Source organism: Schistocerca cancellata, chromosome 5 (genome assembly GCF_023864275.1).
Source record: "Schistocerca cancellata isolate TAMUIC-IGC-003103 chromosome 5, iqSchCanc2.1, whole genome shotgun sequence".
NCBI lineage: Eukaryota > Metazoa > Arthropoda > Insecta > Orthoptera > Acrididae > Schistocerca > Schistocerca cancellata.
In genome coordinates this window covers 631,159,344-631,303,522 of record NC_064630.1, presented here as the reverse complement: position 1 = coordinate 631,303,522, position 144,179 = coordinate 631,159,344, and positions in this window count along the sequence as shown.

Sequence of the window (144,179 nt, the reverse complement as noted above, 5' to 3'; positions counted from 1 at the left end):
CAACGCAATCGTATCATACACCTTTGCGTAAGTTTCTCGTAGCAATTTGCATCAGTCATTTTGGGTTTGTACACATAAAAGATCTAGTGTGCATTTGCTATCTAGAAATAGGGTTGTGGCTCCAGGATATCTGAAGGCATCTCTTTATTTTCCATTTCACCTAAAAACAATCAAACCTGGTACGTATCTCTATTGGTCTGGGCCACGGGGCGTGGCATTTCGTGACCTACTTCGTTTGACAGCGGAGGAGCTCATCCGCAGTAATTAACGGTTATCTCCACCCCCCCCCCCCCCCATTCCTGGAAATCAGTATCATTTTCCTCGTTCTTTCCTACATGTACTTTCCCAGGGCATTGCATTTCACCAGGTATGGATGGATGGTGAAACATTCGTGCCATCTGTCAGCACATGGATCCATGCACGCTCGGTGTTGATTCGCGCTGTCACCACGAGTCCCAGCTCAGCTGGGAGTTTCTCCTGAACCTTGAGAAGGTTCGTCTCAGAGGCAGCAGTTTACGGCCTCCTGCAACCACGTCCCGTACGCTGCCATGTTAAGGCCTCCCTAAGATCTTTACAGGGTTCAGATGCTAGTCCACTAAGCCTCTTGTTAACTCGGCCGTTAACGCCTGCAAAATACGAGTGTTTCTCAGAGCACCCTGATCTGGATTTACCAGTCGTGTAGTGCACCATTCAGTTACAACTACATTATTCTCCGCCAATTCTTTACTTACTCGCATCGATATCTGCGGTCCTGAATATCGTCTTTGGCAGCGTCCTTCCTGCATCCAGCCATCATCTCTTACATCGTTGCACTGGACAATCTATCCCTTGCCGTAATTACTCAAACTACAGCCCAGAGGAAATCCGTAACCCCTGGTATTCCCCTTACACTTCTTTCAACACTCCCTTTTCCTGCGCCTCAAATGGTACTTTTGAAAACTCCTCTTCTGGCCTCCATACCTCATCCCTTATTTCTCACTCATTGTACGTCAACCTTGGCATCCATCAATGATTGGTGGGAATGACAGCCTTCCATCTGGAGGATAGTACCTCTTCTTCCAGTTGTTATCTCTGCAGCGCGCCTGCTGCTTGTATTCTGAATCGTTGCGGTACTGCCACGATTACGGCATCACTCCCACTATCTTTGGTGTTGACCTGCGGAGAGGAAGTAGCAGTCACTCCTCCTGCCCCTACTGAAAGACCCAACACCCGTAACCTGCTCTTAAATAATATCTCTGCCATACGTTGCGATACCCTTGTCACACTCCATAAATCACTTCAGAACAAGCCGTAAATGGATACTTTTAAAAACTCCCTATATTAAAACAATAAGTTAAGCATAAGTGACACGAAGAGGCGTAGTCACTATCAGTTCTCCTTATACATATCAGCAGAAAATAGCAAAAATTCCTTGACACAGAGTACATTACACATTAAACCCTGTAGCCTCCCTCGTTACTTCTGCGACTGTAATACTTACTTTTACTTGTAAAAGCTTCTCCACTCTTCAGTAGTTGGCCCGTATTCCCATTCACCAGCTTTTATAATTATGACAGTTCTCCTCCTTCAGATCTCTCTTCTTCGCCATTGTAATTACTCCCATGTTAATCTCGGACGTGCACGCTTCCTCCCACCTGGCGACAACCAGACAACCATTCCAGGATTGATTTTGGCCATCGTCCGTGTTCCATTCGTCGTACATGGCCATATCATTGAAGAGCTATATTCTCAATTCTTTGCACGACTATTTGCTCCATATCCATTACCTCCCTAATTTCCTCATTTTTTCTCCGCTCTGTCCTGGATATCCTGGCTGTACTCTATATTCCGTCTATTGCCTGCACTTTGCTTCTCTGCCGTTCCGGCAGGGTCTATCCTTCTACACCGCATGTTAGTGTACTTTCGACTACTGTCTGCAGAATCCTCTTCTTTGTTTCTTTTGATAGTGCCCAGATCCACAAAACTCCTCTTTCCTGCTGGATCCTGCGTTCGACATCTGCTTCAAAGCTTCTCAAGTAATGTATAATCGATTCTAAGTATTGAAACTGCTTACCGCTTCAATAGTTCCTTGCGGCAGTATTATATCCTGTCCATCTTCTCTCACAACTAGATATTTTTTTGCTCGTATTTATTCTAATTTCATCTCGTTCAAAAGCTTTCATTAACTTCATAATAAAATTGACATCCTCTATACTTTATGCTAAGTATACTTGATCATTGGAAAATAATAGTGAGTAGATAGTACCATGGCGGATAGAAAATCCCATACCTCCGCATGACTGATTGTGACGTTCCAATATGTATAGTGCATATCTATTTCAAACAGACTCGGCGATATACCGCAGCCCTATGTAAGTCCTTCCAGTGTCTGGAATTTTGAGTGCTGCGCACTACTGGTAGTTTATTGTCCGAGTTAGGGATATTTCTTATGCTTCTACATTCATACAATCAATGGCTCCCGATAGTTTCGATCAAAAGCGAGGTAGATTATTACTACACGTCAGCCAGGGGCCTGAAGATGGCGTAGTAAAACGCTGAAACTGGTTGCCTAATAAAGTAAGGTTGAAAATTGTTGGCTGAAAGAGTTTGAGATCCTCTATTTAACAGCCGAGTCCCACAACCATTGCTGAAAATATGGACGCGCAGTGACTACTGGCGTAAGGTCGCCTGGGAGTGGAAGGATCCGCCCAAATACGGACTGAACATCATTCGTATCAAGATTTATATTAACGTCCTCAGAGAGAAACACCTTTACAAAAACTTAAGAACAATTACTGGTAAACGATATACAAGGTATCAAATACTTCAGTGAGATGAAATAAGAAGACGTTATACTATTAATTCAAAAACTCGCTCTCACCTCTCCATAAGAAATTTATGGGAACATGAAGTACTAAAGATTAAAATTTGCTACAAATGTTATTCTTTTTCAAAAATGTACAGTTTTTTGTGCCACTGGTTACTGTTTTTAAAATATTTGTAGGAAATTTCAGTACGAGAAGTAAGATAATATATCAAGAATACTGAAATTAGACAACAAACTCTTCGAGGTTTTAAGGAAACAGTTATCAAAACAGACAGGCCACCAGAATCTTTAGAATGTGTTTAACTAAGATACAACAAATAATTCAAGTTTACATAAAAATGAATTCATTAAAAGGAACAAAAACAGTTAAAGCTGCTTCATATGAAACCACCAGACGCCGGCAATGTCATCCGGATGAACGGACCCGAAATTACTTCCCCCGTCCCCGATACGCTGCTCACCACACTCCTCCCTTTATAAGCAACCAGTGGGATCACACTTCAGGGCACAAACATACAATGATATCCTCGTGAATAGAGAAGTAATTTAAAAGTAAAATGAGTAAAACCTTGGGTCATCAGATTACACGCTTGCATTGCGGATAAAACAACTGTGAAAAGTTGCTAAAAGATATTAAGGTGATTGGCCAAGGAAACCATCCCTACTTACATCTGATAGTGAAGAAGTTCAGAAGCCAACCGTCATTCAGCTTCAAATCACTCCACGAGGTGGAGAGGCTAAATAGTTAACCATCACACAGGACGGGAAACGTGGAAGGAAGACGCGAACGTTTGGATGATGAACCTCTCCTATGTAAACACAAGCTTTGCTTTGAAATATAGCCCATCAAAATACATGCAACAAGATTTGCCCCGGTAAAGTGCGTAAGCTTATGGGCTCCAAATAATTAAAGACGGCGATTTGGTGGGCAAAATACAAGCGAAAAAGTACTTTGAATGTCCTAAATAACGATTCATTAAACATTAAAGCAACTTACAAAACCCCAATAATGTAAAACACACCAACAAATATCAACTCTATGACGATTTACAAATGGAACATACTATGTTTTGATACGACCGACACGCTCCTCACGTCGCCTAGCCTTACACAGGAATAGAGAACTGCAACAACAGAAAGCTGAACCGAATCCGACATAGAAGCACTAGGGCACAAACACGCGCAGGAAGCGAACCTGCCACAAATATCACGGTCACAGCGGAGAGCAAGATGAATCTTTACCGATGACGCGTTGTCTCGATACCATAGCAACGAACTACAAGTAGCTCACCGGGCATACAAAGCCGCTATGCGATAACAAACAGTGGAAAAACTTGGAGCCGCCAGAAGATTGGTGGATGACGATGAGGCACCGCTCACCACCAGACCTGGTTGGCAAAAGGAATAATGTGTTCACTCCTGTTTGAAGTGAAGTAGGGCCCCTCGTGCCCGGAAGATGCACATACAGACCAACTTGGAAGTCACAGGGGCTGTAGAACAAACAGTCACCCCGTTGTCACGCAGACCTGCACTTTGCATGCTACTCCACACATTACCTCACCCCGGAAAAACACCTCCTTCACGCCAAATATTTTTCTCCAGGTTACGTGGCTGGTTGTCGATAGCGCAAGGGTTCCAGTATCATACACTTTTTCTAAATCCACAGGTTTTAGATGCACTTCCTTAGAATACGCCTTCTCACTTATTTGTCTAAGGCTAAAAATGACCCATACAAGATCGTCCAATTGTAAAACGTTCTTGTTCCTCTCGCTTCTTAGTCTTATTTTGAAATCCGCTTCTCAGTACAGCGCTATAAGGTCTGTTGATAGATGCCATATCACTGATTCCCCTATAATTATTTGAGTGCCTCTTACTTCCTTTTTTCATAGGTAGCAAATATGTATGATACACACCAATCTCCTCTGGAACTGCGCTACTGATACAGTCGCAGGTTCGAATCCTGCCTTGGGCATGGATGTGTGTGATGTCCTTAGGTTAGTTAGGTTTAAGTAGTTCTAAGATAAAGAGCAAGATCCTGAGGAGAAAAAGGTGGATGGCAGGAGAACGATAAGGATCCAAAATATAGAAGAAAGGGTGAAAAGTTATTATCAGAAAAGATTAAATCTAAAATTGGTTGCAGTGGAGGACTAGATTGCTAATGCGCCACACGGTTTAGTGAAGCAGTCAATTAAGTAAGCAGCGAAGGAGGCCTTAGGAAGGGAAACGGAGAGAAGAGTAAGAGCTGAACAGATGACGACGGAGTATTTGGAGGTGACTGAATAAAAAAAAAAAAAACTATATCACATACGGCTAAGCTCTGGAGGTGAAGAGGATTGGAATAGGTACAAGGTACATAAAAAGAGAGTTAAGAAAATAACAGGAAAGTGAGAAGAAAAAGAATGGAGAAGAGTACGTGGGGAAACAAAGCATTCGCTTGGGTGTCAGAGATCATGGAGGATGACAAGGAAGATGAAAACGGCTAACAATCCAGCACAAACAATACCACCTATTCTATTGGGCAGTGGAAAAAGCACCTGAAGAACTTTTCGTAGAAGAAGAAAGAGACCATGTGATAAATGTCTACAACAGATGCAGTACAGTAGATAACGAATGAAGAAGTAAAAGAGATGCTGAAAAGAGTATGAAACGGAAAAGCAGTGGAGAGGGAGGATTTGTGATGGAATTGGGGAAATATGGACCCCCTCACAGATTGTGAAACGAGAGGAAATTTGAGGAAATTGGTGTTCAAAATGGTTCTGAGCACTATGGGACTTAACATCTGATATCATCAGTCCCCTAGAACTTAGAACAAACCTATCCTAAGGACATCACACACATCCATGCCCGAGGCAGGATTCGAACCTGCAAGCGTAGCGGTCGCGCGGTTCCAGACTGAAGCGCCTAGAACCGCTCGGTCATAACGTCCGGCAACAGCACGACATATTACCAATAGTTTGACGTACCGGTATGCGTTCCGTCGTCCCAGTATCTTGTGGACGCAATGGGCTAGTCCTTAATTTACGAACCGGTAAAGAATGATAACTAACCGCAATCCAAGTGGTAGCTTCACTAACTTGAAATCAAAAAGTTCTGAGATACTGCTTAAAGGCTGAATAAAAAGCGACAGTGATGGTGGTCTAAGATTTCCGGCATAAGAAGTCATTCTCTCTCTGTCAGCGGCCTTCGAAGGGGGAGGTAACTGTGAGAAAAAGATGGACTAACCAACGAAGGGATAACTTTCTACGAGTCGGAGCATTTAATATTACCAATTCTGTCGTAGTAGGAAAGCTAGGAATGAAAGGTAGCAATCCAGATAAAGTGGGGGTCAGTGAAGTGAAATAGAAAGACGATAAAGGTTTCTGGTCGCACGAAAATTGTATAACAGGAGTATGATTCATTATAAATAGAAAAGCAGTGCAGAGAGTGAGCTACTGTGAACCAATTCCGACAACTACAGTCTTAACAGTTACCGGGGACTGAACCATGTCGTAGGGAAAGCAAAAGAAGAAAACCTTAAGGAAGAATATGACATTGGCAGTACTAGTGAGACAGGAGAAAGACTAATTGAGTTCTGCAATTAATTTTAGAAAATAATAGCTAATATTCTGTTCAAGAATCACCAGAAGTAACTGTACAATCGGCAAAGACCCGAAGACATGGGAAGATTTCAGCTCGATTACATCAAGGTCAGACAGAGATTCCGAAATTGGAGATTGGATTGTAAGGCGTACCCAGGAACAGATATAGACGCAGATCACATTTTAACAAAGACGAAGAGTAGTTTGAAGTCAGGAAGAAACAATGCGCAAAACTGTGGGATACTGCACTACAGGGGAATGACGAATGCGTTTGAATATCGCCAAGGATATGGATACTGCAATTAGAAATACCAGAATAGGTGGTTCATTTGAAGGGGAGCGGAAGTCACTAAAAACGGGAATCACAGATGATGGACAGTCAAGCACAGGTACAAGAAAACACTTCAGAAAAATGTTGGTTAACTGGAGAAATAATGTAATTGATCGACATAATAATGAAGCACAAAAAAGTTCAGGGAAAGACAGGAATACTGCAATGCAAATCTTTCAGGAGTGAAATAAACAGGAAGTGCAGGTCATTCTAGACGAAATCGCTGCAGGAAAAAGCTCGGCAAAGCAAGAAGAAAATAACCAACGGAAGGACTGACTCACCATAAAGAAAAGCAAAAGATTTTTCGGAGAATTTAAAAATAAAGCTGTTAAGATTAAAAGTGCAATGGGAATTCTACTGCTAAACGCAGAGCAAAGAGGGCATAGGTGAAAAGAGAACAATGAAGGACTCTGTGACGGGCAGGACTTGTCTGCTGACTTCACTGAAGAAGAAATTTGAGTCGATTAGTAAGACAGAGGGGATCCAGTATTACAGACAGAAAAGTGCTCTGGAAGACATGAGAACAAATAAAGCACAATAATTTTTAAAATAATTGTGGAAAATGACAACCAAACAAGTACTCAACTTTTTTGTTAAATATGTGGAACTTGTGACGTACCATCAGATGTTCGACACAAGTATTGAGGTTTTGTGTTGAATAGTGATAAGATAAGGACTGAGGATGTTCACAAATGGCGAAGATACGAACATACGGTAACACTGACAACAAGAAGGGATGGAATGATAGGACATATGTGAAGGTATCAAGAAATAACCGCTGTTGTACTACAGCGAAATGTTGAGGGTGAAAACTGTAGCGGAGGACACGGATTGGAATAAATCCAACAATTCATTTAGGATGTAAGATACAAGTGCTACTCTGCGATGAAAACGTTGGTGCTGGAGAGAAATTCGTGGTCTGCATTATCGAACCAGTCAGAAGACAGATGACTAATAAAAAAAATTATACAATTGCTTCATTCGATGTGTCACAAAGCTGGTCTGTTTTAACCATCTCAGAGACACCAACCCTTTGTTTTTACCAGTGTCTGTGCTATCGTAGTTGCTCGTTGGTATGGAGTGGCAACCATTGCAATATACCATGAAAAGTGATCAACAAACTTCAGTATGTAACAGTTTCCTGCCGGAGTGTGGCTAAAGGTCATCCATTCCAATTACCCAAGACGTGTTGAAACTCCACACCGGTTTTTGATAATGACTTAATTCTGTACTCTGTGTACATGGCACACAGTTTTTATGTATTAGTCCACATTATGTTTCCTCATTCTCCACAGTAACGTCTGGTCACTCTCTGATCTGTTGTCCTACACTCACTCAGTCCAGATAACACATGTTCATATGCTCCCTGTAGTACCTCTTCCTGCAGCTTAGATTTTACTAGTATGCATGGTCCCAGCCTACTTGGCGTAAATAAAGTCCCACTGTGAACAATGAACCGTTACGAATAGATTGCAGTCCACGTCAGCAGGATGCAACTTCTGCCATACTGCAAGGCTGTGATCAAGTGCTTAATCCCCCACTCCCTCCTTCCAACTTCCTACTAAGATTGTTCGCATTTCTGTTTTCCTTGCCCCATTTATGAAACACTCCAAATTCGCTCAGATTCAATGTCCACCGCCTGATTGTATTTGAAGATTGTTTCAATCCCAACAACATATTCATGCTGTACGTCTGTTGACACCATGAACTTTTTGTGGTACACATAAAACCTGAAACATGTGACACTATTTACAAAGCTTGATTTTACTTTTTCCATTAGACAGTAATCCTTTTCCTCCTTGTTTAGTTGCCATGGAGTGTAAGCAAGTGAATGCTTAACAATCGTCTTGATTTCAAACAAATCCTATCACCTTGTTTGAAGCATTACATGGCAGTTTCATGTCTTCAGCAAAGGCATAAGTGGTCATGCTATATCTGCAAATCGCTTCGCGAATTTTCTGTAGTAATTAGTGAGGCCCCCAAAAGACTTCAACTCTTCAGTCATCTGTGGTGTCAGAAAACTCCATACTGCGTGTACCGCTGCGGGATATGCCTTCACACTCTCTTGGCTAACCATGTGTTCCAATTAATTATGGCAGAGTGACACTTTTCAAAACTAAAGGTAAAGTTTCCAGACTGAGATTTTCACTCTGCAGCGGAGTGTGCGCTGATATGAAACTTCCTGGCAGATTAAAACTGTGTGCCCGATCGAGACTCGAACTCGGGACCTTTGCCTTTCGCGGGCAAGCGCTCCACCATCTGAGCTACCGAAGCACGACTCACGCCCGGTACTCACAGCAGTACTTCTGCCAGTACCTCGTCTCCTACCTTCCAAACTTTACAGAATCTCTCCTGCGAACCGTGCAGAACTAGCACTCCTGAAAGAAAGGATATCCTTGCTGAATTCTGTATCTCCCGCAGAATAACTTGGTTTGCTTCCTCATTCTCCGCCAAGTCATACTTTTTCGCTCTAATTTTCCTATTTGTGTATTTTTTTTCGACTGACTGGTTCTGGCCCTGAAATACGCCACTTATCTGTCCCCAAAAGAATCTTGAGCTATTTTGTTTCTTGTAACAGCCGGCCGTTGTGGCCGAGCGGTTCTAGGTGCTACAGTCTGGAACCGAGCGACCGCTACGGTCGCAGGTTCGAATCCTGCCTCGGGCATGGATGTGTGTGATGTCCTTAGGTTAGTTAGGTTTAAGTAGGTCTAAGTTCTAGGGGACTGATGATTTTAGAAGTTAAGTCCCATAGTGCTCAGAGCCATTTGAACCATTTTTTCTTGTAACACTGTACGAGACCCTCCATTAGTTGCTCGAATGTATGCTCGTACATTAGACCTTTGTGGTACCTGACAAACGCCTTTGGTTCCCCTGTCAAGGACAGTTTCGTTATATATGATAATCTCCCAATCTCTTGTCCGTCCAGAGATCACGAGGTGATCTAAAACCGACGGCACATTAACCGTTGACTTGCCTGCGAAAGGGGTAAAAAAAAGGAGTGGTAGCTAAATCTGTTATAATAAAGGACTCTACATTGTGGTATCATTATTCCTAAAACCAACAAAAAGTAGAAAAGAAAAACTGTGTGCACCTCACTAGCTGGTAATAGTGCTCACCTCTATTCCACGGGATTGCGATAATTTGGTCAGTTCCTTCGACTTCATAAACTCCACCTTGAAGTCCCACAGTCAGTACTGCTTTGGATTCATCTCCATTGCACACTAACCATAAAGCCTTGCAATTGTGGAGGGAGACTGGAAACACAAACTGAAGCAGTGGACAAAGCAGAAATAGTGGTCTTTCCTTAACGTGAGCAGAGGGAGATAACTAGAAGAAGAAGTCAAAAGTGTAATCAAGAAGTGGCTGTATGTAGCGCTCGAGGTTTTTACGTCCATACAAAACCGTAGCCGCTGTACTGCTAATTACTCGCTGGCTCCGCCAAGTTCGTACGTTCCCCCAACTCCGTCGGCCGGCTGCGGTGACCATTGGCTTTGGGTGGGGACTTCGTTCTTGTCCTGAATTTGCATCATTTTCATCTAATATATCTTATAATTGGAGTATTTCTAATAAATGTCCAAATTGCTTTGTTCTTCTATTTCGAATGGTTTCTTTCTCCTCAACTTGTTCTTATTGGCTGTATCGAAAAACACATTTTCATCCCTCGTAAGTGCGTTTAGTCTACCATCAGTCTCAATGATTTCTTGACTCATTCATTAGATCGAAGAAATACTGGTTTATTTGTAACGGATAATCTACCAGACTGAAACATACCAAGGCACACCAATTACAGGCAAAGTAAGACTTGAGCGGAAACACAACTAACGAACAGACTTTACACCCTCGTTTTCATAGCAAAATAACATTTTCAACATGCTAACGCCACGCATTCAAAATATAAGTAGCGGAGAAACGATACCAGTTGTATATACTCCCATGGCAGCTGAGGACGAGCACATGCAAAATAGGAAAGGCACTCGGAATCCTAAAGCAGCCTAGCTATGTCAACAGCGGAGATAACCCACCTGGTCCCGGCTTTCTGGCTGCCAGCAATCGCAGTACGACGGGCTGGCAGAGACAGCAGGACAGCAGCCTCGCAGGACACTGCGGCGACTAGTAAACTGACAGTGTCGTTCCGCTGAGTCTAACAGCAGGAAAACACAGCTTCCACAAGCTTGTCGCTGATCCGTAGCCGCTTACCCGTTGGCAGCAAGCCGTGCAATCCACGGCCCGCCACACATCCTCTCTCTCCCTCTCTCTCTCTCTCTGTCTCTCTCTCCCTCCAGACACCTGTCAATGTTATTTTACGGTCGCTGTAACAGTCTTGTCGGTGGTTTACTGACACCGCTGTAACGATGTAGTGAAGTACCCACTCCCCTGTTGCCCTGATGAATGTTGCCGTTGTAACACGGCAGAAACTTCAGTTTGTTTTAACGTTACAGTGTTTCTATTATTTTGTAAGGCGGCTCGGCGGTACACCCAGATGGGTTTTAAAGAGATTGACACCAGGCGCGGAAGCCTACGAATTTACACCACTCCATTATGTTGCGAGGCTACAATGAGGACGTGTACCACAAAGGTCATCATTGACTATCACAGCTCCATTGCTCTGGTACCAGACTTCAACTAAAGACACATTGTCACTATATTAAGTATTATAAACGGTAACGTAAGTAAGTTCGGGTAAACTGTGAGAAACTTCTTTTCCGTTCGTTTGAATGCATTACATGAAAGGCAGACACATCGCAAAGGTAATGCTGCATTGACATTAGGACAGGTTGTGAAACGTATCGACGCGCACGTGCAAACGTCTTAAAGAATGCGCCCTTGCTCAAAATAAACGCTACCGAGCATATATGGTTGTTTTTTGTGGTTGTTTAGGCACCACCCAGGTTGTGTGTTCTTGATCAGACGGTGCAAATTAAATTATTTGTCTCAAGAATAAAATGAGTTTATTTGGAAGGAAGCCTCCATCTTCATTTAAGAAATTTTGGATAAGTCACTAATAGCTGTCAAGTCCTGTGGACGCCTATTGAAAATGTTTATTACAGCGTGCTGTAGCTTTTTGCAAAGGGCAGTTGGGATAGTGATAGTTGCTTACAAGTGCATCCTTTTTTCGTTCACTGAATACACATCAATGTTGATATTTAAATGAGGCCATATCCTAACTGAGTAAGCGTGCCGGCAGTTAAGTGGCAGAGTCACTAGCTAAATACGTTTATCCGCGTTTCATAAACTAATACCGCGAACAGCCCAGATTTCGCTCTCTTAGGCTGAAAATATTATGCTTATGTGAATTCAAATTCCTTACAATATTAACAAATGCGAAGTCAGGAAATGAAAGTTCCAGAATTATACAAATTGCAACGAACCATTGATGATGGATGTGGACAATATTCTATTCTTAACACTACTTGTATTCATTTTCAGAACAAAGAGTTACATTTTTGCATTCCACTGTAAGTTATCAACAACACTATGACCCAGAAATCTGGTGTATTTTACTTCCCTAAATGTACCAGTAATGTAAGAAAGTAGATTATATGAACGTAATGGTCTGTAGGGAAAAACACTGACTATGTTTAATGAGCAAACATATAATTTACGTAATTATTCAGATTATTGCATGAAAAGTGTATAAATTAATTTGTATCATGTGAAAAAACTATATATATATATATATATATATATATATATATGTATATATATATATATATATATATATATATATATATATGTGTGTGTGTGTGTGTGTGTGTGTGTGTGTGTGTGTGTGTGTGTCTGTGTGTGTGTGGGTGGGTGGGTTAATGAGTGGGGGTAGAGAAGTGGATATATAAGGATGTTTGAGAAACGTCATGATTCGGCACCAAGAGCTCTCCATAAATTTTTTTTATTGCATTATCAGTTTCAGTTCATAGAGATATCAAAATATTTGCATAAGTTTGAAGAGCAGTATAAAATCAACGATGTCAAAAAATATAAAATCCAAGGTAATTACTCCTTGACAATAACGAACTATGGATGTTACATTTTTTGACGCTATTGTTTTTTGTATCACATTGTAAGCCACTGTATTTTATGATGCCTGTTGATAGTCTGTGAACTGAAGCTGATTTTCCAATAAACATTTTTTATCAGCACCTCTTTGTAATAAATCATAACGTCTTTCATCTTGCTAAAATATATTAGAAGTTGTGTTAGGAGTCCATCCTCTACCCAACCGTTCCCTGCAGTTTCTCTATGGAATCCCAGACGCTTCTGAGTACGAAAGTTCATGTAAAACCATTGCATTTGTAAGGTTGACAATGTTCACAAGTGAACACACAAAAACACAATGCTAATTTCAAAACAGGTAAAACAACAGTAAAATCTCTCTGAAGACAACTAGAGCGAAGTTTTAGGGAAGTGAACTACAAAGAAAGCAAATATAGCAAAGGGAAAAGTGAGTTGCAAAAAATAAAAAACTGGCGGTGTTGAAAGGGTAACAAGTTTTCTTCGACTACAACCTCTGCCAACAATGAGAGAAAGCCTGATGTTTTTATACCATGTAAAATGGAGTGTTAAAAGCAACTTCTAGAAATGTGTTCCAAAACTCCTGTAGAATTCAGTATTCTTAATCTGGAGAAAGTTAATTAATAATAATTTGTACTTAAGGTTCGAATTAGATAGTATGGTCAAGAATGTTCCTGCAGCAACTTTTATTAGGAATAATGAAAGAAAACTAACGCTACAACATACTTGTATTTTGTTATACTAGCTATTTTTATACATAGTTGCCATCCACATTAAAAAGTTTATTGTAGCCCTCCGCAAACTTTCCTGTGCCTTCTAAATACTCAGAGTCGGTCAAGTTGATGAACCATCACTAACGTCCTCTTTCAGTGTTTTTCATTTCCATAGTGATTTCCAGCCAGAAAAAATGTGGTGCCAAGTCCTGGCTATTAGATGGACATTCAAACACATCCCATTCAAGCTAAAATAACTTCTCAGCACAGTAGAATGCAAGAGTACATTATCATGTGTGGCAAAATGCCGTTGGAGAACAATTTCCGCTGTTTGTTTTGAATGGCACAGTGCAGTCAGTGATGGTTGTGACACTAAGTTTCTGCATTTATGGTCTTTCCTCCAGGCATAAAGTTGATGTGCAGGATGAGCGTCCCATTGCAAAACACCGTCACAGTAACTTTTCTGAGGCTCAGGATTAGTTTTCTCTTGCTGCAGATCATGAATGATGCTATTCCTTTAAGTAGCACTTGGTCTCTGGACTTCTTTGCGGTATCCATTGAGGCGTAGCGCCATTACATCACCACTATAGTCCAGTAACATTAAACTGACCACTTGTCAAAATTTTGGACAATCAACTTTTACAGTGCAGACCTCTGTGAGACATGCAGGAAGAATTTCAGCAGGTTCTGGAATGTAAAGATGTTGATGTGGAACCATACCAGCTCCAGCGATGGCCAGCTGCACTACGTTTCCATGACGTGAACAGCCAAATTGCGATGGTCCCACAGGTTCGCGATTGGGTTTAAATCCGGAGAGTTTGATAAACTCATCCGGGCGCGCTGATAACCATGTAGGTACACTACAAATTCTATGACACGTTGCTTTTTTCTGCTGGTAGACGTCGTCATGCTAAGGCAATACAAACACGGTAGCCAAGGACAGATACGTACTTACGTTGATCCATTGTGCCTTCCAAAATGGCGAAATCAGCCAGAGAATGCCGTGAAAACATTCCCAAACGATAATGCTCCCTCGTTGTTTGCTTTCAGACGTTTCAAGCCGTTCTCGCTAGCGATAGTCTGTCCGTTGGGGCGTAAAATATGAGTCATGTGAAAAGGCCACCTGTCACTATTCGCCGGCCGCAGTGGTCTAGCGGTTCTGGCGCTGCAGTCCGGAACCGCGGGACTCCTACGGTCGCAGGTTCGAATCCTGCCTCGGGCATGGGTGTGTGTGATGTCCTTAGGTTAGTTAGGTTTAAGTAGTTCTAAGTTCTAGGGGACTTATGACCTAAGATGTTGAGTCCCATAGTGCTCAGAGCCATTTTGTCACTATTCAGTGGACGTACAGTTGCGGTAGTGACGTTCAAATTCAGTCAGCGTGGTTGGATGAAACAGGTGCCTGCTGCGGTGGTCCAAACGCACCAACGTTCGCTGAACGGCCTGTGAGGAGACACTGTTGTTAGCCCCTTGGTTCATCTGGACGGGCAGTTGCTCACAATTGCAAGTCTGTTCGCACATACACATCTCTGCAGCCATAGTTCACCCCTGTCATGGTCCATGGTGCATCACAGTTGCCCCTGCGCCGGGTTTTGACAGCATCATTGTGCGTGCTCAGTACTCGCCAGGTTAGCCGAGAGCACTAATGCGCTGCTTCCTGGACTCTGGTAGGTGCACCGGCCCCGGATCGAATCCGCCCGGCGGATTAACCACGAAGTTAATGTGTTGCCTGAATGTGGTCTTTAGGCGGTTTTCCATATCCCACTAAGTGAATACCGGGCTGGTCTCGACGTTCCGCCTCCGTTAGATGCCCCGCAGACATTTGGAAACGCTTGCACTATTTCTTAGCTTACAATAGACGTAGACAGCCAGGATACACTAATTCCGTCCCAGGGGGTGCGGGGTGGCGATAGGAAGGGCATGTTGCCACCCTCTGACACTAACATCACCAGATCCATAGTAACAAGACCGACCTCGCGTTGCAGTGAGACAAAGGCCCTAAGAAAATGATGATTTTGCATGCACAGTGTACCGTAACCAAGGTGGCATGCAAGCAGTTTACAAACTTTGCTGTTTCGGAAATGCTCCCACCCTTGGGACGAATGCCAATGATCATACCCTTCTAGACGTCAGATAAAATGTCTCGTTTCCGCATTGCGAGAACGACTACGCTGTTCGTCCGTGCCCACCCACCTCCCCTCCCCCCCCCCCTCCATTCCGTGGCCGCTCGATACCTTTTTATATACCATCCACTGCTAGTGCTTCCAGCTACCGTCTATAAGAGCTTGTTGCACATTGACGTCGAACATAGTCGGTAGTCACGTAAATGTGACTGCGCCGTGTATTACAGTAGCGAGGAGCTTCGTGCAAAAATAATATACTATGATTCCAGCGTGACAGGTGTGTACCGAGCCACTTTGTGATATTGGGGAAACAAGAAACATAGCATTATAATTCATTACGTAAAGAGAGGGGGATCTTGGTATTCATGGGTTTACTAAATTTCTTCATTTAATAAATCCATCTGAAATGATATGTTATGATTGGTTCGTAGTAGGTTAGTGCAGTTTAACTCTGATGGAAGATTGTCTATGAGGCTTCCCCGCAAATCAGAACACAATTCGCGCATATTTTGCGTTTTATGTAACTGCGTTGTTGAGTTTTTAGGGGCCGCAGTAACGATAGGGGGCGAGTATTAGAGCTCTGAATAGAAGTAATAATTTTGCGGTGTTGTAACTTATACTCGAGCGTGGAGTGCCGAAAAGTAATAGGGACCGAGTGATAAAGACTAACGCGCAAAATTCTGGATTTTCTGGGCAAACTGTCAGTTCTGCAGCAATTGAAAACCGCGTGGTATGTTCTACAAACTGTGACTGAGAACTGAACTTTCGAAGACAGTGATTTGTACAATACAGAGCGAGCTTTCTGTCACAGACAAACGGTTTGTAATCTTTTCGTAGGCCGGTGTGGCCGTGCGGTTCTAGGCGCTTCAGTCTGGAACCGCGTGACCGCTACGGTCGCAGGTTCGAATCCTGCTTCGAGCAAGCATGTGTGTGATGTCCTTAGGTTAGTTAGGTTTAAGTAGTTCTCAGTTCTAGGGGACTGATGACTACAGATGTTAAGTCCCATAGTGCTCAGAGCCATTTGAACCATTTTTGTAAACTTTTCGGTAACAGCATCGGTAAAATAGAATAACCTACGATTGCATGCGAATGATAAAACCGTTACTTGTGATGATACGGTGCTTTGTTGGCTGTACCGTCGATAATCGTTCGACACACATGGCATGGATAGTAATTGGCTACAAGTTTCATAACGCTATTAAAAATGGAAAGATTTAGTATATTTCGGGGTTTATATGATGATATAAATGTACGTTGTCTCTCATCTTTCACGTTAGAGCCTAGAGTGCAGCAGTGGCGCAAGGTACAGTCTTTCTGTCAAGACGCAGCCATCGTCACTGGGCTACAATACCGTGGAATTGACGTCCGTTTTCCAAAGAAGACATCCTTAAGCAACTCGCCTGACCCTGCGTTAATAATGTCAAGAAAGAAAATCTGTACATAGAACTGTAAAAAATTACACGATGTATTCATTTCATGTTCACTTTTGGCCACAATTAGCTGACTCTTTTAGATGCATTTCATATATGTTTGGGACATGGCTGTATCGCGAGGACGAGTAATGGTTATATAATGAGGATTTAAAAAATGAATGAAACTATTCGGAAGCTTTTAAATTTTATCTGAGAACGATTTCATAAATTATTGATCAAGAAGTAAGCTCTTTTAGATCGAGTGAGGATTTTTGTAAGTTGAAATATTATTTAACGTACGTATCTCAAGAACTGATACTGAACATTAATATTATTCGAATTACGCTACTAAATTCGGAGTGACTGTAGTTTAAGATATTTTGAGCGTGGGGTTGATCTGTTATTCTGTGCAACGGATTTATCTGAGCTGTACCCTTTACCCTGTGGCTCCTAAGAGAGAAATGCCTGAAAAACTTTCAGCAATAAATGTCTTCTGGAGTCGTCTGCTGTAAGGAAATGACACAAAAATTCACAAAATTTCTTACTTGGGTACTGGAGTAGTGCTAGTTAGTGTAAGAAAAACATGAAACTAACGAAAATTATTATTTATTTTGCAAAACTTCCGAGAAATCACAATGGCACTTTTAGTTAATATTGAACAAGTTATATCCTGGTTCTTTTCGGACTGTGAAGTTACCTCTCAAGGATAGGATTCGCTATGAAATTTCTATACAAAGTTTAAGATTGTTATTTACTGGGCAGAATGGCTGAGAGGCACGCCTACTCAACTTGAATAATTATCCTTTAGAATGTTGCTAGGTGCGGTCGAGACTGTCGCATGTGAAATGCAGTGAACTGTACTGTTGTGAAGGTAATATGCGGCTCGCAATAGCTGTAGCGCACAATACCGTAAGCTGCGATAACTGCTGTCTGCGCCGCTCGCTGCTGACAAATAAGATAACTCTCGTTCTATCTGGATTGACCTTCGCCAATCAAACTCTCCCTACGCCTTGATGAAATTAAGGATTCCTATTCGCCCCTAGTCTAACTATTGGCGTGGTACAACGGTCAGATAACCAGTCCAACACGATGCCACTCAAAAATTCGGTCGCAGGCGTTTAACTATAACTCTGTCCATTCACACCTCACAATAAGTGTGTCGGCCAACACAGTGAACAACACTTAATCACAAGAACTCAATATGGAGTCGCACTTCGATTCGCTCTCGACAGAGGTGCTCTCCCAGTGAAGTACTGATGAGAGACTTGTTCCTCGCTCCAAGAGCGACAACGAAATGGCGCCTCTCCACGCCAGACGTGAAGGGGTATATCTTTCAGTCTCTTCCATTACTCCAGGTCAAGGGGTGAGAAGTACTGTCTGCCAATCAGCATTGCTCTTCTAAAACTAGAGAATGACGTTTCGTTTAAGGCGACAGATCCTGAAATCTGTAGTATCGGCGTTTGTCGTTTACTGTCTCCCTGTGAAAATCTCTGAAACTGCATGCTACGTGTAAAGAATGTGTAGGTTGGACGCTCCCACACAACGTAGCAGAATTTGCTTTTAAGCCAGACACGGGGTTGTTCCACCTTTCACTTGGGCACACGATGTCTGTTCCACGGGCAGCCGAGGCTGACTTGTCCTCTGAAGGGACCGGCCTCCTGGTGTGTGGTCTGCCTCTCTCGAACTAAAAGCTCCTGTGCTGTCGTGTCTGGAATGTATGTGTGTACGCCAGCCTCGAGTGTTTCAACCCCGGTGCACACTTGTTATTTGCATATTGCTTACATGAATTCATACAACATTGACTTTATCTTATCGAGTTTGGGTTCAAATGAAGCGTCTTGATGTGCAGAACATGATTGTGAGGGCGGAATATGTAAGCACTGAAGTTCAGGAGACCACGAAGTCTTACATACCTCCTTCCTTCTGACAAAATTTTTGTCTGGGGTTCGTCAATGCCGAGGAAAACATTGGCAAAGTCAGGCAAAAATTTTTCTTTTAAATTTTCCAATAAACTTTTCTCAGCCATTCTTAACAATTTTTTTTATGATTTCTTTATAGCTATTGTTTCTATATTTAATTCTGCAAGTTATGGTTTGTTGTTAGGCAGATACAGACTTTACAAAGGTTGTTATTCTTTTTAGTTGCCTCTAGGTGTCTCTGTTTTTTTTTTCATTTCTAAAAATTGTTTCTACAATATCAATTTTTCTGAACTCGTTAGTGTACAGTGTATCATGTTTTGGTGTGGTTATATCTTTTCATTAGTTAAGCTTCGTGTAAATGTATGCAAAAGCTCTGTTGTGCCACTTTGGTTTATTTATTTAGCCATTATCTTTTTCTTTATGTGTCACTTTTTTTTTTTTTTGTAAGAATGAAGGAGTGTTTTTTCTTAATTCTATCCTCGGTATTAATATTATTACCCCAAAAAGGTGTTTTTGAATGTTACTTAAAGAAGAAAATTCCTGCATAAATCCTTTTCTAATTTTACATTTATAAGAAATAAATAGATTTTCCATGAGTTTGACAGATTATCTAACTATACTAAGTTTCTTTACAAAAGGTTTAAGGTATCTGTAAATTGTGGACTTAACATACATAATAAAAATAATTAATTTTTACAAGAAAGGAAAAAGGTACTTTTATAAATATATCATTTTCATAACTCTACATTTGTGTTTTATGAGTTTTTTCCTGTTTTGCTGCGTCAGTTTCTGTGCTCGATGATCCCCACTGAAATACTGGAAGGCGTCGACTCATTTGTATGGGTGTCACAAATCATGAGAGAAGCACTCCAGCATGCGATGCTGGGTCTTACTTGTTGACATTGTCATCAGGAAGTGATACTTTTAACCGATGATGATGACTGTGGTTTACTGCATAAACAGTGACGTCTTGGTACTCCTATGCTGTCACACCTGGGATGGTATGGCAGTTCGATGATTGTAATTAACTACCAACGATCGTCACCCATTACTGTGCTGTGACATCTTGGTGCTTCAAACCTGGTTCGGTATGGCAATTTGATGATGTGGTAGGGAGAATACTGTTAATTTTGCTGAATCTATTTCTAGATAATGTTGGTTGGTACTACTTAATATTCTGTTTGCCGTTCGCTTGTATTTGTTTGAAGATTCAGGATTTATTTTTGGAGAGGTGGTTGTAATAGTTGCTATGCCTCAAAGTTCATGGAAAGACGTTTGTAGCAATTTGCTTTGTAGGATAGGAAACAAAGGTATCTTGCTGTCTTCTGCCCTTCTTCATGTTGCATCTTCTGTTCTTCTCTTCTTTCTTGCATTCTTCTGTTCTTCTTGGGCTAGGAATATGTGGATTTTAGTGTAGGAGTGATATAGGATTTGTAGGAACTGACTGCCTTTTCAACTATTATTTGATGAGTTTGTAGATCTTAGTAATTTTTTGTACCTTCATTGTCGTCTCGTTATATTATGATTCTCCCCACACTCTTCTGTTGTGTAGCAGTGTCGCGACGTATGAAATGTCCGTGCTGCACGTTGTCCTTCTGAAGTCCAACCTGGCTGCAACCTGCACTTCCGGTGTGGCGTTGATCTTCATGTTGTTGTTATTGCCATAAGTGCTTTCTCAACATGTCTGTACCCTCTCCGTCGCTATCTCGAAGCATCTGGTGTTAAGAGAGCTGGTGACTGGTGTTGGTGGCGATGTCCCTTTGTCGTGTAGAAATATTTACAACTTTTATTTTAGATATATATGTCATTTACAAAAAAAACACTGATTTTATATAATGCAAAAATTTTCTAATAGTGGCAAAAATTATTGTATATATATATGAGTTCTTTTCTTTATTCTAATTATGTCCTACCACGTCTTCATTCTTTTAAATGTTGTGTACTATTTATTGTTCGTGTGCATGTTATAGTGTTCTTGACACTACAAGAGTTTGTTAGTGGATATTGTGTCTCTTTTTCTTTTAATTAATGTGTTTTTTAGGTGATTCTTAATCTAACTTTTATTTAGTGGTCAGTATAAGATAGGGTGGGCATTAGTTTGCCTAACCTCTTCCGCATTTTTCAATTAAATTTTTTCGTTTTGCAGTATTCGGTGGCCTAACTTCTACATCTGGTTTCCTTTGCTGTGTTGTTCTTGTCTCTGTGGACCATAATTTCCTCGGTAATTATTCGCGCCCTGGTCTCGCCAGTTGCTGTTTCTAACATCGTGACCTCTTTCAAAGTACCCTTGACCGTTGGCATTTTGATTCCTAAATCCATATCCGCCACTGTATGAATGTCCATTACCGTTCCTATTTCGGTACCAATTATTCTGGTTATCGTTTCTATGCCAATTGTCTCCACTGTGACACTGTCCTTATCTGTTAAATTGCCTGAAATTATTGGTGTTAGGATTACGATTATTACTATTGGAATATTCGTTCCTAGTGCTCTCCTTTTGCTGTTCCCTTTCCTTTCTTTTCTCTTTCACCTCGTCTTCTTTAAACATAAATTCAAGTTCCCTTAAAACCTCTTTGAATTCTTCGGCATTTTCATTTTTTCCTACTGTCGCCTGTTGATACTTTACCGGTAATTTCATTCTACACAGACGTATCAGCTCTCCGTTACTGTATGGTTTGTCTACGCATTGATTATTTTTGTCCGTTTTATTAAAGGATTTTACCACGCTTTTCTCTCCTGAGTTTTCATATGGTGTCACTCGTATTTAATTTTGTTTTGCGCCTCCTTGGACCAATATCTTTCGAGAAATGCTGAACTGTAGGTAAGACGTACAGGTAGCCGCGATCTTTTGCATCACCTCTGCGACTGTCCCTGACGTGTGCAAAAATGAAGTTCGTGAGCTACGCTCCAATGGTTTGGTAAGCCTACTTGAAACTGGTCGATGAATGTGCGTCCATGCAACCTACTGCCTTCTTCCTTGAAATGTTGAAATTTTATAACTGTAAGGAAGTGGTCTGTATCATATATACTCATAAATCCGGTTTGTGGCTGATTCATGGACTCAAATAATCTGCCACTGCTTGTGTCGTCGTGTTTATTCTCTGGTAATCTACTGCCTGTCTGCCTATTCTCAATTTCCTGACTCATATCCGCGTCATATCGTATCATTGGTGAACAAAAGTGTTGTTCGTGTGTTTCTACTCTCGTCGTTCGCGGTATAGTACCTGTGATGCTATTATGTTGTGTCGTTGGATTCACTGGTTCAGTTGCCTGTCTTTCGATTGGTATCGGCTGAATTTATGTGTTCCGTTTTTCTAGGTACTGTGCCTGGTCCTGTGGCATGTCCTGTATTACTTTAATCGGGGTTTTCTGTTTCGATTTTTGCGCGAGTGTTACGTCTAGCCTTGGTTCTACTTGAAGTTTCTTAGACGGCGCATGTCCGTGTACTGAGTTAATGCTTATCGCGTCAGTTGTTTCGCTACAGGTGTAATCGGTCTCGATCTTTTCTTCGATAGATTGTATCAACTCTGTTCGAAGCTTTTCAAACTGGTGTTTGTTTTTAAGTTCTATTTTATTGATCCGCTGATCATATTGTTTTCAGTGCAACCTTTGCGACCTTGCTTTAAATTGCTTGTTCTTCCGAAATTTTTATTGCTGTTCGAGTGGCTTTTTTTGTAAAACGTTCCACCTTTTTGTCAACGTTTACGATGTCCAATTGGACCTTGTGTTAGTACCTGAATTCTTTTTCTAGATTCTTTCGCGTCTTTGTTTATCTGAGTGATCTGACTATCAATTCTAGCAATCCCTTTTTCCATCTGAATTTTGACCTATTGAATCTGTGTCTTTATCTCTTGTCTCAAGTTCTGATTATCCTGTTTCAATTCCTGATACTGTTTTGTCATCTGTGTATTAATTTCCTGATTCTGTTTCGTCATATTATCGTTCATTTTTTTTAACATCTCCATGATAGCGTCCTGTCCTGTAACACTACCTTCTGCTGAACTATGTGTTCTCGATCTATTGTTTTCCACTTGGCCAGTTACGTCGTTTACTGGGCTATACTGTGGCGTTTCTAAGTTTGATAGCTGCAATAACCCGTGCTGGCTGTGTTGAGAACTAGTGGCATTTGTCATTGAAGCATTACGTGGCGCAAACAACTCCACATTCTGCCCTCGCTGTTGTGTATGTCTTGTGTTTGCAGGTACAGTTGCGTCTGTTACGGAACCTTTTCGTGGCGCTCGTAACTCCGCAAATTTCTGTGTCTGCTGTTGGGACATATTTGGAATGTGTACGATAGGTTCGACGTATTCAAAAACTTACCCCTCTTCCTCACTGTCTACTTCTCTTTGAACGTTAGCTGCCGGTTCATTGACTGTATTGACGCTTATTCTGTCTCTGAATATGCGGCAAACAAACGTGTTTCCTGTGCTTGTTTCACTTCTAATCTTTTCCATTTCCTACGTGGGCTGTCGATTTCTGGCTCAGAATGTGCCCTACCTGGAATTCCTTATTCTGGGAATACGATGTTCTCATCCCTTCGATTCCCATCTGTCTGATCTGTCTCAATTTTATCCCAGTCTAACTGAGCCTGCTGATTCTGCAGCTCCTCGACTGTCCTATTCTCTGATTAACCGTCTGTCCTATTCTCAATAAGCTCGTTTACTTGCTGCCTATCTGGTTGATTCTCCCACATAATGTCTACTTGCTGTCTCTCACGTAAACTTTTGGCTTGTGCTCTCGTTAACATGGAAATTCTTTCAACACACCACAACCCTATCTACAAAACTGTACGACCACTTACCAGTTGACTGAACCAAACACCTACAACAATGTCGTGACTTCTCGGCTAATGTTCTGTCTGCTCTGCTACAGTCTCCAATCTCTACCTGTGCGCTTGCAAAGGGAGAAAAATGTTATTTCTTAATTCTAACTTATATGATGCTGCGTCACACTGCGTCTCTGCGTCACTCTGCGTTTGTGCTTATCACCTGAAAATCCTATGCCCTAACAGGTAAATAAAAATAGTAAAAAATACAAAGTTTTCCAACACAATAACACACGCCGTTTTCCCTACAATTCTGCTTTCTTCACTACCTGTATACATTCTGATCCCAATCTTTGCAAATAGCTATTTAATACATGAAAGAAAGTTCTTAAAAGTGCTACTGCTGCGACTTGCGATACCTAACTATCCTGACACTTTCCTATCCTGGTAGCTTACCTACTTTACCTATCCTGTCTGGTTACCTGTTTTACCTATCCTGGCAGGTCGCCATTTTCTGTGAGTGTGGGGTTGATCTGTTATTCTGTTACTCTGCACAACGGATTTATCTGAGATGTACCCTTTACCCTGTGGCTCTTGCAAGATGTAATTTCCACCCCCACACTACTACAGAAGTCAGACAGACGCTTTTAACGGTTTAAAGAGAAATGCCTGAAAAACTTTCAGCAATAAATATCTTCTGGAGTCGTCTACTGTAGGGAAATGACACAAATATTCACAAAACTTCTTACGTAACTAGTGGGATACTTGGGTACTAGAGTAGTGCTAGTTAGTGTAAGAAAAACATGAAACTAACGAAAATTATTATTTATTTTGCATAACTTCCGAGAAGTCACAATGGCACTTTTAGTTATGAATTGAACAAGTTATATCCTGGTTCTTTTCGGAATGTGAAGTTACCTCTCAAGGATAGGATTCGCTAATGAAATTTCTATACAAAGTTTAAGATTGTTATTGACTTGGCAGAATGGCTGAGAGGCGCGCCTACTCTACTTGAATAATTATCCTTTAGTATGTTGCTATGTACAGTCGAGGCTGTCGCATGTGAAATGCAGTGAACTCTACTGTTGTGGAGGAAATATGGGGCTCGCAATAGCTGTAGCGCACAATACCATAAGCTGTGATGACTGCTGTCTGCGACGCTCGCTGCTGACAAATAAGATAACTCTCGTTCTATCTGGATTGACCTTCGCCAATCAAACTCTCCCTACGCCTTGATGAAGTCAAGGATTCCTATTCACCCCTAGTCTAACTATTGGCGTGGTACACTGGTCAGATAACCAGTCCACCACGATGCCACTCAAAAATTCGCTCGCAGTCGTTTAACTATAACTCTGTCCATGCACACCTCACAATAAGTGTGTCGGCCAACATAGTGAACAAAGCTTAATCACAAGGACTCAAAATAGAGTCGCACTTCGATTCGCTCTCGACAAAGGTACTCTCCCAGTGAAGTACTGATAAGAGACTTGTTCCTCACTCCAAGAACGACGACAGAATGGCGCCTCTCCATCCCAGACGTGAAGGGGTATATCCTTCAGTCTCTTCCATTACTCCTTGAGCTCAAGGGGTGAGAAGTACTGTCTGCCAATCAGCATTGCTCTTCTAAAACGAGAGAATGACGTTTCGTTTAAGGCGACCGATCCGGAAATCTGTAGTATTGGCGTTTAGCGTTTGCTGTGTCCCTGTGAAAATCTCTGAAACTGCGTGCTATGTGTAAAGATTGCGTAGGTTGGACGCTTCCACTCAATGTAGCGGAATTTAAGCCGAACACAGGGTCATTCCCCCTTTCACTCAGGCACACGATGTCTGCTCCACGGGCAGCCGAGGTTGACTTGTTAAAAAATGGTTCAAATGGCTCTGAGCACTATGGGACTTAACTTTCTAAGGTCATCAGTCCCCCAGAACTTAGAACTACTTAAACCTAACTAACCTAAGGACATCACACATATCCATGCCCGAGGCAGGATTCGAACCTGCGACCGTATCGGTCACGCGGTTCCAGACTGTAGTACCTTTAACCCCTTGGCCACCCCGGCCGGCGAGGTTGACTTGTCCTCTGAAGGAATCGGCCTCCCGGTGTGTGGTCTGCCTCTCTCGAACTAAAAGCTCCTGTGACCGTCGTGTCTGGAATGTATGTGATGATGATGATGTTTGGTTTGTGGGGCGCTCAACTGCGTGGTTATCAGCGCCCGTACAATTACCCAATCTTCGCTCAGTCCAATTTCGCCACTTTCCTGGATGATGATGAAATGATGAGGACAACACAAACACCCAGTCATCTCGAGGCAGGTGAAAATCCCTGACCCCGCCGGGAATCGAACCCGGGACCCCGTGCTCGGGAAGCGAGAACGCTACCGCGAGACCACGAGCGGCGGACGGAATGTATGTGTGTACGCCAGCCTCGAGTATTGAACCAAGGTGCGCACTTGTTATTTGCATGTCATTTACATGAATTCATACAGCATTGAGTTTATCTTATCGAGTTCGAAGCGTCTTGATGTGCGGAATATGATTGTGAGGGCGGAATATGTAAGCAATGAAGATCAGGATACCACGACGTCTAACAATATTTGATTGAAAGTGTTATTAAGGATGAATTTACAAGACTGGACCACCTACACTTCAAGTCTGGGATGACGGCATAACAGTTTCACTATGAAAAAGTATCGAAGGAACATTTCGGAAATAATTATTATTTTCGTATCAACGACAGTACAGTACAGTTATTCACAAATGCGAAACAATATACACATAAGACTTTTCTGCGTGTCAATTTGATTTTGAGGCTCAAAATTCGGCAGTGTGGTTACTAGAACATTTTCTGTAACCAGATCCTCCAGCTTGCAGGCTTAAAGCAACTTCGGGCAGAGAAGTATTCAGTATGCTAAAGTTCTCCACATTCGCTGCGTTCATTTCCAGTAATGTAGCCCCACCGCTTTAATTTCCTTTTGCTCCACGTCACTCCAGTTCGCAGTTGTTCAATGTCTTCCACGACTGATAGGGTAGTTGGAATCCAGCAACCGGTTCTTTCAGTTATGGTTATTACTGACATTTACATTGTCTCGGCATAGATCTATTCGACGACCGGAAGGTGATAATGTAATAGCTTCAGTTTTTCGGAGAAAGTTCTTTGTCGACTTGCGCCTAGGACTTGATTCTTCGCTTTCAAACGTGGGATGCCCGGAATCATCTTCCTGTTTCTTCTTTTCAACTTCTACTGCTGTTCTTCGTCTAATATCCATTGTTGCTATGCTTTTAATGTGGTAGATTTCACTAACCGGAGTAGGTCGTAGGCAACCAGTTATAACGAGACCTGTCTCGTTAGGAGCGGTGTCAATGTGCCTATTGTATGGGGAGATCAGTCAGATAGGTGCAGCATATTCTGCCGCAGATAGCCGGCTGTTGTGACCCAGAGGTTCTAGACACTTCAGTCCGAAGCCACGCTGCTGCTACAGTCGCAGGTTCGAATCCCGCCTCGGGCATGGATGTGTGTGATCTCTTTAGGTTAGTAAGGTTTAAGTAGTTCTAAGATGACTTCATCTGCTAAGTCTCATAGTGCTTAGAACCATTTGAACTATTTTCTGCCGCATATAAACAGAGCTAGAGCGGACATACGTAGAGTATTTGGTTGAGCTCAGCATGTGACGTTGTGAGCTGACGCAAAACATTAATAATTGTAATTATAATAATTCGGAAACAATAAAGAGATTATCTTTGCGACTAAAGCGAAGCTTACGCAAGAAACAATGCTAATACAGCTGGACATTATACATTCCTGGAAATGGAAAAAAGAACACATTGACACCGGTGTGTCAGACCCACCATACTTGCTCCGGACACTGCGAGAGGGCTGTACAAGCAATGATCACACGCACGGCACAGCGGACACACCAGGAACCGCGGTGTTGGCCGTCGAATGGCGCTAGCTGCTCAGCATTTGTGCACCGCCGCCGACAGTGTCAGCCAGTTTGCCGTGGCATACGGAGCTCCATCGCAGTCTTTAACACTGGTAGCATGCCACGACAGCGTGGACGTGAACCGTATGTGCAGTTGACGGACTTTGAGCGAGGGCGTATAGTGGGCATGCGGGAGGCCGGGTGGACGTACCGCCGAATTGCTCAACACGTGGGGCGTGAGGTCTCCACAGTACATCGATGTTGTCGCCAGTGGTCGGCGGAAGGTGCACGTGCCCGTCGACCAGGGACCGGACCGCAGCGACGCACGGATGCACGCCAAGACCGTAGGATCCTACGCAGTGCCGTAGGGGACCGCACCGCCACTTCCCAGCAAATTAGGGACACTGTTGCTCCTGGGGTATCGGCGAGGACCATTCGCAACCGTCTCCATGAAGCTGGGCTACGGTCCCGCACACCGTTAGGCCGTCTTCCGCTCACGCCCCAACATCGTGCAGCCCGCCTCCAGTGGTGTCGCGACAGGCGTGAATGGAGGGACGAATGGAGACGTGTCGTCTTCAGCGATGAGAGTCGCTTCTGCCTTGGTGCCAATGATGGTCGTATGCGTGTTTGGCGCCGTGCAGGTGAGCGCCACAATCAGGACTGCATACGACCGAGGCACACAGGGCCAACACCCGGCATCATGGTGTGGGGAGCGATCTCCTACACTGGCCGTACACCACTGGTGATCGTCGAGGGGACACTGAATAGTGCACGGTACATCCAAACCGTCATCGAACCCATCGTTCTACCATTCCTAGACCGGCAAGGGAACTTGCTGTTCCAACAGGACAATGCACGTCCGCATGTATCCCGTGCCACCCAACGTGCTCTAGAAGGTGTAAGTCAACTACCCTGGCCAGCAAGATCTCCGGATCTGTCCCCCATTGAGCATGTTTGGGACTGGATGAAGCGTCGTCTCACGCGATCCGCACGTCCAGCACGAACGCTGGTCCAACTGAGGCGCCAGGTGGAAATGGCATGGCAAGCCGTTCCACTGGACTACATCCAGCATCTCTACGATCGTCTCCATGGGAGAATAGCAGCCTGCATTGCTGCGAAAGGTGGATATACACTGTACTAGTGCCGACATTGTGCATGCTCTGTTGCCTGTGTCTATGTGCCTGTGGTTCTGTCAGTGTGAGCATGTGATGTATCTGACCCCAGGAATGTGTCAATAAAGTTTCCCCTTCCTGGGACAATGAATTCACGGTGTTCTTATTTCAATTTCCAGGAGTGTAGATTATCAGACATAGAGTATTAATGTAGAGTGTTGTCATACCTGGGAAAGAGCTGTAATAAAACAACATTTACAAGCGAACAACATTTATTATGATCGATTGTGCAGCTTAATTGGATTCATATTCGTGTGCTGGTTCCAGGAAATTTCAAAACTGAATATCGACAGGTGTCGAGCTTGCATGACATGTATATCCGTCAGTTAATATTGCAGAGAATAATCATGACTGTAACAAAGTCATTTTCAATTCTCGAACACTACAGTTGCTATTAATGAGCAAAAGCTTGAAACCTCCCCCCCCCCCCCCCCCCCCGACCGATGAACCGTCAGATTACAAGCTAGGACCGAATTAATTTTATCTCTGGGACTACACAGTGATGTGCACCCATGGTGTGACTCAACATTTACAGCAGTCCCAGCTCGTAAGCGACAGGATAGCACATCCTCATACGGTGTACGAAATGCTATAGGTCACTGTAAACGTCACATTAGCACTATTGGTGGCGTTTTGTATCGAAGAAGTGATAATACATTGAAGTTTTCACTCACAAACTATCAATTAGTAGCTTAGTAAACATCGAGCTAGAAAAACATTAGTTTCACTTGTTAGATGTGTGTAATGGACTGGTTCTCCTACAGTTCACCCAGTTGTGAAATTTTTTTCCGTTTTCTAGCAGGACAGGAGAGGCTGAAGAAGAAGACGATCACTGAAAGGTAAGTGGAAATTTCTGTACCGTAGGCGAAATGAACCGCGCAGCCGTACCAGTAAAAAATGTGATACAAAAATTCTACACCAGCCCTGTCGCAGGGATTTTTTTTTTTTACCCATCTGTCAAAAGTCGAGGAACCTTCATGTCACTGGCTTTCCTATAGCACAGATCATCACCAACAATTTGATAAAGAACTGATCGTTAATCATTCGAAGAAGCACAAGCTCTCTCCACCAGAAGTAAAACGTCAATGCTGTTGAATTTTTTTCTGAATACTTGATATGTGTTCGGCGGTCATTACAGAACGCCATCTTGCTCGTTGTCCATTGAGAATATTCGTTTAACCGCCACTAAACGTGATATTCCGTTTTAGAACTGAAACTTGGTTCATCACTTTTCAACGAAACCTGTGAATCTGTCTGTAAATCTGGATGTGACGGACGTTTTAACAACGAAAAACTGTGTTACAGTGCCAAGCTCACATTGGTGGAGTCGTTAATTCTGTCACTTTTTTTAAACTTGTAGAAACGCCCTGCGAGTTAATTCTCTAGGGGTGGGAGAGCGAGGAAGTTTATCGCACAAAGCCAAAAATGCTTAATGTATTAGAGGATCAGCAGAAGAAATGAGACTCGAAACTTGTCGTGCAGTTATGAAGGCTCACCCACAGAAGAGTAACATATCCGTGGCAGAGAGGGCCGCCTTACGTAAGCTTCGCCAGGATACCGAGACGGTGGTTCTTCCAGCTGATAAAGGTAATGCCACTGCTTTAATGGTTCGTGATAACTATCATGATAAAATGACCTGTTTACTGAGTGACACTACGTACTGGAACATCAGTAAAGACCCCAGCAATCAGGTGGTAAGGAAGACTGCTTCGCTTCTAAATGCCTCCCCCTTTCCACCAGGACTTGTGCGAAGGTTGAAACCACGAGGTGCGGGTTCTTAGAGTCTCTATGGACTTCCAAAGATGCATAAGAATGGTGTTCCTCTGTGTCCGATAGTGAGTAACACTGGCTCTCCAACTTATGACTGTGACAAACACTTTACGTCATTACTAAGGCATCTGGTGGAAAAATGCGCTCATCACGTACGTAACTCTGTGGACTTCATTGGCAAACAAAAATCACTCAAACTGAGCAATTCTGATATGCTAGTCAGTTTCGATGCAGTGTCCTTGTTCAAAAAGGTTCCTCTTTCAGAATCATTATTTATCGTTGGCAAAACCTTTAATTAAGAGATTTCAGCTTTGATTGAACATGTTTTGACTTCGATGTATTTGTTATTCAATAAAGAATTTTATGAACAGACTGTCGGTGTCGCCATGGGTGGTCCTCTGTCGCTCTTGGTGGCCAACTTTTTTATGGGGGATTTCGAGGAGGAGACGCTGAAATCTGCTAGCTTGAAATCCACAGTATTTTGGAGGTACGTTGATGACACGTTTGCAGTGTGGCCCCATGGTGCAGATACATTAAAAGCATTTTTAAATCATCTGAATTACATCCACAGACAAATTCAGTTCACGATGGAAATCGAAAAAGATTGGTGCCTTCCGTTTTTGGATGTTTTGGTAAGACGCAAAGATGATGGCACTTTGAGACATGCAATATATCGGAAACCGACCCATACTGATTTATGTTTACGTGGAAATAGCTTCCTCGATCCTTTGCAGACGATGAGTGTTCTCAGAACGCTGGTACACAGAGCACACATCGCTGCTGACGAGAGCAGTCTGGAGGACTAGCTTTTACACTTGAGCAGAGTTTTGAAGCCAATGGGTACTCTCCATAAAAAATACGTAAGGCACTACAAATGAAACCAACAGTGGGCATAAGGAATGCAGAAGCAGACATGGAAAGTTTTAAATTCATGGCTTTTCTGCCATACATTGGAAGCCTATAGCTGGGTTCTGTTAAGGATGATTTGGTGCTTCGGAAGCCCGGGGTTTACAAGATCCCCTGTGAGTGTGGCCGTTCGTACATCGGACAGACGACACGTGCAGCTCATGAGAGGTGCACAGAGCACCACAGGTACACATGGCTCTCACAACGTAATAAATCAGAGGTGGCACAGCACTGTACTGACACCGGGTGTACGATAGCGTCGAAGTTTTAGCCTCGACTTAACCTTTCTGGGAATCAGTAGTGAAAGAAGCAACTGAAATCCGGTTGGCGACGAATCTAATTAATAGAAATAGCGGCTTCAGCTTGGACAAATCAATGGATCCGGCCTTTCTATTATAAACTCACAAAGACGTCGCGACTGTGCAGCTCGCAGTGATACATCGATATCACCATGTGGGTCGACCGTGCAGCCACAGATCTAATTTCATGCATATGCTATACCTCTTTGCCGCCGATCAGCGTCTCTGGTGGCTTGTGTATCCGTGGCCGCATGCGCAGTAGCACCGTCCGCGGGTTTAAATGGACGTAGCAAGTGCTGGAGCATCAGTCACCCCGGCTCACTCCGAAGATGGCTAGACGATATGCAGTCGAAATACTAGAAGAAGATGTCAAAATTATGTGGCTGAAATTTTATGGAACAATGAATAACAATGTATAACAACCCACGCTGTACAGGCTACCTCACATTCTATTCTGCTTAATGGTTCAATACACAGTGAAGAGCCAAAGAAGCTGGTACATCTGCTTAATATCGTGTAGGGCCCCCACGAGCACACCAAAGTGCCACAGTACGACGTGGCATGGACTCGACTAATGTCTGAACTAGTGCTGGAGGGAACTGACACAATGAAGTACGCAGGGTTGTCCATAAATACGTAAAAGTACGAGTGAATGGAGATCTCTTCTGAAAAGTACGTTGCAAGGCATACCAGATATGCTCAGTAATGTTCACGTCTGAGGACTTTGGTGGCCAGCGAAATTGTTTAAACTCAGAAGAAGTGGGCTGTCGCATTGTCCTACTCGAATTGCCCAAGTCCGTCGGAATATACAATTGACATGAATGGATGCAGGTGATCAGACAGGATGCGTACGTATGTCTCACCTGTCAGAGTCGTATGTAGATGTGTCGGTTTTGACGGGCCGAGGCGACGCGTAAACTTTGTGTCGTGCATTCTTCAAGGATACACGAGTGGACCTTTGATCCGAAAGCCCGTATGGATGACGTTTCATTGAAAGGTTCGCAATATGGTACTTGTTGACGGCCCAGCATTCAGCAATTTGCGGAAGGGTTCCAGTTCTGTCACGTCAAAGGATTCCCATCAGTCGTTGTTGGTCCCGTTCTTGCAGGATCTTTTTCCGGCCACAGCAAAGTCGGGGATTTGATGTTTTAGCGGATTCGTTATATTCAAGGTACACACATCTACATTTACATCTGCATGGATACTCTGAAAATGACATTTAAGTGCCTGGCTGAAATTTTATGGAACAATGTATAGAAACTCTACCATTGTAAGCAACAAATTTTTTTGTTTCAAGAAAATTTGTTAAGCATTACAAAGCTATAAATAAATTTTAATAGGGTGTTCATTCTCGCCCACACTGTATATCACGTGAATTAATAGAAAAAAAAGAGCTGGAGAAACAACGACAACTGGTTTCATTTTCCTGGAACACAAATAAGTTTTCGTCGCACGCCCGGAGCTGCAGGGCAGACGCTATCTCTGCTCTCTGGGACGCCGGAGTGGAGAGCAGAGAGGAGGCTGCAGGCAGCGCCTGAGTCCGTCAATAGCTGCGGGGGAGCGCCAGCCACTCTGCTGCGCGGCGGCCATTCTCGCTTCCGGCGCAGACGCCACTGACGGATCCGCGGCTGATGGATCAGCGCCCGGCGGGACGAGAAAAATGGCTCCGCCGGGAAATATTTCCGTTGTGCGAGTGTGATCTGCGCCCGCCGCGCCGCGCCGCGCCGACGCGATTTTGTTAAGGCGGCTGCAAGTGGCGTGATCGAACGGCGCGTGTACCCTGCCTTCCCCACCTCGCACCCTTCCACACTCTCACTTTCTCCGTCACACTTTCTCGCAAGCGTGGACGCACTTGTTACAGATTTAAGGGGCTCCGGAACGCCCTATACTTGCAACGTTAAAATAACGCTTATAAATTACATCATTCCTCACAAAGTATTTGAGGTAGGAAGTTGAACTTTTTACAGATTATTTATTGGAATATGGGCTACAACTTAACACAGGGATTTTACAAAATTTTAGTTCAGTTATTAAAGATGATTTTTTTCAATTGTAATGAAAATTCACAACATTTTTTTGCAATTTTTTATTTATATATTCAAAAATATACAGTTTTTTGGAAAAAGGCTATGTTAAATTATGCAGAAGGTACTGAGTAACATTTACTGAAAGTTTGAAACAAATATGTTTGGAAGATCCTTAGAAAACATGTAATTAGCATGAGAAAATAAAAGTTTTGGGAATCGAGCAACAAAGATTGGATTAATTTTTAGTGCATTCCAGGTCCATAGGATGGATTATCTTCATCCTCTGCAAACTCCTCCTCCAGCTTCCTCTTGTTCCTCCTCCTGTTTACTCTTGCTTGTATTTCTAGACTCTTTACAGCCCTGTCTGCAGCCCGAAGGCGTTCCTTGTCTAAAGCAAGCATCGATCGTACCATGTTAGAATGTTATTATTTACAGTAATAACACATACTTTCCAACATTTCTCCTTTTCTTAAAAGCCTTCAGAGGATTTCTAATAACTTTACTTTTACTCATTATTATACTTCAACAAAACAGAGACTCAAGAAACAGAATTAATTACGAATATTTTCGAGATAACGACAGAGTAAATAAACATGAAACAATCGACAATCACACAAGCGATATTTATTGAACCATCACAGGTTAGCCACAACACATACTTTATCCCACATCACTAAAATGTACCTGATGAACACGGACGTTAATAATAACACCATTTGACAGCAGTTTAACAGCGCCACAGTGGGTCACGCCCATGTAGAACACATTTCAAAAAAAATTTAAAAATAGTTGTAGTCTTCGGAATTGAATAAATTATATATCTATTAAAAGGTAATAGTCTGCAGATTCATAAAACGCAAAAAAGTAAAAATTGAACTTTTCATGATTTTGAGCCTTTCCGGAGCCCCTAATCGTTGTCACTGTGTAGCAGTTGTCGAACCCGTAAGTAGATGTATTTCCGTGGAGAGGAGCCTAACACACAAAGACGACATTAGCTAAACACTCAGGACCTGCTCTTCCAAGGTATTTGTTAATGTTTTTTCCAATTATTATTTCGTAAACATACGATTAAAAAACTTCTAAAAATCAATAATTAAGCTCAAGACCCTTTGACAAATTTTCGCACATACAAATGTGATGCCTTCCTCTATAAGTGTAAAGATATTCATATTTACTCATAATGTTTCTTAACACTTTGTCTGCTCAAATTTTCAAGAACTACAAATCTTTTATAATTACAAAAAAAATTATCTTATAGATTGTAATTTGAAGAAAATTAGTGAAATAAGGTAATTACAGTTACTGCTTGACAATTGTTCCACAATGAATAAATCTACAAATACACAGGAACAAACAAATGCTTAAAGTCACCCATTCCTTTGGCAGACCAGTTCTCATGCCACCTCTGTCTGCCTCAAAGTAAACAAGATACCTCTAACAATACAGAGCAAGATACTATTCAGCTCCACTCCCTGAAGTGCCACTGAACATATTAGTCCCACGAAAACCCAAACTCTTTTTTCAAGTGTTCTCATGTCAACGGCTTTCTCTGTATCCCGTCACATTTTTCACAGAACACGTTCGTAACAATGTTCTACATCTCTTTTCAACATCACCGCTTTCTTCAACGAGACAAACCCAGAAGCCCCTGTTCGAATACTCACATGCCTCAAAAGTTCCTTGGTCGACTTACTGTACATCCGTTCACTGCAGTTGACAAACCGTGTTCTTCATCCACGGGGGCGAAGTCCCTGTGGCTTTTATTACACACCATGCAGCCGCTGTCGGCAGCCGCAACTATGAGGTCCACTCCACTCCCCTCTCTTGTTGCGCGCGAAGCCGTGCTCACCGTCATTGAGTAGAGGCCAATCGCCAAGTAATACTGAATGACATATCTCCTCGATGGTCTTAATCCAGCGATTATATCCCGCACTACACAGTGCATGCATTTCGGAGAATCATTGTTGCAGAAGCCTCAGGCACAATGAAAAAATATCGACCGTATAACATCGTTCGACTTTCAGCTAGATTTAGGTATACGTAATTACCACAACATAACGGAGGGTACTTAGTGCTGCTGTACATCTGAGACTTTCTCTCGATGTTTCGTGGCCGTTTCGATTAGCACTAATAAAGAAAGAGTACTGAACCAGTTAGATCAAAATACGGATTCCACAGGACAAGAAATTACACAGCTGATAACCGCAGTCACAGGTCGGCAGCGTGCATAATTAATTAGTTGGGATTGAAGATATGCAAACTTCCACATAAATTCGATTCTTCTCAGAATTCTTGACCCGCCGAAGTATTGCTGAGGTACAGGAATGTCAGATATTGAGGTGAAAATAATTTTAATATTTTTAAACAAATCCAAAATGGCGTGAATTTGTGAAGAAAGGAGCCGTTTAGTTCTAATTTGCTTCGCACCAATGCTGCCGTGGAAGAAGGCCTTTTTTCTCGCGAAGATTGTCCAAGCAGTGCCACTTCAGAACTTCCAGCCTCAGAGAAAAGGTGTTGTCCCCGCTCTACCCTAAAAAACCACAGAAGAAGTCAGGACAAGCTCCCCAGTTAAGCGGTCTGCAACAACTGCTTCTTTATCAGTAGAGACGTTCCAGCAGTGCAATAAGACTAATAGAGATACACTCTCCAGCCCCATTCTGATGCACGTTATTCTTAATACTGATTACTTTTTGCTCTCGCTCAAGAAGCTGTGCTGAAGCTGCTGCGATATTTATTTAGCACGTGCTGGCTTCCATTACCTTGATGCCAGCTGTTTTTTGAGTCATGTCGGTAAGTATCTGCTCACGCCATGAGAGGATGCAAGCGGCCAAAAATACAACTGTCGAAATTAGGTACACACACAGAATGCTTTGTGAGCCTACAGCTCAGTAGATACCGACTACCGACGCCACTTGGGTAAGATCTGCCCTAGATGTCGGCCTTTGTTTACAAATCTGGTTTCTCTCTTGGTCAAGAAAATCTTACGTCTTTTTCTCAAGGTGTTTTCCCAGATTTTACTTCCCAGGACTTCCTAGGAGTTCGACGAAAATTTTATTCTCATTTGCTGAATTTTTCTTATAAATTCTTCATCCCCAGAGGACTGGTGATACGACGGAAAATCGAGAATTGCTGGTTGATGGCGTCCCACGCATTAAGGGCTACCTCACATTCTGTTGTGCTTAATGGTTCAATACACAGTGAAGAGCCAAAGAAACTGGTACACCTGCTTAATATCGTGTAGGGCCCCCACGAGCACACCAAAGTGTCACAGTACGACGTGGCATGGACTCGACTAATGTCTGAACTAGTGCTGGAGGGAACTGACACAATGAAGTACGCAGGGTTGTCCATAAATTCGTAAAAGTACGAGTTAGTGGAGATCTCTTCTGAACAGTACGTTGCAAGGCGTGCCAGATATGCTCAACAGTGTTTATGTCTGAGTAGTTTGGTGGCCAGCGAAAGTGTAAACTCTGAAGAAGTGGGGTGTCGCATTGTACTACTGGAATTGTCCAAGTCTGTGGGAATGCACTAATGACATGAGTGGATGCATGTGATCAGACAGGATGCTTACATATGTCTCACCCGTCAGAGTTGTATGTACATATAACAGGGTCCCATATCACTCCAACTGCATACGTCCACCCCACCATTACAGAGCCTCCACCAGCTTGAATAGTCCCCTACTGATATGCAGGGCCCATGGATTCATGAATTTGTCTCCCTACTCGTACACGTCCATCCGCTCGATACAAAGTGAAACGAGACTCATCCGACTAGGCAACATTTCAGTTATCAACAGTACAATGTCGGTGTTGACGGGTCCAGGCGAGGCGTAAAGCTTTGTGTCATGCATTCCTCAAGGATACACGAGCGGACCTTTGGATCCGAAATACCGTATGGATGATGTTTCATTGAAGGGTTCGCAATCTGGTACTTGTTGGTGGCGCGGCATTGAAATCTGGACCAATCTGTGGAAGGGTTGCACTTCTGTCACGTGAAGCGATTCGCATCAGTCGTTATTGGTCCCGTTCTTGCTGGATCATTTTCCGGCCGCAGCAGTGACAGAGATTTGATGATTTACCGGACTCCTGATATTCAAGGTACACTCATCTACATTTACATCTACATCTACATGGATATTCTGCAAATCACATTTAAGTGGCTGGCAGAGGGTTCGTCGAACCACCTTCACAATTCTCTATTATTCCAATCTCGTATAGCGCGCGGAAAGAATGAACACCTATATCTTTCCGTACGAGCTCTGATTTCCCTTATTTTATAGTGGTGACCGTTCCTCCCTATGTAGGTCGGTGTCAACAAAAATTTTTTTCATTCGGAGGAGAAAGGAGGTGATTGGAATGTCGTGAGAAGATTCCGTCTCAACGAAAAACGCCTTTCTTTTAATGATTTCCAGTCCAATTCCTCCTTCATTTCTGTGACACTCTCTCCTACATTTCGCGATAATACAAAACGTGCTGCCTTTCTTTCAACTTTTTCGATGTACTCCGTCAGTTCTGCCCGGTAAGGATCCCACACCGCGCAGCGGTATTCTAAAAGAGGACGGACAAGCATAGTGCAGGCAGTTTCCTTAGTAGGTCTGTTGCATTTACTATGTGTCCTGCCAATAAAACGCAGTCTTTCCCACAACGTTTTCTATGCGTTCCTTCCAATTTAAGTTGTTCGTAATTGTAATACCTAGGCATTTAGTCCCCTCCAATGAACCATGGACCTTGCCGTTGGTGGGGAGGCTTGCGTGCCTCATCGATACAGATAGCCGTACCGTAGTTGCAACCACAACGGAGGGGTATCTGTTGAGAGGCCAGACAAACGTGTGGTTCCCGAAGAGGGGCAGCAGCCTTTTCAGTAGTTGCAGGGGCAACAGTTTGGATGATTGACTGACCTGGCCTAGTAACACTAACCAAAATGGCCTTGCTGTTCTGGTACTGCGAACGGCTGAAAGCAAGGGGAAACTACAGCCGTAATTTTTCCCAAGGGCATGCAGCTTTACTGTATGATTAAATGATGATGGCGTCCTCTTGGGTAAAATATTCCGGAGGTAAAATACTCCCCCATTCGGATCTCCTGGTGGGGACTACTCAAGAGAACATCGTTATCAGGAGAAAGAAAACTGGCGTTCTACGGATCGGAGCCAGGAATGTCAGATACCTTAATCGGGCAGGTAGATTAGAAAATTTAAAAAGGGAAATGAATAGGTGAAAGTTAGATATAGTGGGAATTAGTGAAGTTCGGTGGCAGGAGGAACAAGACTTCTGGTCAGGTGAATACAGGGTTATAAATACAAAATGAAATAGGGGTAATGCAGGAGTAGGTTTAATAATGAATAAAAAAATAGGTTTACGGGTAAGCTACTACAGACAGCATAGTGAACGCATTATTGTGGCCAAGACAGACACGAAGCCAACGCCTACTAAAGTAGTACAAGTTTATATGCGAACTAGCTCTGCAGATGACGAAGAAATTGAAGAATTGTATGATGAGATAAAAGAAATTATTCAGGTAGTGAAGGGAGACGAAAACTTGATAGTCATGGGTGCCTGGAATTCGTCAGTAGGAAAAGGGAGAGAAGGAAACATAGTAGGTGAATATGGATTGGGGCTAAGAAATGAAACAGGAAGCCGCCTGGTAGAATTTTACGCAGAGCATAACTTAATCATAGCTAATACTTGGTTTAAGAATCATGAAAGAAGGTTGTATACATGGAAGAGCCCTGGAGATACTAAAAGGTATCAGATAGATTATATAATGGTAAAACAGAGATTTAGGAACCAGGTTTTAAATTCTATGTCTTTTCCAGGGGCAAATGAGGGCTCTGACCACAATCTATTGGTTATGAACTGTAGATTAAAACTGAATAAACTGCAAAAAGGTGGGAATTTAAGGAGACTGAAAGAATCAGAGAGTGTACAGAGTTTCAGGGAGAGCATAAGGGAATAATTGACAGGAATGGGGAAAGAAATACAGTAGAAGACGAATGGGTAGCTTTGAGGGATGAAACAGTGAAGGCAGCAGAGGATCAAATAGGTAATAAAGACGAGGGCTAGTAGAAACCCTTGGGGAATAGAAGAAATATTGAATTTAATTGATGAAAGGAGAAAATATAAAAACGCAGTAAATGAAGCCGGCAAAAGGGAATACAAACGTCTCAAAAATGATATCGACAGGAAGTGCAAAATGGCTAAGCAGGGATGGCTAGAGGACAAATGTAAGGACGTAGAGGCTTATCTCACTAGGGATAAGATGGATACTGCCTACAGGAAAATTAAAGAGACCTTTGGAGAAAGGAGAACCACTTGCATGAATATCAAGAGCTTTGATGGAAACCCAGTTCTAAGCAAAGAAGGGAAAGCAGAAAGGTGGAAGGAGTATATAGAGGGTCTATACAAGGGCGATGTACTTGAGAACAATATTATGGAAATGGAAGACGATGTAGATGAAGATGAAATGGGAGATATGATATTGCGTGAAGAGTTTGACATAGCACTGAAAGACCTGAGACGAAACAAGGCCCCCGGAGTAGACAACATTCCATTAGAACTAATGACAACCTTGGGAGAGCCAGTCCTGGTGAGCAATGTATGTGACAGGCGAAATACCCTCAGACTTCAAGAAGAATATAATAATCCCAATCCCAAACAAAGCAGGTGTTGACAGATGTGAAAAATACCGAACTATCAGTTTAATAAGTCACAGCTGCAAAATACTAACGCGAATTCTTTACAGACGAATGGAGAAACTGATAGAAGCCGACCTCGGGGATGATCAGTTTGGATTCCGTAGAAATGTTGGAACACGTGAGGCAATACTGACTCGACGACTTAACTTAGAATAAAGATTAAGGAAAGGCAAACCTACGTTTCTAGCATTTGTAGACTTAGAGAAAGCTTTTGACAATGTTGATTGGAATACTCTCTTTCAAATCCTGAAGGTGGCAGGGGTAAAATACAGGGAGCGAAAGGCTATTTACAATTTGACAGAAAGAAGATGGCAGTTATAACAGTCGAGGGGTATGAAAGGGAAGCAGTGGTTGGGAAGGGAGTGAGACAGGGTTATAACCTATCCCCGGTGTTATTCAATCTGTATATTGAGCAAGCAATAAAGGAAACAAAAGTTCGGAGTAGATATTAAAATCCACGGAGAAGAAATAAAAACTTTGAGGTTCGCCGATGACATTGTAATTCTGTCAGAGACAGCAAAGGACTTGGAAGAGCAGTTGAACGGAATGGACAGTGTCTTGAAAGGAGGGTATAAGATGAACATCAACAAAAGAAAAACGAGGATTATGGAATGTAGTCGAATTAAGTCGGGTGATGCCGAGGGAATTAGATTAGGAAATGAGACAATTAAAATGGTAAAGGAGTTTTGCTGTTTGGGGAGCAAAATAACTGATGATGGCAGTGGCAAGGAAAGCGTTTCTGAAGAAGAAAAATTTGTTAACGTCGAGTATAGATTTAAATGTCAGGAAGTCGTTTCTGAAAGTATTTGTATGGAGTGTATTTAAGTGAAACATGGACAGTAAATAGTTTGGACAAGAAGAGATTAGAAGCTTTCGAAATGTGGTGGTACAGAAGAATGCTGAAGATTAGATGGGTTGATCACATAACTAATGAGGAGGTATTGAATAGAATTGGGAGAAGAGGAGCTTGTGGCACAACTTGACTAGAAGAAGGGATCGGTTGGTAGGACATGTTCTGAGACATCTAGGGATCACCAATTTAGTACTGAAGGGCAGCGTGGAGGGTAAAAATCGTAGAGGGAGACCAAGAGATGAATACACTAAGCAGATTCAGAAAGATGTAGGCTGCAGTAGGTACTGGGAGATGAAGAACCTTGCAGAGGATAGTGTAGTGTGGAGAGCTGCATCAAACCAGTCTCAGGACTGAAGACCACAACAACAACAACAACAGGCATTTAGTTGAATTTACGGCTTTTAGATTAGACTGATTTATCGTATAACCGAAGTTTAACGAGTTCCTTTTAGCACTCATGTGGATGACCTCACACTTTTAGTTATTTAGGGTCAACTGCCAGTTTTCGCACCATTCAGATATCTTTTCTAAATCTTTTTGCAGTTTGTTTTTATCTTCTTATGACTTTATTAGTCGATAAAAGACAGCGTCATCTGCAAACAACCTAAAACGGCTGCTCAGATTGTATCCAAAATCTCTTATATAGATAAGGAACAGCAAAGGGCCTATAACACTACCTCGGGAAACGCCTGAAATCACTTTCGTTGTGGCCGTGTGGTTCTAGGCGCTTCAGTCTGGAACCGCGTGACCACTACGGTCGCAGGTTCGAATCCTGCCTTGGGCATGGATGTGTGTGATGTCCTTGGGTTAGTTAGGTTTAAGTAGTTCTTAGTTCTAGTGGACTGATGACCACAGATGTTAACTCCCATAGTGCTCAGACCCATTTGATTTGAAGCACTTCTATTTTCCTCGATGACTTTCCGTCAATTACTAGGAACTGTGACCTCTCTGACAGGAAATCACAAATCTAGTCACATAACTGAGAAGATATTCCATAAGAACCCAATTTCACTAAGAGCCGCGTTGTGTGGTACAGCGTCAAAAGCCTTCCGGAAATCCATAAATACGGAATCATTCTGAAATCCCTTGTCAACAGCATTCTACACTTCATATGAATAAATAGCTAGTTGTGTTTCACAGGAACGATGTTTCCTAACCCATGTTGACTGTGTGTCAACAGACCTTTTCTTCGAGGTAATTCATAATCTTCTAACGCAATATATGTTCCAGAATCCTGCTGCATATCGACGTTAACGATATAGGCCCGTAATTTAGTGGATTACTCCTACTACCTGTCTTGAATATTGGTGTGATCGGTGTAACTTTCCAGTCTTTGGGTACGGATCTTTCGTCGAGCGAACAGTTGTATATGATTGTTAAGTACGGAGATAATTCATCAGCATACTCAGAAAAGAGCCTAACTGGTATACATTCTGGACCAGAAGACTTGCTTTTATTAAGTGATTTAAGCTGCTTCACTACTTCGAGGATATTTACTTTTATGTTACTCATATTGGCAGCTGCTCTCAATTCAAAATCTGGAATATTTACTTCGTCTTCTTTTGTGAAGGTGTTTAGTAAATCTGCTTTGGCAGCTCTATCTTCGACAGTATCTCCATTGCTATCGCGCACAGAAGGCGTTGAGTTTTTCTTGGCGCTAACATACTTCATATACGACCAGAATCTCTATGGATTTTCTGCCAGGTTTCGCGACAAAGTTTCATCGTAGAAACTGTTGTAAGCATGTCGCATTGAAGTCCGCGCTAAATTTTGAGCTTCTGTAAAAGATCGCCAATCTTGGGGATTCTGCGTCTGTTTAAATTTGGCATGTTTGTTTCGTTGTTTCTGCCACAGTGTTCTAACCCGTTTTGTGTACCTAGGAGTATCAGCTCCGTCGTTTGTTAATTTATTTGGTATAAATCACTCAATTGCTGCCGATACTATTTCTTTGAATTTACGCTACATCTGGTCTACACTTATATTATTAATTTGGAATGAGTGAAGATTGTCTCTCAGGAAGGCGTCAAATGAATTTTTATCTGTTCTTTTGGACAGGTATACTTTACGCTTATTTTTCGACGATATGGGATTACAATATTCAATCTCCCTATGATAACCCTGTGTTCACTAATCCCTGAATCGATTTTGATGCTCGTTATTAACTCAGTATTATTTGTTGCTAAGAGGTCAAGTTTGTTTCAAAACTGTTTACTATTCGCGTGGGCTCATGAACTAACTGCTCGAAATAATTTTCAGACAATGCGTTTAGCACAATTTCGGATGATATTTTATGCGTACCTCCGGAATTAAACATCTGTTTTCGCCAACATATCGAGGGTAAACTAAAGTCACCACCAATTATTATTATAATATGAGTCGGGTACGTGTTTGAAACAAAACACAAGTTTTCTTTGAACCTATCATCCGAATTGAGAGGTCGGTAAAAGGATCCAATTATTATTTTATTCTGGTTGCCAACAGTGACCTCTGCTCATACTAACTCACAGGAAGTATCTACTTCAATTTCACGACAAGTTAAAGTACTGACACCAACAAACACGCCACCGCCAACCGTGTTAACCTATCCTTTCGGAACGCCGTTAGGCTCTTCGCAAAAATTTCGACTGAGCTTATATCCGTCTTTAGCCAGCTTTCAGTGCCTATAACGATTTGAGCATCAGTGCTTTCTATTACCGCTTGGACCTCTGGTACTTTCCCAACACAGATACGAGAATTTACAACTGTTATACTCTGGTTCCTGTATCTATGTTATTCCTGTGTTCAGCCTGCACCATTTGTGACTGAAGCCCTTATTGTGTTTTCCCGAGACACTCTAACCTAAAAAACCACCCAGTCCTCGCCACACAGCCCGTGCTACCTGTTTATCCGCCACCTGCGTATAGTGGACACCTGACCTATTCAGCGGAACCCGAAACCCAACCACCCTTTGGCCCAAGTCGAGGAATCTGCAGCCTACACGGTCGCAGAACCGTCTGAGCCTCTGATTCAGACCCTCCAATCGGAATCTCTTCTGATCCAAAGTGACACACGTCATTGGTGCCGACGTGAGGAACGACCTGCAGTTGGCTGCACCCTATGCTCTTCATGGCATCCAGGAGGACCTTTTCCACATCTGGAATGACTTCACCCGGTATGCACACGGAGTGCACATTGGTTTTCTTACCCACCTTGTCAGCCAACTCCGTAAGGGGCCCCATAACGCGCCTAAAGTTAGAGCTTCCAAATACCAATAATCGCAACCTCTGCGATTGCCCGTATCTTGCAGGCTGAGTGGTTTCCTCTGAAACGGGACAGGCGACAACATCTGGCTTAGCGACAGTGTCATCCACAGACTGCACCTGGAAACTGTTTGTCAGACAAACCGGAGAGGTCTTACGTGCGGCCGCCTGGGATGTCTTTCGCCGCCTGCTTCGCTCCGGAGCGACATCCCACTCGACCACAGGTGAGGGGTTAGCCTCAGTGCGAGCAGATACTGGGTTGGCCACCGGTGAGGACCGATCGGAGGACTCTGACGCGCTGGACGTCCGTTGGATCCCCATGGCCGGCCCACAACAGTGGTGCCCATCCTCTGCTGCCTCAAGCTGTGTAGCTGAAGCCATCACAGCCTGACACTGAGAGAGAAGTGTCACCAACTCGGCTCGCATCCGCACACAACAATCGCAGTCCCTGTCCATACTAAAGACCGTAGAAAACTAAACTGTGCAGATAAACGGACTATCGGCACGCGCTGCTCAACTCTACTGTAGACCCTGACGAAAAACCACGAACTGTGTGTAGTAATACGCAGATATTCAACAACCTAAACTACCGAAACACTCAGGTGAAACTAAATAACTTGCCCCTGATTAGAAACTTGTAATATGTCACAAAATCGGTTTACTTTCCGACGTAAACGGAAACGCGTGAACTGTGGCTATTAGATATTAAATTTACGCGCTGAAATTCAAGAAACTATACTATTAAAGCACACAGATGATATAATAATATTTGCTTCTGGTTGGGTACTCGTAAATGTCATAAAATGAAATATCGCTCGTGCAATGGTCGTACGGGAAAATCCCCACTTCACCGCTACCTCGGAGATATTGTTGAAACGTCCCCTTAGAAAATTGTACAAGACTGTGCTTAACCTGACAGACTGTGCTTAACCTGACACACAATATTTTTAGCGCAACGCAATCTGACTTCCAATAATCCCTACAAAAGAATGGCCCTGACTAACATTAACCTATACCTTTCATAAATCACTTACCTCACAAAAATCTTCGTTACTGGAACTACTGCAATACAGCGAGCGCCACTACTGCCAGCTAAATAAAAGATTCAAACTACGGAAGGCACTAACTACTGATAGGCATAGTTAGCAAATGAAAGATTTCAATAGAGAACAAACAATGTCTTTACCTTAATATCATCAAAAGTCATAATATATGATATCCAGTATTACAAACTTCGAAACTCCGCCATATCTCTCCCCACATCCACCACTGCTGGCGGCTCACCTCCAACTGCGCAACGCTATGCGCTGTTAACATCCAGCTGCCGCTGCCCAACACAACAATGGCAGACAACAATGCAAACTAGCACACAGAGCGCTACGTAACGTTGCCAATAAGAAAACATAAACAGCCTACTTAAATTGTGTCTCGTCGGTCGCGCTCCGACTATAGCACCACGTTCCAACTCACCTAAATCTTGATATCCTTCCATTGTGGCAGCAGTAACCGATCTAACAACTGCGCCAGTCACTAGCTGTTTTACTCAGCCATTGCCAAACGCAGCTCCGACTATAGCACCACGTTCAAACTCATCTAAATCTTGATATCCTTCCATTGTAGCAGCAGTAACCGATCTAACAACTGCACAAGACACTAGTTGTTTTAATTCAGCCGTTGCCGAAGGCAGCTCCGTATTCTGGCTGTTACGTATCTTTGTATTCAAATGCTCATGGCTTACGAGATTCTTTGGCGCTTCGGTGTATGTATTCTAAGATAAAAACAATAGAGATGCAAACTGGTCACAAATTGATACTCATGAAAATATCGACGGAAAACGCAAAACTGCAAACTTTGGCGCCAATGGATGAAAGTGCGATGCTGCAACGCAATTTTACCGCGCAGCTGGCAAGGATGATAAATAAGGGACATATCGATACCAGGGCCTAAAAGCTTTCCGAATTTCATTCCCTGTACTCAGTTGGGCGGTAATTTGCCTAGCAGACAGGAGTATTCGCTGTGTCAGCATTTGGAAGGGACGTGTAGTTGGGCACAAAGAAGTCGGTACGAGCAATCGGCAAATCGCTCGACAATTGATTAGGAGCTATACCATTGTTCGACGATGTTGACAGGAATGGATGAATCGCGGACAAGCACAGCGTTAAGAAGGAATAGGTCGACCTGGAGAGATGACAGGAAGAGTGGACCGAGCAATCAGTGAGGCGCTCAGAGTCCTGGATTCATCTTTGTTATCGAGTCGACGTGCAGATCACGAGATCACAAGGGCTGTTGATGGGCGACACACAGTAAGGAGTCTGAGGTCACTGTGCCCCTTGCGCCGACTGCCATTAACCAACAATGCCATTTTCAGTGGTGACCGGCACATTCTGCCTGGAATCGCATTGACTTGAGAGTAAGTGAATTCAGTGTGATTCCCACTTCAAACTCAGCCCTGATAACCAACGAAGATACGTCTGCAGGCACCCCGAACAGCTGTGGGATACCAACCTAAATGTCGCCCGCAATCAGTCTTCTCACTGCCTTGTGCGGCCCGCTATGCATCCCTCGACTGCGACAACCTCTTCATCACCGAGTAGCACTTGCAACCCTACGTCCTAAATTATTTGCTGGATGTTTCCCAAAATCTATTTTCCTCTTCAGTTTCTACGATTTCCCTGATATTTAAACAGATGTCCTATCATCCTGTCCCTTCTTCTTTCCAATGTTTTCCATATATTCCTTTCCTCTCCGATTCTGCCCAAAATCTCATTTCCTGCCTTATGACTCTACTTGATTTTCAACATTCGACTGTAGCACCACATCCCAAATACTTCTCTCTTCTGTTGAGGTTTTCTCGCAGTCCATATCTCAGTATCGCACAAATCGGTGCTACAAACGTATACGACCGACCATCTATACTGCCCGACAACAAGGAGTGCCATTTCTTTTCATAGCAGCATCACTTTGTCATCCTCAGCACCCTTACAGCGACATTCTAAGCCTCAATTTATTCCCCTTCCTGGGGTTACATTTCAGCAAGTTAATGTGCACTGGCACGCGGCCAGAATTTCTACTACTTGTATTAGTCTTTGCCAAAATCTAACTTGGGCATAAACGTTGCCGTATCTCCTCCCAATGGAGACCTTTTGGAGCATCGTGGGAAGGTCTCTCCAACCAGCTCGGGATCTGGGAGATCTACCACTCCAGTTGGACAGAATTTGCAACGATATCCTTCACGAGGACACCCAATAACTATATCAATCAATTGCAAGCCGTATAACAGCTTGCATGAAGGCCAGAGTTGGACCAAGGTTTTATCGACTCGTTCAATTTGCTATACTCTTTGTCTTGAATAAATCAGCCATTGTTTCTAATATCGTATCATTTGTCAGTCCTTACCTGTACATCACATCTAATGATTGAAATTCTCTAAGGCTGTAGACACTGCGCTAATGGTTACCGCAGTAAGCATATTTTGTGTGGAAGAGGAATGGACATGAAAAATGAGAATCGCATACCTTGGACAGAAAGATACAGGGGAAAGGAAGGGAACTGCGAATAAACTTTGGTTAACCGAAGAAACTTTTCAACTGGTCGATGAAAGGTTATACTACTAAAATGACCAGGAAAAGAGAGGATTACAGCTATTAAAGACAAGGAGGGTTGAAGTAAATATTGAAAGAAGTTAAGCCGAATTTGCTGCAGAAGAAAATATGAAGAAATAGATAGAAGGACAAATGGTCCTTAGAAAGGCTGGTTCATATACAGAAAAGTCAGAACAACCTTCGGTCAAATTAAAGTAAAGATGGCAACATTAAGACTGCAAGACAAACTTCATTGCTAATTGTGGAGGAAAGAGGGATACGTGAAAAAATTACATTACAGGCGTGTGTACAGGCACACACACTCCCACACAAAATAACAAACATTTTCAAGATACAAGGCATAAAAGTAGTATTATAACCAGACAATTCAGCCAAAAAAGTGCATTCTAAAATTAACAAAAGACACAGACGTCCACCAGAGGTCAGAAAAATACCAGCTACTGCGCAGCCCTTGAAATGGGTGGCATTTAGGACAAACCAGCAGAATACTTGGCACCTAAAACAAAGAACTTATCACAACATGGATACATGAGGCAAGCCACTCAACTCCTGCATAATATTTAGGATAAATGAACCACAAGTCTACTACAAGAGCGAAAGATACAAAAATACGGTAAAAAATGCAAGACATGTGATACCTTACAAGAATGATCAAGACTGACGATTCACTAATTACACTATCTGAGTAAGTAATAGACAAACATCACAAAACATGATCAAAAACCTCACTACTCTCACAAGTAAAGACGGTGGTCAGAAACAGTCTGATACGCTTGTAACGGAGTTGCAGAACACATTGTGGTTTTAAATAATTGTCGAGAAAAAATTCGATGCATTGGACAGTTTCAGATTTAATTAACATTGAAATTAGCCAATCAGATCGTAGCTTGCACGAATTCAAGCAGCCTACCAGAGACGATGTTACCAAATGTCTTGTCCGCAGCTCGTGGTCGTGCGGTAGCGTTCTCGGTTCCCACGCCCGAGTTCCCGGGTTCGATTTCCGGCGGGGTCAGGGATTTTCTCTGCCTCGTGATGAGTGGGTGTTGTGTGATGTTCTTAGGTTAGTTAGGTTTAAGTAATTCTAAGTTCTAGGGGACTGATGACCATAGATGTTAAGTCCCATAGTGCTCAGAGCCATTTTTGAACCAAATGTGTTCTTCGCTTGCTTGCCTCAAACTGAGCAAAAGATTCTTGCTATTGTGCAATGTCCAACTTTTGTATCCCTGTCTTGTTTCGTTTGAGGGAACCAAAGGAAGAACACCACTGGTAACACCGTCTCTGGTAGGATGCTACTACCTGATGTTAATTGAATAGGAAACTGTCTAACGCATCGAATTTTTCCTCAAGACTTATTTCTCGGCACAACCTGACCTGCAACATTCTTACGAGCATTTTAGATTGTTTCTGACCATCCTGTATAATAAAACAATCAAACAAAAAAAAATTAAGCAGTGACAGGAAAATTTCGGAACAGAAAAGCAAATGACACTCTAGACAAAGAAAATGACAGTTAAATTGTTATGATAGGAAAACACAGTGAACTCACGAAAAATTGAAGGTTTTAATTCAGCTCCTCACGTGGGGCAAAGCTACATGGTTTCAAATAATGAATTAGACCTGACATGTAAGTACCTACCTATTTCATTACAAAAAAATTCCAAGAGCTCTTTTAAACATACGGGGTGTAACAGGTATAAGTGCGTGTATTTTTGTATGTGGTACCTTAATATGTAGACACATAAGTGAGTTGGTTGCTTTTTCTCTCTGTCAAACAATCTTCCCACAAAGACATCACAAACTTCACAATCTGATGTTTGTCTGCACGGTCGAACCTGCACCACAAAGTGCACCTCGCCTGTCAGTACAGACTATCCTTTTGCCTCCACAGATCCACACTTCAGTATCTGAAATGCTGTCCAGACGAAAACAGACACTGACGGTTTGCTTGTGCCAAATATAAATCATGGCGTTATTATTTAATCTAAAGGCATATGACTTGTAATAAATATAATTATTAGACTGAAAATTACGTAAATACTGATGTAACATAGTTCACTGCGCCATCCTCAGTCACAAGTATAAATATTAGCACTTATACTCATTCACCGTTTGTGTTCAGTACTAGACAATGAAAAAAAAAAAAAAAAACATAACGTTGCAGGAGGCACACTGGAGATAATTTATTAATAAGGTAAAACGTGCGTTTCTGTAAAAATAAAATAAAAAAATGGGTGTTCAACATGGGAAAGGCAGTTTTCTTGTAAATTAATGAAATTTGATACTAACTAATTTGATAGATCTGTTGTGGAGGAAATGATGTTAGGCTTTGTACTAGGTAACGTCGTGCATCTGTAACATGCTAAGCTCGTATACAAGCGCACGGTGGTTCAATACGCACCGTAGTCATTAAAATATGTGTTTCTTGATTTCTTTCAATCAGTGATGGCGCTCTCGTTCCCCAATCCGGGTCTGTGCTCCAACTTTCTTCCTTCCTCTTCATTGCGTTCTTCGGTGTTGGCGTAACCTTTTTTATTTCAACTCCTGTTGCTTTCTTTGAAACATACACTCCTGGAAATTGAAATAAGAACACCGTGAATTCATTGTCCCAGGAAGGGGAAACTTTATTGACAGATTCCTGGGGTCAGATACATCACATGATCACACTGACAGAACCACAGGCACATAGACACAGGCAACAGAACATGCACAATGTCGGTACTAGTACAGTGTATATCCACCTTTCGCAGCAATGCAGGCTGCTATTCTCCCATGGAGACGATCGTAGAGATGCTGGATGTAGTCCTGTGGAACGGCTTGCCATGCCATTTCCACCTGGCGCCTCAGTTGGACCAGCGTTCGTGCTGGACGTGCAGACCGCGTGAGACGACGCTTCATCCAGTCCCAAACATGCTCAATGGGGGACAGATCCGGAGATCTTGCTGGCCAGGGTAGTTGACTTACACCTTCTAGAGAGGTAGATGCCATTTTCCTTGACTTCCGGAAGGCGTTCGATACAGTTCCGCACTGTCGTCTGATAAACAAAGTAAGAGCCTACGGAATATCAGACCAGCTGTGTGGCTGGATTGAAGAGTTTTTAGCAAACAGAACACAGCATGTTGTTCTCAATGGAGAGACATCTACAGACGTTAAAGTAACCTCTGGCGTGCCACAGGGGAGTGTTATGGGACCATTGCTTTTCACAATATATATAAATGACCTAGTAGATAGTGTCGGAAGTTCCATGCGGCTTTTCGCGGATGATGCTGTAGTATACAGAGAAGTTGCAGCATTAGAAAATTGTAGCGAAATGCAGGAAGATCTGCAGCGGATAGGCACTTGGTGCAGGGAGTGGCAACTGACCCTTAACATAGACAAATGTAATGTATTGCGAATACATAGAAAGAAGGATCCTTTATTGTATGATTATATGATAGCGGAACAAACACTGGTAGCAGTTACTTCTGTAAAATATCTGGGAGTATGCGTGCGGAACGATTTGAAGTGGAATGATCATATAAAATTAATTGTTGGTAAGGCGGGTACCAGGTTGAGATTCATTGGGAGAGTCCTTAGAAAATGTAGTCCATCAACAAAGGAGGTGGCTTACAAAACACTCGTTCGACCTATACTTGAGTATTGCTCATCAGTGTGGGATCCGTACCAGATCGGGTTGACGGAGGAGATAGAGAAGATCCAAAGAAGAGCGGCGCGTTTCGTCACAGGGTTATTTGGTAACCGTGATAGCGTTACGGAGATGTTTAACAAACTCAAGTGGCAGACTCTGCAAGAGAGGCGCTCTGCATCGCGGTGTAGCTTGCTCGCCAGGTTTCGAGAGGGTGCGTTTCTGGATGAGGTATCGAATATATTGCTTCCCCCTACTTATACCTCCCGAGGAGATCACGAATGTAAAATTAGAGAGATTAGAGCGCGCACAGAGGCTTTCAGACAGTCGTTCTTCCCGCGAACCATACGCGACTGGAACAGGAAAGGGAGATAATGACAGTGGCACGTAAAGTGCCCTCCGCCACACACCGTTGGGTGGCTTGCGGAGTATAAATGTAGATGTAGATGTAGAACGTTGGGTGGCACGGGATACATGCGGACGTGCATTGTCCTGTTGGAACAGCAAGTTCCCTTGCCGGTCTAGGAATGGTAGAACGATGGGTTCGATGACGGTTTGGATGTACCGTGCACTATTCAGTGTGCCCTCGACGATCACCAGTGGTGTACGGCCAGTGTAGGAGATCGCTCCCCACACCATGATGCCGGGTGTTGACCCTGTGTGCCTCGGTCGTATGCAGTCCTGATTGTGGCGCTCACCTGCACGGCGCCAAACACGCATACAACCATCATTGGCACCAAGGCAGAAGCGACTCTCATCGCTGAAGACGACACGTCTCCATTCGTCCCTCCATTCACGCCTGTCGCGACACCACTGGAGGCGGGCTGCACGATGTTGGGGCGTGAGCGGAAGACGGCCTAACGGTGTGCGGGACCGTAGCCCAGCTTCATGGAGACGGTTGCGAATGGTCCTCGCCGATACCCCAGGAGCAACAGTGTCCCTAATTTGCTGGGAAGTTGCGGTGCGGTCCCCTACGGCACTGCGTAGGATCCTACGGTCTTGGCGTGCATCCGTGCGTCGCTGCGGTCCGGTCCCAGGTCGACGGGCACGTGCACCTTCCGCCGACCACTGGCGACAACATCGATGTACTGTGGAGACCTCACGCCCCACGTGTTGAGCAATTCGGCGGTACGTCCACGCGGCCTCCCGCATGCCCACTATACGCCCTCGCTCAAAGTCCGTCAACTGCACATACGGTTCACGTCCACGCTGTCGCGGCATGCTACCAGTGTTAAAGACTGCGATGGAGCTCCGTATGCCACGGCAAACTGGCTGACACTGACGGCGGCGGTGCACAAATGCTGCGCAGCTAGCGCCATTCGACGGCCAACACCGCGGTTCCTGGTGTGTCCGCTGTGCCGTGCGTGTGATCATTGCTTGTACAGCCCTCTCGCAGTGTCCGGAGCGAGTATGGTGGGTCTGACACACCGGTGTCAATGTGTTCTTTTTTCCATTTCCAGGAGTGTATTTCTAAACTTCTGTAGAATTCAGCTATATTATAAGGCAAATATGAGTCAGACTTCAAACTAAGGTGAGTGTCTGTTATATCCACTGAGATGAAAAAGTCGTGGAATACCTCCTAATATCGTGTTTGATCCCCATTTGCCCAGCGTAGTGTATCAGCTCGACGTGGCATGGACTCAACAAGTCGTTAGAAGTCCCCTGCAGAACTATTAATTCACGCTGCTTCCACAGCCTTCCATAATTGCGGAAGTGTTGCAGGATTTTGTGCACGACTTGGCCTCTCGATTATGTCCCATAAATGTCTGATGGGATCATGTCGGCCGATCTGGGTTGCCAAATGATTCGCTGGAGTAGTCCAGAATTCTCTTCAAACCAGTCTCGAACGACTGCTGCCAGCTGACACGGCGCATTGTCAACCAAACAAATTCTATCACTTAGGAAATGAAGTTCATGAATGGCTGCAAATGGTCTCGAAGTGGCCAAACAAAACCATTTCCAGACTGTGGTCGGTTCAGCTAGTCAAGAAGACCCAGTCCATTCCGCATACACGGCGCACTCCATTAAGTGGCAACCACCAGCTTGCACAGTTGTAAGTAGGCTGTTTATGTTTTCTTTATGTAAGTAGGCTGTTTATGTTTTCTTAATGGCAACGTTACGTAGCGCTCTGTATGAAAATCACTGGCTGTGCTGTGTGCAGTCTGTGGCTAGTTTGCATTGTTGTCTGCCATTGTAGTGTTGGGCAGCGGCAGCTGGATGTGAACAGCGCGTAGCGTTGCGTAGTTGGAGGTGAGCCGCCAGCAGTGGTGGATGTGGGGAGAGAGATGGCGGAGTTTTGAAATTTGTCATGAACTGCTATATATATTATGACTATTAAGGTAAATTCATTGGTTGTTCTCTACCAAAATCTTTCATTTGCTAACTATGCCTATCAGTAGTTAGTGCCTTCTGTAGTTTGAATCTTTTATTTAGCTGGCAGTAGTGGCGCTCGCTGTATTGCAGTAGTTCGAGTAACGAAGATTTTTGTGAGGTAAGTGATTTGTAAAAGGTATAGGTTAATGTTAGTCAGGGCCATTCTTTTGAAGGGATTTTTGAAAGTCAGATTGCGTTGCGCTAAAAAAATATTGTGTGTCAGTTTAAGGACAGTCTTGTATAAATTGTTCAAAGGGGACGTTTCAACATGGCGCATGGTCAACCAAACAAATTCTATCACTTAGGAAATGAAGTTCATGAATGACTGCAAATGGTCTCGAAGTGGCCAAAAAAAACCATTTCCAGACTGTGGTCGGTTCAGCTAGTCAAGAAGACCCAGTCCATTCCGCATACACGGCGCACTCCGTTAAGTGGCAACCACCAGCTTGCACAGTGCCTTGTTCACAACTTAGGTCCATGTCTTCTCCATAGAGTCTGCGCCACACGCGAACGCTACCATCAGCTGTTACTAGCTGAAACCGGGACTCGTCGGACCAGGCCATGGTTTTCCAGTCATCTTGTGAGAGATAACCAATCGATATGGTCACGAGTCCAGGAGAGGAGCTGTAGGACGGTGTCGTGCCCTTAACAAAGACACTCGCGTCACCATCCTGCTGCCATAGCCCATTAACGTCAATTTCGCCGCACTGTCCTAACCATTGCGCTCGTCGTAGGTCCCCCACTGATTTCTGCTTTTATTTTACGCAGTGGTGCTTGTCTTTTAGCACTGACAACTCTACTGCTCTTGGTAGTTAAGTGACGGCCGTTGGAAGAGGTAGTGCCTTAAATCCGGCACTCTCGGTGCACGCGTGACACTCTGACCATCGGAACATTCAATTTCGTAACGATTTCCGAAATGGAATATCCCCTGCTCTAGCTCCAGCTATTATTCCACGTTGAAAGTCTGCTAATTCTCGCCATGCGGCCGTAATAACGTCAGAAACCTTTTCACACGGCATACCTTACATTCGACATCTTCGCCAATGCACTGCCCTTTTATTGTGTAAGCGATACCAGCGCCACCTGTATATGTGCATATCTCTATCCCATGGCTGCTGTTACCTCAATATAAATACCGGGTGATCAAAAAGTCAGTATAAATTTGAAAACTGAATTAATCACGGAATAATGTAGAAGGAGAGGTATAAATTGACACACATGCTTGGAATGACATGGTGTTTTATTAGAGCCAAAAAATACAAAAGTTCACAAAATTTCCGACAGATGGCGCTGGACACCAAAACGTCAGTGACTGCTATCGTGACGGGTGAGAGGTACGCCGATATGTTACAGAATCGCATCATCGCCAGCCTGGATCATAAAACACCTGCTGGAACGTTCGATGTTTATGCAGGATGGCGCTCCACCCCATATTGCTAGACACGTGAAAGATCTCTTGCGCGCGTCCTTTGGTGATGATCGTGTGCTCAGCCGCCACTTTCGTCATGCTTGGCCTCCCAGGTCCCCAGACTTCAGTCCGTGCGATTATTGGCCTTGGGCACTACGTGAAGTTGCAAGTGTACCGTGATCGACCGACATCTCTAGGGATGCTGAAAGACTACATCCAACGCCAATGCCTCACCATAACTCCGGACATGCTTTACAGTGCTGTTCACAACATTATTCCTCGACTACAGCTATTGTTGAGGAATGATGGTGGACATATTGAGCATTTCCTGTAAAAAACATCATCTTTGCTTTGTCTTACTTTGTTTGCTAATTATTGCTATTCTGATCAGATGAAGCGCCATCTGTCGGACATTTTTTGAACTTTTGTATTTTTTTTGTTCTAATAAAACCCCATGTCATTCCAAGCTTGTGTGTCAATTTTTACCTCTCTATCTACATTATTCCGAGGTTTATTAAGTTTCCAAATTTATACCGACTTTTTGATCACCCGGTATTATCTAGATAGCCGAAGGACAGAAATATTCGTCACTTGCTACACGTTGACTGTAGAGTACCACGAGTATATCCCACATGCGAGAAGAAAGGAACAAACGAAACATCATCTGGGAGTAGGAACGGAATATGCTCGGGTAGCGCTGGAGGAAATTCAAGTAAGGCGGGAGTCGTGACTGGGACGTGCAGCGGGGCAGCCCCGGAGCCGAGAGAGTAACCGTTTCATCCGGGCCGCCTGGGATGAGAATCCCCTTATTTCTAATAATGTCACAAACTACTTTACAGTTGGCGGCGGCGCGATCCCCAGGGAGCTTCAGCGGCGCTGCGCCGCGCGGGGTGGCTCATACATAATTCAGGCAGATATAGCTGGCAACAACGTGCGGGCGGCGACTCCCCAGAGTCCCATCTGCCGGCCTGACCGTCGGTGGTATGGCGGCAGGGGCGGGGGTGGGGGGGTGGTGGGGGGGAGGAGGATGGCGGCGTAGTCTCCTTCCGGTGTCAGCGCCGGAAGCGCCACGCACGTGCGCCAAGGGGTAAAGCGGCCGACCACGACTCGCTCAAACGCCACCGTCTTCCGCGCGGATATCGGCTCAGTGTGATCGGTTTGGCACGGTCGGGCGTGAGCTTGGCGTTGTGAGAAGGTGAAACTTGATGAGGTGATGCCACGTGTCTCCAGGACAATCACTTGAGAACGGCTCGATCTATTTGGTTTTTTTTTTTGTATCCATAATTGTCGAGACAAGCATTGTTTGAAAGAAATTTTTTTTTAAAAATCCGCCACAAAAGGCGGGAATTTGGATGGTACTTTTGTATGAAAATCCAAATAAAAAAATATGACGATTGATTTGACAGTTCCACTGTCGCATGTTTTCATAACAACAAATTCCGCATTGAAATTAATAATATGCAGAAAAGAAATTTAAAGCGATGTTTCAGCGTGTTGTCGGCCATTTTGCCACACGACATTTATTTATTTATCGGTGGTGACGGTATCCTTGGTGTGTTGTAAACGCTGAACTGATCGTAGCCCATGGTAATCTAGTGTGTTGCAAACACTCGGTTCATTTCAGTTCGTTGTTGATTTCTTTAAAAAGAGCCCTAATTTTATAATCCTACCTCTTCGTAGATTAATACTATGCCAAATGCTTTGTTAGAGCTACTGCACTATCCTCACAGATCCAGCAACTGGGAAGGACTCCTTCCTACCCCGTGTACTAATGATCTAAACCGATTTACCCAGTCCTTTTGACTTCTACTCCCAATTTTATTTTTTTATTTTTATGTACACGTCAAGTTCCGTAGGACCAAATTTGAGGAGCAAATCTCCAAGGTCAGTACATGAACTTACAACATAAAAGTTATAAACAGATAAAAATAAACGTTCATGAACCTGAAAAAAAGTCAGTCTATAAGTTTAAGTAAACGCTATCAGCAATACAATAAGAATAGCTTAATTTTTCAAGGAACTCTTCGGCAGAATAGGAGGAGTGACCCATGAGGAAACTCTTCGGCTTCAATTTGAAAGCGCATGGATTACTGCTAAGATTTTTGAATTCGAGTGGCAGCTTATTGAAAGTGGATGCAGCAGTATACCGCACAACTTTTTTCACAGGAATTAAGGAAGTCCGATCCAAATGGAGGTTTGATTTCTGCCGAGTATTAACCGAGGGAAAGCTGCTTATTCTTGGGAATAAACTAATATTGGTAACAAGAAACGACAATAGGGAATATACATTTTGAGAGGCCAATGTCAAAATACCCAGACTCGTGAACAGATGGCGACAAGAGGTTCGTGAACCCACTCCACTTATTGCCCGAACCGCCTGTTTCTGAACCAAAATTATCCTTCTAGAATGGGAAGAGTTACCCCAAAACATAATACAATACGACATAAGTGAATGAAAATAAGCAAAGTAGACTAATTTACGTGTCGAAGTATCACTCACTTTTGATACCGTTCGAATAGTAAAAATGGCAGTATTAAGTCTTTGAACAAGATCCTGAACGTGGGCTTTCCACGACTGCTTACAATCTATCTGAGCACCTAGAAATTTGAACTCTTCAGTTTCACTGATCATATACCCATTCTGTGAGATTAAAACGTCAGGTTTTGTTGAATTGCGTGTTAGAAACTGTAAAAACTGAGTCTTACTGTGATTTAACGTTAGTTTATTTTCTACAAGCCACTAACTGAGATCATGTACTGCAGTATTTGAAACCGAGTCAATGTCGCACACATCATCCTTTACTACCAAGCTAGTGCCATCAGCAAACAGAAATATTTTAGAGTTACCCATAATACTAGAGGGCAATTCATTAATATAAATAAGGAACAGGAGCGGCCCCCAACACTGATCCCTGGGGCACCCCCCACTTGACAATACCCCACTCAGACCCCACATCACAGCCGTTATCAACACTGTGAATAATGACATTTTGCTGCCTGTTGGTAAAGTAAGAGGTGAACCAATTGTGAGCTACTCCCCTTATTCCATAATGATCCAACTTCTGGAGCAATATTTTATGATCAACACAGTCAAATGGCTTAGTTAAATCAAAAAATACGCCAAGCGTTCGAAACTTTTTGTTTAGCGCATCCAGTACCTCACAGAGAAAAGAGAATACAGCATTTTTAGTTGTTAAACGACTTCTAAAGCCGAACTGTACATTTGATAGCAAATTGTGTGATATAAAATGATCAATTAGCCTTACATACACTTTTGCAAACACTGATGGCATAGAAATAGGTCTAAAATTATCTACATTATCCCTTTCTCCCTTTTTATAAAGCGGCTTTACTACTGAGTACTTTAATCGCTCAGGAAACTGATCATTCCTAAAGGAAAAATTACATATATGGCTAAATACAGGGCTAACATGTGCAGCACAGTACTTTAACATTGTGCTAGATACTCCATAATAACCTTGGGAGTCCTTAGTCTTCAGTGATTTAATTATTGACTCAATCTCCCTCTTGTCTGTATCACAGAGAAGTATTTCAGACATCAATCTCGGAAAGGCATTTGCTAAGAAATTTATATGATTTCCTGTAGAAACTAAATTTTTATTCAATTCACCAGCAATGGTCAGAAAATGATTGTTAAATACTGTACATATATCTGATTTATCAGAAACAGAAATATTATTACTGTGAACTGACTTTATATCATCGACCTTGTGCCGCTGACCAGACACTTCCTTCACAACTGACCTTCTTCTTCTTCTGTAGTGGTCAATCCAAGGATTGGTTTGCAACAGCTACAATGGCAGCTTGTCTCCATTCTGTGCGTCTTTCAGCTTTTCTCTTCATTTCTTTATAGGTGTCACATCCCACATCTTTCACGATTTGATCCATGTACCTCAGTCGTGGTCTTCCTCTTGGTCTTTTTCCCTCGACATATCCCTCTATGATTGTGTTCAGGAGTCCTTTATGTCGTAATAGATGGCCTGTAAATTGCACTCTTCTATTAACAATGAAACTCCAGAAGCTTCTCTTCTCACCTGCTCTTTCCAGAACCACTTCGTTGGTGACCTTGTCAATCCATTTTATTTTGAGCATGCGTCTATAGCACCACATTTCAAAAGAATTTAGCTTCTGCTGTTCCTCTGTCCCGAGAGTCCATGTTTCACACCCATAGCATGCCACACTCCACACATATGATTTCAAAAATCTTTTCCTGGTTTCAAGGCTGATGCTCTTAGACGTTAATATGTTTTTCTTCTTGTTAAAAGCAGCCTTTGCTTGAGCTATTCTACTTCTCACTTCTGCCTTGCTCCTTCCATCCCTGGTAATATTACTGCCCAGATAAGTAAATTTATCAACTTGTTCAACTGACCATATGGCTTTAATTTTATCCTGTGAATTAGCTATTCTATTTGCATACCACATACTCTTTGCCTTGCTAATAACATTTTTAAGCACCTTACAATACTGTTTGTAATGGGCTACTGTAGATTGATTGTGACTACTTCCTTTTGAAATAACAATAAATAAGGTTATAAAGGCGGGAGGAGGAGATGGACAGAGAAGGTGGGAGGAAACAGGTATAAAGAAGGAGGAGTAGGACATGGATAGGGAGAGTGTGAGGTAAGCGATGTAACAAGAGTATGAAGAAAATGATGAACAGAGATAGTATGGTGGAGGAGGAAATGGACAAAGAGAAGGGGAAGGAGAAGCAGGATAGAGTGGGGATGAGAAGGAGATTAAGACGTATATCCAGTGCCCATATATTTTTAGCAGTTGCAGAGGATAGCTCGGTTTGCTAGCGTACAATAGTTTAAAAATCCACAAACTCCACATCTACTTATACACTTACAGTGTACACGCGACGTAAGAGTGCGTGATGTAGGGGATGCCTCCTTTCATTTGTGCAGTCTATGCTACTTAAAATATGTAAACATATTTTTAAAATGCTAGCGATGCGTATTTTCTATTTTCTATGTACTGTGTGTGCCCAGGAAAGGTAATACACATGTGATATCAAAGGAACAGGAAACGGAATCATTCGAAGGACATTGAGCAGCGGAGACAAACGCCATTTGTGGGACTGTCTGATGGCAGGATTTGCAAGAGGAACAGAAGTAATGATGCAAGACGTTAATCAATAATTATCAGTGTAGCAAGTGGTGTGCACTGAGTGGAGACCGTCAGAGTTCTAGCTGAAGTATTTAAAAATAACTGCTCCATCACGTATTTATAGTGTGCTATAGTTTATAAGAATGGCTCAACGAGAGAGGGAGCATGATAGGTATATACCTGTGTCAGTGGTCAGTAACAATGGAGGGCAGGGCTTCAAGTATTTCAAGAGCTGGGTGCAGCGATTCGACATTCTTAAGTACAGCGTAGCCCATAGCGGCATAGTGGTTTCGGGATATTGAGTCTCCTTTGACTGCGTAAAGGTGAGTGGCTTTGATGGGATGCCTTTTTTCTTATTTTTCACATTTTGCAAGACTGGAAAGCAGCAATATTGGACGTGGACGTGTTGGGAAGTGTAGAGGCCGCAGTGCTAATCCCAACGTAGTTATTTGCAAAACAGTAAGGTACTGTTCAGGGAACAATCTCCTTTAATTCTCGCAGCTGATAGTAGCTGCGCACTAAGTTGTGTTGTCTAAAACCAGAACTTCAAAAATTTGATGACCCGTATGACCAATAACAATTCCTTGACACCAGCGTATGACACTATGTTTAAGCTGAGGCTGAAGAACCTGGTACCATAGAGAGGGTGGCTGTGACCACTGGACTCAATAGGTCGAGCATAGGAGATGATAGAAGCATGGGTAGTATCATGGATGAACTCTGGCAGTGTATGCAAATGGACTGATATGTACTGAGAAAAATTGGCAGCGAATTCTGAGAGGCAAACATCATTATCAACTTTTTCATTTAGGCCTTGAAGCTTACGCCGAGATGTATGATGCAACATTGGGGTGCTCAGATGAATTATGGCCAGTGGCGGCCTATAGAATTAGACTATTATTCTGCAACTGCAGTGCTCCCTATTAGCATTTGTCTTATCGAAAACATTTAATAAAGTTAGTCTTTTTTACTTTAATTATTTCTTTACACTTGTACAATATATAATCCTTACGCTCAATTCCAGTAGCCATCCCCTAACATACGAAAAAATACAAAAATCTCTCTTCGGAACTCGGCGCTTTAGAGTTCCACGGGGTGGGGTTTGGGTGTTGTGCGCATGCGCACGAAGGAGGCTACACGGAAGGCTGCAAGTGAGTGTGAATACTGTCGCTTCCGCCTTGCTGATCCTAAGGGCTAGCCGAAGGTAATTTGGATTTTTTACTCTGCGTGTGTTGTGCTTAACCACGTACCTTTCCCTTGAATGATATAGAGTGTGGAATTAGATTATTATACTGCTTTCAGCTGTTCCATTTGATTTTTTTTTTCGATTCTTTCAGTTTATAGGAGATTTCAACTGCGTCCTTTCATCTCCAAGAAATTATTTCTGTGACTGTAAGTGAACTTCAACAGCTTACGTTTCCACAGCTGTCTCTCCATGCAAAAGCTACAGTTAAAAAAGGAAGTCGGTCAACACCTAATATTCTAACATATCAGCCAGGCATGGGCCCAACAAAAACTAAATTCGTAGCCTTAATTCCGTAAGGTTCGAACGGGAAAGCTGACTTTGCGGCTCTGAATTAAAAAATTGATTGTTCTGCTTCCCGTGTTTGTTGTTTGGAAGCGCTGTAATGTGGAGAAAATGTGTTTTCAGAAACATAAACGAAAGGAAAGGAAAACTGAAAAGCATGAGAATTCAAAGAAGCTCGTCAATTAGTTTCACTGTAACTTTTTGGGACTGTCACTGTTAAAGAGAAAATTAGTGAAGGATACAAATAGTCAGTCAATGAGCGTAATATACGCCGTGAAAATTTGTCCAAAATAATAGACTGCATACCCATTTGTGGAAATTTTCAAGCTCCCTTACTTGGATGTGATGAAAAAGACGATTCAGTAAACCCAAGAGTATTAAAAGTAATAGTAACTTTTAGCAACTAAATTAGATTCAGATATGAAGAATCAGAGACGAGAGCAAAGGCATTTCTAAGACGATTCAGAATGAGTGTCTTGAATACTTGTTGCAAAGGAGATGTGTACAGAAATCAGAAAACTTTCCTTTGTAGCTCTCTGGCTAATGAGACAACAGTTGCTTCGTAAATCACTTAAATCGTTCTTGTTTTGCGATACATATTGAGAAATATGTTGTCGTTTTTAGGGATTATTTATTCTAGAAAATCAAACAGCAGATGACTTGTCAATACATAATTCAAAATAATAGGACACAATCATTCAACGAAATGAACAGAAACTGATATTTTAGACATGTTGTGGTGGAAATGTCACGAGAGGCAATAAAGCAGAAGTTCAAGTAAAAATCGAAGCAGCATATAGTAATACACATTTAATTGAATGTTATGCACATCAGCTTAACTTAATTATGGGAAATGCAGCAAGTATTACCCGAAACACATGAAAATTTTTTGTTAACATTCTGGCAACTCTAAGATTCTTCTCATGATCACCGTAACGTGCGTCCGTTCTCAAGGAACTGACGGAAATAATTCCACGTTCATTTTCTGCAAGGTGGGACTTCAGTGTACGGACCACAAACGGAGTTCATAAAAATCAGCAACTGGCCACTGCAGTATATCCCAAGATTGACAGTGAAGAACTTAAAACTGAAATAAAGGAATATTGTATCTCTGATATTTACGAATCTTGCAAATTAACTGATCTGCTGAAATTATCTTGGAAAAAATATAGTCGATGTTCTTAGTGAAATTATGAAACTAATAGAAGTCCTCTTGGGAGTTACAAGAACTACGTCAGAGGCAGGCTGCTTCCTTTCAATACTGAGAAGAATAAATAACTTTTCTAAAAAACACTATGAATTGGGAAGGAATAAACGTGTTTGTGTTGCTTTCTATGGATAAAACTGTTATCCAGATGTCAAACAGAGAATTATTAATCTTCTCACGCAAATTTCAACAAGAAGAGTGGATTGATTTTCAGATGAACAGATCAACCTTGAGCTGTAACGATTTAGGTTAAATGAAGTAACAATTCGCCGACACGGATGGCCTGGCTGTAGAGAAACACTGTCACACACGCTTGTTCAGAGAAGCTGTAGAAATACAAAAACAAGGGAATAGCTTCAACAAGAAAGAACAAAGCCTTAAGGTAAACGGATCCTGGCTTCCTGTACTGCAGTGAACCATCGCAGCAGGTAGCAAGAGAAGATCCGCACCGGAAATGACCGCGGGGAAGCCCTCGGACGTCGGCGCGCCAGGTACATATAGTCTGCGGCAGCGAGCCTGGCTCCAGTCTACCACAAGCAATGGAGGGCAAACTTTGACAATGCCAGACACTCGAGCTGGCGAAATGTCAGTAAAATCATCAGACGAACGTCGGCCGAAGAACCCGAGACAGAAGCCAATAGGCAGTTTGTCAACAATATTTGACTCCTTTCATCTACAATTTTATCAGTTTTCTGAATAATTTTTCTTCTTGTATGTGTTTCATTTTCCACAGCACCGTCGTTTATCTTTGCTATTGATTATGGAACACATTTTGCGAAAGGAAACTCGACAGATGCCTAAATTGTAGCTGCTGGTATTATTGACCACATCTGGGCGACTTATGCAAGGTTGGTTGCAGAATCTAGTCACTTCCTAGGCCACTGAAAGAAATGTTTCTACCGAGTCGCTCATAATTTCATCACGCTCAGGACTGACTGGCAGACGCGATGGGGTGTCCATATTACGATGTTGAGCAGTGGGCTGATAGTATTCATAATGGTAACTGATCAAAAACAGCACCTACTACAGTATGTGCCGTCTTACCTGCTAGGTTCACCCAGAAACAAAAAAGCGAAGTTTGCTGTTTGTGGTCCGCAACCAGGCAGACACTTAGATGAATGCGTGGTGTCCGACGTGTCCAAAAGAATAGACACCACGCACTCATATAACTGATTCACCTCGACGGGCAATAGATCCACCTTTTTCAGTGCGGATGCACTGAAAGCGTCCGACGTCCTGTGTGAGTAGCGAGCATGGAGGAAATGGGCAAGGCCTGTCCATCGGTGGCGCTCGGTGGGAATGTGGGTAGGCCGTGAAGAGTGGCGAGATAATCTGCGCAGTTGCGGTAACACTGTATCCCAGACGGCGCAGTTATTAACGCTCTTGCTTGGTATGCAGGAGATCCCGGGTTCGAATCCCAGTCCAGTACCCATTTCAACTCGTCGGCGATGATTCCGCGTAATGTCCCAATCCAGCTGATTTCAGTAATTCCTTCCCTTTCGGTTCCTTTCTCCCCCCAACCCTACCCCCACCCCCCCTCCCGCCCCCTCCCACAGTTTACAGCTAGACACTTGTTATGTATAAGAAAACATGAGCTTGGTGACTACCTAACATTAGGTAGTGCTTCATTTACTATTTGGTGAAGTTCACTTGCTGGCATTTTACATGCATAAGCAGTCGGTTGACCGGTGATAGGCCGGCCGGGGTGGCCGAGCGGTTCTAGGCGTTACAGTCTGGAACCGCGCGAGCGCTACGGTCGCAGGTTCGAATCCTGCCTCGGGCATGGATGTATGTGATGTCCTTAGGTTAGTTAGGTTTAATTAGTTCTAAGTTCTAGACCTCGTAAGTTAAGTCCCATAGTGCTTAGAGCCATTTGAACCATTTTTTGACCGGTACTATAGCGACAAACCAGCGCCAATTCTGTGTTCTAAAGTGGCTGTTGTCTCGATTCAGCACCATTTTTCCCTTGAAAATTGCTGCCTGACATTATCTGTATTATGGATGCAGTGTGCGATTTGCAGGCGGGGTTGGGGGGGATTCCCCCCCCCCCCCCCCCCCCCTCTGCATCAGACCATCCCCTCCACTGGTTTTAGTTTATGCATCCCAACCTGGGATGTTTATTTCCCACGCACTGGAGTAAAACTTTACATATAATTTAAATTTGTGGAGCCGAACACTGAAAGTTTTTAATAAGTCTTACTATTAATACTATTAATATGTTTCAGTTTTCTATCATCAGAATGAGTACAGCTTTTCACAAACGTGCCTCTACTTTTTGAATTCCCCTCGCATACTTGTATGTAGATGATTTTGTAAATAAGCTTTACCTATAATGTACTTTTAAAGATATTGAGAGGCACCAACATGCCTTGCTCATACTGTGGCATCAAGCAGTCAGGCCTGCAAGATGAGTGGTCTGCCAAGCGAGTGGATTCATTCTTATTTATCGAGTAACATGAACTCTCGTACTCACAATTAAGTTACCAATTATCCTCCTGTATGAATAATACGTAACGGAAACGCACATCTGACTATCAGTGATTTACAGAACTCAGACTGTTCACCACGCACTGGCAATACCACATTTTCTTTCCTTTTTTATTTAACGGCTTTTGTCTACACGTGGCCACCGCACTGAATATGAATGGCGCACACATTATAAATTCGGGACATCATGACAACATACAATTCGGAGGAAAAGTCCACCAATCTTTTTCTTTTCACTATCTTATTTATTCCGATAAATTCTATAACCTAAACACACAAATTCTATAACCTACAACAATAACACATGAGAAATTCCGCCCAGTGGGCATGGCTTTACATTGGTGAATCTCTATATTATGGTCTCGTACTTATTTAACGCTACAGTGCACTTTCTGAATAGGATGGTGGATCTTTTATTATTTCTCACACTTCGACTTCATCACGAAACTTTCCTCCAGGCCGAGCGGTACAGAAGGAACAAGCATAACCCACTAATCTTTTGAAACTACCGTGCTACTCTCCCATGCAAACCACACATACCCAAATTACATGACATACACCACACTACAATATGAAATACTACACAGGTAATAGTCACAACATTATCACTTTCAGCTTTCCCACTTCAATGAATATTTATCCCAGTTTCACACGACACTGCCCCACTTCGTAACTTTTCTTTCCTACTATGAACTCTGGAGATATATGCACGTCTTCCTGTGCAATGCAAACCAAGTGGCGTTGCTGGATAGACTGCTGACTCACCTTGCTTCTCTCTCAGAGTTTGAATCTAGCGTCACACGGAATCATATCACGCAAAGTAATATTAAGAACATATTCATCACACACGCGAGTCCTCAACTGATACCATGGACGAGTACTTCTCTTTATCCTTTGTCTCATACACAGTTTGAGACTCACACAGTACTCACCAGGTGGAAGTACTCGTCTCTAATATCAAGTCCTGCACACGCCATTTCTTAAATATTTCAACTTATGGTACACACGCTATTTCTTAAATATTTCAACTTATTGTACACACGCTAGTAATTCAGCTTAACTTAAGCACACGGAAGTATTTCAACTTATTGCTACACGTGGTTTCATTGTGACCGTTGGTCACTTCCGAAGATTACTACAATCCCATTAATATTACCTGCCTGACATTTAATTCTCCCCACAAAAGTTCCTGAAATAGAGAAATTATTATTTCAAACTACTCTTAAATATTCCACATGCATACCATGTCTCCACTCTTTCGTCATTACGGAGCACAACTAAAACAGGTCATAACAGCACAAGATCCAGCGGCAGAGTGCTGAAACATGGCCGTTCTCGAGGTCCTCTCGCACCTCTGCTGAAGTGGGGGAGCACCTTGCTACCGTATTGGTCAGCCACATTTCAGGCGCTCAAAGCTCAGGTAAGTTTCATCTCTTCGGTCCCACCAAAGGTGGCCAAAGGATCGACTCAAAGATGATCATATATTCACATTCACTATCTGCGGTTAGCAGACGACCATACATTCATTCATTTCAAAAGATCTCACCAAACTGGACGTAGGGATTTATTTTGTGGGAGTGCACATGTGATCAATTAAATAAATAAATTGTCATTCTTTCCCACACTGGTATCTGGCTTCGCTGTATTAATTGAAATTGAGTTATTTTACCAAAAAAATGTGTTGTTCTGACAAAAATAATGAAGTGTGTTGTACCTATTTTCAATGTCGGGCGGTACTGTACCCTTTCAATATAACAAGGGATGGCTTTTCTGATCGTGCATGCGCGTGAATAGTGAGTTTCGGCTTTAACATCTATTTATAAATAGTAGTTTAACCGTGCGTAATGCCACGGTCCAAGCTAGTAACATATCTAATTCTACAAACCCCCTAAGACATCCCCCCCCCTCCCCCACTGGTAAAAGCACAAATCGTACCCTGTATGGATGAGAAATTTGGCATCAACTATTGGCACATGTGAACGCACTTTTATAGAGATACAGTGTGTATTCTCCTTTTATTTTTATGAAACAAACTGAATTGTAAAACGAAAGTGACATGTTAGTTGTCCCAAAACTAAACACTGTATTTGTTCAGCCACGTTCCTCAAAGACACATTATCAGTTTTCTACAAAAAGAGATGTGTGCCTCTTCAAGTTTTCTTTCCGCGTATTAGCTCCGTTTTTTGATGTACTCTTGAATTGTGCACACGTAAGTGACAGTTACTGTTACTGAGATGAAATAGATCATAATTCAGTATTAATGTTTATTGCACTTATTTCAATCAACCTTTCACGAATATTGTCTTGTAAATACTAATATACAGGGTATATGTGTGTTGTTATTGTTCCATTGGCAGCACGAAAAATATTGAGGGCAGATTGTTCCGCTATACAAAGACCGGACGCGTTCCTTGTTCTTCGTTATTGAGAAGCAGAAGCGCCCTGAAATTTATTTACCGATCATTTCCATTTCCTTGCGTACGTTTTCACGTGATAGTTTGAAAATAGTGTGTACAATTTCTACTTAAACTCGTGTTTGCAAATGTCAGGTTGGTATCTGAGAAACGTGTAATACTTATTTTGATATCGAAATGCGTAAATTTCGATACTGCACAACAGAACTGAGTGAAAATTAAATCTTTTGAAACTGTCGCTATACGATGCGAAATCCAGACTAACCGGTATGAAAACATTTTGCCTGCGAGAAAGAAATCAGTTTTCAATGAATATACGAGTACTTATGCAACTGCCTGCAAAAAAAGCAACTCAAATTAAAATGTTGGCTCCGAATGGTACTAATCTTTATCTTGGTCTTGAAAACGACGACTGTACCAGAAATGTCAGTTTAATCACACAGCAAATGAACATAAAATTTAACATATGTGACTTTCCGATAAAACTACTGTACATGAAAACCCACAAGTAGCACTTTACTGAGATCTTCTTCTGGTATTAAGCCTCTGGTCTAGTATATTACTTTCACAAATAACACTCTGACAATCATTATGCCTTACAATGGATATGAATTTTGATGATAATTAAATCTGTTGGTCTACATGTGCGCACGGAACGCTCATCTGCTCTACAGTCTGGTACTGTTACGAATGTGATGAAGCTGTCAAAAAACAAATTTTATTTCTACTACTTGCAATGTACAATGCAACACGGTATCTTATCGCTTTTCACAAAAATGTACTGCTGCACACAACTCTCGATGTGCAATGCGAGTATACAAAAACATTCGTACTGGTAAAGAACGGTAAGTGAGGAACTAAACATTTTTTTTGGGGTCATCAGTCTTCTGAATGGTTTGATGCTGCGCGCCACGAATTCCTTTCCTGTGCCAACCTCTTCATCTCAGAGTTGCACTTCCAACTTAACATCTTCAATTATTTGCTGGGTGTATTCCAATCTCCTGTCTTCCTCTACAGATTTTGCCCTCTGGTATCATGGATGTCATTCCCTGATGTCCTAACAAATGCCCGTTCTCCTTGTCAGTGTTTTTCACATATTTCATTCTTCTACAATTCTGCGCAGAATCTCCTCAATCCTTACCTTACCAGTCCTCTTAATTTTCATCTGTAGCACCACATCTTAAATGCTTCGATTCTCGTCTGTTCCGGTTTTCCCACAGTCCATGTTTCGCTAAACTTAACGAATGATAAATGAGGACAAAGAGTCCAAGTATAATTATGCTTCATGATCCCAGAACAACATTACACAATTTCATGAAATCCTCACAATTAGGCAAGTTAGTCAAATACTTCTTAATAATTTTCCTGTGTATAATTTCTTTCCCTGACACTTGTTTCAATTATAAGACAAATCCATGTGCTTCCCTATAAAATTTCTGCAGTAAACTTCAACCACACAAATCCCAACACAACATCCTTTTTAAATAATGCTGCCTCCATTACATGGCTGGCCAGCTACCATCCTTTTCAGAGAAAGTACATCGCCAGACTGTCTACCACACACTGCTTATTACTCTCTTCAAAGACGTAACCTCCCTGACCAACCTCTGTGGTCACATCGATAGTACGGAGGATGAAAACATTTATGAAAGTCACATCTTCCTTTACATTTATGGTCAAAACCTCTTGAAAATCGCCACTGCAAATAGGCCAGTTAGCTTTCAAGTTTTGTTAAACTGATCGATCATCTATCGCTGAGCAGTGACGTCATCAGCCGCTTCATTGGCCTTATGTGTCCCCACCATTTAAATACAACGGCGAACTATCATGATGGTTTGTAATTATTCTGAAATTTCAACATAGTACTCAAAAAGATAAATGTTTATCTTCGTTGTCATTAGAGGTTTCTGTCATTATTAAGGTATTCAAATTATGGAGAAATTTTTTGCACTAATAGCCTCTTTATGTCGGTATCTACTGAGAAAACAAATTTCTCAGTAATACAAAAGGAGAAACTCTTCAAGGTGAGAAATTAAAATTTGATTTCCTCTTTTACCAGACTGATTGAGATGATACTATGTCTGCATAGCATTTGATGTAAACTCGTCATAGTAATTTGTGTAGCAGAGAGATTGGAGCACATTGAAATCCTTGGGGCAGGTTCTTTATCTGTCATTTCGACTTGGGTTAACGTTTGCCTGGGGCCATCCTTGTTCGGTTTGTGTCGGAAATCATGAAGCTGGATTCAAAAAACTACACTTACAAAATTCATAATTTAACCCAACTATTTTACACTATTGAAGTACTGCTTCAAATGGTAACTGCAAATAAATGTCAGCTAATCCTACATTAGCATGGAACAGCAAGCCTGATAACTAAGTTAGTAGTCATAAAGGTCCAGAATCGGTTGATTATTTACATTAAGCTAAACACTGATAGATGCTTTAAAATTGCCACACGTTTAGTTGTGCCGTTAGGCTTTTTAATTACTGCTTTGGGCCCCCCCACTGACTATGCACTGGTGTCACTGCATCTTATACACTAGCAAGTTCCGCCTTTACTACTTGCTTCGTAACTGAAGACATGAACCAGTCCTGGAAAAAAAAAACGAGGAGTAGAATTTGGTGTTTGTTTAATATGTACCTCACACTTTTGTGGACAACCCGTATTACATTCAAACAGTTCAGAGCATTTCTTAGCTAAAAAGTCCAATTCACTTACAGAATTCTTTATATTAGCGTGTCAACTCAGTACCATATTTGAAAAACAGAGCCAGAAATCTGTCAGATGGAGAAACTACTAAAAATAGTATCGATCTACGTACCTGTTTATACCCAACAGTCTCTGTTACTGATTATTGTACATTACCAAGCGACCTTAGGTACCGTCAAAGATGGTGGACCAACACTTCGGTATGTTTCCATTTCAATTAAAGGCGCGGAAGCATCCACATCCAATTGCATATCCACTAATGTCATCAGTTTTAATGGAGTTTTGGTACTGGCTGATGAAACGTTTGTGATCGTCTGCAATGTATTACTGTGACGTGGAAAAAGCCGTGGCAGAATTTGACAGTCAGGAATGATATGTTCACGTGTGTTACAACAGTACTTTACCGCACTCAGCAATTGCGCTAGCTATGACTGCGAAGTTCTCTCTTTAGAAGTTCGATTTCCTCTGTGCACTTCGCGAACTACCCGCGATGGTAAGTACTACTGCTACTACTACTAGTACTTCTACTACTACTACTACTACAACTAATGGAATTTCTCTCTAAATGACGTATATTTATTTGAGGAATTTATAACTAAATTGATAATATCTTTGTTTCCACACTTGGTTGATGGTACCATGGAACCTCCACTTGAGGATGTCTTGTCATCAGCTCACTGTAAGGAACTGTAAGGGGTGACAATGTCTAGGATGCACTTTTGCTATGCCTACGTCAACTCTGAGTGCACATTATGTAATTGAAGAGTCAAAAATGAGTGAATACTCTGTTACTGATGTAATGTCTAATGACTGCACAAAATGGAGTACCTTGCTTGAACTAGTATCTGGCATTGTAAGAGGCCTAGTGACCACTTGCTGATCCCAAGCTAGACGTGGAAACCTTTCACTATCGAGTAAGACCTTGTAGGGTGGTCAACCAGTATACACTGAAGTGACAGAATTCACGGGATAGCGATATGCACATATGCACACGGTGGTATTATTATGTATACGAGGTATAAAAGGACAGTACTTTGGTGGAGCTGTCGTTTGTACTTAGGTGATTCACGTGAAAAGGTTTGCGACGTTATTATGGCCGCACGATGGGAATTAACAGACGTTGACCGCGACATAGTAGTTGCAGCTAGACGCATCGGATATTCCATTTCAGAAATCATTGTTGTTGTTCTTGTGTTCTTCAGCCAGAAGGCCGGTTTGTTGCAGATCTCCATTCTGTGGAAGCCTCCTCATTTCCGAGCAACTACTGCAACCTACATCCTCCTGAATCTGCTTGCTGTATTCATCTCTTGGAATCCCTCTACAATTGTTATCCCATACACTTACCTCTAGTGATTCCTTCATGTCTCAGAATGTGTCCTACCATGCGATGCCTTATTCTAGTCAGTTTGTACCACCAATTTCTTTTCACCACAGTTTTATTTAATACCTCTTCATTAGTTACGTGGCCTACCCATCTAATCTTCAGCATTCGTCTATAGCACCCCCCCCCCCCTCCCCAACTGCCAATTCAGTAGTTGCAGGGGCAATAGTCTGGATCATTTATTCATCTGGCCCCATAACATCAACCACAATGGCCTTGCTGTGTTGGCACTGCGAACAGCTGAAAGCAAGAGGAGAGAGTTTTTCAAGAGGGCATGGACCTCTACTGTATATTAAATGATGATGGCATCCTATTGGATGACGTATTCATAACGCAAAATAGCCCTCCATTTGGATCTCATGAGGATGTAGTTATCTGGAGAAGCAAAACTGACGTGGAATGACAGATCCTTTAATTGCGCAGGTTGGATACAAAATTTAAAAAGGAATATCGATAGATTAAAGTTAGATATAACGTGAGTTAGTGAAGTTCATTGGCAGGAGGAATAGGACTTATGGTCAGGTGAATACAGGTTCATAAATACAAGATAAAATAAGGGTAATTCAGGAGTAGGTTTAAGAATGAAGAAGGAAATAGAAATGCGGAAATCGTTAGGTACTTCAATATTTCGAGACCCAAAGTGCCAAGAGCGTGCCGGGAATAACAAATTTCAGACACTACCTCTCACTACGGACAATCCAATGTCCGATGGCCTTCATTTCACGACCGAGCACAGTAGGGTTTGCTTAGAGTTGTCAGTTTTTACAGAAACACAACACAGCACCTCTCCTGGGCTCGTGACCATATTGGTTGGACCATAGACGACTGGAAAGCCGTGACCTGACCAGATAACTCTCGATTTCAGTTGTTAAGAGCTGATGGGAGGATTCGGGTGTAGCGCAGACCCCACGAAGCCATGTACCCAAGTTATCAAGTCACTGTCCAAGCAGGTGGTACCTCCATAACGGTGTGTGCTGTGTTTACATAGAATGGACTGGGTCCTCTGGCAATTAGTAGTTAGTGCCTTCAGTAGTTTGAATCTTTTATTTACCTGGCAATAGTGGCGCTCGCTGTATTGCAGTAGTTCGAGTAACGAAGATTTTTGTGATGTAAGCGATTTGTGAAAGGTATAGGTTAATGTTAGTCAGGGCCATTCTTTTGTAGGGATTTCTGAATGTCGGATTGCGTTGCGCTAAAAGTATTGTGTGTCAGTTTAAGCACAGTCATGTATAATTTTTCTAAGGGGACGTTTCAACATGAACTCCATAAGTGGTTGCAAATGCGTCTCCAAGTAGCTGAATATAAACGTTCCCAGTCGCAGGTTCGAATCCTGCCTCGGGCGTGGATGTGTGTGATGTCTTTAGGTTAGTTAGGTTTAAGTAGTCTAAGTTCTAGGGGACTGATGACCTAAGAAGTTAAGTCCATAGTGCTCGGAGCCATTTGAACTTACATGTGATTACATTTTCACGCAATTTGGGTGCATAGATCCTGAGAAATCAGCACCCAGAACAGCCACCTCTGGCCGTAATAACGGCCTTGATACGCCTGGGCATTGAGTCAAACAGAGCTTGGATGACGTGTACAAGTACAGCTGCCCATGCAGCTTCAATACGATACCACAGTTCATCAAGAATAGTGACTGGCGTATTGTGACGAGCCAGTTACTCGGCCACCATTGACCAGACGTTTTCAATTGGTAAGAGATCTGGCGAATGTGCTGGCCAGGGCAGCAGTCGAACATTTTCTGTATACAGAAAGGTCCGTACAGGACCAGCAACATGCGGTCGTGCATCATCGTGCTGAAATGTAGGATTTCGCAAGGATCGAATGAAGGGTAGAGCCACGGGTCGTAACACATTTGAAATGTAACGTCCACTGTTCAAAGTGCCCTCATGGCACCCCATACCATCACGCCGGATGATACGCCAGTATGGCGATGACGAATACACGCTTCCAGTGTGCGTTCACCGCGATGTCGCCAAACACGGATGCGACCATCATTACGCTGTAAACAGAACTTGGATTCGTCCGAAAAAATGACGTTTTGCCATTCGTGCACCCAGGTTCGTCGTTGAGTACTCCATCGTAGGCGCTCCCGTCTGTGATGCAGCGTCAAGGGTAACGGCAGCCATGGTCTCGAAGCTAATAGTCCATGCTGCTGCCAACGTCGTCGAACTGTTCGAGCAGATGGTTGCTGTCTTGCAAACGTCCCCATCTGTTGACTCAGGGATCGAGACGTGGCTGCACGATCCGTTACAGCCATGCGGATGAGATGCCTGTCAACTCGACTGCTAGTGATACGAGGCCGTTGGGATCCAGCACGGCGTTCCGTATTACCCTCCTGAACCCACCGATTCCATATTCTGCTAACAGCCATTGGATCTCGACCAACGCGAGCAGCAATGTTGCGATACGATAAACCGCAATCGCAATAGGCTACAATCCGACCCTTATCAAAGTCGGAAACGCGATGGTAGGCAAAGGGGTCGTAGACCAGCTTGGTCGTTGGTGCTCTCACAGCATATGCTTCTGAAAAGTGCATCCTTTTGTTGGATTCCCCTACAGTGTTTATTAAGTCCTTGGCTAAAGCCATAATATCCCTCATAGACTTAAGATGGCGGAGACTGTCTACAAGTGCCAAGTTCAAACTACGAGCAGTGCATTGCACATACGTGCTTTTGGTTGTATATCCAAAACTAACTTTTTTAGTCCTCCGAACTTACCTCTCATATCCGAGGTACCATCATTGCGCTGTCCCCTTAAGTTATCCATTGACAAATTGAGACAGGCAGAACGTCTTTTAAAGTAATAAACAGAGTTTGTGATTCAGTGTTGGGGGTCAAGTATAAGCCAATAAAGTCTTCGTTTATGGTCAAGCAATCATTGACAGTACGAATAAAAATGACACTTGTTCATGAATGGAAGAACCACTTGTTTTGTCAACCATAATAGAAAAATGTTCAGTCTTCTTGATTGAAGCCAATACCTTTCACAACACAGGCTTTCCTAGTAGATCAATGCTCTCGTTTTGAATATCGTGGGACGTCCACTTATACCCCAAATGCTCTAACCTATCTTTAAACTCAGGTATGTCATTCTTTCGGAGTTCCAACAATAGAAAAAAAATTTGAGTTTACATCTTCGAGCCGTCTAATTGCTAGTCCATGTCGGCATAGAAATTTCACGTTAGTAAAAATTGTCTCAAGAGCTACACGGCCTTTCTTCACATCACTATCCATCTGTTCATTCAATTGGAAGGCCACACTTCGGTTAGTGACAGAACTTAGTTTCAGAATACCTTCTTTATGTGTAAGCGTAATTTATTGAAGACGGAATTTTTCCAAAGCCTTTTTTCCAGTTAGAAAACCATACAGAAGTAAATGCATTATCTTTTTTTGAAGGAAATTGTAATAGATTTTTAGCATCTGCCTGTCTGTAGGTTTTGCAAAAACTTTATTGGATGATGCTTCATATTATAGCCATGTATATTTGATGAACCAAGACTTCTGAAATGATCTTCCCTATCCGGATCGTCCAGGATTCGGCTGTGAATGGTTCTCATCTGAAGACGATGAAAGAATTGATGGCACAGTAATTGTTGGAGGTTGACTTTCAGCTTTCAGCGTTATCAACTCCCAAGCGCGCCGTTTTGGTAACAAATTTATCCATTGCAAACTTAATTCACAATGTAGTAAGAGACTAAAGTAAACGAATAAAATATAGTCATATATATATATATATATATATATATAGTGTCCACTAGACACTAAAAGTCGGAACGCTAAACACGTCTGCAGCATACACTGAACGAAACTGTCCACATTGAATAACTGCAACAGCAGGGTGGGCTTTATATAGCCGCGGCGTTGTAATGTCTCGAAGCGTCAAGGTGACACGGGGCGGATGGTTCCAGGAGCTTCTGCTCCAGTCCTTTTGATGTCGCCGCAGCCGCAACAGTGGCCCGCCGGCGCCAGACTTTACCCGAAGGTTCGCGCACCGGGAAAAATTCTAAGTGTGCCCGCAGCACCGTAACACTATCACAGTTCACAACACTCGTTTTCAGTTGAGCTGCTTGCTACCGTAGTAATTATTTGTTTTAACTCATTACTGAATATTTTAAGAGGTAACTACCGTCAAACAAGGAAAATAAAAAATTCCAATATAATTTTGGAATTTTACAAAGCATAATATAACTAATAATTTTCTTAAATTATTGTGGGGGGTCCGCGCCCCAAAAGAATTTTTGAGCGGGCTTGGACACCCTCAGGCCCCTTGGAGTCGGCTCCTATGGTAGCCACACTTGGTGGTGTAGCTGTGTGTGTGGTAACCTCGTCAAAGACACACCTGATCCCAATCGTGCTGCAAGCAGATCTTTCCCGCTGGTCCCTGATGACACAGTAGGTGCAGTATATGCACGGAATTAGACGCTGGATGATGTTCGATCGCCCATCGCAGCTCGCAGAATGCGTCGATCTTGATGTGCATCTGTACTATGCGGACGTCCAGAACCTAGTCTACGGGTGAGAGGATGTTCACAGACCGCTACTGAAAGCAGCGAACCACCTCCAGCACACTGTGATCAACACGTGCATCAGTCCGTCGATACACCCATCCGGTTTCTCGAAGATTCACAACGCAAAATGGTTCAGATGGCTCTGAGGACTATGGGACTTAACTTCTGAGGCCATCAGTCCCCTAGAACTTAGAACTACTTAAACCTAACTAACCTAAGGACATCACAAACATCCATGCCCGAGGTAGGATTCGAACCTGCGACCGTAGCGGTCGCGTGGTTCCAGACTGTAGCGCCTAGAACCGCTCGGTCACTCCGGCCGGCTTCATAATGCAGCCACAATGAAATGACTGAGGCTGTCCAACAGGAGTCTGTGGGGTATGGTCGTAACCTAGAATGAATATTCCAAACTCTGTTCCCCTGTAAACTCAGCACAGCTGCTGCCTGCCAAATCAGAAGAGAACGTGCACAGGCAGGTGTCCTGAGCGCTATCTCATCTCAGATGGCAGTGACAAATGGATCACTAATACTAGAACCCTTCAGTGCATCCATGTTATACCACGGTGTGCGTGAACGTAGCCCTTAAGCGTAATGCTTGTTTTTCCGGCATTATATTTCACGTGAGAGTCAACAGGCATCCCAATGTGACGTATTTCCTGAGACTTCTGTAGTCGCAGAAGGCACAAGATTATGGAGGTGGGTCGTTCACCGATGGTTAGTCCAAACTAAACGCCCGTTTCCTATTCCCTTCAGATCACTCTCGTTACCACATCGGTCTCCTTCAGTCGGTCTCGTTCGACTAGTCTCATTGTTTTTAGGATGTCCACCCGTCCCTCATTCCATCTGCACCGTTTTTCGTTCAGTTGTAGTTTCTGTCGTCCATTCTTTCACCCGTTTTGTTCGGTTTCATGCCTTTCTCGATAACCCGATTTCTAGTTCGTTCCGTAGACTGTGTGTCCACAATCAGTAATCTTTCACCCTATGTTAACTATGTGTTAACTTTAACACAGGAACTCCCGAGTCACTGGAACTTGTTTCATTTTAAATTTGTTAGTATATGTTTTTGGAAACAAAAGTGTCCGTAATACGCACTATAGCTTGCACAAAAAAAAATCCAGAGTAAATATTTAACGAGTTGTTAAAAAATAACATTTTTAAAATGAAATGAAATTAATGTATTAAACAGTCTCTTGCAATATTTTCCCTTGCCAGCTTCCGAGGTACGGCTAGTAATCATTAGAGGGGATTAAAGAGCATTCGGACTTCGTGGAGTACTACTATGTTTCGTTCTCAGATATCGCTAATTCTTTTAGATCGAATTTCGAAAATGAATTATACAAGTTGAGTTTGACATACAGGTATATGAGGAGCGATGATGTACAAACTTCCAGAGATGATGTTGAAGGGTAAATGTATCAATCCGGAGTAACAGACACTAGTCCAGAAATGACCGAGTGGAAAGTTATAAGCAAACCTCTGTCCGATATCTCTGACAATAGGCCTCTTCCGCTTGAAGCTCTTTGCTTTCCATGTGAAATTTCCTGGCAAATTAAAACTGTGTGCCCGACCGAGATTCGAACTCGGGACCTTCGCCGAGTTCGAGTCTCGGTCCGGCACACAGTCTTAATCTGCCCGGAAGTTTCATATCAGCGCACACTGCGCTGCAGAGTGAAAATTTCATTCTGGAAACATCCCCCGGGCCATGGCTAGGCCATGTCTCCGCAATATCCTATCTTCCAGGAGTGCTACCTCTGATACTGTAGGTCTTCAGGAGAGGGAGTCGAGATACTGGCGGAATTAAGGCTGTGAGGGCAGTTCGCGAATGGAGCTTAGGGAGCTCAGATGGTAGAGCAAAGGCAAAGGTGCCGAGATCGAGTCTCGGTCCGGCACACAGCTTTAATCCGCCAGGAAGTTTCATATCAGCGCACACTCCGCTGTAGAGTGAAAATTTCATTCTGGAACCACATATATTGTGTGCTGTGTAATTTTGGCTACCATGCGTAATTTTTAATTTTTCAGAGTCTTTTAGGTTAGGATGGGGTACGCATTTCAGATAGTTAGAGTAAACTGAACTCACTTTCTCGATCACAGGACATATGCATGTCTACAGTAAAGTACATTTCGATGTGCACTTGGAAGAGAAGCTTCTCACATATTTTAATTTTTTAAGGGAAACCGGGCTTGATTCATGGCTGATCAGAAAGAGTTATGCTGATGGCGGGGCCGGTTCCAAATGACTCACATTATAGCTTCAACGTGACGATGTGCACAATCACAGTATGATCTGCTGACTATATGTAAGCAATCACATGGGACACCAGCTGTGTACGATCCATAATAGAAAGGGGAGAACTATTTCATTCTCACCTTCGTGATGGCCAGATTTTTTAACAAGACCCAGTGACCCGGCGAGTGAAAGTAGTAAGGCATATTAATTGCCTCTCTTTATCTTCTTAAGTAATGTTTAGAACTATAGTGTTGCATCTTCTTACAAACCATTGTAGTCTGTATGCTGTAGATTTTACCTCGTTTGAACCAGTTTCTGGTCTCATTCAGTTGGGGAAATCGTTAATGAAGGAAAGAGAGTACGTCGGGACGCTGGTATTATTGGTCAGAAGGACATGAGAGTGAAATCAGTAATACTAATTATTTTAGTGGGAGGTAAATCCTTTAGGGTAGAGGTGAAAGTTGACGAAGCTTGGAAAATTTCTGGCACATTGTATCGAGACTGAGAACACAGTTAGCTGTGGGAAGGCGCCTGAATAAATCTTCAAGAAGGCGACTGCTTCGGCATTATTGCATTTAATTATCAGTATCTTGAAAAGACGATTTTATAATGAGAGTCGACATGGAAGACGATAGTGCAACTAGTGAAGCTTTGAAGAAGAGAAGAGAAACGAGTACCACGAACTAATAGAGAGAAAATTTGTTTCAAAATCATCGCGGTAGACGTTGTAAGTCGGCTGTTTAGGTTTTTATGTTAGTAACGCCACGTAGCGCTCTGTATGAGAATCACTGGCTGTGCTGTGTGCAGTCTGTGACTGATTGGCATTGTTGGAATATTCGCTATTGCATTGTTGGGCAGTTGGATATGAACAGCGCGAAGCGTTGCGCAGTTGGAGATGAGCCGCCAGCAGTGGTGGATGTGGGGAGAGAGATGGCAGAAATTTGAGAGCGGACGATCTGGACGTGTGGCCATCAGAAAGAGTAAATTTGTAATACTGTATATCATGAACAGATATATATATATATATATATATATATATATATATATATATATATATATATATATATATGATGACTTTTGAATATTATTAAGGTAAATACATGTGGTTTGTTTCTCTATCAACATCTTTCATTTGCTAACTATGCCTATCAGTAGTTAGTGCCTTCAGTAGTTAGAATATTTTATTTAGCTGGCAGTATTGGCGCTCACTGTATTGCAGTAGTTCGAATAACGAAGACTTACGTAAGGTAAGTGATTCATGAAGGGTATAGATTATTGTTAGTCAGGGCTATTCTTTTGTAGGGATTATTGAAAGTCAGATTGCGTTGCGCTAAAAATATTGTGTGTCAGATTAGTGTTGATCAGAATAAGTAAAGAGAGAAATGTCTGAGGACGTTCAGTTCTACTCAGCTGTTTGAAAATCAAATAACGTAAGAGGTTTACCGGCACAGTAATTTATAATTTTCCAAAGGGGACGTTTCAGCGTTGCAGAGGAGAAGCAGACTATATTTAGAACAACCTAACATCCCCAGCAGTTTCATCAAGATGACGCAAATACACTGTGATCTCTTTTAGCAGCACATAAAATTATTTTTCTGGCTAATTTAGATAGTGAAGACACTGGAAATTTTGCTCATTCTGGGCACTGTAAGATAAGTTGAAATTGACTGTCTCTGCCTCAGGTGTCGAACTGCGAACTAAATCAGTAGTGAGCATTAACATTGTAAGTGAGTTGAAACTGAGAAAACAAACTACTTGTCATTTAAAGTGGCAAAAGAAAAATGTAAATTAATGCATATTAGTAGGAAAAAGTAATTCGTAATGTTGGAATATCGCCTTAACTGTGTGTCGCCTGACAGTCACGTCGATTAAAGCGTCTAGGTATAACGCAGCAAACTGAGATGAAGTGGGACGAGAATGTAATAATTCTAGTAGGGAAGGCGAACAGTCGTCTTCGCTTTCTTGGAAGAATTTAAGGGAAGTGTGGTTCATCTGTAAATGAGACCGCAATTGGACTGATCGAGTGTTTGGGATCCTCACAAGATCGGTTTAAAGGGAGACATCGAAGCAACTAACAGGCGGGATGCTTGATTTGTTACCGGTAGGTTCACACAACACGCAACTATTATGGAGACGCTTCGGGAATTCAAATGAGGATCCGTGGAGAGAAGTGGACGTTCTTGTTGAGAAAATGTAGAGAATCGGCATTTGACGATGAGTGGAGAACGATGTTACTGGCGTTAACCTAAATTTCACGTAAGGATCACGTAGAGAAGAGAAATTGAGGTTCGTACAAAGGCATATATACTGTTGCTTTTCCCTCGTTCTGTTTGTGAGTGAAACAGGAAAGGAAGTGACTAGCGGTAACTGAGGCCACCTTGCTCCACGCACCGTACGGTAGGTTATGGACTGTGTTTGTAGATGCAGATGGGTCCGCTATGTGTACAAACCCTACACATTCCATGTTATGTCCGTGTTACAGGCCGGAGCAACAGCAGTGATTTTATTTTAATTTTGGTACTTGTTTTCTAGTTGTTAAGATAGGAACCGGCATTTTGCTTTCGTTCAGTGTGCTTCAAACGACAGTAGCATCACAGTGGCAGCAAACAGTTTCCTTCAGTGCGGTATGACAGGGTGAGCCACACGTCTACGCCAGAGTTTATCGCACAAAATCCATCTTTCTTTTACATCAGTCGAAAACAGAATTTTCAAGTATACTGGACTAAATCAGAAGTACATTTATGTCGTCAATTAAGAGAAATAATGAAGAGTATTTCAGAGATAATCTATTACATTGTTGTTGTTGTTGTGGTCTTCAGTCCTGAGACTGGTTTGATGCAGCTCTCCATGCTACTCTAACCTGTGCAAGCTTCTTCATCTCCCAGTACTTACTGCAGCCTACATCCTTCTGAACCTGCTTAGTGTATTCATCTCTTGGTCTCCCTCTACGATTTTTATCCTCCACGCTGCCCTCCAATACTAAATTGGTGATCCCTCGATGTCTCAGAACATGCCCTACCAACCGATCCCTTCTTCTAGTCAAGTTGTGCCACAAGCTCCAAATTGTAAATAGCCTTTCGCTCCCTGTATTTTACCCCTGCCACCTTCAGAATTTCAAAGAGAGTATTCCAATCAACATTGTCAAAAGGTTTCTCCAAGTCTACAAATGCTAGAAACGTAGGTTTGCCTTTCCTTAATCTTTCTTCTAAGATAAGTCGTAGGGTCAGTATTGTCTCACGTGTTCCAGCATTTCTACGGAATCCAAACTGATCTTCCCCGAGGTCGGCTTCTACCAGTTTTTCCATTCGTCCCTTAAGAATTCGCGTTAGTATTTTGCAGCAGTTACTTATTAAACTGATAGTTGGGTAATTTTCACATCTGTCAACACCTGCTTTCTTTGGGATTGGAATTATTATATTCTTCTTGTAGTCTGAAGGTATTTCGCCTGTCTCATACATCTTGCTCACCAGATGGTAGTGTTTTGTCAAGACTGGCTCTCCCAAGGCTGTCAGTAGTTCTAATGGAATGTTGTCTACACCGGGGGCCTTGTTTCGGCTCAGGTCTTTCAGTGCATTGTCAAACTCTTCACGCAGTTTCATCTTCATCTACATCGTCTTCCATTTCCATAATATTGTCCTCAAGTACATCGCCCTAGTATAGACCCTCTATATACTCCGTCCACCTTTCTGCTTTCTCTTCTTGTATAGACCCTCTATATACTCCTTCCACCTTTCTGCTTTCCCTTCTTCCATTTCCATAATATTGTCCTCAAGTACATCGCCCTTGTATAGACCCTCTATATATTCCTTCCACCTTTCTGCTTTCCCTTCTTTGCTTAAAACTGGGTTTCCATCAAAGCTCTTGATAGTCATGCAAGTGGTTCTCCTTTCTCCAAAAGTCTCTTTAATTTTCCTGTAGGCACTATCTATCTTACCCCTAGTGAGATAAGCCTCTACATCCTTACATTTGTCCGCTAACCATGCCTGCTTAGCCATTCTGCACTTCCTGTCGATCTCATTTTTGAGACGTTTGTATTCCTTTTTGCCTGCTTCATTTACTGCATTTTTATATTTTCTCCTTTCATCAAATAAATTCAATATTTCTTCTGTTACCCAAGGGTTTCTACTAGCCCTCGTCTTTTTACCTATTTGATCCTCTGCTGCCTTCACTATTGCATCCCTCGATGCTACCCATTCTTCTTCTACTCTATTTCTTTCCCCCATTGCTGCCATTTGTTCCCTTACGCTCTCCCTGAAACTCTGTACACCTCTGGTTTAGTCAGTTTATCCAGGTCCCATCTCCTTAAATTCCCACCTTTTTGCAGTTTGTTCAGTTTTAATCTACAGTTCATAACCAATAGATTGTTGTCAGAGTCCACATCCGCCCCTGGAAATGTCTTACAATTTAAAATCTGGTTCCTAAATCTCTGTCTTACCATTATATGATCTATCAGAAATCCGTCAGTATCTCCAGGCTTCTTCCATGTATACAATATTCTTTTATGATTCTTGAACCAAGTGTTAGCTTTGATTAAGTTGTGCTCTGTGCAAAATTCTACCAGGCGGCTTCCTCTTTCATTTCTTAACCCCAATCCACATTGATCTACTATGTTTCCTTCTCTCCCTTTTCCTACTGACGAATTCCAGTCACCCATGACTATTAAATTTTCGTCTCCCTTCACTACCTGAATAATTTCTTTTACCTCATCATACATTTCATCAATTTCTTCGTCATCTGCGGAGCTAGTTAGCATATAAACTTGTACTACCGTAGTAGGCGTGGGCTTCGTGTCTATCTTGGCCACAATAATGCGTTCACTATGCTGTTTGTAGTAGCTTACCCGTACTCCTATTTTTTTATTCATTATTAAACCTATTCCTGCATTACCCTTATTTCATTTTGTATTTATAACCCTGTATTCACCTGACCAAAGGTCTTGTTCCTCCTGCCACCGAACTTCACTAATTCTCACTATATCTAACTTTAACCTATCCATTTCCCTTTTTAAATTATCTAACCTACCTGTCCGATTAAGGGATCTGACATTCCACGCTCCGATCCGTAGAGCGCCAGTTTTCTTTTTCTTGATAACAACGTCCTCTTGAGTAGTCCCCGCCCGGAGATCCGAATGGGGGACTATTTTACCTCCGGAATATTTTACCCAAGAGGACGCCATAATCATTTAATCATACAGTAAAGCTGCATGCCCTCGGGAAAAATTACGGCTGTAGTTTCCCATTGCTTTCAGCCGTTCGCAGTACCGGAACAGCAAGGCTATTTTGGTTAGTGTTACAAGGCTAGATCAGTCAATCATGCAAACTGTTGCCCCTGCAACTACTGAAAAGGCTGCTGCCCCTCTTCAGGAACCACACGTTTGTCTGGCCTCTCAACAGATACCCCTCCGTTGTGGTTGTACCTACGGTACGGCTATCTGTATCGTTGAGGCACGCAAGCTTCCCCACCAACGGCAAGGTCCATGGTTCATAGGGGGGGGGGGGGGGGGGGGGGGGCGTATATTACATTAACAGTGTAGAACTCTCTCGCACAGTTAGAAATTTGCAACTGCACAATATAATTGCAACAGTGTAAGCACAATACTTGAACGAAATCTACCACACATGTGACTTGCAGGAGAGAAAACACAACAAACCAAATACATCAATAGTTGAAAACAATCCTTATCTTTGATCGCTCCTCCTAGAACACTACATCACACGCAACAGATAAATTACCACATAACCGCCATTCATTAAACAATAGTTAACTTAATTTAAATGTTAAAGACCCTCAATACTGAAATCATATTTACTAAACGTGGGACCTGAAAAGGAAAAACCACAACACTCAAAATATAACAATAATTGAAAGGAATCTTTATCTTTGATTGCTCCTCCCAGAACGCTACCGTACATCAAACGTAACAGATACTTTACCGCACAGCCGTTTTTCATTAAACAACAGTTAACTTTACAGTAGTGATTATTGCAATAGACCTTTCGTATGTGTGTATTTGTATCTATGTATTTATATTCATGCATTCAATTTTTGTAGCAATTTATGAGAATGATTGACTTTGTGGCCTTGATGAGACCAGTCAGTTTTAAAACGGAAGCCGGCCACAAGAAGATTTCATAGATATGTTCATTCCTGTCTGACTATCCTGTGTTAGAATAGATCCAAAACTGGAAGCAGTACTATGAACTAATTTTGTCGACACAGATTTTACTTTGAATACATTGTGCATTCAAGTGCTAAAGAAGTTTTTCCTGTGGACAGAATATGCATTGAAATGCTAAATAATGATGACTGCATCAGTACATTAGAGACGGTGCTGGGAGAGTAATGAGCCTAGCTATCCTGATCAGTTACTCTAGAAAGTAACTGGCCGATGTCGAGGATTTTCGAACTTAATTAAAATTTGTGAAATAGTCTTAACTGATCCAATACCACCAGTGACAGTTACTCAGAAGAAAGTAATAGTTAGGAGCGATTTACCTTCAATTGAATTAAATTAAAATCATATTTCCACTTGCGGGTTCGTACTGTATAGGTAATCATACGTTCATCGACAGCAGTCATGGTCCTAGACATTTAATGAAGTTAATAATTCAATTCAGTATTAAAATCTGTTTTCCTTGGCTATCTGAAACCAGCAATGGCTTGGTCGAGTAAAGGAGCATCGGATGATGGGAGTGGAGCAGTTTTCATATTCACCAATCAATAAATTAAGAAAATTCGCAAAATGCGACCTTATCTTGAAGTTTGGGGTCATTACCATCAAATTCCCGCTACAGCCGCCCCTATGCTTAAAGGGATTAGTCCTGCCTTGCGCCACCATTGGATCACAAACCCGAGCACCATGATGTCGAGTTACTCTTCCAGCCGAAAGCGGCAGGAAACGTTTGCATTGCAACCCCCAGTCAAGTTGGCTATAAAGTCCTTTTTCAATAGCTGCATCTGTGGCTACGAAACTACAGAGATATGCTCTCCCAGAACCGTTTTGTTGCAATTTTTTGTCAACTTCACTTTGATGCTGGTAGCAGTAGTCCAGGAACTGACTACATTTTTTTCCAACTCTCTTGACTTTCATCATTTCGGAAGCAACCACATATAGATTCGATCAGTATTAGTCAAGGCGTTTCGCTTGTGGACACTTCATCCGTGATTAAGGTACAGGCACGCTATGTGCACCACGACCAATTGGTATCACAATTCCATTGATACAAAAGCCTTAAGCTTCGTTGTGTTACACTGTCTGTGTGTTACGCGACTCCACACGGTTAACTTCATTCTTTCCCAGTTCCAAAAATTCATACCAGTTTTTTTCAATTACCACGCTAGGTACTTGACGATTTATCGTTGTTCTTCGTTCGTTTCTCATCTATACTGACCTTGTTCTGCACTAAGACAGCAGATCGCGATATAGTCCAGAATCGTAAATTGGCTAAATTCCATTCTCTGTGACAAGACTACCTGGTATTTATTTCTTTTGTCGCGAATATATTTGCTTTAATTTCAATTCACTGTGTGTTACTTTTCTGTAGTTTGCCATCTTTCCCATTCATTAATTTAGTCATTTATCCATGCAATAAATGCTGATGTCTCCACGATCCAGGTAACAGAAGATCAGCAGATGAGGCCATTTTCACCCACTGATAGAAAAACGGCGAAACAGCGACAGGCAGTACATCTCAAGCATCATAGATTATATTTTTCTAGTGGAGACCATGACGGTTTACCTTTTTCCTCATAACATTGTGCTTTGTGAGGTGAAGTATCACCGACAATCTTATGATAAGTCGGGTGCTCGTACTTCATTCTCTATATTCGTATCAGGGCTAAACAGTGTTCAGCGAGCCTACAATCGAAATGCCAGCATCCCTTATGGTCTTTGATCCATAATACGGAGAATTTAGACGTGGAAAGAACTTTCTTCTCCATCAGTTTCTTTCACCATATTGTTTGTTTGCATGTCGTATTTTCAAACGTTAAGATTTGGTCCTGATTAACTTAGTATAGAAAGGAAAGGAAGTAGGTAAGCTTTTTACAGAGATTTAACTACCTAGTTCTGACGGGTAAATGTCGCAGGCTTTCAAGGAAGTTCGTTTTTGAAGATAGCCTCATTTAGACCTACTTGCTTAGCATATTACTTTTGGTCACATTTGTTCTGTACTGTCATAGAAAGTAATCATTACAGAGAAAAAAGAAATTTATTGCTGTGGCAGTTTGGAGTTTGGCGTAAATGTTTTGTGAGGTATAGAAGAGGGAGTGTGACATAAATTACTAACGGAACAATATTCAGATTTCTGTATAATGTCCTTTTTATTACAGTTTACACGTCAAAGAACTGGAACTGAGCACACACATTCACCATGATGTGTTGGATAACACTTATTTCAAGTTTTATTGAAAAACTCTTGTACATGTTAAGAAAAAAAACTACGAAGATCCTTACCAAAGGAGATCTTTCTATCAAGAATAATACAACAAAGGCTATTATTTTCTGTACAACTTCTAACGTATAACAGCTAAAACAATGAAATTTATGTAAGGAACTACCCACCTGGAACCTGAAATCTGGAATTTGAAACTTAGAGATTGTTATGTGCGGAAATTGGTACCGTTACCAAGAGACTATTTGGTTTTTAATTTCACATCACTTTATTTTTGTCACTAAAATTGTTTCCAGGCACGTGGAGTGAGAAATAATCCCGTCTGATTGGTCAGGAATTACCACTCAAGCATATTAAATAACGAGTAAAAGGCAAAGCCGATACCAATAGGGCAACATGGTACGAGCGAAGAAAATGAAATCATTATGTCTAATGTCTGATACTAAACGTATAACTTTCATGAATTCTCAAATTGCAATAGGAAGAATTGGTAGAATGTTTCTATGTTCATTCGACTTTGGCAGACCAAGTAAAGGCACTGGCCTTCTAAGGTGTCAAACAAATAATACACCTTACATTGAATTCCTGAAACAGTTCGGTTAACTCGATACGTCAGACGACGTAGTTACGTGAAACTGAACGAATGTTATTAAAATACCGACGTAATAAATAAGCCAACATTTCGTGAATATAAACCACTATAGTTAACACTAGTAATTACACGCAAGTAATTTCTATGACCTGAGCTACGAGATGCATCTCTGAGGGAAAGAGAACTTTATGACGTCAATACCCGTTCCACGTAGGCCGACGCAGTTTGCTACGGGGCATCTAGCGGACACAGTGAGACTCCCGACGCCACTACGTAGGCTGTCGGCAAAAGCCGTTCCTTGACCTGCTTTTAATGATGATGCTTCGGAAACCCTTTCTACAGGAACACGGCGGGAGATGCCAGATAGAACATCCGGAGATATAACGTCCCGATAAACCCAATACCTCTCGTGTGAAAGAGAAAGCTGTTTATCTCAGTATTACGTGGCAAAAGTTAAACTCTACCCTACGAAAGAAACGACGCCTGTAATGGGCTACAAATTTTTAGTGGATGGAGTTATAACAAAGTACGAACACTCTGATTGGCCAGAAAGAAAACGCGTGACCACCAGCTTTTATACACAGTAGGCCACTCGTGGACAGAGTAATTGGCTCTCTTTTCTTGGAGAAATCGTCCAGTGTTTGAGCAAGGCGTCTCATGCCGCGCTGAGTCGATTGCGAGAGCCATTAAGTGAACACTTGTTCACAAGCTCGTCTTAATTCGTAAGGAGTTAAACTGCAAAGTCTCCTAGTATGGAGAATCGCACTGAGCACCGATAGTTAACGCTTGCGAGCGATTTGAGGGCAATGACATCTGTACTTTTCCAGCCAAATAGCATGTACCATGCCATTTAACTCAGCTAGGGAATAACTAAGAGTCTCAGCTTCACTGAAGACTTAGGAAAATGTAACCGACTGGTGTTTAACAGTTCAGAGAGATTTAGAATAGATTCTCAGCTCACAGCTCGAGCGGACTGCCGCCACTGCCTCTGCTGATGCAAGGTAATCACCTGCGCCCATGCCACGCCAGCAAGTGACACTCTATTGACACTCAGAACTGCGCTCGGCTCCCTCTCTCCTATTTTTTTGTACATTCAACCATGACCTGTAGTTAAACATATTCACGATTGTTGGGTCTAACTGAAGCAGAAACGCGAGATGTCCGATCTGACGAAAAGGACTGTAGAGTTATGAATTGTTTCAATTTCGTACTTCTTTTTGATCGATCTTTAACGACCCCCATTCAATTATGGGTATTTCTATTGTGCATTTTAGGGTAGTTAATAGCTCTGGCTCCTAGTGTATTTAATTTGTATGTATTTTTATCGACCCCCAGACATGGTAATCAACCACCTTACATCTCAAGAACCCTGTAATAGTTAAGAATTTCGCCTCACAGTTGTGAACACTCAGTATCAATATTTTACCATCCTGTACGTAATCTGGTGAGCATCACTATGGCATGAAGTCATACGTAGATATATATCGCACTCTTGATTCAAAAGAGTCATAAGAATCGTGTTCTTATCATGAGGCAACTTGAATAAACATATCAATGAATTTCATCTATTTCCAGTCCCTAAACGCAACGCTCTTGCTAAGCTCTTAATGTGCTTGCATTTTTTCATTCTCACAAGGAAAATATGCTGGTACTGATGAAATAAGCAGGAATTCTATTCACTGTTTAAAATACCACCTTTATTTGACTGACATATTTTACGAATATCGGCATGATTCGAATTCACTAAAAAACACTCTCTGTCATTCCAAGATCCGCTCTATAATAATGAATATTCTCAGTGAAAGGTAACGATGTTAAAAGGTAGGAAAATGAGATAGTGGGTTCTCAAGGAAACAAATCGTAATCGCGACCATGTGGGGCCTCAAATAGCATATTCCAGGTGATAGAAAATCAGTCAATCTATAAGCAGTTCGGAGGAGACATAACGTTAATATAAAGCAAACTTGTTGCGGGATAGATATCACTGACTTGTTTCATTACACAATGGGAACTGGTACCCGTAGTACATGGGATGCGCGCCATCTCAGGTCTCCAAATCAACAATATGACGCCAAATTAAAAATAGTAAATCAACTCCAGTGGCCGCGACGTACCACAGCGACTGAGCTACAAGGTACGTGCAAACGAAAGCAGCAGTTGATGAGCAATGCAGCGATATTACCTAACACAGCAGTGATCTCCGGAAGACAGGTCTGGCCAGCTGGACAGCAGCGGTAAGAGTAGCCTACGCACTACCGTTCGAAAAATCAGCCTTCTTGCCCCACTCTCCCTAAAGGCAACCTGTATTGGCCACGTGAACGCACCCATCCACTAGAATTGCAGATTGCTGAGGCTTATTTTAAAAGACGATAATATCAGTGGCACTAACTTTGTGAAACATCGTGATCTGGAGAGCACAGTTATCATGCAGAAACGACAGGCAAATAAATCTCATTAAATTCCAATAAAATATGATGATTCTTCTCCCACGGACGTATCTCACTCTAAACGAGGGTAGATGTAGATATGACTTGTGTATAACGTAGCATGTCACATGCCTCTTGTTCTCACCGTAATTCTTTGTGCCAATTCAACCTGAAGCGTTCGACTGGAACAGACTTCTGTAATTGATTTCTTTTAAAAATATTAAATCAAATAATCGTCTATGTTGTATGGTTGAAATAAGTCTTGTAGGGGTAGAGCGGTGATAGCAATCAAACAAAACTTGACATTCATTTGCTAGTTGTTTACGGAGAGAGAATCGTTAGTTATCAGAGAATAACAACACCACGGGAAGTAAGAGCATTAGCAAACTTTTGCAGGAGCTCCAACAAAGTTGTTCGACGTCTGCAAAGCGTTCGGTTAAGCCATCCAATATTTAGCAGCACCAAGTATTAGCTGCTGCGTTTTAAAAGCAGCATGAATAAATTAACAGAGCCACACTGGTCGACTGTTTCTCTTCGAAACTCGATTACGTGACAACAAAAAAACAGGGAGGTGGTTTCTCATGTCATACTAGGAGAACACGTAAATGAGCGTTTTTACCGTAGCTGTCAACCAAAACTGCTTTAATTTCACGAAGCTAATTGTCATAAATTAAGAGCAAATTTTTCTAAACCATATGGGCAGTCATCCAGCAGACGTACAAAGATAAAGATATCCTCAATGGTAGAGCAGGCCCTTGCTTTAGGTTTATTCGATGATATATTTGAAACAGGTGATGGAAATATTTTTCTAGGGTTATAAGTGCCATATATTTCGGCCAGCAGCGTCCTAAAACCTACGCGTTCTTCTAAATTTAAAGTCATTGTCGGTAAAAAGGTTATCAAGTGGCATGTTCTGGCTCTGTATCAGTTTCTCCTCACCTTTTGAGCAGTTCCCCACCGTGTAATATTCATATGTGTTTTATACAGTGAACTGATCGCTACTGCACGCTTCCGCTTTTTTCAAGACTTCGTAAGGTAGTTTTCGGCTGTCTCAATGCGCGACCAAAAGATGTGCATCAGATGTTTTCAGGAAACAAATACTTAAAAACCACCTATCAAATTTCTCAGTAAAAGATGAAGCGTCGAGGAACACGGATATCCGATACTAACTGAAGAGGAACTACAATCTAAGAAAGGGATGGAATTGCTGTCCTGTTTGATTATGAGGAAGAATTACAGGATCTGTTGACAAGAGTAGGCAACTCAGCTCGGAATATGGACTTATAATAAACCAAATGAACGCAAAAGTGTTGAAGAGTACGAGAAATGAGATAAGAGTTACAGTCAACGTAAAAATTGGACGCTAAGATGTTGGCTGGCTCTGAGCACTATGGGACTCAACTGCTGAGGTCATTAGTCCCCTAGAACTTAGAACTAGTTAAACCTAACTAACCTAAGGACATCACAAACATCCATGCCCGAGGCAGGATTCGAACCTGCGACCGTAGCGGTCTTGCGGTTCCAGACTGCAGCGCCTTTAACCGCACGGCCACTTCGGCCGGCGCTAAGATGTTGGTCAAGTGGAAGAATTCTGCTACCTTGCAAGTAAAATAGCGGTTGATGGACGTACGGGAAGAACATAAGATTCAGGCCAGCAAAAGCAAAGGAAGTAATACCTGCCGAAAGAAGCCTGCTAGTAATAAATGGCTTTCATTTGAGGAAGAAACACCTGAAAATTACGTGTGTAGCACAGCATTGTTCTGAAGTACGTCAGATGTATTGGGAAACCTCGAAAATAAGAGAATCGAAGCGTTTTAGATGTGTTATAAAAGGATGCTGAAAACTAATGGAACCTAATAAATAAGGAAAATCTCCACAGCATCGTCGAGGAACGAAATATGTGGAAAACACTGACGAGAAGAGGGGAGATGATGGCAGACATCACAGAAAGACTTCTGGAGTACTACAGGGAGGCGTAGATCGAAAGTAAGCTGCTAGCGAAGACAATGTTTGCAAACACTCTAAATGGTGAGCTCAAAATTGCCTGATGCGCTTATTACGTCAGCTGTTGTTACAATGGATCTCTTACTTGTTATGTAGACGTGGTCACTATTACCAACGAACTTGTAAATAATTATAGATACTTTGATTTCTTCTAAGCAGTGTATGTTTCATACACGAAAATTTGTACAGTTGGGGCCCTAGTTATCGCATGACTGTGGAAGAGAACAGTCGTCATTAACAAGAAAGAAATCCTCTCCATGAAGTTTTACACTCAGTGGGTGGATATAACTGATGAACAGTGTCCGTCATTGTGTAAGTGCAACTGTGCATCGTATGAAATATTTCTTCTTCTTCCACATACACAGCTATACTACGTGAATTGCTACGTAGTGGGCAGCAGACTTTTTTCTTTGTTATGTGTCAGTTATTAATACTTTCTTCCCAATCAATGCACGACGCACATATATACTGCTTGATATGAATCCCCTTCATCAGAGCAGTCTTCCACCCTGGGTGACACAACTGTTTAGTGACCATTTTTTTTGCATGTACTGAAGCATTATGTAACTGCAGCAACTGATTGTATGAGCGTCCCATTTCATAACACCATACAGTGTTGTTCCGATGTATCTACATGCCACGATTCGGTCCTGCTATAAGCCACTGATAGAGCAAAGAGGGTCTGTTACGTATTTACTTTTCATGAATATACACTTACCTGCATTAAGTGCTAGTTAAAATGATGTATATGGTTCAAATGGCTCTGAGCACTATGGGACTTACCTTCTGAGGTCATCAGTCCCCTAGAACTTAGAACCTAAGGACCTCACACACATCCATGCCCGAGGCAGGATTCGAACCTGCGACCGTAGCGGTCGCACGGTTCCAAACTGAAGCGCCTAGAACCGCTTGCCCACCCTAGCCGGCAAAATGATATACAGGGTGAGTCACCTAACATTACCGCTGGATATATTTCGTAAACCACATCAAATACTGACGAATCGATTCCACAGACCGAATGTGAGGAGAGGGGCTAGTGTAATTGGTTAATACAAACCATACAAAAATGCACGGAAGTATGTTTTTTAACACAAACCTACGTTTTTTTTAATGGAGCCCCGTTAGTTTTGTTAGCACATCTGAACATATAAACAAATACGTAATCAGTGCCGTTTGTTGCATTGTAAAATGTTAGTTACATCCGGAGATATTGTAGCCTGAAGCTGACGCTTGAGTACCACTCCTCCGCTGTTCGATCGTGTGTAACGGAGAGCACCGAATTACGTAGGGATCCAAAGGGATCGGTGATGGACCTTAGGTACAGAAGAGACTGGAACAGCACATTACGTCCACATGCTAACATCTTTTTATTGGTCTTTTTCACTGACGCACATGTACATTACCATGTGGGGTGAGGTACACGTGCACACGTGGTTTCCGTTTTCAATTACGGAATGGAATAGAGTGTGTCCCGACATGTCAGGCCAATAGATGTTCAATGTGGTGGCCATCATTTGCTGCACACAATTGGAATCTCTGGCGTAATGAATGTCGTACACGCCGCAGTACATCTGGTGTAATGTCGCCGCAGGCTGCCACAATACGTTGTACCATATCCTCCGGGGTTGTAGGCACATCCTTTAACGTACCCTACAGAAAGAAGTCCAGAGGTGTAAGATCAGGAGAACGGGCTGGCCGATTTATGCGTCCTCCACGTCCTATGAAACGCCCGTCGAACATCCTGTCAAGGATCAGCCTAGTGCTAATTGCGGAATGTGCAGGTGCACCATCATGCTGACACCACATACGTCGACGCGTTTCCAGCGGGACATTTTCGAGCAACATTGGCAGATCATTCTGTAGAAACGCGATGTATGTTGCAGCTGTTTGGGTCCCTGCAATGAAGTAAGGACCAATGAGGTGGTCGCCAATGATTCAGCACCATACATTTACAGTCCACGGTCGCTGTCGCTCTACCTGTCTGAGCCAGCGAGGATTGTCCATGGACCAGTAATGCATGTTCCGTAGATTCACTGCCCCGTGGTTTGTGAAACCCGCTTCATCGGTAAACAGGTAGAACTGCAACGCATTCTCTGTTAATGCCCGTTGACAGAATTGCACTCGATGATTGAAGTCATCACCATGTTATTGCTGATGTAGCGACACATGAAACGGGTGAAAGCGGTGACGATGCAGTATGCGCATGACACTACTTTGACTCAGTCCACCGGCTCTCGCAATATCCCGTGTACTCATGTGTGGGTTCATGGCAACAGCAGCTAACACACCAACTGCACCCGATTCTCCTGTGATGGGCCTGTTATGGACCCGTTTGCGTGCTACGACTATACCTGTTGCATACAGTTGGCGGTAGATGTTTTGCAATGTGTGGCACGTTGGATGCTCTCTGTCCGGGTACCGTTCTGCATACACCCTGCAGGCTTCAGCTGCATTTCGTCGACACTCGCCATAGATGAGTATCATCTCCGCCTTTTCAGAGTTCGAATACATCATGGTCACAGTTCCTGCAACACTACACTATCACAGACGTCTGGTAACACGGTGTACTACAGTTGGTCTGCGTGCGGAGACAGATGCAGAATAACAATAGCAGCAAGCGCTACATGCGGACACTGCGACAGCTAGACCAAACCACAACAGTGCACTACAGCCACACACGTAAACATGGTCGTCATCGTAAACATGTCCCTGCAGATGCTGCTCGCCGACCGTGGCCCGTGTTTGTTACAACACGCAACTGAACGTCGGAGGTTTCAAGCGTCAACTTTAGGTTACAATATCTCCGGATGTAATTAACATTTTACAATGCAACAAACGGCACTAATTACGTATTTGTTTATATGTTCAGATGTGCTAACAAAACTAACGTGGTTCCATTTAAGAAACCGTAGGTTTGCGTTAAGAAACATACTTCCGTGCATTTTTGTATGGTTTGTATTAACCAATTACACTTGCCCCTCTCCTCACATTCGGCCTGTGGAATCGGTTCGTCAGTATTTGATGTGGTTTACGAAATATAACCAGCAGTAACGTTACGTGACTTACCCTGTATATTACTGTGACAGTTTTGGAAGACCTTACCATAAATTAGCTGGTAACATTTAGTGGTAGATATCTGTGTCATACGGAAGCGTGTGAGATTGTATTACAAGTAATAATCTGCAGCTTAAAATACTGACCATATCATAGTGGGCAACACCCATAACTGTAATCACTCTTCACCAAGCGTTCTCATCAATGGAATTCTTCTAAAATTTAGTCGCAAACCAGGCTGCATATTCCATAACAATGTTTTATTTTTAGCAGGTTACCTTGTGTTCTTGTATCGAATATCTTCACAAGACGAAAAAAACAAACCTTCTTGTTCACCTAAGATTATACACTCCTGGAAATTGAAATAAGAACACCGTGAATTCATTGTCCCAGGAAGGGGAAACTTTATTGACACATTCCTGGGGTCAGATACATCACATGATCACACTGACAGAACCACAGGCACATAGACACAGGCAACAGAGCATGCACAATGTCGGCACTAGTACAGTGTATATCCACCTTTCGCAGCAATGCAGGCTGCTATTCTCCCATGGAGACGATCGTAGAGATGCTGGATGTAGTCCTGTGGAACGGCTTGCCATGCCATTTCCACCGGGCGCCTCAGTTGGACCAGCGTTCGTGCTGGACGTGCAGACCGCGTGAGACGACGCTTCATCCAGTCCCAAACATGCTGAATGGGGGACAGATCCGGAGATCTTGCTGGCCAGGGTAGTTGACTTACACCTTCTAGAGCACGTTGGGTGGCACGGGATACATGCGGACGTGCATTGTCCTGTTGGAACAGCAAGTTCCCTTGCCGGTCTAGGAATGGTAGAACGATGGGTTCGATGACGGTTTGGATGTACCGTGCACTATTCAGTGTCCCCTCGACGATCACCAGTGGTGTAGGGCCAGTGTAGGAGATCGCTCCCCACACCATGATGCCGGGTGTTGGCCCTGTGTGCCTCGGTCGTATGCAGTCCTGATTGTGGCGCTCACCTGCACGGCGCCAAACACGCATACGACCATCATTGGCACCAACGCAGAAGCGACTCTCATCGCTGAAGACGACACGTCTCCATTCATCCCTCCATTCACGCCTGTCGCGACAACACTGGAGGCGGGCTGCACGATGTTGGGGCGTGAGCGGAAGACGGCCTAACGGTGTGCGGGACCGTACCCCAGCTTCATGGAGACGGTTGCGAATGGTCCTCGCCGATACCCCAGGAGCAACAGTGTCCCTAATTTGCTGGGAAGTTGCGGTGCGGTCCCCTACGGCACTGCGTAGGATCCTACGGTCTTGGCGTGCATCCGTGCGTCGCTGCGGTCCGGTCCCAGGTCGACGGGCACGTGCACCTTCCGCCGACCACTGGCGACAATATGGATGTACTGTGGAGACCTCACGCCCCACGTGTTGAGCAATTCGGCGGTACGTCCACCCGGCCTCCCGCATGCCCACTATACGCCCTCGCTCAAAGTCCGTCAACTGCACATACGGTTCACGTCCACGCTGTCGCGGCATGCTACCAGTGTTAAAGACTGCGATGGAGCTCCGTATGCCACGGCAAACTGGCTGACACTGACGGCGGCGGTGCACAAATGCTGCGCAGCTAGCGCCATTCGACGGCCAACACCGCGGTTCCTGGTGTGTCCGCTGTGCCGTGCGTGTGATCATTGCTTGTACAGCTCTCTCGCAGTGTCCGGAGCAAGTATGGTGGGTCTGACACACCGGTGTCAATGTGTTCTTTTTTCCATTTGCAGGAGTGTATTTATACGTACTCAGCAAGCTGAATTTCCTTGTGGTCGGGTTATCACAGGTAAGTGATGCTGGGTTTTGAGAACCTTTGTAAATTTCAAGTAGGTCATTGTGATTTCATCCAACTTGAAGTTTAAGAAGTTAGTAAATTCTTTAATATTTTATCGAAAGCCTTAATGTTCACTGGAATGAAGAGCATCCTGAGTGTTTTTTTTTTTTTGTTAGTGTTCTACACATGCTGAGTTGAAAAACAGCACAGTCCACGACAGCTGACGACTACGAGTAGACGCTTTTCATTGCGAACAAGGAGACGGCAAGGACAATGGGCAACACTCGATTCAGCCTGCCAGGATGTGCGCACGCACCCCCTCCTCCACCCATCCCCCCTTCCCCGCGGCCGTCCTCACCGCTGCCACCGACAACGAGAGTCGACAGCACATTCAGAAAATGCTCTATCGACCTGAACGACTATCGTGCTTCCAGCTACGTAAAGAGCACTTGCTTGCCACCCCTCCCGACTGGCATAGGTCCAGCTGGGCAACAACGGCAATCTAGCAATGCTCTACGGCAGCGGCGACGTTGTGATATCTGTAGTGTAGATGACACTGATTAATTTTTTTTTTTGTTTTACCAGGACCCTTGACACTGCTTGCTTCCGTAAAGAGTAAGCTAGACCTTTGCAAGCCAGGAATCTTCTAAATGTCCTGCAAATGTGGCGAGGCATATATTGCAGACATTGTACTCTCAGTGGGAGAGAGATGCTGCGAAACATACGCTTAGAAGCCACACAGGATTACGCCAGGCAACAAAATCAGCCTTCACCAAGCATTGGGAAAAAGCTGGCCATACAATAAATTACAACAAAAACAAGAGGCTTGGATAGTCTTCTTACTTCTCCCATCACATGATTATGTGGTCATTGAAAGCAGGGTCCAAGACGTACTGGTTATCAGAGATAGCGACCCTACAACGGAGTCAGGCGTGGAACGTTGCACTGGAAAGAGAAGAAACAAAACAATTCTGCACAGGGAGGTCCGCGTCCGACGTCGCGAGCCGGAGACTGGTGGACGGAGATCGCTGCCCACTTCGCGTCCCAACCCCTCCTCCTGCTGCCCCGTGGTGGCTGTGCGGACAACGAAAGGAGCAAAGGAGCCGAGGGGACGACGACCAATGTACGTAGTTTGCCTGCCCTAAGAGAGCAGCAGCCATCAGGAACTACTTGAAGATAACGACAAGTCTGTTTTCCGTGGAGAACTTAACGATGTGAACCGGTTGGACATGGCACAGTTCTACAAGCAATCCTAGATGATTGGCGAAATATTTCCAGGGGTCGCAGGTCTATCAAAATTCATAAACTCACGGCAGATGTAAACACATGCCTAATACAAGTTCGTAAGATTCCACACTGAATGTCAATTTGAGCAAAATCATTTTGTGTATTAAGCTGCGTCAGTATGCAACACTAAACAACTAAAACAACAGCGTTTCGACCGTCTTTGTAGCAGTGCTCTTCGGCGCAGTTAACTGCTGGAATCTGATAATGCTCTTCTCGTATATACTGCCTTATCTCGGTAGCTAGGTGGCTACCGACGTTACATGCCATTGGACAATTCAAAGTTGTATCTACCATGGAGGGGTTAGATAACAGTTAATCGGCAGCTTGTATACAGGGGGAGTATTTTCCGCCAGCGACACGTTAATGCCGCATGGCATTTCTCCTGTGGCCGTTTGTTTATGCTGCTGGAATTAGCTCATGGGGAGTATACTGTAAAAGTGTTTGAGGTGATTGAACGAGTGAAAAATTGACTAGGCTTCTATCAAACACTTGTTACTGTTGTTGTGGTATTCAGTCCGAAGATTGGTTTGATGCGTTACTCCATGCTATTTTGTCCTGCGCAAGCGTCTTAATCTCCGAAAAACTATTGCAATCTACAGTCTTCTGAATCTGCTTACTATATCTCTCGTCTCCCACTATGACTTTTACCCCCCTCCCACCCCCACACACACAGTTACCTCCAATGCTAAACTGGTGAATCCTAGATGTCTCAGTATGTGTCAAAGCAACCGATCGATCCGTTCTTCTGGTCAGACTGTGCCACAAATTTCTTTTCTCCCCAATTCTGTTCAGTAACTCCTCATTCGGCACATTATCCACCCATCTAATCATCAGCATTCTTCTGTAAGACCACAGCTTCTATTTTTTTCCTGTATAAAGTGTTTATTGTCCATGCTTCACTTCCATACGCGGCTACATTTCGTACAAATACTTCCAGAAAAGACTTTCGAATAAATTCGTATCCGTCGTTAACAAACTTCTCTTCTTCAGAAACTCTGTTCAAATACTCTTCCAAGTCCTGCGCTGTCTCTGACAGAGTTACTGTGTCATCCTCAAACCTCAAAGTTTTTATTTCTTTTCCTTGCTTGTTTAGTCAGATCAACGAATACAATATAGCACTTGGAGAACAGTAGTTTGAGCAGACACGCTCTGCTGGAGATAACTAGTAGGAAATGCTGCTACGGGGGAGAAATTTTTGCCGACCGTTGTGGCCGAGCGGTTCTAGGCGCTTCAGTCCGGTACCGCACGACTACTACGGTCGCAGGTTCTAATCCTGCCTCGGGCATGGATGTGTGTGATGTCCTTAGGTTAGTTAAGTTTAAGTAGTTGTAACTTATAGGGGACTGAAGACCTCAGATGTTATGTCCCATAATGCTCAGAGCCATTTGAACCACTTTTGGAGAACTTTTTCATCTCAAATTACTTAATCGACCAAGAGAAGACAGGTGAGCTCGTATGTGGCTGGTGATGTGACGTAGTATCAATATCTTGGATTAAATTGCAAACATCTTGCTGTGTTACACTGAGTTGCAGTGTCTGAGACTGCTGACAGCGTCTTTCTGAGGGAGACATCAAACCTCGAAGCTACACTTTTTTCATAGTGTCTTCCTCTTCATTACATGTACGTGTACATCTGTATCAACGCAAATACTCCACTACGTTTTCTGTTCTTCGCTACTAGAGTACGACACTGTCGTATTCTTTGAAGGATAACTTTAAGTTTGCTGGTCGTTTCGAGAAATTTTTGCAAAATAAAACATCATAAGCCAAATTTCTATTTTGTAACGAAAGAGTAGAAAGAAAAGGAAGAGAAAGGAAAATATTGTGAAAAAATGGTATGTCTATTGCATTCAGAGTCTTTCGTATGAAAATGCTTGGTGCAAAGAAACTTAGCTCTTACTGTTGGCAAAGAGTAGCATACACGATATACTTAATAATAGCGTAGTGCATAACAGGAGCTATGTTGACAGATACCTAGTAAGTTAGTACCGTTTAGCCATAAAAAGGCTATTTTGAATTGGTTTCGCAAGGATCAATCCACTGATGCAAAAAGCAGATAACACGACTCGTTTATAGTCAGAGGGAATGGCAACCAACTTTTTTCGAAAAGCGTGAGACGATGATGTAATAGCGGTAAATATCACACCCATAAGTCTGTCTTAGTGCAGTCAAGCGTGCAGAGTAACACCGCATACTACAGAGAGAAGCGCAAGAGCAGCTTCAAGTTCAAAGCTTTATAATTACCACCTCCAGCGAACCGTGTTTCAACTTTCGTTTCACCCCGCCACTTGAAAATTTCCTTTCCATTAAAACTTATTCTCTGCCAAGGGTCAGATAATTCACTGTGATACCGAGGCACTGAGATTCCGCGTACTTCGTTTAAAATTTTCATTTCCACGAACTCCTTTCAGTAGGGAACTAAAAGGAAAAATGCAAAGTAGAGTAATAGGGACGGAGAACGGGAAGTAAGACAACTCTTGATTTAGCGTTTCATTGTATTTAAATTTAATCTTCATTTCCATAATTACAATCAAATAATTCGTTGTACCAGCAGAAGACAAGTGACAAACGATTAACTTTATTGTTTCGGATAAGCCATGGTGGCGCTGTATCGAGGCAGGGGGCGAGTCACGTTCGCTGGAGTTCTCATGAGACCCGCAAGAAGTAAAGAGAGCGTGGCTCTTAGAGAGGGCCTGTATAACTGATACGTTTTGCCTTGTCGCAGGGTTGAGGTGGAGAGGAGACGATGGTAACTGAGAGAACGGGGGCGTGGACGAACTTACGGGAGGTGTTGCAGTGGGTGTGAAATAAATTCACGTGCAACCGTTTCTATTATATAATTTATCATTAGTACAAGCAATTCGTACTCCTTTGGTCATTTGCAGGAGACGTTTGTGTCCTGCAGGTATGAAGACTAAGGATTTTAATTTTACCATGGCTCGTATTCAGCAATACACCTGGTGCTCGACACAATGCTAACACTGAAAAGAACTGCTCGCTTGCACGTAGCACATATACAGCGTCCTCATATGGCCAAATAGGATTAAGTGACAGCTACGGCAAATGAAATTTTTAAGTGGTTGCTAAAGTACTGAAAGAACCTCTAAAATACTTAACTGTAGTTAGGTCTATCCTTAATTCTAGTCCAGTGAACAACAAATGCTACCATTTGTAGCATACCCAGTGGCCCTTTTTCAGCGGCGACAAGAGACGCAGTCCTGATGTTTTGGTACCGATACTATGCGTGACTGTTCTGAGAAAAGCCCTGTGTCCGTTTATATTCCCATTTGGGAACTATGGCGGATGCATAAAAACTACTTGCCTAGTGCGCCCCCTCTAAAGGTTAGCTTGAACTAAGTTGAGTACTAGGTGACTCAGGGCTCAATGTATTCAGTACCTTTCAGAGGACACAGCAGTTATCTCTTTCCTGTTACTCAAACACAGCACAGTACAAATTCGTATCTATGAGACAGCGACTGATGCTTTCAAGACTGAGAGCATAGTTGAAATAGGCGTACCAGAAGTATGTTCATTGTATTGAAGGTAGCACCTAGCTATGGGCAAAGGGTGCCTAAGGAATTGAATAGAACGATACGTTGGAGAAGACACACGAACACACATATTTTAGTTAAATCCTAGAAGCAACACACTGATATTCTACACCTGATGACATCAATGAGTAACTTAATGAGGTGCTAACCAAAGTTGAGATATTGGAGTATGTAGCACAGTGCAAAAACAGCTCGTCACATGTAGGAGCAGCGGCATCGATCGAGACCGGCTGATAGCGACGTGCAAATGATCGCCCAACAACGAGCCACTGGAGCCTTCTTAGCTACGCCGTTCAAATTTGTCAGCTGAGTTGATCTCACAGTACCTGGCTCGGGATACCGACTTACGCGTGGTTGAATTGAAGGAACCGCCACCAACTGTTGCCTAGGGCAAACATTTCCACAGATGGCAAGACGCGGCACACTCTTTTACTACGAGGGTTACCCTGAAAGTAATGCACCGCATTCTTTATTGAACATGATGAGAACTACACACACGAAAAAATGGTGTTTTATGTACACACCTTATTCTTCCACTTCATCTCCATCCCATTCTAGGGCCTTCCTCCAGCGTGAAACAAGGGCATGTATGCCCTGTCCGTGCCAATCCTTGCCCTGTGTGAATCATCTCCTCTTCGTCCTCCAAATATGTTCCACGAATGGTATCCGTTAATTGCCCAAATAAGTGGGAGTCCGAGGGGTCTAGGTCGGGAGCCTCAGATGTGACAGCCGCAGATGGTCTCGCCGTCCGCTGCAAGTCGTGGATCTCCGCCGAGCCGCCTTCTGATTACCCCAACCTCGTGGCCAGCGACTAACTGTATTTCTGTCGACAGCAGATGCTCCACATACTTTGCACAAGCGTTTGTGAATTTCCCCATAGTTTTTTTTTCTCTACTGCGAAAAATTCAATGACGGCACGTTGCTTGTAACGTACATCACTTACAGAGGCTATTTTAAAACTGTCCTGCTGCTACGGTATCTGTTGGAAGTGATGGAAACTTGGCGCGTTCACTTAGGAGACTTCAAAAAATTCATAACTAACTTTTCGCATTCGTAGCATTGTTTTCAGCTGAGGAAAAAATGTAGTGCATTACTTTCTGGGGAACTCTCGTGCAAGAATAAGCTGTTTCTAAATAATTGTTTCACCTTAACGCATTAATAAATGCCACCTATTCATTCCTCAATTTGGCAGTATTCTTACTTTGTATAATTACTTCGTGTCTGGCTGGTGCAGTTCCTCGCATTCATATTTCAGAGAACACAATTTCAGATTCTCATCGAGTGAGGTGGCAGAGTCGTTAGCACACTGGACTCTTATTCGGGAAGACGGCTATTCTAATCTCTGCACATTTCCTCTAGATTTAAGTTCTCTGCGTCTCGTCAAATCCCGTAAGACAAACATAGGGATGGTTCTTCTGAGAAAATAAGGCCAATTTCCATCTTCATCCTTTCCACAATCCGAGCCTTACATCAAACGACCTTGTAGTCGCTGGGTATAATTTTCCGTTCCTTCTGTGTTTTTACCATTTTCTACCTTTTCTTCGGAAATTTATCAATCTCCAACGACTGAAAAATTATGTGTTATTTCTAAAAATATTCCCAAAGAACTAATACTCGGAGTTCCGTTAAGTATTAAACTAACTAAGCAATTCTACAGAACTCAGCGTTTCTTCCGAAGACATAGTTACGTTGATGTACGGAGGTTGGTCAAAAATATGGAAATACCGCTAGACACGTGTGCCTGAACTTATATACAGATGCTAGCCAAGCGTGCAGGTTGCGCTGTTTTATCTGGCAAAGAATGGCACCCTCTAGTATAAATTGCATTTTATATGTAATAATGATGAGATATTCTATAATATATATTGCTGATAATATCAAGAATATAATTTACACTAGGTTCCGTACTGAAGGCAATTACGTTTTACCAACTGTGGTACGGGTTGGGGAGAGAGAAAAAGTAAATGGTCTGCGTCGTGTCGTTTCTCAATTTTGTGCGGGAGGAATAAAGTTTGATTACGCGAAGTTGGTTTGAACCTGACATTTAACCCGGATTGCCTTCATGCAATCTGAACCTTTGGTACAAATACCTAAGGGACCTAACCGAATATTAAAAAAAGGAAATGAATGCACGGAAGTGCAATTTTTGATAATGGTTATCAAATCTGAGCTTGAATACATTAGTCGCCTCCCAAAAACAATCAAGATACCACTATAAAGAGCTGACCTGGAACCGGAAAATCACTCAGGTTAGTCGAAGAAAAGAATAGCAAGGAGAATACTTCATTATGAATTATCAATATATTCTTAAAAACTCCATACTACTAAACAGGTACATATATTCAAGAAACATGAAACGTACAGGTACTATTGCTTTCGGACATTGCGATGTTCAACAATGTCTTATCTTGTCTCTCCAATAGTTCTTAAAATTAAATGTCCTGTCGTGCACGTGAGTATTTCATTCTGTCACACGTTTTTCGAAGAGCCTATTCGATGATTTACATACTTCATTACTCAAAATAAGATACAGCTCGTGGCGATGTTAGGCAGCACTTCGTAACATATCGGCGACCAAACAGGAAAGGTAATCAAGTTTCTAGAACTATACATAACAAAAGATAGATTTTCATCAGCAGTTAATCCTGAACGCGCGCCTTTGCGTAGACGCACATTACAAAAATGTAACATTTTACCAACTACAGCTAGATGGATGTTCTTCTCTTTTATGACAAATATTTTATATACAGAGCGTCCTAATCCCAATAGTATTACAACCCGTGCAGTGTACCCGCTACGTTGCAAGTGTCAGTCGTCAGAACAGTGTTCTTTGTAGTTGTGAGTACGTTTTGTCGGAACTAATTTTATTCGAGCCTGGACAAACTGTTGTGATCGTATGGTGGGTGCCTCACAACCAATGTAACCGAAGTGTTCGGCGATACCGCAAACGTTTTCGGGTTAGTCATTGAATAGCATTACGTTGGAAGAACAAAAGGATAGATGCAAAAGTCACTGCAGTAAAGAATTTTTCACTCGCGAACCATGTCAGGACCAAAATAACGGGACTGGAACTGGGAAATGTAACGTGAGCTGGAACTCCAAAAGCACTTGTAAGGTGTCAGGCAAATCCAACACCTTCCATGAAAACCCTGACATGGTAAGAAAATCCGGCAGTATGTCACATAGCTCCGAATAAATACTGACATTAAATTAACTAAAGTAATACGATCAACGAGTGAGCAAATGGAATACCACAGACTAACACAAGAACGCCTAAATGCATGTCGTACCTTCCCACCGTGAAACAGACGCTGTTCCGAGGGAAGAAACGAGAACAGAAGCCGAGAGCAGAAGCGTGTTAAGCTAGAAGACCCTACGATAAGGGACGGACACCCACGTTGCCAGCCAAACACCAGGACCACCCCCCCAGCCGATGTTAAAATATAGAGCCCTACAGAAGAACAGTATAGATCTTAAGATAACACTAAAAGAGCCACACCAGCTGCAACTTTTAGCGTGAGACTTTTTCGCGTCTCTGTTACGTTGCAAACTTTAAAAACATTGCCCCACCACGAAAAGTATAACGTTTCTCATTGGATGGACAGAATTTTCGTAGGCAGAGCTTAAGGTTAACATTGAGACCCTGATTGGTCAGATGCAAACACAGCCAGATTTTCTTTTTAAGCCAACTTCGGGAAACTGTAGTAAGGAGAAGTTAGGGGAGAGTTGCTTCCAAGAAGGCGAGGTGTGTGGAGCTGTGCCATCCGCCGTCCCCTGACGAACTCCGATACGGTAATGAACGCTTGCGATGCATCATTTTTGAGCTCATAAGGCTTCACTCAGAACTGCAGAAGTCTCATCTGTTACATCCCCTTTTTACATAATACCAGTGTCGATCGCTAATTGAAGTTCATAGTATTCACATTTGCTATGTAAGATGAAATCTGAAACGCGATGATTTTTCTGTTATATAATTATTGAGAAGCCACATCTGCCACTGTAATTTATGACAAGTTAGGTAAGTAGTTAAAGATAATTGAGGATCACTGTAGACCATTTTGATAGTTTTCTCTTTTGTGAAACTTAATTTAAACCTTGATTATAGATGTGATATGGCAGAGGTCATCCTTCGATCCATTGTAGAACTTGGAAACCCATTCAGGGAATATTCGTTCACATTTTTGTTGAACGGTGTTGGTTTTTACCATCCTGTATTAAAATATTTCCTTTTATCAATAGTGCAATTTATAAAAAATGTTTTTTGAGTAGAATAATATTTCCAATGGTAAACTTAACTGCTTTTTCGACATTATTTTACCAACTAACTCAAATAGGAAAGCCTAGAACCCCTTCCACTAAATTTAATTAGTATTAAGATTCTTTTACAGGGAGTGCAGTGGAGCTGACACTGAAATCATTAAGTATTTGGTTATATCATCGCTAGTCTCACTGAACTCTTCTGAAATCTACATGTCATGTGTGGTCTGGCGTCTCCTTACCAGCAACAGGTCCCAGGTTCAAACTAGTCAATTCCCTAAAAAACATGCTCAGAGCGTCGTTGGGCGAAAGTGGTAGGGAGACACGACTTAGAACAGACACCACGCAGAATGTTAGAGAATGGCGACCCTGCCAGGATGGTAAAATTCCATGATTGAAGGTCAACCACATGCCGAACTAGGTCAGAAAAATATCTTATTGAAAAATGTTCGTAACAAATTTTTTTTCTTAAGTTATAAATAGTCGAAAACAGTAGCTGCAGCGATAGATATTAAGTAAGTATTCAATAGAAAGTGAGACATTCTAGTAGAGACAATAGCATAATTAAGTTGTGAATTTTAATATTGTTAGAATTAAGTTCTCTCTCCAATGCAAGCGCACAGGTGAGGGATACATCGATGTTGGTTCTGACCCAACAAGTAAGTGAATGGATTGTCAAGTCGTGTGTGCTAAAAGTTTATGAAAGGCGTGAGATCGTATAAGCGCATGTTGACGCGAAGTAGGGCGCGTGAATTAATTTTAAAACAGAAAATAAGGGATTCGGAAAGATAAGCAATGGCAGAGCGAGACCTTAACCGAATTGAGGTAGAGAGCCAACATGAAGACGGACAGAGAATAGAGGACAGCACAACAGACGATGCAGTATCGCGAGAAATAGGACAGATAACGCACCATAACGAGGATAATGTACTTCAAGGCATAGAAAACATCAGTCAGCATACGACAGAGGAGCAGGAAAGTAGAGAGACAATCGACGAGGATTCGAACTTGCGTCTTGAATACGTAGAACCCATAGTACAAGTAATCAGAGCTCCCTCACCACAGAGTACAAGGAATGCGAGCAGAAACGTGTCACCGCACAGTTCAATGCAATCGGTTGTAAACCAACAATTGGGCGAAAACACAGAGCATAGGACGTCGGAAGAAAACGCAATAGGACCCACCAATCTGGCAAAATTATTACAATTAATGACTGTTACCATGACAAGACAAAATAAAGAAATTTCGAACCAAATTAAAATTCAGAATGCAGAAACGACGAAACAAATTGCAGAAAGCACGAGACAAATGCGTGAGATTAAAGAACAAAACAAAAAAAATGTAGTTACACCTAAGTCATATTGAAGACGAGGCAAAAGAATCTCGAGAAGTGATAGGAAACTGAATAACAGGTCACAATCAATTGATAACAGACACTGACAAGGTACAAGTGGACGTACAAACATTGCGTAATGACATTCAGGGCGAGATCAAAACATTACGTAACAATACCCAGGGAGAAGTAAAGAAACTAGAGAAACAGATAAACGTAATTACTAGATAAGCAGCAGGTACAGCTCGTGAAATTGTTGAAAATAGTGTGTTACACAAATGTATCACAAAAGCAGCGCTGAAAAGATACGATAACCGCATAGTCAAAATAGGTGCGCAAACGAAGCAACAATTTCAGAAACTGCGAACAGAGTTGTTGCAAACTATTGAAGAGCGTAGTGAACAGGATCGAACAAGCACTGAGTCTGCAACCACATCCATATCTGTAACAGCACCGAAAAAAACAAGCAATTAACGAAGATATTACGCATTTGCGATTCCAATCACAGGCGGAAAGTAACATACGTGAAATCAGACAGCCTGCACAGCAAGAAACACCTTTCGAATTTATTGTGAACAAATGGCACCACAAACACATACGGAACCACAAATGTATGTTTCAAGACAGTTTGGATCGCGCAATGAAGCAGCAATGTTAGCCAGACAAGATACCGAACCAGTACCTGACAATGGAAAGCCAGGTCGCGAAGAGCACAGTGCAATGCATTCAGCTACACGTTCACAACCGATGGAAGAAAATTATTGCGTACCACTCCAACGATACTACGCAAGGGTAGGCGAAAGTTACAGTGGACAATATCCAATGGATCTACCACAACCGGAAATAACGATGGGAGAAATGATCAGAAACAAAAGTGGCGAAGAATCGCGAATTTCATATGGAACTATGACGAAGTACGACAACGATCATTTCCTCACAGTCAGAAAATTTCAACACTTTCGAGAAGGAAACTCATTACATCCACGAACTTTTATTGATCAATTCCGAGTGGGATTACCAGAACACTGGACACTAACACACAAATTAGACTTTGTATGTGCACACATGTCAGGAACAGTCGCAGAAACCACGCAGAATGTTGCAGCGACATGCCGATCGTACGAAGATTTCAGAGAGAAGTTTCTCTCACGATATTGGTCCAGCGAAGCACAGAACAGAGTGAAGTACGCATTATTATGGAACCCATATTTTGAAAATTCAGGAGAGAAGAGTCCCGTGAAATTTTTCGAATTAATGGCAAAGAAAAATCAATGCTTAGATGTACCATACAGTGACGGAGAGTTGATTAATTATGCGCGAAGAAGTTACCATTGAAATACCAGCAATCATTAGTAGGTGGCGGAGGCAATAACGTCGAAGCATTTAAAGGTATTCTAAGGGAACTAGAGTTCATATTTTCGGAAGATGACGCAAGAAAAAGACGAAGCGCACGTGAAAACGAAAGCAAAAAGCTGTGGAATCCACAAACACAGTACGAAGAAACAATAATTACGAACCACGTGATAACTTCGCACCAAGAAACGACAATAGATTTCAACAAAGAACCGGTTATGGATTTAGAAGAGAATATGGCAATAACTATAATTCACCCAGGAACGGCAACAACTATTACAGAGGGAATAACGACAACCGGAACGGGTACTGGAGCGCCAATAGACCGACAAATTATCGACAAAGAAACCAATATCAACAAGCGGAGCAAGAAAAGAGAATACAGATAGAAGAGGTGGAGGTAAGACCACCAAACCCCGAAAAACGCTAAGCACCCATGCCAAAGGGAATGACGCACCGACCCAGGACAATTGCAGTACCTTGAACAGAGAAGTAAATACCTTATCACGAGAAGACAAGAAGGAAGAAACAAATCCGCAGTGACCTGATGAAAACGAAGACAGGAAAATAACAATATCGTGTTGGGACGAAAATTAATTGGGAGAATACTGACGAGGAAGATGAATTACCAGAGTGTAGGAGGAAAGGACGAAGTAATGAGTGTTGCAGAGCTATTTGAGATGGAAACCAGGGAAAGCGAATTCAATGAGGATAATGCACAGTCGACAGAAGTTGAAAATATGTTACTAGTGGGCACACAACCCAACGTATATAATGAAGGAGGTTATGAAGCGATAATTAGAGCATTTAGATGCGATTATGTAGAAGTAGCGACGAAGAAGGAGAAGATAGACGAGGATGAGGAAAAAGTAGAGGATGTTGAAGAGAGCGTAAATGAAGGAAGATATAGAGAAGAGGAAATAAAAGAGAGAGAAGTAGCAGTCGAAGCTTGTTGTTGTTGTTGTGGTCTTCAGTCCTGAGACTGGTTTGATGCAGCTCTCCATGATACTCTATCCTGTGCAAGCTTCTTCATCTCCCAGTACCTACTGCAACCTACATCCTTCTGAATCTGCTTAGTGTATTCATCTCTTGGTCTCCCCCTACGATTTTTACCCTCCACTCTGCCCTCCAATACTAAATTGGTGATCCCTTGATGCCTCAGAACATGTCCTACCAACCGATCCCTTCTTCTGGTCAAGTTGTGCCACAAACTTCTCTTCTCCCCAATCCTATTCAATACTTCCTCATTAGTTATGTGATCTACCCATCCAATCTTCAGCATTCTTCTGTAGCACCACATTTCGAAAGCTTCTATTCTCTTCTTGTCCAAACTATTTACCGTCCATGTTTCACTTCCGTACATGGCTACACTCCATACAAATACTTTCAGAAATGACTTCCTGACACTTAAATCTATACTCGATGTTAACAAATTTCTCTTCTTCAGAAACGCTTTCCTTGCCATTGCCAGTCTACATTTTATATCCTCTCTACTTCGACCATCATCAGTTATTTTGCTCCCCAAATAGCAAAACTCCTTTACTACTTTAAGTGTCTCATTTCCTAATCTAATTCCCTCAACATCACCCGACTTAATTCGACTACATTCCATTATCCTTGTTTTGCTTATCCTACAGAAATTTCGAATTCACAAGGGAAATTCCTGAAAAGACTCATGTATGATTCAGTGGAGGATTCGTTGATGCAAGAAGAAGAAAAACAGAACCAACCCTTTCAAATTCAACCAATTGTGAAGGCCATGGTAAAGCATATCCCAGTCAATATTGTAATTGATAGCGGAATTGAACTGATTGCGATCTCAGAAAATTTATTCATGCAGTGTAATGTCAATGAGGAATTGCCAGTTCTGAAAACACGTAAGATTAAAGTAAAAGGTCCTATTAGAAACAATGCTGCGGAAGTTACGAGACAAACAAGGTTAAGTCTTTCGTGCCAAGGTCAAAAATCGAATCCAACTTCGTGATTATACATAAACTAACTGCAGATTTGATTGTAGGTGCAGATTTTTTAAATGAGAGACGAGCGATAATAGATATGGGGAAAGGTAGTGTAACATTCGGGAATGTCACACTTCTCTTTGAGCAAAAGCTAAAATTAGAAGAATACCAGTTATAAAAAAACAATTAAGAATGACACGAGATAAAGAGGATGAAGAATTAGAAGGCATGCACAAAAGGGGGAATCGCCTCAACTCACGTTATAAGTCCATAAAGAAATCGACGAAAAATTGCAAGAAGTTCAAGGTATTTCGGAACACAGTAAAAGAGAATTAGAGGGTATTTTACGAGATAAAGCAGAGGTATTTTTATCTAAGACTGGCAGTATTAAACACTTTCAGTACAAGTTTGAAGTAAAACAGCACAAACCATTTAGAGTGCCACCCTACACAATCCCAGTAAGCTACAGGAATAAAGTATTCCAGGAGATATCTAAAATGTTAGATGATGATATTATTGAACCAGCTACCTCCACATATAACAGCCCGCTCCATATTGTACAAAAACGAGATGGGAGCATCAGGTTAGTGCTTGATTCCAGACAGATCAACACAATCATAATCACTGAGACAGATCGCCCAGAAAAATTAGAGGAATTGATACAAAACTTCCACGGTGCTAAGATATTTTCATCAAATGATTTACGGAGTAATTTCTGGCAAATATAATTGGCGCCAGAATGTAGAAAATTTACAGCATTTATCGCATTCGGTAGATGTTACTAGTTTAAACGATTGCCATTTGGTTTAAACATATCATCATCAGCGTTTATTAGGGGATTTCATACTATACTCAGTCCTGAAATTTTACAAAAAATTACTTGTTATGTTGATGATGTGATTATAGCAGAATCCTCTTGGGAACATCACAACGACACATTAAATCACTTTTTACAGATCATGAAAGAGCGTGGGGTCACAGTAAATATAACAAAATCCAAATTTGGACGCCAAGAGGTCAAATTTCTAGGACACATAATTTCAGAGAAAGGGGTAATGCCTGACCCAGAAAAACTAACGGCAATCAAAGAATTCTGTACTCAATATAATAAGAAAACTCTCAGAGGATTTCTAGGTCTCACCGGCTTCTATAAAAAATTTATTTGGATCGACTCTCTCGCAACACCACGCCTATGTGCAGTGACTGGAAAAAACACGCCATGGGTATGGGATCAACAAGCCAACGAAGAATTTCTAAAGTGAAAAACGCACTAACAACAGCACCGATTTTAGCACATTCTGATCTAACACAAAATTTTTGTATGGCCACTGATTGCGCGAAAACAGGTTTAGGAGTTGTTTTATTCCAAGAATACGAAAAGGCAGGGCTAAGATCATATAGAACAATTGCATTTGGCAGTCGTGTACTCACAAAAAGCGAGAAAAACTATTCTGTCACGGAGCTGGAAGCATTGGCCATTGTATGGGGCTTCCAACGTTTTCGATACTTCCTATTCGGAAGAAAAACAAAAGTATACACTGACCACAAAGCATTAGAAATTCTGTTATCCTCCAAACTAACTCACGGGAGGTTAGCCAGATGGATGTTAATACTACAAGAATTTGACTTCACTATTACACACATACCAGGACCATCGAATCTATTAGCAGATGCTTTATCACGATGTACGCAGGGTGCATCCAATAACATAGGTTTGGAAGCAGCAGAATACCAGTTTACAATGTACTATATGAAACAAGTACCTTTCTAAAACTAAATTACGACAGCATTGAAAAACATAGGTAAAGAACAGGACAAGGATCCCGAAATACTAGGAATCAAACACAAGAGGAGAAGTAAGGATTTTCCACACATTCGACAGCACCATCTCGTAAAAAACAATGTTTTATTTTTTAGACGAAATGTTGAACGAATGAATGGTTAATTTATATCCCAGATGAACTAATTAATAAGTACATATGGTATACACATTTACGTAATGGCCACTTTGGTCCAAAGAAATGCTTTTTAAAAATAAAACAAACAAGCCATTTTCCTAATATGGAAAGACAAATTGGAACAGAATTAGTCAAATGCAAAAATGTATGAGGGCTAAACACGTCACTTTCCGAACCAAACCACCTATGTTTCCAATAATCCCTAAAAAATTAAAACAAATAGCTGCAACAGATTTGATGGGACCCCTCCCATGCACAAAAAATGGATATATTTTCAAATTTGTCGTTTTGGAGATTACTTCTAAATATGTTACCTTGACACCATTAAAACAGGCAACAGGTCTTGCTATAAGTAAAGCATTAGACAAGATTTTCTCAGACAAGTAGGTCGAGTGAAACGAATAATTTCGGATAATGGCCCACAATACAAATCAGTGCAATGGCAGAACACGTTGAAAACAACACAAAATAAAACCCATCTACATATCTAAGTACAAACCGAGCGTAAATCCAGCAGGACGATCTGTGAGGGCTATAGGCACTTGATGCCGATTATATGCAGGCAAAAGACACAACACATAGGATATATATCTTAAAGGTTTTCAAGAAGTAATAAATGAAGTGCCACATAGCACTACACTACTACCTCCAGTTACTGTACCTAAAAATATTGAACCCCCAAACATTACCAGAGAAAATGTTAGATTTCCTATTGTACCACGTCGACAGCACAAACAAGTCATAGCAACAACACTCTCCAACAACAGAAAGGCAGCCATTAAAAGAAAAGAAAGGAGATAGAACAGCAATTAAAAGAACATTCTCAGTAGGCCAGAAAGTATTTGTAAAAGCACACCATCTCTCCAGCAAACAGAAACACAAAATACGTAAGTTTTATGCTGCATACAAAGGACCTGTCATAATTAGCCGAATTGCTCATGATAATGCTGTGGAACTAATGAACCCAAAAACAGGCGAAACCTTAGGACTTCACCATGTGAGCCATTACAAAAAGTTTTAAGATTAATTTTATTACTGGTAAATAATCAGCACAATATTTCAAGATTATGTTGCAGACAAGATCATCAGGAAAAAGAAGAATGAAGAGAGAGAAAGGGGGGAAAAAGAAAGTAGTTTCAATAAAAATAAAAACAAAAATAACACCAATAGTAGCTTGGATTAAGGTGAAGTGATAAAGCGTAGATAGTCTAACAGCATGAAATACTAAAATGCTATACACCACGACACTACACAAAAAATAAAAAACGAATTTGAGGATTCTTGTAGAAGTTAAGACTCAAAATATCTTAGAATTGCAACATGGAAAGGGCGCCAAAATTTGTAGAACTTTTTAAAAAGGCGTAAAACAATGTAGATACTAGACATATGTTAGATGAATATAAGTAAAACTTTTTGTAAGAACCATTGTAAAAACTCCAGCAACAACCAGATGCAATGACCCACAAGTTGCAACGCAAGAAGTATCAAGAAAGAAAAGGATGTAATTTGCAAGACACGATTCCTACAAGGCAGAAGCGTCGAGAGAAGGAAAAGGACAGCTGGACCAACAGAGGACCCTTGTATCCAATGTGGGCAGTAAATCTGCCCACTAAGCGGAACCCTGCTGTGACAGAACACGGAAGGCCAAGAGGGTCACGGGAAGCCCCGACTCAGCGGAGCGAGCAGAAAACGGCGACGAGAAGACAGCTTGGCCAAGCCACCACTGGCAAAAAATATGTGTAAAAGTCACACTACTGCTATTAAACAGCACGCTGATGCCGGAAACTGAAGAAAACGTCCACAAAGTAGAAATGTTATGTCCAAACAATTTATCAAACTGTTGCTAAGAGGAGAACTTCAAAGCAACTAGTTATCAATAAATATTCCCATATCCTGCCCAGAGAAGAACCAAGAATCAAGTAAGAAGCAGAAAAAAGCAGGAAGAACAGAAGTTGAAGATTCGCAAGATTGAGACCAAGAAAGAAGATGGGTGAAGAATAAATGACATACCTTCCCAAATCCCTATCCTATTGTAAACTAGTCATCTGCGAAGTATTAAAACGAAAAACGACAGCTTTCAGCGACACATAACAATGACACTCACAGCTCCATTCCATTATGGGACCTCCACAACAGCAACACACACTTGCAAAGCCAACAAGGAATGACGAATGAAGCTGTACATCAAATACTTGCCCACATCCATCTCGCTCAAGTCCATCACCTTTGTGCAAAAACATTTGCCAACCTCATGCTTAAACATTCATAGGATTGTGTGAATGTGTGAAATCAAATTATGCGATGTAGGAATTGTGCAAAAGAAATGTGTGAAAAACTAAATAAGTTAAGCACACCAGACAGCTAATAAACTACAAAATAACAGTCATTGACTATGGACTTAAGTAAGGCCGGCCGAAGTGGCCGTGCGGTTATAGGCGCTGCAGTCTGGAACCGCGAGGCCGCTACGGTCGCAGGTTCGAATCCTGCCTCGGGCATGGATGTGTGTGATGTCCTTAGGTTAGCTAGGTTTAACTAGTTCTAAGTTCTAGGGGACTAATAACCTCAGAAGTTGAGTCCCATAGTGCTCAGAGCCATTTGAACCATTTGACTTAAGTAAAAAATAGACTATCGATAAAAATAAGTCATTAATTCTCAAATGGACAGCATATAAAGAACAAAAGTAAGGCATAATAAACACTAAAACTATATGCCACTTATTTTCTCCATATAAAAGTAAAAGAATAACTATATTTTACTTATTTTCTCCTTATAAAAACAAAGAATAAAAAATTTCCTTGTTGGGTGCTTTCCCTTTTTTTTAACATTTGTACCATTTGTTAGGATAATATCTCAATACATGTGTTTGTATATTTCTTTGTCAAAGCATTTTTTGAAAATAATTCTTATTTGTTAGTGTAACAATGTTGACATAAGTGTCTAGAAACAAAAACATTTTAATTGTACATGATATTTAGAAAATGTGTTAGGAATAGATTTTACTTAATTACTACATTTATAAAAAAATATTTCTAAGAAAATCGATATGAAAGACTCCTCACTTTCGATAACAAACTTCATAAAAAACAAACTTCACACTTAAATAAAGAAAGAAAATCATTAAAAATAATAATTATAACAACATAAAATATTCTTCTCTTGTCAATATAAACATATTTTTGATAATAATGTGGAAGAATATAAAAATATGTTAGTAACACAAACTAGCATAGAACCAGGATAATGTTGGTGAACAGTAGCAAACAAAATTTAGATAAACGAATAATTTTTGACTGACTTAGCCAACGATTCAATCATTGCCTAACTTCAGTGCAAAAATTGAGTTCGAATGGTGGTGATAGGTAAGGTGCCAGGCAAATCCAACACCTTCCATGAAAACCCTGACATCATAAGCAAATACGGCAGTATGTCAGATAGCTCCGAATAAAACCTGACATTAAATTAACCAAAGTAATATGATCAACAAGTGAGCAAATGCAATACCACAGACTAACACAAGAACGCCTAAATGCATACCTTCCCACTGTGAAACAGACGCAGTTCTGAGGGAAGAAACGAGAATAGAAGCCGAGAGCAGAAGCGTGTTAAGCTAGAAGGCCGTCTGATAAGGGACGGACACCCACATCGCCAGCCAACTGCCAGGACCACCCCCCAGCCGATGTTAAAAGATAGAGTCCTCCAGAAGAACAGTATAGATCTTACGATAACACTAAAAGGGCCACAACAGCTGCAAGTTTTAGCGTAAGACTTTTTCGCGTCTCTGTTACGTTGCAAACGTTAAAAACATTGCCCCACCACGACAAGGAACCGCCAGGACCACCCCCAGCCCATGTTAAAAGATAGAGCCCTCCAGAAGAACAGTATAGATATTACGATAACACTAAAAGGGCCACACCAGCTGCAAATTTTAGCGTGAGACTTTTTCGCGTCTCAGTTACGCTGCAAACGTTAAAAACATTGCCACACCACAAAAAGTATAACGTTACTCAATGGATAGACAGAATTTTCGTAGGCAGAGTTTAAGGTTAACATTGAGACCCTGATTGTTCAGATGAAAACACAGCCAGATAGTTTTTTTTTAAACCAACTTCGGTAAATTGTAGTAACGAGAAGTTAGGAGGAAGTGGCTTCCGACACGGCGATATGCGTGCAGCTGTACCTACCGCCGCTCCCTGACGCTGACTAACCACCGACAAGGTAATGAATGCATGCGATGCCGCATAAGCGCGCATAAAGCTTCACTCAGAACTGCAGAAGTCTCATCTGTTACATCCCCTTTTTACGTAATACTAGTGTCGATCGTCAATTAAATCTCATGGTGTTCACATTTGCCACTTGAAGTTAAAATCTGAAACGCGTTGATTTTTCAGTTATATAACTATTGAGAAGCCACATCAGCCACTGTAATTTACGACAAGTTAGATAAGTAATTAAAGATATTTGAGGGTCACTGTAGACCATTTTGATAGTTTTCTCTTTTGTGAAACTTAATTTAAACCTAGATTATAGAAGAGATTTGGCATAGGTCATCCTTCGATCCATTGTAGAACGTGGAGACCCATTCAGGGAATATTCGTTCACATTTTTGTTGAATGCAGTTGGTTTTTATCATCCTGTAATAAAACATTTCCTTTTATCAATACTGCAATTTATAAACAATGTTTTGTGAGTAGAATAAAATTTCAAATGGTAAACTTAACTGCTTTTCCGACGTTATTTTACCAGCTAACTAAAAATAGGAAAGCCTTGAACCCCGTCCAATAAATTTAGTTAGTATTAAGATTCTTTTACAGGGAGTGCAGTGGAGCTGACGCTGAATTCATTAAGTATTTGGTTATATATCATCGCTGGACTCACTGAACTCTTCTGAAATCTACATGTCATGTGTGGTCTGGCGTCTTCTTACCAGCAACAGGTCCCAGGTTCAAACTAGTCAATTCCCTAAAAAACACGCTCAGAGCGTCGTTGGGCGAAAGTGGTAGGGAGACACGACATAGAACAAACAGACACCACGCAGAATGTTAGACACTCATCAGTGATACAAATGCCCATAACAGGAAACGTGGTGAAAAAGCCATAGGATGTGGGTTATGGAACAGTGGAAGAACGTCATTTGGTGAATGGGTTTTGTGTGATACTTTTTCCACATTCTGGCCCAAAAGTGGAACAAAGCAAGGGTTCGATGATTCGGGCAGCCATATCACGTTATTCCATTGCTCCCATGGTTACACCAAGGTATGCATTACTCCGAAGTATTACATGACATTTTTGGGTGAGCAGGTCCATCACATTGTACAATGTATGTTTCCCGGTGGTGATGCTGTGTCCCAAGACGACTGGCTATGTTACCACAACTCGTGTCGTCAAGGAACGTTTTTTTTTTTTTTTTTTTTTTTTTTTTAGAATGAGGACGAATTGTTCCATTCTCTCTGGCCACTACAGACACCAGATGTCTAAATTATTGAGCCTTTGTGGTTTTCTTTGGAGAGGGGCCCCCGTGATAGCTATCCATCCCCATCTTCATTACCTTAACTTAGCAGTTGCATTATTTTGGAGAAAGAATGGCGTGAGATTCGCTTGAAAACCATACAGGACCAGTATTTATCTATTCTGAGACGACTGAAAGCTTTTTGATTGCCAAGGGTTTTCCTACTCCGTATTAGGCACTGTTAAGTGTTTGTTGCATATCTATATCTATCTTCTCTCCCTGTACAATGTCAACTCATATGGCATCGTATATAATTTCTGTAATTGTGCTGGAAACTTACGTTATGGTTTAAGGTGCATGACGGATTGCTTCTACATGCACATTATGGCGTCTGAATCGTCTATATGGCATTGGTGCAATGTTCTTTTCCTCGTACAACATTGAGCAATTTAGAACATGATGGGCTTTTCGTGAAGAATGCTACAATTTACCCAAATTAAAAAAAATCTAGACTGAATAATTGATGTCAATTGTAACTTATTCACAAATTTATTTTATGCTTTCTGGAATGCTGAAAATCATACCGCAAACAAATAACAATCAATTTTTATGATACATATAAAATATTCTCTAGTAATTTCGCTATGTGCCTCTGTAGGACTGATCTGAACTTCCATAAAATGAGATGAAGCCGATCAAGTGGTGTCAATTTGAGTATGTACCGGTTTTTCCACATTTGGGTAATTGAGCGTCGCATTTTAACAACTACATTGTAGCCGACCATTGTCGTGAATTCTTGACTAATCTATCAATAACAGTGGCGTGGCGTCTTGGAGTGCCCGCAACCAGTAAATCGCATTGTGAGTAGGTGTGTGATTCTTGTGCTCACTCTTGTAGTCAACATAACAGTGAGAAAACTTCTGCTGGCGCAAGTTACTTCCGAAGTGTTACTGGTAAGTTGCAACATTATTGATTGCATATGAACGTCTTAAATGATACAGTTTCGTTTTTTTTTTGTTCATTGCTAATAGTGCTTAGTCACTATTCAGGCCGAATTATAAAATTGCATTTTTTTAGGGTGCATCTGATCATGTGAGTGTACCAAAATGTTCTGGGACCAACAAGGAGGTCTAACTACAGACCAGAATTTCTTCTAAATGCGGTGAAAGCTGTCAAATCGGGGAAAATTAAGCGTGTGGAAAGCTTCAGAGCGATACGTAGTTCCATATACCACATTAAATGACAAACTCAAGGAAAGGTACAAATGTAAAATAGGCGTTCAACCAGCGTTAACCAATAGTGAGGAAAATAGCCTGGTTGAAGGATTGTTGTGTTGTGCGACATGGGGGTTTCCTTTGAGGAATAATAATGTTAAGGACATTGTACAGGCATATCTCAATCGAGCAGGAAGAATTGCAAAACGATTTCGTGACAGTCGACCTGGGCACGAGTGGGTAAAATTTTCTGAAAAGTGATTAAGATATAACGGTTAGAGTAAACGAAAATGTGAAGAGGGCAAAGACAGCAGTTACCCGAGAAACACTGATTGATTATTTTAAAAACCTTGTAGTGACCTTGAGTGGTGTCCCTCCCTCCAACATTATAAACTATGACGAGACAAACTTTTTTGACTTTCCTGGACAAGTGAAAGTAATAGTGAAGCGAGAGACAATAGTCCTCTAAATCAAGTATCAGTGTGATGATAGCAGCAGCTGACGACGGCTCAGTCCTCCCGCCATAATCAGTTTATAGTGTAAAACAACTCTAAGATACTTGGACAGAAGGGGGCATACCTGGTGCATGTTACAATTGGAGTCAAAGTGGTTGGTTTGTCCTAACAATATTTGAATCATGGTTTTTTGAAATTGTCCTGCCTTATGCCTTATGACCTAGAGTGATTCCAGATAGCAATTGCTCTAGTCACCTGTCATACAACTTGATTAAACTGTGCCAGGAACAGGACACTGAACTTGTGCTTCTACCGCCTAATTGTACTCATTTGTGTCAGCCACTTGATGTTGACTTTTCTGGACCTTACAAACTTACTTGGAGAAATGTGCTAGATGATTGTAAAAGGAAGAATAGAGGAGTTGTGCGAAAATACAAGTTTATTTGTTGTTGAAAAAAAACTGTGAAAATATAGCTATCCCGTCGAAATCAAATGTAATATCTGGGTTCAGAAAAGTAGTAATTTTTCCTTTCAGTCCCGATAATGTCATTTCATAGATTCCAGAAGCAACCGATGACAATGCACGTGGCACCAGCTCATCAGAAGGCAGCATACTACGAAATGCAATTGAAACAGGTTCACTCTAACGAAACAAAAGGAAAGCCGTGCCAAGCATTTCGTTTAGCATTAACTCCAGGAAAAGCAATTGTTATCAGAGATTTCAATGAAAATGATAGTGACAGGGCTGCAGGCAGGGATTCCCTGTCCGGAACGTTTAACAGCGATCTAGAATAGCACGAGTCAAATGAAAATGAAGAAATGGACAAGAAGAAGGATAAAGATTGGCATGCATTTAAAGAAAATGATTTCAACATACTAAAATTTCCTACGAGAAAAAGAGTTCCGGTTTTATATTGCTATAATTGAAATATTTCTAATGGCACCTATGAAATGACATTTCTGAGAAAGAAAGTTCTTGATGGTAATGTTTATTTAGCCTTTCCAGAAATTGACGATGCAGCTGAGGTGACAGAGCCCAAATTAAATAAAAAGTTTTTCCAGAACATGGAAGCGGGGTAAATCTATTTTTGGAGGGATAGATGGTTATGACATTGAGTAAATAATTTTCACATTGATTATGACATACAATAACTAAAAAGTAATATTTGTTTGTCAAATTTCGTGAATGCACGTGTTTTTATAGCAAAAATCTCAAGTTTAATAATCTTGTAAAACTTTGTTTAGTCTAGAATTTCTAAAATTTTGTTGCAAATGCATTAATGTATTTTTTTTAAATCAAAATAGTGAGCGGGTTCACTCCACTGGAAGTCTGATTCCGTTCCTGCATACAAAATACAGTAGTGATCGGATTCGCCCCAACTGAGGAGGTGAAACCGATCAAAAATTGAATTAACATAATAACTGCAGTTATAAACTAAAAATAATGTAATACATGAATATATCAGTGTCAAGTTTGTGAAATTAACATACTGAACTTTTATTCCGATATCACAACAGTAAATCGACGAAATTTAAAAAAAAAACCTGCTGTTTTTGATCGGATTCACCTCATTTTACGTTACTTAAGCCCCCCATACTTATTCGTGGTACTATCTTGTTCTGCTGTTTTTCTTATTAATCTTTTCAATATCTCTTTCCCGTAGATATACTTCTTACAATTACAAAGACCGTGTATTAGATATTACCCATCAGATTAGCCTTGCGATCGGATTTTAACTTTTTCTTGGGAATAACAGGTCGTTCTAAACTTAATTAACCTCAGCGTCTACCTAACACTATCACTCAGACTGATAACAATGAGAGAATTCTGCCTACGACTCGAATATTGTGGGCTCTCTGAAAGTGCATGACAAAGTAACAGCGTTGATTACCACACATAACAGCAGAATACAGTTAATGAACAGAGGACTCTAAAATCTTGAGGAATGGTCCTTTTTTAATTAGACGAAGGATATGTAGTATGTACTCGATTCTAACCCTTGAAAGTCTGTTCCTCGCATAACTCTTCAAGAATTCAAAGCGAAAAAAATGAAGGTTTTCGAGAATCCATTGTACCCCATTACGATAGAAAGGGAAAGGATAGTTGGTAGCGTATTTACTGATGAAAATCCAACACTATATGTTCTCTTAGAAGTAGCCTATAAACAGAAGATTCTTATCTTCCTCATTCATCCCTCACAGAGGAGCAGTTCGATTGGCTTACAGTCTATTAGCCTATTAATTTACCTGTGTTTGTCGTTTTCATAATAGGCTAGTACATATCAGAATAGTTTTAGATTTGAACAAAGCTGCGAAGTTTTAACAGCGAAATCAGAAACACGGACCTAATAACAATATGTTTTCTACTGTCCGAATGATAGTTGTGATTTATTGCCCGTCTTATGGTTTGATGAACAAAGAAATAATCCTTCCAACAGATCTCATTCTTCTCTTTGTCTTCCCTCTTTAGAATTTACGTATTTGTCCAACTTCACGTCACTTCATAGTGTATCACTCTAAATATTTATATTGTATGGTGGGCAGCAGAATTTCTCGATGAATCTTGCTATCAGGTAATATCAGCTTCCTTTATTTGATCTGAGAGTTGCTTGCATTTGTCTTTCAAAAATCTAGGAAGCTGAAACACATCTCTTCATGTCTATTTACTATTTTCAAGATACTGCGGTTAAAGGAAGATATCTCCCACACTAATGGCTTTTTCTGAGTCGTCACTGGTTACTTGAGGAGAATATTGTCTCCCTTAAAAAACTCGAGCTTAAAATATGATGGTCGACCTTAAAACATGCTCTAGAACCCTTTGAGCAGTGTAAGATCCCGTCGATTGCGGGCTATAGATGGAATCTCTGGTACGTTTTCCGTCCGGTCACTGGACGGCGCTCTTGCCACGTCTTCTGGTTTGAAACGTTTGCGAGGCGGGCGACGGTCGAGCGGACAGTCATCGAGGACGAGGAGGAAAGGAGCCGGTTGGAGCAAACGTATGTTGTCACGCACCGGTGGTCGCTGTATTGACCGATTCGCTCTGATGGAATCGCTGCACAGGGAACGACTTTGATTACGATCAGGTGATTCCGGTGCGCTGAAAGGTCGAGCCGTGTTGTGGGATCTATTCTGGTGACGTCAGAGGGTTCTATTGTTACTACCCTGCTCTACTTGGTTCTTCCCTGAGTTGTGGATTTGTGCTCTCCGGAAAGTTTGCCGTTAAAGTGGTCTGTATCGCTTTTAGGAACTGTTTGAGCCTGCCCACTTCGGTGTTCGCGAGCGCCCCGTGTTGCTTTCCTGAAAAATAACGTACAGTGATCGCCTGGTGTGACGATTGTCGTGGTAGTGTTTTACTGTTTTAAGTTACCTCCGGTAGCTGACTTATCTACGTTGTGGTGAACGTTTTCCCTTAATAGTGCTACTCCTTGGCAAATAAAGCGTAACATTATTGCTGTCATCGTCTGTGCAAGCGGTGGGAATGTGGTGCTATTGGTGCTGTTGTGAACATGTATGATTAATGTGCTCTTTTAATTATGATTTATATTCTGATCTGGCCAGGTCTATTAGTCTACCGGGTGCGCTGCCGGAGGGCTGTGAAACTTACTGTGTTGACACTCTTCGTTTTTGTAAGGCGTAATTCCTTACCTTGTTCTTAGTGGTAAGGTAAGGTTGTAACGGACCAGACTGCTGAGGTCATTGGTCCCTAAGCCTACCCACTACTTAATCTAACTGAAACTAATTTACGCTAAGGACAACACACGTACCCATGCCCGATAGGGGATTCGAACCTCCGACGGGGGGGATCCGCGCGGACCGTGACAAGACGCCTGAGACCGCACGGCTACCCCGCGCGGCTACCTGGTTCTCGGAGACTGGTTATATTACCAACAGAACCAGGATTTCAATCAGGAAGGAAAGTTCAAAATTATTATTTAAAAATCAATTTAACCCTTCGGTGGTCGCGCTTGCAAGATTTAGTTTTCTGTTAGTATCACAGATAGCGTTACTATTACGTCCACGTCCAGATACGGATTTGTTGTTCTCAACGGATGTCACCACTTACTACATTTGCGCTATTCATGCTTTCAGCAGTTCGGTCCGTATTGTGTTGCGTTTGCGGTGTGTTTGCCGCTACACGCCTTGTGATGTAAGTATTTTCTATACTTGTGTTTTTCTTTCGCTCCAATATTCCCACATGCAATTTTCATTACTTTTTACAGTCTTGGATATTGATTTGCTACAATATACTACTTTTACGAAAACATGTGTTTCATTGGATTTCATAAAAGCGTGGAAATGAAGAAAAAGGAGGCATTTCACAGGCACCGTCTAATTGTACGTCCTGAAGACTATGAGAAAGTACTGCGAGAATTGTCAAAAGACGAATTACAAGAATTGTCAGATTCATGTGAATCAGAGTCGGAAGAGGACGTTATTGAAGAAGAAAACCACAGCAGCGACTCCGAATAATCAACAGAGGAAACAGATGACCACCTGGTTGAAGAGGGGAGTCAACAGAGGATTACCGATTTTACGTAGGAAAAGATGAAACTATTTGGATAAGTGAAGCGCTTCCTTCTTCTTCTAAAACCAAGGCCAAGAACATCCTAAAAGTTTTGCCAGGTCAAAAAGCAAGTGCTGAAATTACGGAAAAAGAAATTAATGCATTTTACCTATCTATTACTGATGGGATGATTATTTTTCCCTAGGTTAAAAATGTAAAACCAGTTGCGGTGCAAAAGCCTCAACGCGCCCACTCATGGAAGTATGAAAGGCGCGGCCACCGAAGGGTGCTTGGCTATATTAATATAACTATTCTTGGTTGTCGCTAGCGTTTAAATTGTACTAGTCTTGAAATTCTTAGTTCAGTCTGTTGTTGTACTTTATTCTTAATGCTTCTTCAGGCAGCTATTTGCCGGTAGCGTGTTATCGTATTAATTGACCTCTAAGTGTTTCTAGGCATCTTCTTGTTGCATGACACTTATTTTACTACCGCCATACGGTTGCCTAATTGGTCAGCTACTGTTTCTGCAATCTATGCGTGCAATTGGCCCCTCCTGACAAGGGTGAGCGCACCTGTTATACAATATTGCTGGCTGGCATTTGGGATTCACCGCTGCTGTTACCTAATGTGAAGCTGCTCTGCGGCACGGTGAGTGCTGCGTAACTCAAGTCTTGTCTTTACTGCTTCGCGTTTCCCTAATTCTTTTCAGAATTTACTTTTTTTTTCTTTTGGCTTGAATCCCTTTTGGTGCTGTGTCCATTCTGCATCAAGTTTTCCCTAGTCAGCCAGCCCATTTGCTGTCCTTGCATTTGATAAAATTTGTCAGCATCTCAGAGGAAAATGATAAATATTGCTCTGTCATTTAAAACCATACTATTATCTCGGGACGTTCAAATATGTTTAAACATTTTTACCAAATTTGTGCTAGTAGTTGTTATATTTGACTTTTAAAAGTCTTGCTTTATATTTGTCGGGTCTCTTAAAGGACTGTGTTAAATTTTGGTCTTTAATTTAAAACCATTATGTGGACATTTAAATTTGTTTAAACATTCTACCTGTCACCAAATTTATGCTAGTCGTTTTTACATTTGACCTTAAAAAATTTCACTTTAAATCAGTCAGTCTCAGGACCGTGATGAATCTAGGGTCTTTAAATTAAAATCACTGTGTTAGCCTGGGACAATTAAGTTATCGTATTTGCTTGAACATTCTGTTATCGTTGATAAACTACTTAAGCCAGTGCCCTCCCATGTACTCGTATTTAAAGCACTCCACTCGTTGTTGTAAGAACTACTGATTTCAAAAACATTATTTAATAGCATTTTACTGTTGTTGCTTTAAAAATTATTTAATAAATGTGAATCAGTTGGCAAATAATGAATGATGTCATTACCTGGGGCCTAGCCTCTCCATGAATCCCCTGTTAACCCAGCTCCTAGCCTTTCCATGAATTGCTGTTAATCCGGTTTGCTGCAGCTCAGCCTGAAACTGACAATATTAGCGGTACTGATCTCCACTTCTATACATTCGTCCTTTTGCCTGTTTTCATAAACAGGATTCCTTTGCACTTGTCCGCCCTCATTATCATTTGATCATCGTCAGTGGAAGGCAACGGGAGGCCGGCGCGTTAGCTCAGCGTGTTCGGTCAGAGAGCTGGTTGGCCTCTGCAATAACAAACGGAGTGGAAGGATCAACAAAACGAACTTTAACGGATGTTCCTTCATGACCAGCCCCTCCTGTAAGGTAAGAGACAAAGTTTTCTTTGCACTTTTTCCGCCATGTGCAACTCTGTAGTCCGTTAGGTTCTCTAGATGAGTTTTGTCTCGGAGGCATCACCATAACATTTCTCTCTAAAGCATGTTTCCGTACACGCCACATTTTTCACTCAGTTACTCAACTTTTACAACTCTAGACGTGACGGTGTGTCACGGAAGATAGTTCTGGTATTGCTGTCATTTCTTCCCTAGAAGTCCTGAATTTCATTCATTTTGCTATTATGGACATTTTTCGAGACATAGGTGGCACGAAGATGTATTCAGGTCTAAACGCCACAGAACGTGTTTTCTCGGTGTTGTCGATTGGCAGCTAGTGAATCTACAGTTGCAATTAAGTCTGAGCCTGATTCGAACCCCATAAAAGTAATTTTGATATGTAGGTACAACACAAAACAAGGATTAAAAGATCTCTAGGAAAAACAGGTAAATGCGAAAAAAATGACATATGGTGAATTCGTAGAGGGACGTTTCTGCGACAGGACATTCGAAATATACTGATCTTCAGAAGTTAAGGACGAAAGTTTCTGTCACATGATGTGTCACTGCCAAGCCACATAGCTCCAAGAAACTTGGATCATACGTAGAAGGAACAGTTACAGTACAGTACAGACACAAATACGCAATGAGACAAACAGAAATGACACTTGTGTTTAAAGACATCAATGAAACTGAAGTCACTGGTTTGTGATGGTACCCTGGGCACCACCAAAGATGTGTGACAATTACAGACGACAATGCGTGCTCTACAACGTGTCCCCTTTCTAGCCACATGTTTGATAAGGAATGATAATTAAACCAAGACCCTATGCTGTCGACTGTGAGTACCGGGCGTGAGTCGTGCTTCGATAGCTCAGATGGTAGAGCACTAGCCCGCGAAAGGCAAAGGTCCCGAGTTCGAGTCTCGGTCGGGCACACAGTTTTAATCTGCCAGGAAGTTTCATATCAGCGCACACTCCGCTGCAGAGTGAAAATCTCATTCTGGGAGGCGTTCATATACATCAACAGGGCCAGTTGAAAATTTGTGACCCGACCCGGACTCGAACCCGCGATCTTTTGCTTACATGGCAGACGCTCTATCCATCTGAGCCACCGATGGCACAGAGGATAGTGCGACTGCAGGGACTTATCCGTTGCACGCTTCGCATTAGACCCACATTTCCAACTTAATGTCCACACACTATATTCGTAGTGCCCCTGCCCATTACACTCATTACCCGCGGCAGACAATCTCACCGAGTCCTGTAAGAGTTCGCGCGATGCATGTGCATCCCGCCCGGAAGAAGGAGGTCAATGGCCGGTTAGTCGTAACTATATATGAAGATGATATCTGTGGTTTCGGACATGTCCGAAAGAACAGATACCATCTTCATATATTTGATAAGGAGTTGTAGAGGTAAGGCCTACCAATTCCCCTCCAGAGCTGTTGACGGCTGCTGCATGGTCATTGGTGCATGTACACGTGCTGCAATAGGTCTACCCAACGCATCCCACACGTCCTCCATGGCATTTAGGTCGGAGATTGGGTAGGCCATTCCGTTCACGTAATATCATTACGATCCAAGAGCTCCTCCTCCTAACAGGCATGCAACGTTATGCCTACCCACCGTAACTCTTGGCCCACCGGAACGGTAGTGTTGAACAATACACCTGGGAGCATTACGTGTTACCACATCTCGCATATGAGGGTGCGTAATAAACGTAAATATCGTGTGACTTGGGCCTCTCGTCGGGCAGACCGTTCGCCGGGTGCAAGTCTTTCGATTTGCCTCCACTTCGGCGACTTGCGCGTCGATGGGGATGAAATGATGATGATCAGGACAACACAACACCCTTTCCCGGAGCGGAGAAAAATCTCCGACCCAGCCGGGAATCGAACCCGGGCCCTTAGGAGTGACATTCTGTCGCGCCGATCCATCAGCTACAGGGGGAAGACAGGCTACGTAATGAACCCAGGACAACGTCGTACACGATTTTTTCGTACCCATGTGTTATGATGTAACGACGCCTAATGGTGCATACACGTATTGGGCTCTAAATCTTCGAAAACAAAAATGGTTCAAATGGCTCTGAGCATTATGGGACTTAACATCTTTGGTCATCAGTCCCCTAGAACTTAGAACTACTTAAACCTAACTAACCTAAGGACATCACACAACACCCAGTCATCACGAGGCAGAGAAAATCTCTGACCAAGCCGGGAATCGAACCCGGGAACCCGGGTGCGGAAACGCTACCGTACGACCACGAGCTGTGGACTCTTCGAAAACGTTGCACTCACAGGTCGACGTTATTGCGACATTGTGCACTTCCCACATACGCAAATTTTCGGGAGCGCGATCAGCTATTATTACTCCTTTATGCATGACACTGTGTGACTGCATCGAATGGCGCAACCGGAACAGCTCTTGGAGCGCCGTGATATTCGGCGAATGGTCAGGCCAGCCCGTTCTACCATTCAGTCTCATCGAGCACCTGTTATGGAAACTATTGCTGCACGTCGATATGCACCAACGCCCACCCGGCTGTTGTTAAACACGCTGGTGGAGGAACAGAAGGCCTCATCTCAAAGACTCCTTTACAACCTCGTGGCCAGCGTGGCAGCACGTTGCAGAGCATGCATTACCATCAGTGATGGAGACACATTCTATTATAAACCATGTCCTGCATTTTGTTATGGTCAGAGGCCATCATGAATCGCGATGTCTTCAGTGTAAATGCCGTATTTCAACAAAAGTTTCATTTTTGTTCGTCTCTTCGCGAATTTTTTTCAGTTGTCTTCTGTACTACACTTCAACATCCTGTATTTACATTTTTCCCTGAAATATTCAAGTCTCTTCTTTACTTACAACAATGATTGAAGCAGAAGAAATGAATTAAAATTTGTGCTGCAGCCGTTGCTTGCTAAGCAGACATGTTAACCATTGCACCACCAAAACACTGTGCTTAACATTGCAACATGAACTACCCAAGTTGAGCGCCCTCCCCAACACAAACTTCAAATCATGTCTTCTGCTTATTTTCCCTTACATTGTCTCTATTGTCGGGGCTCTCCGGCACTGGAATAGCACCCCAGCGCTGGACGTAATAGGAAAGTCCTGTACCATAGACATTTTTTTTTTTTGGTCATCAAACTTCTGACTGGTTTGATGCGGCCCGCGACGATTTCCTCTCCTGTACTAACTTCCTCATCTCAGACTAGCACTAGCAACATACGTCCTCTGTTATTTGCTGGATTTATTCCAATTTCTGCCTTCTACAGCTCCCTCTAGTACCATGGAACTCATTCTCCATGTTTTAACAGATGTTCTATTATCGTGTCCCTTCTCCTGTCAGTGTTTTCCACATTTTCCTTTCCTCTCCAATTCTGCGCAGAACCTCCTCATTCGTTACCCTATCACTCCACCTGATTTTCAACATTCGTATGTAGCACCACATCTCAAATTCTTCGATTCTCTTTTGTTCCGGTTTTCCTACACTCCATGTTTCACTGCCAAACGATGCTGTACTCCAGATGTACATTCTCATAAATTTCTTCCTCAAATTGAGGTCGATATTTGATATTAGTAGACTTTGTCAATGCTTGTCTGCTTTTGATGTCTCCTCGCTCCGCCCGTCACTCGTTATTTTACTGCCAAGGTATCAGAATTTCTTAACTTCATCTACTTCGTGACCATCGATCCTGATATTAAGTTTCTCGATATTCTAATTTCTACTTCTTCTCATTACCTTCTTCTTTCTTCAGTTTACTCTCAGTCCATACTCTGTACTCAGACTGTTCATTCCATTCATCAGATCATGTAAATCTTCTTCACTCCGGGGAGCAATGTCATCAGTGAATCGTATCATCGATATCCTTTCACCTTGAATTTTATTCCTCTCCCTATTCTTTCTTTAATTTCCATCATTACTTCCTCCGTGTACAGATTGAACAATAGGGGCGAAAGACTACATCCTTGTCGTGCACCATCCTTAATCCGACTATTCATTCTTGGTCGTTGATTCTTATTATTCCCTCTTGCTTTTGTACAGCTCACCCTTATTTTTCTCAGAATTTTGAACGCCTTGCACCATTTTACATTGTCGAACAATCTTTCAAAATCGACAAATCCTATGAACGTGTCTTGATTTTTCTTTAGTCTTGCTTCGATTATTAATCGCAACGTCAGAATTGCCTCTCTCGTGACTTTACTTTTTATAGAGACAAACGTTTCGGCATCTACCGCATCCTCAATTTTCTTTTCCATTCTTCTGTATATTATTCTCATCAGCAACTTGGATGCATGAGCTGCTAAGTTGATTGTGCCATAATTCTCGCACTTGTCAGATCTTCCCGTCTGCGGAATTATGTGGATGATGTTTTTCCGAAAGTCAGGATGGTATGTCGCCAGTGTCATACATTCTACACACGAACGTTAACGTTTTGTTGCCACTTCCCACAACGATTTTAGAAATTCTGATGGAATGTTATCTACCCCTTCTGCCTTATTTGATCTTAAGTCCTCCAAAGTATTTTTAAATTTTGATTCTAGTACCGGGTCCCCTTTCTCTTCTGTACCGAGTCTTGTTTCTTCTATCACATGAGACAAATCTTCCCTCTCATAGAGGCTTTCAAAGTATTCTTTCCACCTATCCGCTCTCTCGCCTGCATTTATCAGTGGAATTCCCGTTGCACTCTTAATGTTATCACCCTTAATTTTAATGTCACCGAAGGTTGTTTTGACTTTCCTGTATGTTGAGTCAGTCCTACCGACAATCATTTCTTTTTCGATATCTTCACAGTTTTCATGCAGCCATTTCGTCTTAGCTTTCCTGCACTTCCTATTTATTTTATTCCTCAGCGATGTCTAATTCTGTATTCCTGTGTCTCCCAGAGCATTTAGTACTTCCTCCTTTCATCGATTAATTGAAGTATTACTTCTGTTACCCATGGTTTCTTCGTAGTTACCTTCTTTGTACCTATGTTTTCCTCCCCATCTTCTATTGTCGCCCTTTTTCGGGATGTCCATTCTTCTTCAACTGTACTGCCTACTGAGCTATTCCTTATTGCTGTATCTACACTCCTGGAAATGGAAAAAAGAACACAGTGACACCGGTGTGTCAGACCCACCATACTTGCTCCGGACACTGCGAGAGGGCTGTACAAGCAATGATCACACGCACGGCACAGCGGACACACCAGGAACCGCGGTGTTGGCCGTCGAATGGCGCTAGCTGCGCAGCATTTGTGCACCGCCGCCGTCAGTGTCAGCCAGTTTGCCGTGGCATACGGAGCTCCATCGCAGTCTTTAACACTGGTAGCATGCCGCGACAGCGTGGACGTGAACCGTATGTGCAGTTGACGGACTTTGAGCGAGGGCGTATAGTGGGCATGCGGGAGGCCGGGTGGACGTACCGCCGAATTGCTCAACACGTGGGGCGTGAGGTCTCCACAGTACATCGATGTTGTCGCCAGTGGTCGGCGGAAGGTGCACGTGCCCGTCGACCTGGGACCGGACCGCAGCGACGCACGGATGCACGCCAAGATCGTAGCATCCTACGCAGTGCCGTAGGGGACCGCACCGCCACTTCCTAGCAAATTAGGGACACTGTTGCTCCTGGGGTATCGGCGAGGACCATTCGCAACCGTCTCCATGAAGCTGGGCTACGGTCCCGCACACCGTTAGGCCGTCTTCCGCTCACGCCCCAACATCGTGCAGCCCGCCTCCAGTGGTGTCGCGACAGGCGTGAATGGAGGGACGAATGGAGACGTGTCGTCTTCAGCGATGGGAGTCGCTTCTGCCTTGGTGCCAATGATAGTCGTATGCGTGTTTGGTGCCGTGCAGGTGAGCGCCACAATCAGGACTGCATACGACCGAGGCACACAGGGCCAACACTCGCCATCATGGTATGGGGAGCGATCTCCTACACTGGCCGTATACCACTGGTGATCGTCGAGGGGACACTGAATAGTGCACGGTACATCCAAAACGTCATCGAACCCATCGTTCTACCATTCCTAGACCGGCAAGGGAACTTGCTGTTCCAACAGGACAATGCACGTCCGCATGTATCCCGTGCCACCCAACGTGCTCTAGAAGGTGTAAGTCAACTACCCTGGCCAGCAAGATCTCCGGATCTGTCCCCCATTGAGTATGTTTGGGACTGGATGAAGCGTCGTCTCACGCGGTCTGCACGTCCAGCACGAACGCTGGTCCAACTGAGGCGCCAGGTGGAAATGGCATGGCAAGCCGTTCCACTGGACTACATCCAGCATCTCTACGATCGTCGACATGGGAGAATAGCAGCCTGCATTGCTGCGAAAGGTGGATATACACTGTACTAGTGCCGACATTGTGCATGCTCTGTTGCCTGTGTCTATGTGCCTGTGGTTCTGTGAGTGTGATCATGTGATGTATCTGACCCCAGGAATGTGTCAATAAAGTTTCCCCTTCCTGGGACAATGAATTCACGGTGTTCTTATTTCAATTTCCAGGAGTGTATATCCTTAGAGAACTTCAAGCGTATCTCGTCATTCCTTAGTACTTCTGTATCCCACGTCTTTGCGTATTGATTCTTCCTGACTAATCTCTTAAATTTCAGCCTACTCTTCATCGCTAATATATTGTGATCTCAGTCTATATCTGCTCCTGGGTACGGCTTAAATCCAGTACCTGATTTTGGGATCTCTGTCTGACCATGATGTAATCTAACTGAAATCTTGCCGGACCACCCGGCCTTTTCCAAGTATACCTCCTCTTGTGATTCCTGAACAGAGTATTCGCTATTACTAGTTGAAGTTTATTACAGAACTCAATTGCTCTTTCTCATTGCTGGACCAAAGTCCATATTCTCCCGTAACCTTTTCTTCTACTCCTTCCCTACAACTGCATTCCAGTCTACCATGACTATTAGATTTTCATCCCCCCTTTACATAGCGTATTATCCTTTCGATGTGCTTATACACTGCTCCATCTCATTTTCAGCTTTCGACATCAACATCTATACCTTAAATATCGTTGTCGGTGTTAGTTTGCTGTCGTTTCTGATAAGACCAACCCTGTCACTGAACTGTTCACCGTAACACACTCTCTGCTCTACTTTGCTACACATAACGAATCCTACTCCCGTTATACCATTTTCTGCTGTTGTTGATGTTACGCTATACCCGCCTGACCAGAAATCCTTGTCTTCTTTCCACTTCACTTCACTGACCACTAATATATCTAGATAGAGCCTTTGATTTCCCTATTCAGATTTTCTTGTTTCCCTACCACTTTCAAGTTTCAGACATTGCACTCCCCGACTCGTAGAATGTTATTATTTCTTTGATTATTCAGTCTTATAGATCTTATAATTACATAGACTGAATGTATCAGGGGAAAATGTAATTATAAGATCTATATTATCACCTATGGAACAGGACTTCCCTATTACGTTCAGCTCTGAGGCCCTATTCAAATGCCGAAGAACCCTGGCAACTGTGACAATGTAAGAGAAAGTAAGCAGAAGGTTTGATTTGATTTTTGTGTTTCGGAGGGCAGGCAAGATGGGTAGTTCGTTCAGGAATATTAACCATAATGCTGTGGTGGTGTAATGGTTAGCATTTCTGCCTAGCAAGGAAGAAGACCCAGGATCGAGTTCCTGCCGCAGCACAATTTTAATTCATTTCTTCTGGGTATGTCGTTACCGAACACTTTAACAGTTGATTCTACGTATGGTTCCTATTTCATCGAGCTATTGACTTGGCAGTGACACATCATGCGACAGTTACTTTCATTTTGAAGTCTCCGACAACACTTCATGTCCATACTGAGAAAGCTATATCGGACAGAGTAACGCAAGAGAGGGGCTTCACCAGTTGAGCAAGACAGTTATTCGGTTTGGCATTGATTGAAAGAGTTACTGGATGTGCCCCCCCCCCCCCCCTTGTGCTATTCTGTCCCAAAAGCGCGTTAGATAAAATACCGAGCTTTCGAAGGCCTTCCCCATAATCATCCAAATGTATTCAGTTTTGGAGAGACCTGGCAACCTCGCTGCGAGAGGGAAACACGAAGACAAGAAGTGCGCTGGCGGGCATTACCTTATAACATTTAAGCCCAGGATCGCAACGAACTGGGGCGTGGAATATCGTCGACTTACCGCTGTGCTGCGAGGTTGCGGCTGATGACAAAATGGTTCAAATGGCTCTAAGCACCACGGGACTTAACATCTGAGGTCATCAGTCCCCTAGACTTCGAACTACTTAAACCTAACTAACCTAATGACATTACACACATCCATGCCCGAGGCAGGATTCGAACCTGCGACCGTAGCAGCAGCGCGGTTCCGGACCGAAGCGCCTAGAACCGGTCAGCCACAGTGGCCGGCCGACTGATGATAACTAAAAGGGTCCTGATACGAGAAGAAATGACACCTCAGACTATCACTCTTGGTATTCGGGTTATACGGCGGCCGACAGCCAGTTTTCTGCCCCACCTCTATTATACTGAATTCAATAAGATTCCAAGCTGAAGACATGTGTGGAGACGCCGCGGACTGCAGTGGGGGCAGCAACCTGGCTGTCGACCACCGTACAGCCGCATAACCAAGCGCGATGGTGTAAGGTGCCAATTCTTTTCCTAGCAAGACCCCTTTGCTTGTCGTTAGTGGCACCCTCACAGCACTGTTGTATGTCGACGATATTCTGCTCCCTGTCTTGTTGCCCTTCATTGCAAGCGGTCTTGGGCTTACATTTTAGAAAATTAATGCCCGCCTGCACACGACGAGTTTTTCTTTTGGTGGTCTTCGTGTTTACCAAACTCTATCTTAGCCAGGTATGTCAACAGATCTCTTGCCAACTGAGAAGGTTTGAAGCATTATGGGCAGCGCCCTGCTAACAGCTCCAGGTTTTTGACGATCTAAAACGTCAATAGGAGAGAATTTGATGCGATATCCAAAAGGATCACATCCAAAACAGTTTCAATCACTGCCAAATCGAATAACTGCTTGGATAAAGCCCAAAGTTGGACCAACTAGTTATTGACTTGCTGAATTTGTGAAGCTCTTTCTCTTGAATAAAACATCCAATTTTTCTAAAATTGTAATCATTTTTTTGTTAGTACGTGTACGTCACCTCTACCGATTTCCATAGCATTAGGGTAATTCCTTCGTGGTGCGTCGTTTTTGTTGATTTATACTGTGTGAAGATGTGGGTAGCGGTCTCGCCACCGCCGCCACTGGATGCTGATCGCCACTGAAGGTGGGAGTCGGATGCAGACGGACGGAGAATGAACTGCTTCCACCTCTCCCCCCTCCCTCCGCTATCCGTCGTGACATCCTGGCTATCATCCGCCAGATTCTTTTTCTGCGCTCTTGAGAAGAGTGGAAGAGACGCAAGGCAAACAGCTTTTAACACTGAAAAAGGGGTTTGCAAAATGGCTCTGAGCACTATGCGATTTAACTGCTGAGGTCATCAGTCACCTAGAACTTAGAACTAATTAAACCTAACTAACCTAAGGACATCACACACATCCATGCCCGAGGCAGGATTCGAACCTGCGACCGTAGCGGTGACGCGGTTCCAAACTGAAGCAAGGGGTTTGCAGTGGGCCAGACAACGAGACGACTGGGTTCCTGTACATGACCTGCTACACTTATGTGACATGGCGATGTGCAGTTTGCTAAGAGAAACAATGCTTCCTGCGAATGCCTTTTAGTGACTGTGTGTGCTCTCTTGGCGAGAGCCAATTGGCAAAGGCGTACTGAAATGAAAGAAGATCTTAGCTGAGCAGGTGGCGGACGTGACAAATGATGGAACACAGGACTCTTCTTATTTGAGTCATCAGTCTTCTGACTTGTTTCACGGGCCCGCCACAAATTCTCTCCTGCGCCATCTCAGAGTAGCACTTGCAACCAACATACACAATTATTTGTTGGATGTATTCCATTCTCTGTCTTCCTCCACAGTTTCTGCTCTCTACAGTTCCCTCTAGTACCATTGAAGCCGTTCCCTGATGTCTGAACAGATGTTCTATCATCCTGTCCCTTCTCTTTGTCAGTGTTTTCCGCATATTCAAAAAATGGTTCAAATGGCTGCGAACACAATGGGACTTAACTTCTTTGGTCATCAGTCCCCTAGAACTTAGAACTACTTAAACCACACTAACCTAAGGACGTCACACACATCCATGCCCGAGGCAGGATTCGAACCTGCGACCGTAGTGGTCGCGCGGCTCCACACTGTAGCGCCTCGAACCGCTTGACCACTCCGGCTGGCTTTCCACATATTCCTTTCCTCTCCGATTGTGCACAAAACTTCCTTATTCCGTACCGTATCAGTACGCCTGATTTTTAACATTTGTCTGTAGCACCACATCTCAAATTCTTCTGTTCTGTTTCGGTTTCCCCACAGACCATGTTTCACTACCATACAATGCTGTGCTCCAAATGTACATTCTCAGAAATTTCTTTCTCAAATTAAGACCTATGTTTGTTACTAGTAGACTTCTCTTGGGCAGGAGTGCCCTTTCGGCAGTGCTAGTCCGCTTTTGATGTCCTTCTTGCTCTTCATGTCATTGGTTATTTTGCTGCTTAGGTAGCAGAATTCCTTAAGTCCATCCACTTCGTTGTCATCAACCTTGATGTTAAGTTTCTCACTATTCTCATTTCTGCCACTTCTCATTACTTTCGTCTTTCTTCAATTTACCCTCAATCCAGATTGTGTACTCATTAGACCTTCCCAAGGAGCAGCTCTTCTTCACTTTCAAACAGGATAGCAGTTTCATCAGCGAATCGTATCACTGATATCCTTCACCTTGAATTTTAATTCCGCTCTTGGACCTTTCTTTTATTTCCGTCATTGCTTGTTGGATGCACAGATTTAACAGTAGGGGCTAAAGACTACATCCCCGTTTCAGATCTTTTTTAATCCGAGCACTTCGTTCTTGGTTGTTCACTGTTGTTATTCCCTATAGTATATTATCCATCTCTCCCTATACCTTGCCCGTATTTCTCAGACAATTTCAAAAATCTTGCTGAATTTAACATTGTCGAACGCTTTTTCCTGGTCGACAGATCCCATGAACAAGTTTTGATTTTTCTTTAGTCTTGCTTACATTATCAACCGCAACGTCGGAATTCCCCACTGATGCTTTTATCTTTCCTCAAGCCCAAACCGATCTCCTAACACATCCTCAATTTCCTTTTCCATTCTTCTGTATATTACTCTTGTCAGCAACTTCGATGCATGAGCTATTAAAGTGATTGTGCGATAACTTTCGCACTTGTCAGCTGTTGCATTCTTCTGAATTGTTTGGATGGTCTTTTTTCCGAAAGTCAGATGTTATGTCACCAGACTGATACATTTTACACACCACCGTGAACAGTAGTTTTGTTGCCACTTCCCGCAATGTTTATCAGAAATTATGATGCAACGTTATCGATCCCCTTTGCCTTATTTGATCTTAAGTCCTTCAAAGCCATCTTAAATTCTGGTTCTAATACTGGATCCTCTTTCTTTTGTAAATCGACTCCTGCTTCTTCTTCTATCATACCGTACGAATCATCATCTCATAGGGGCCTTCAGTGTACTCTTCCCACCAATACGCTCTCTCCTCTGCATTTAACAGTAGAATTCCCGTTGCACTTTTAATGTTACTACCGTTGCTTTTAATTTCATCGAAAGCTGTTTTGACTTTCCTAAATGCTTAGTCGGTGCTTCCGAGAATAATTTCTTTTTCTATTTCTTCAATTTCTTCACTCAGCAATTTCGTCTTAGCTTGCCAGCACTTCCTATTTATTTCATTCCTCAGCGATTTGCATTTCTGTATTCCTGAATTTCCCTGAACATTTTTCTACTTCGTTCTTTCATCAACCAACTGAAGTATTTCTTGCTGGCCAGGGTGGCCGATCCGTTCTAGGCGCTACAGCCTGGAACCGCGCGACCGCTGCGGTCGCAGGTTCGAATCCTGCCTTGGGCATGGATATGTTTGATGTCCTTAGGTTAGCTAGGTTTACCTAGTACTGAGTTCTAGGGGACTGATGACCTTAGAAGTTAAGTCCCGTAGTGCTCAGAGCCATTTGAATCATTTTGAAGCATTTCTTCTGTTACCCTTGGTTTCTTCGTAGTTACCTTCTTTATGCCTATGTCTTTCTTTCCGTGTGAGCCGTGGTAAAATTTGCTGTTTTGAAGAGCGCGCCGCAGCGCGTAGTGTGAAGCAGTCGCCCTCCGTTTCTGGCGATGGCGCCGTTCTTGCAATCGCAGCTTTGGTGTCTCCCTCGGGTGGGAAAGGGGAAAGGTAGCCTGCTCACGTGCATTTAAGGGGCGCTATGAGCTCGCTAGGCGGCGAGTCTGGTCAGTTGGTCAGCCGGGTCAGTGTGGGGCAGTCAGTGTCTGTCTGTCGTCCGGAGTGCTAGTATGTGTTAGGCCGCCAGTCTGCTCGAGTTTGCTCAGGCAATTGTCATTGGCGGTTGGATCGATGGGTTGGTCGGTCGCGCACTGGGACACAAGATGACTTGTCCGTCTTGAGCGTCGGCTCATGTGAGGTCGCCACGTCAGTCCAGTGGGCCGCGCCGTATAGCGATGGGTAGTGGCTTCGCGGCCGACACGAGAGCAACAGGAGTCAACCCACGACATCGGTCTGGCCGGCGCGAGCTGTGACGCCGTAGAGACGTGAGATCGGCGCACCTTCCTGCGTCCGTTGAAGCTGCTGGAAGCGGACGGTTCGGGAGAGCGTTATGGGTGATGCGTCAGGTCTTCGCCAGACATCGCAGGTTATTAGAAGTTAAGTGATTCGTGATATGTTGTTTCATTGACATGTTAAATTCTACTTGTTTTCTTGGTCAGTCTCTCGTCTTCAGTTTGCTCGTCTGTCTCCTGTCCGCATTTGTTAGGCAGTTACTGTCTGTCTGTCTATCTGTCTGTCTGTCGGTCTGCCGTACGTTAATAGCTGAATCTGTCATGTTTGTCGGATTCTGTGTTAACGAATTTATTGCTTGAAGTGCAACGGCCGAATTCCTGAAATATGTTTTTATCTTGCCTATCATCTTGAGAGGCGGTTTATGTGTAATGTAGATCATGTTTGGCCAACCTTGTATATTTTATGTAAGACTGCATTTCATGGGTTTTATTTAAATGGTCATTTTAGTGTATAAAGCTGCCACCCTTCCACCGTAAGACCTTTTTTGAAATCAAGTTGCTTCGGCGGCAAGTTAATCTTCTAATGTTAGTGTTTGGTACCATTTCCATCCTTCCTACAGAGTGCATAGTTTATGTGCTTGTGTGAGTTGTTAAAATTTTTGGTTTAAAGTAATCTGGTGTGTTGCAGATTTGTACCATTGTAGTCTTTCAGAGGTTGTTGTGAGCGCTCATGACTACATCCGTGTCAAAAGGGAGTGGCAAGGTTCTCAGCCCGAAAGCTCGTACAGTCAAAATTTGTTCTTCTGTCTCTGAACAAATTGTAACTTGATATTTAGAGTGTGCTTTCTGATTATAATTTTAAATCTGTTTAAAAAAAAAAACACTGGCAACTACTTCCACGCTCACATAGTGTGAGTAAATGTGTTAATGTTCTGGATGAATCGCTAGTAAATAAAGCAAATACTTAAGAAAAGGTTTTGAAAGTAAAATTCACGGTTCACTGTGATTGCTGTTTTTAGGGATGTCCATTTCTCTTCAATTGTACTGTCTACTGAGGTATTCCTTATTGCTGTATCTATAGCCTTAGAGAACTTCAAGTGTATCTCATCATTGTGTAGTACTTTCGTATCCGACTTCTTTGCGTATTGATTCTTCCTGATTATTCGCCATTACTAGGTGAAATTTATTACAGAACTCATCTAGTCTTTCTCCTCTCTCATTCCCGGTCCCGAGCCCATATTCTCCTGTAACCTTTTCTTCTACTCCTTCCCCTACAACTGCATTCCACTATTAGAGTTTCATCTCCCTTTAGATACTGTATTTCGCTTTCAGTATCCTTTCTCTATGTCTTCATCTTCAGCTTGCGACGCGGCCATACCTGAACTACCGTTATCGGTGTTGGTTTGATATCTAGAACCCTCTCTTTGATATCTAGAACCCTCTCTCTGAACTGTTCACAGCCCGCATCTCGTGGTCGTGCGGTAGCGTTCTCGCTTCCCACGCCCGGGTTCCCGGGTTCGATTCCCGGCGGGGTCAGGGATTTTCTCTGCCTCGTGATGGCTGGGTGTTGTGTGCTGTCCTTAGGTTAGTTAGGTTTAAGTAGTTCTAAGTTCTAAGGGACTGATGACCATAGATGTTAAGTCCCATAGTGCTCAGAGCCATTTGAACCATTTGAACTGTTCACAGGGTCTCCATCCGTAAATAGCGACATGGAGCATGCCGGGTGAAGAAGTTCTATCCAAAATAATGTCTACATGTGGTCCTGCCTTCTTGCCGTGAGAACTTTGAAACTGTTGGGTGTACATAAATGTAAAGCAATGATAGTTAATAATAATGTGATTTTATGAGCATGCCCAGGGACAGAGATCTGGAGGACGGAAAGAGACTGCCTTGGAGACACTTGTGATCGAGCCGGCGAAGAAGACATTTGTCATCCAAGAGGAAAAGGGAAGCCTACTACCAACGAGAAAGAGATGACACCCGTTTGATGAGCGCCTTCCGTCGCGCCGCCAATGCAGGACACGCAGCTCTGTCCTCGGCCAGACTGGCGTCGCCCGCCGAATACATGACACTACCGAGGCGTCGCCAGCCGTCTCCAGCACGCTTTGCTCCACGTCAACATCAGCCTGTACATCATCTGGAAAAAATGCACTGTATCTCTCTCTCTCTCCCCGCCTCCCTCCATCTCACCTGCCTCCTCTTCCCCCCCCCCCTCTCTCTCTCTCTCTCTTTATCTATCTATCTAAACAATTCATTGTTTCCTTTTCTTATGAATAAATTAAATTTGTAAATTTATTTGAAAAACCGTGATCCATAGGCAGTTTGTTTCTACAAATACACTACTGGTCATTAAAATTGCAGTACCAAGAAGAAATGCAGATGATAAACGGGTATTCATTGGACAAATATATTATACTAGCACTGAGATGTGATTACATATTAGCCGGCCGCGGTGGTCGTGCGGTTCTAGGCGCTCCAGTCCGGAGCCGCGCTGCTGCTACGGTCGCAGGTTCGAATCCTGCCTCGGGCATGGATGTGTGTGATGTCCTTAGGTTAGTTAGGTTTAATTAGTTCTAAGTTCTAGGGGACTGATGACCAGAGCAGTTGAGTCCCATAGTGCTCAGAGCCATTTGATTACATATTCACGCAGTTTGGGTTCATAGATCCTGAGAAATCAGTACCCGGAACAACCATCTCTGGCCGTAATAACGGCCTTGATACGCCTGGGCATTGAGTAAAACAGAGCTTGGATGGTGTGCACAGGTACAGCTGCCCATGCAGCTTCAACATGATACCACAGTTCATCAAGAGTAGTAACTGGCGTATTGTCACGAGCCAATTGATGGTGTAACCAATGGCAATCCATACCATCACGCCGTGTGATACGCCAGTATGGCAATGACGAATACACGCTTCCAATGTGCGTTCACTGTGATTTCGCCAAACACAGATGCGACCATCATGATGCTGTAAACAGAACCTGGATTCATCCGAAAAAAATATGACGTTTTGCCATCAGTGCACCCAGGTTCGTCGTCGAGCACACCATCGCTGGCGCTCCTGTCTACGATGCAGCGTCAAGGGTAACCGCAGCCATGGTCTCCGAGCTGATAGTCCATGCTGCTGCAAACGTCGTCGAACTGTTCGTGCAGATGGTTGTTGTCTTGAAACGTCCACATCTGTTGACTCAGGGATCGAGACGTGGCTGCACGATCCGTTGCAGCCATGCGGATGAGATGCCTGCCATCTCGACTGCTAGTGACACGAGGCCGTTGGGATCCAGCACGGCGTTCCGTATTACCCTCCTGAATCCACCGATTCCATATTCTGCTAACAGTCATTGGATCTCGACCAAAGCGGGCAGCAATGTCGCGATACGATAAACCGCAATCGCGATAGGCAACAATCCGACCTTTATCAAAGTCGGAAACGTGATGGTACGCATTTCTCCTGCTTGCACGAGGCATCACAACAACATTTCACCAGGCAACGCCGGTCAACTGCTGTTTTTGTATGAGAAATCGATTGGAAACTTTCCTCATGTCAGCACGTTGTAGGTGTCACCACCGGCGCCAACCTTGTGTGAAAGCCCTGAAAAGCTAATCGTTTGCATATCACAGCATCTTCTTCCTGTCGGTTAACTTTCGCGTCTGTAGCACGTCATCTTCATGGTGTAGCAATTTTAATGGCCAGTAGTGTTGATATTTATGACTAACTCCCTGAAATTCTCCCCGCTGGCGCACCTAATCATTTTCGTTGGGTACATTGATGCCACACTTAAGTACCTTAAAATTTCGAGCTCTACAAATTTGTTTCTTGTTAACTGAACTATGTATATATTTCTCCGTATCAATGATAAGAGCTTTCGGTGCGGACTTCAGTGGAATAACATGTGTGGAACCCGATCAAATAGCAATAAGACAGAAGCAGGAAAAATCTCTATAACACCGCCATGAGAATAAGTCCCACAAACATCTGCCATGCTATTCGAAAAACAAGCGGGTACGTAAATTAGGTTCGTTTTGTAGCCCACCAGTACGTGATCCGGTGTTGTTGCGAACTTGCTCATCGTGCTATTCAGTCTCCCTTCAAGTATACGACAAAAAATGTATAAAATTTATTCTGAATGGCGCAAATCTGTAAGAGCAAGAGTTTAGTTGTAGGCCGAAAAAAATCTTGATAGTGTCAAGTTCTCACAGTCAGATTTATCAAACATTTCATAAAAATTCTAGAAGCTTGAAGTGTAAAGAATGAAGTATACCTATGTAGAATGGCAACTGATGAGAGAAATGCAACCAATATTTTTGCACCGCTAACACGGGATCCATAGACAGTTGGAATATGAGTGTAGGACCAGCCAAAGTAGAAGTTGTTAAATACTGCATTCGAATGCATTTTCACCGTTTCCACATTCCTCTGCGTAAGCTTCATGAAAATGACCTTCAAACTCGTTTACATTTCGCCGAATGGTGTGTACGAAAACTGTATATATATGCAACAGTTCGTTCACACATGAAGTATTAATGACAAATAATTTGGAAATCCATCTTTATAGTATGCATCTCTGGTCATTCCAAGATGAAAGCTATCTGTGCGATGTCGATAAACAACTACCTCGCTTGCTCAACGTGGTGTGCTGGTTTTCAAAAACATCACTGTTGCTCCATGTTTTACTGGTGGAATTAAGTTACAGATCATAATAGATAAGATGCAGTAGATATTTCAAGATATTCCATTGCCCATAAGACAATAGCTATGGTACAACACGATGGATGTCACGATCATTTTGTACAGACATATTCAAACATTATTAGCAGAACTGGTGTTCTTAGGATCAGTTGCTCACGAAACACCATGCCTTGCATGCTAACCGGACATGATGATGTTATGGAATTAAAATATTTTGCCGAAGGCTCTTCGTTTTGTCAAGAAAAAAATATCCACCAATTTGATAAAGAGAAGACGACGGTGTAGTAATTCCATAGTCGTAAACTTGAAAAAGTTCTTGCATATGGCAACACTGTCGGTTACAATTTAGCGAATACCGCAGCTTTGTACATTTACTTGTCTTAATATCCGTGG